The 124,166-nt window shown below is 40.3% G+C and overlaps 1 protein-coding gene across 2 annotated transcripts; it reads right to left on the reverse strand.

Annotated features, from left to right (window-relative positions):
* Positions 1-10,479: 10,479 nt before the first annotated feature.
* Dve (SATB1_N and homeodomain domain-containing protein dve) lies at positions 10,480-91,928 on the reverse strand. 2 transcript variants are annotated; one of them, XM_076308524.1, is made up of 7 exons: positions 90,717-91,928; positions 69,924-70,194; positions 24,095-24,237; positions 22,744-23,046; positions 13,793-14,344; positions 12,089-12,469; positions 10,480-10,917 (listed from the first exon to the last, which is right to left on the reverse strand). In XM_076308524.1, the coding sequence occupies exons 1-7, from the start codon at positions 90,789-90,791 to the stop codon at positions 10,714-10,716; spliced, it is 1,929 nt and encodes a 642-aa protein (XP_076164639.1). In that variant the 5' UTR covers positions 90,792-91,928; the 3' UTR covers positions 10,480-10,713. The 2 variants fall into 2 exon arrangements, with proteins under 2 accessions (XP_076164639.1, XP_076164648.1); XM_076308533.1 differs by having other exon boundaries at positions 10,769-10,898.
* Between the last annotated feature and the right edge of the window lie 32,238 nt (positions 91,929-124,166).

A 124,166-nucleotide genomic window follows, 5' to 3' on the forward strand; every position in this document is an offset into this window, starting at 1 on the left:
GTCGTTTGCGTTACTCCGATTCGAGAGTCAATCTGAAGAAAATATAGTCTACGAACGTAGAATACATTCATTTCGAACCCACTGTATTTTATTCATTGTTCTCTTCGAGTAGCCAGTTCAAGTTCGACCAGTTCCTACAAAAAATTCTCTACCCATGTTTTGCATGTTGATAATTGGCTGTTTCGATTTTCGAACACGAACGACTACTGTACCGGTGGAAATAGGGAAGGTTGAAGTAGATCTCTCAACTTCGACGAAGAGAAAAAGAGAAACGTGTTTGTTAAAAGTGGTGTCTTTTTTTTTACACAAATTTGAAATTTTTTCGATAACTGAACATCGTTTGAATCGTGGTCGGCTACTTTCTGGAAGAAAAGGTCAACCTACTTTTGAAGAATGTGTGTACTATTTTGTAAGTAGATCGAGAATTACCTTCCAAGCATCTTGTAAAAATTAAAAGTAAAATCTCTTTTCACCAGTAGAATTTTTAGGTTAAACGTCTCGGCACAATGTGGATTTTAAGATACGTGTATCGATTCTGTTTGACGTGTCTGTCGCGGAAGGCGTAAGAAAATCTTGGCCTGATCCAGTGCATCTAGTTCCCAAAGAGCGAACCTCGGTCGGTTGCTGGGTGCCGATTACGTCGTTTCTTGCGGGGGAGTCTGTACTTACGTTTCCACGTTTACGTTCGCGAACGTGTATGGGTGATCACGGCCGTGTAGGTGTAGTATAAGCTTCTCCCGTGCTGCGCAAGGCAATACAGATTTATGTAAGTATTTAGCGCAGGCTCTTTGCTTTATCGCGAGTCGCCCAGCTAAGACATCGTCGGCGCGCTACCCAACCCACTGACCTGACCGTCCGAAAATTTTCAATTATTTTTTCCATCCCCCTTCCTCCGCCCCTTGGTCCCGTCCCCTTTTCCCGTGTCGTGTATCCCGCGGGATCGAGCCACTGTTGACCGTCAATTATCTTATCCGTTCATCTGCGAAGAAGACATCTAAAATCTGATACTCGTCCTTGGACAACCTATCAATTCTTCAGCGACGCGAATACGTTACTTTTGCTCGTTTAGATGCTCAAATTCGCTACTCGTTTAAATGGAAAGAGAAATATACTTTACCAGAGTGTCACAGAGGTTTCTTACTCGGTCTTATTATCAGTTTGCTATCGATCGTAGTAGAGATCAGACTTTGATACTCTTGTTTGGAAATTTGTAAAAGCAGGTTTATGGTATCGATCCATAGAAAGGTTAATTCGGAATTGAAATATTTAACCAGAAGAATTATTCGTGACACGTTATGAACAATTTGACGGGATAGTTAGTATTAGGTAGTCGCGTTATTGTATTCGTAAAAGTTTTCATTGCGTCGATGGTCGTTTGACTGTATTAATTTCAAACGAGGAAGATCTCTTTCTGAAGCATACGCGAGTCTATACTTTTATAACTTGCGTTAGTGTAATGGTTGAAAAAGTTTTCAATGGAAATTTTTTAATTACAATTCATCCAAGTACTACTACTACTACGAAAGACCAGTAGAATAAAAATGGTCGTTGGTTGTTTCAGGAGGAAATATGCCCGCCATATCCTGGTCCAACTGCGGCTTGTCCGCGGTTACGTCCTCCGTCGCGGTCTCAAGGATACATGTATCGGATCAAGAGTACACGCTTGTCCACCAGGACAGGGAGACTGCTGTTTGGCCAATCATGAAAAGACTAAAAGCCATTGGTATCGTATCAACAACCCCTCTGTCGAATCCTGACCTTCGAGCAGAGTGGAACTTAAGCTGTATGGAATTCTCGCTGATCCTCGTAAAGGGGGAACTAATCAGTGTTCTTGAATTTACTAGAAACGGAATGGACGACACTGAGCCTCATCCGTTTTTACGTTTCATCGTCGATAACTCTAACAACCATGATTCACCGTCGTACAATACGAGATAACATTTGGAATCGAATCGATGCGTTGTTAAAAACGTACTGAACGTATCGAACAAGATCTCTCGTAAGATACAATATTTTTATATCGTTCGAACGTGATTTTTGTTTACATTGCTTTGAGATTATCTTTCGATCAACAAGGAAAAGTACAGTAATCTTTTCCAGTAGGAGTACCAACGCAATACGTTGAATCGTGTCAACTGTGTTCAATCTTGAAAATAAAGTATTCACGAGTATGATTGGTTTCGCAAGAAGTACAGTTGTAAATTAATAATACCGAATAGGAAAATGAAAAGTAACAAATTTAGTCAATATTTAAAAAAAGTCAATTATTCAAATTCTCATAATATTCTTCGTAATTATATGTTTCGGTAACTATAGTGACGGACAGCATTAATGGACGACACACGACGACACGGGAGACATCTACAAGCTTAATCGTGGGTCTAGTGATAGTAGCGCCAACGATATCTCGACGCGGGAAATTTAAAACCCAGGTAAAATTTAAAACCTGTATTTAGTCTTTAATCGAATCAACGAAGAAAACGATCATTCCTATATTTTTATTTTCACTCTATAATACACCCTCAAGGATCACAACTTGAGAAACGTTCCCCTACATAAAACCCCCAAAGTTTCATAATTTTTCCGATCGTTAAGATCGAGATCATCGTAGGTCTAGTGATAGTAGCGCCAACGATTACTCGACGCGGGAAATTTAAAACCTGTATTTAGTCTTTAATCAAATCAACGAAGAAAAGGATCATCCCTGTATTTTTATTTTCGCTCTATAATACACCCCCAAGGATCACAGCTGAGAAACGTTCCCCTACATTACACCACCGAAGTTTCATAATTTTTCCGATCGTTAAGTTCGAGATCATCCCCTGTCGGTCGACGTTCGACCCAATTATCATCGAAGGTTCCTCCCGCGTAGACGGCGGGTGATTTTCTTACACGCAAATACGTAAGTGGTCATACCACGCGAGAGGTGTAAGGAGTATAGGATGTTGGTGTTCGGTCGATCTTAATACTGTCTTAAGCCCACCAGAGCACAACATAAATTATGTATCGCCTTGGCGTAAGATGCCTCCAAGATCCCAGGAGCACCTGGTATTCCTACTTCGGCTCACGGTTTCTCTAAGACTTCCTCCGCCTCCATCTTTACCCCTCCGTCTCGGTGGCAGTTTATACGTTCCGGCAGCATCTCCTTCCGCGGGTCCCTAAATTTTCTCGAAGTCTATAAGGGTTAAGGAATTAACTGCGGCTGCTAGCCGGACTGCTGCGAGCCTACGGGGTTCTGATACGACTCGTTGCAGGGTGGCTGCCTCTGGGAGCTTAATAGCTCGTGCGAGGGGCAAACGAAACGGGGATACGGGGAAAGAGGTGGGCACGGGGGGTGGGGGTGGGAGTGGGTGGGGGCATCAGGATCTTCGTCGAAAGCCATTACAAGGATTTCTTTTATTTACGGTCGCGAAAAGAGCTCCTTTGCTGCCCGGGCTAAGTGGTATGATCTTCTCTCCTCGTGACTCTTCTTCTACGATAGATCTTGGCCAATGACCGACTAAGCGGCCACTTTTGGAGGCTTAATGTTCTGTCCGATCGTGTAATATTTGGCTATAGATCAATTAAGAGACGTGGCTTTTCTGCCACCGGCGGGGATCGTTGCGCCACGATGGAACGTAACTGGCCAATCTAGGACGTGGTCGGTTCCGTTCGTTAACCGTGATCTCAAAATTCTCTCGAATCGATCGCAAAGCTTAAATCGCCACTCGGTAGTAGCTACGTCTTGGTGTGTCGCTAGGGGTAACGGTGGAGGTTTCCTCGCGAATGTTCAACCGGAAGACGTTGTACTTTTTCGACCTAGAAATAAATACGAGAACACTTTATTGCGTTTATGCAGCGAAGGTTACGCACAATCTTGCTGCAGTGCATCCTTTCAATATTAATGAATTTTTTCCAACGATTTTCACTTCGGTATTCATCCAGCATTCAATTGACAAGAGCTCAATCTTTCTCCAGTGCAAACGTTTTAATATCGATTAGATATCATTGAATCCTTTTCCAACGATTCGCTCCACGATCTTCGTAGTGTGTCACAGACTCTCGACCTCAACCTAGAGAATCTACATTCTAGGAACTTGATATCTCGAGCACTCTTATTTACGCGATCATCCGTATCAATGTTCAGCTCGTGAACTCACGAATGTTACGATCAAGATCCTCCCTTTGAAGCAACATCTCCCCAAGAAAAATCTTTTCCTTTCCCTCACGCGTGGTCAGGGTGCGAGGCGAGTGCCGATAAATTAACAGGATTAATTATCCGACCTCCGGATTAAACGGAGCCCAGGATACGGCCTACCATTCTCGACGATCTTCCTTCCACGGCTCATTACTTTCAATCGCTGCTCTTCAACCCTCCTCCCCCCACCCTACCACCTCGCCAACTCTCTTTCCTCGTAATTTTTGCCATAGCTACCGACGACGAGGTTGGGGCGGGATTAAAGAATAAGAAAGAGGGGGGGTCAGGCTTCGTTTATATGACCTCATCTACTACCTCATCGACCAAAGAAAGACGAAGATTAGGGATAAGCGAAGGGAGGGAGCCAGGGACGAAACGAGAGAGAGAGAGGGAGAGAGTAGCTGCGTCGCCGACCTCGCCATCCCTTAAGGATTATAAGGCCAATCCTGCGGCTAATTTGCGAGCTCTCGAATTCTCCCTCCAGCGTTCCGCGACTTCGTCTTAACCGGCCTATCATTTGCCTTTTACCCGTTTCACCCGTTGTTTTCTTTGTCTTTCCGCTTTTATACTCGACTACCGAGCAGCTAGGCGGAGCCCGAGATTTTCGTGGTTATCGTTTCAATTTGCGAACGTTTAACGCGAGATTCTTCGAACGTTTACGAACGTGGAGTATCTCGGGGATTTTTGCACATACACGATTCGTTTGGAAATCATTTATCGAAGAGTGGATCGAGGTGACGGTTGACGTTCGTCTTTTGGAGAGTCTCCTTTCGTGAAATTTTTTTAGAGATTTTTTTTTTAATTCTCGTGGAGAATCAACGAAGAGATGTTTCGAATTAATTTCTTTTGGTAACTGTACGAAAGGTTGTGTCATTTATATATGCGGTGGTCGATAGTATAAAATTATCTTTAAAATATCGTGTACATGATATAGTATGTTGCCATTGTCTAGTGTTGGTCGGAATATGCTGGAAAAATTTCATGGCAGAGTTAACGTTGAAAAATCAACGCGAAAGTTAGATTCTTCGGAAAGAAGCCTACTGTTATCCACAAATAAAAACTTGCATAAATTCTGTTGCGTCTGTGTCTCTATTCGTTCCGTAACCCCTCTTAGGCTCTCGTGCAGTCACGCGGTTTTGTTTACCCGGAGTGTCTCATCTCGTTGAACGAAGTATAGGCACGTCTCCGGATCGGTCTTACCGACGAGCCCACCGGAAATTTGAAACAAAATGTCAGAAATATTTTGTGCAAAAGTTACTTCGATGTTACGGAACAAATTGCATACGAATGAACAAAAGACACAATAAAATCGCATAAAAATCTAGCCACTATTTCATCCCTTGTTTACGAACCGAAGAAATTAGCCAAGCAAAAATTCTCTTATGGAAAAGTAAAGTTTAATATTCTTCTAAGAAAATATTCATTTTTCTCTAATCGAATTTTCAAGATAAAATATATATAACGAAACAACGATATTCGTATCGAAGAACGAAGTTTTCGGTCTCGAGGTCTCGGTGTGCGGGATTTCTACAGTCCCATTTACTAAATATACATTTCGAACGCCTATAGGCGTTCAACGCACAGACTAGATCGACCGAAAGTTTATAAACTCGTGCAGCATCGAGACGTCGAAACAAACGTTTGAAAACAACGCACGCAAACTTTCGCACATTGCTAACGATAAATAGATTTTTGTGCTTGGTGTACATTCACCAAAGACGAGATATTTACCGAAAATAAATATTTCCAAGAAACAAAGTGAATATCGATCCCTGGACTCGTGTCCCAATTCTAGCAGATCATTATTCCGACCACGCGATATGGAGAGCATAAGATTCCCCACGAAACAGTATTAGGACACTTTTACCGCTCTCACTGATCGCTTACAGCGATCTAACCATCCTGGACAACATTATCTACGACGAAACGTCCGGCAGCTGCATGGAAACAGAATAGTTAGGCATATCCTAACCGCGGCTGATAGGAGAACAGCGTAGCTCCGCGTTTTCTCTTTCTCTCGATCTCTCTGTCTTGTTCCCCGTTATTATTCAGGAACTTTGCTGACAGCTCTCCGGATAGGCAGATAAGAACGTCCTCTGAATGCCGAAGCGCGCACAATGCTCCTTTGGAACGACGTGTACCCACGTCTCGTGGTTACTTTCCTAGCGTACAATCGCGCCGAGGCCAGAGTTTAGTGCGTATCGTGTCGAACTGCATCCTGGAATCCCGAATTTTCTTTGGTCAGGCAGATTCGTCGACCGTTTCCTGAGCGGAACCATTTCCACGATTTCATCGATTTACCGCGTCGTGGCATCGAAAACGTCACGGTAATTAAAATAATACGATAGGATGCGCCAAACGGACCCACCGATTCGAATCTAGGTATCGTTTAAACATTACCAGGATAAACGTATTTGCTGGGTTCATTTTCCTCCGAATAATGGAATTTAAAATAAAAAGTGTAAAGTATTCCTTGGTGTAAAGAAATTCTATCGTTTATTTTTCTTTGGTAAAATTGTAATTTGTGTCGTCTGTGTTACTTTTCCTCGATTAAGAATTTCAAGTTGCGTTAGAAACTTTGATGTTTCGATCGAGGTATTTTTCTTCATTCTCGACAATCGTGGTGAGGTTTGATAACGATAGCTGTATTTCTCGTTTCGTTTGTTTTACGTCCTTTGCACTCGAGTAAGGTGAACCGAAAAATGGAAAAATAAAAAAAGGAGGAAACAGAGGATAGATTGTGTCCCGATTGAGAATCGAAAGCAATGAATTCTTAAAAGTTAAGGATTCAGTGAAATCGAATGCGATCATTGCGCACGAGTAATGGAGATCTTTCGAAGCTTCGATGTAAATCTTGACGCGTTAAATTATCGCAGAGCTGGTTACTTCGAATTGAAATAACCGAACGTTAAGAAACGAAGAGAAAGAGGCAGGGTGTCGGTGAGGCATTTCTCATAACGATTTACTAGCGAGGGTGTGGTCCAAATTGGTCCCATGCCGACTGACAAATTAAGATCAGATAGAAGGATGATCCTCGAGGCTGCTGACTTTTAGATTTTCATAAGGCATCGGCCTGCCACCCTACCCGACGTCTTACATTTCCCTCTGTCCTTTTCGAGCTCAATTTCCTTATCCGTTCAACCAGCTCGTCTTTTCTTCCTTTGCCGTCGCTTGCTTCTTTTGGATTTCGTTTGTTAAACACAAATTTCCCAAGAACGAAACGAATCATCTCGCGAATTAGTCGTCGAATATACACATCGTAGTCGGAGTACCAATATTCGACATAGGATTCGAAACGTAACTCTCACTTGTAAATGTTTGGCCTGGTCGCATTCTACTCTAATAAAAATAATACGCGATGAATACTTGAGTATACCATTAGTATTTATATTACTCGATTAGAGCAAATACAATACGAATACTTTCTTACTCGAGTAATAATATTTAACTCGTATAATTCGAGCAATAGTATTCGAACGATGTATTCAAAGTTGATTCGTATCATTTGAATATCTAGAAAGTATTTGAATATTGAAGTATTCGAATATTCCCAGCCCTAATAGGGAATACATTCCTAGCAAATACATGAATACTTTCTTACTCGAGTAATAATATTTAACTCGTATAATTCGAGCAATAGTATTCGAATTATGTATTCGAAGTTGATTCGTATCATTCGAATATCTAGAAAGTATTTGAATATTGAAGTATTCGAATATTCCCAGCTCTAATTTCTAGCGACTTTAATTAGCAAAATTAAAAAATCTTGAGAATTTGGCTACAAACATAAGAATTTAGCCTTATAATTGTGAGAAATTTTTATTTATTAATTATCCGATGGCTCTTTCGACAAAGCTGGTCTTGTCAGGCGCGATTAAGTCAATTTTTAATATTTGAAATCTCATCGCTTATTAGTGAATGATCAATGTATAAAAAATTGTTTTAGAAACATGGAGTGTAGTTAAAATTGTAATGTTTAAAGACAAGTTCATTTTTGATGGATTACTATTACCATTTCGTCATTCCTGGTAGAAAAATAACGAAATCAACTTACCTCGATACGTCGATAAAAAAGAAAAAAAAAAATAGAACAATATATAAATAACTTCCCAAGATGTCAGAGATACTTAATTCGAATCCCGAAACGATTCACCTGGCATTAACAATTCGACTTAAATATTTCGAAAAGCGCCCCTAAATCCTCGCTACTCTCTCGACGATACCTCGACTCGAGAGGCGTAGCTCGATAACGATAACAAAAGGGATAAGGTTCTCGTCTGTATAGACGGGGTTAAGAAACGGTCGTTGCAACGAAGTCGAAATTCGATGTTTTGCGAATGAACGAGCGCCGACCCGCGTGGATCTTTGCGAGACACTTTAATTGGACAAATCCGCCTATCCTCATTAAATCCAGCCCGACTTCGGTACGATCTCCTCGACGACATCCGTGTATCTCGTAGATGACAAGAACAACCCCCTTTGTTTTCCCGCGTCATCGTCGATTGAAACGGAGCCGAAAGTTTCGATATCTTTCGTCGGGTACGGTGATATTGTGACGCGGGCCACGATAAACATTCGATTCCATTTTAATTATCTCGTTCCGTATGGGATTTTCCGGGGATAAAAAGAAATAAGACTCGCTCGAGCTCGGAGTTTATTCAGAACGAAGGTTTCTTTCATTCGAGCGAAGTGGTCGAGAATCGAGTGAAATTATAGCGACGAAAATAATTCAGTGAAACGAAAAGAGGAATAAATACACTGGCTCTATATACGCGACCAGTTATCCACCGAATTATGATTTCTTTCTTTCACGTTGTATTTAAAAATAATTAAATTTAACAGGGAGAATAGTTACTTTGTGAAAAATATTTCTTTTGAAATTTTGTACACGTAAGGGAACATTTATCCGTTCCTCGGTAGAAAATCTTTTTATCCAACGAAGAAATTTGATAAATATTATTCTACGTTTTTCACATTTAATAAATATTGTTTCACGGGTTTTTCTCTATGTTTAACATCATCGTGCGTAACTACACGTAAGCATTTCGTGCAGTTAATTGTGTTATACACAGATTTTAGACTACTGATAATAATTTACCATCCGTGTAACCGGCGCGTCCTTCGACTCCTTTAGGAAAGGATTCATTGACTATTGTGACGCTTGAGTTAGGGTTGACTCGACAACAACACGCGACGGTCTTATCTTAGAGCGAGATTTCGACTCGGCGGTCTGCGCGTCTCTAGACTTGGAGACAGTATCACGCATTTCCACCGTTCTATGTATACGTATGTATCACATCTATTTAGGCACTGAATATGCATACGAATATATCACATTCGACGATGTATCGCGTTCAATTCTACGTGAAAATGTAGACGAGATCCAGCAACGATACCGCGTAGGAAATTGTATTGGAATTCCAAACTTTTCGGTCTTTTGTACCCTCACTTTTGTAACTCGAATGCGCAGAGTGATTCACGAAACTGGAACAATTCGCATCTCTGATTCGCTCGTGGATGGAAAAAAATTTGCGGAGGAAGATGTTAAATCTTTTAAACGGTTTAACCTCCCACGATCCTATCCAAAGTATTGTTAAAGTAACGTTTGAGAAACGAACGATGAAAATTTTGAACCTGTTTCGTTTCCAGTTACAGTGATTCCCGTGTTTGAGAATTTTTATACGCGAGAATACTATTAATGGATTGGCGACGTTTTTCCGATAAAGAGGACTCCAAACACGACCTCATTCGGACAATTTTTAATTACTCGTTATTCGATCATTTTCGGTAAACTTTCAATTATACGTGGTTAAAAATCGTGTCGAGTAATAACGAGGATATAACGAAAAAAATAAAAACTTCAGTTTTATTCGATAGATGACTTATTTCGTGTTTGATGGCGCATGTAATGCGAGACTCACCTACTGTTGATCTGTCTCTCTCACTCTCGTTGTATTTACTCTCCTCGTTGACCGTTAGATGGAGATTCAGACACAACCTGAGATAAAAGAAATACCGATGCTTGGAAAAAGAATCGCTACCTACCCCGAGTGTATGGAAAGAAACACTGAATTTCAAAGAATTGAAATTTTACTCTAACAGAACGAGGCAATTTTTAAAAATAAATTCTTAATGTCAAGAATCTCTCAACTAGGCCCAAATGATTGTCAATTTGGAAAAATTTAAAGATTCGTTGTTTCAATATTGATCGAAGGAGAAAATTTGTTTTATTAAAAAAAAAAAAAGGACGAATACGAATATACGTAAAAAATATATAGAATGGGTGACAGAGGTACTGCAAGTCGTGATGTATAGTTTTTATTCGACGTTATTCTCATATGTACATTCATCAAGGTCCATAATAATTATATTAATCGTTATGCAATAATTACAATAAAACTGCAACCCGTGAGCGTGGTTACAAGTCAACGATATTAAGGAATAACAGGTCGATTAACGATGTTTACTTCTTCTCCTTCGTTCTCCTTTCGTGTTGCGGTACATGATCGTAATGCATTCTGGCTTCTTGGTTGCTTCTAATTTACGTTACTTGAGGGAACGAGCAAGTCTGCGTGATACGGATGCGGTTGCGGCGATTCACCCTCGAAGAGGGCCATTTTCAAGCGCTTGCACTTGGCTCGGCGGTTCTTGAACCAAAATTGCACGTTTTTCGGCTCCAGCCGTGGAAACTTCTGTCGGTACGGCATCCGATTCAGCTCCTCTGTATATTTCAGAATTAGCTGTGAATTAAGCAGACAGAATCTTCTAAGCAACTTAATTTATCATAGATAAAACGCGACGACATCAGAGCGGTCGAAAATTTATTAATAGAACAGTTGCGTATCGGTACCGGTTGAGACAACGAAGGTTCCAATGTGTTTTTATTGAATTTCACGTTCGAAGAATAAATATGGCACACGACGATAGTGCAGTACATGGATCGTATTTGCTATCAACTACACACACACACACACACGCGCGAAAAAAAGGGTAATTGTGACTTTATAACCTCTGCTACTTTCGTCGTTCGATTGTTCATCACGGAAATAATTGAAATTGATCGACACACAAATTGTTACTCGTGCTTCGCGTCAGAATATTTTTACAAACGTAGAATATGATTGAACCGCGTAATATTGAAATTTTAATTCCGGAAAGTAAAAAATTGTTCACCGCGGGGAACGCTGGCAATGAGAAACTATGAAAAACGAAATATTATACTTTCCGCAATTTAGAATACTGTCTTTTTAAAAAGAATCTTTACCAAACTATATAACTCACGAATACGACACTGATATTACAATTACAAATTTCTATATAATATAATAATTATTCCTCTACGATATTCACAGTTATAATTTTCATTTCATATTCATAGATTGTACAATTTATTAATATACAACATGTAAATTAAAATGTCACGACAAAATTAGCTTGTTTAAGACTGGCTCGTTCATTTATTCGGATAGTCTTTATTTATTCATTTTATCCGCGATTACACTTTCTAAGAATTTAAACGATCGTTGAGGATAATCCTAGAACGCCTCTTCAGGTTTGATCAGAAAAGAAGTATACTTCCTAGGAATTTAAACGATCGTTGGGGATAACCCTAAAACGCCTCTCCAGCGTCGTTCATAAAAGAGAAGACGTTCGAAAACTTGCTAGAAACTCAACAGTGTTCAGTTATTCAGATTTGACTACTTGACAAGCAGAACTTACAAACATTCTCTTTATCGTACAAGTACCCTAGAAATATTACCGAGCCATTAGAGCTGAACGCAGGTAGCCCAACCTCTGGCTCGGATGCTTATTTTCCAGCGTTTCGAGCACACGACAAATTACTCGCACAGGTTGATATTAATACTGGCAAATGAACGCGCGATAGTTAAAAGTTTGCACCGTTCAACTTACCGCGTGACTGGGATGAGTATTGTGGGTGAACCAAGCCTCGAGCCTCGGTACTTCCGTCACCGGATCGATGAATGTCCGATTCCTCTTTCTCCTCTCGTCCAGCATGCTCGTGGAACAACCGGCTGGCCCGCGTGGCGGCAAATAAGGTGACATGTACATAATTCCGTGACCGAACATCGGACTGGGGACCAAAGAGAATCCTGGCGGTAGAGGGCCTGTCGGTCTTGCCTCTTCGTCTTCGGAACCAGAGGACACTCTGGCGTCCTCTTGCTTCACCAAGGATGGCGTCGAGGGTGGTGGTTGTTGATCCTCGGGTCTGGTCGTCAAGGACAATGGCCCGACCGGTGGGCTACCAGGTGGGCAAAGAGACGGTGAGGTAGACTGAAAAATGGAAAAGTAAGAGCAATTACGTAAAACAAATGTAGGAATTACGAGCACGATTGTTGACACTAGAACTAACGATAGATTTTGGTATATTGAGGTATTCCTTGTACGTGTCTGAGAAAAATTGATCATTGTGAGATTGATTGTACGTATAGAATAAAATAAGTCATAAAGTCTTTTGGAAATATGCTATGGAATTTAAAATAAATTTCTTTGTGAAAACGGTTGAAAGCAGTCATTTTGACTGGTTGGTGAATCTAGTGTTAAACTTATCGATTTCGATTCTTCTTCTTCTAAGTAAAAATTCTTCTGAGTAAAACTTCTAGGTAAAAATTTTGTTCGATTAATTCGAATAATCGGAGTAGAGTCGAGAAGAAGCAAGAGGAAAGATTAGTCTTAGTTTGCGAGATTATAGAAAGTGGTGCATCTATAGTACGCGTGCGAGAAGATTGCATCTGGAGGTTTAAGGAGAATCTCCTTGGGTAAGACAAGGATGTTTGGTCACTCAAATGATTGTGTTCATATAATACAAACGCATAGAAAGCAACAAGAGAGAGTTCTTCTCTAATAAACGCGTACCGACTTCTTTCGCGCATCTACTTTGCGCATCACCAACCGCATAGATGGCGATAGCACGCTTTTAAAAGGACTCTCTCTCCCACTCCGCTATCCGTGTATCCACAATAGTGTGAACAGATTCGTTCGAACCAATTTGTACATGCCACCGCAGACTCGACCACCAGACACTCAGAACGGCGCGCGCCGGAAGTCGAACCGCGAAATTTTAATTACTTATATCTCGAACTCAAAGCCTCAGATTATGATAAAATTACTCTTCGCTATCAATTGGCACGTCTAATCTACGTGTTGGCGTTGTTTCTATCATAGCGAGACATTTTGTATATCGCTTGGAAAAAAATTAAATGGTACTTTCACGCTTCTCTCGCAATGTTAATTCGAAACGACAAATACATCAGCGTTGAAGATTTCCAAAATGTTTACTCAAGAGCGGTAACGGTTACCAATTTAATAGAAAATTTCAATAGAAAACAATTTCAAATGAAATTTACCAAAAGATAGTTACACGTTCTCGAACCTTTACTTGTGCTACAAACGATCGATCTCTATCGAAACAAAATTACCGAATTGTTATCAGTTTCGGTACCAATATTAATTTCAATCTTAGGATCCAAAGCTATGGAAACACATGTTCTTAGAATATAAAAATACTACACTTTCCAAGAGCGAAACGAGTGTTCCTGTTTCTTTTCTTTCCTGCAATTGCGCGAATCTTCGGTTGTCGATACTTTTCACACGTACCTGATGTCTGGAATCCTCTTCCTCGTCCGTGCAATCTTCGCTGACGATGCTGGCACCTCTTGGACTAAGCCCTGGAGGGCTGTAACCATTGACGCCCCTGTTCTCGGCCCTTTTTTGAGCAGCTCTGGCGTTCTTGAACCAGTAGACAACATTGTTCACGTCCAGAGGTTTCCTGCCTCGTCGGGAGTCCAGGGCATTCAATTCCGAGACATAGTGCTGTATCTGTTGACGCGATGGGTGTTGATTTTCCCCGAACCATCGTTGAAGACGCGGTAGCTCTAATTCAGGATCGAAACTCGTTCTCATCCTAGTTTTATGCGAGTATTGGAGGAGCGCGGGATGAGGAGGACCGATAGCGCTCCCTGCAGACCCAATAGTGGTGCCCCCGTCCGGCTGAGGGCTCTGCGTGTGATGGTGGTGATGGTGATTCGAGGAAGGCACGATTGGGTTCAGGCTCAAACCCAACTGTTGCTGTTGCAACCACGACTCGAAGTTCCGCTTGGTCTCCTCTGACAACTCGTTTCCACCTCTGCATAGAGATAATAATGTCATCTGAAACGCAAACAATACATTGTGCTCGATTACCAGGAGAAGAATTATTTTACAACAGGTAACAGGGATTCGTCATCCTTATGAGGATTTTACGCTTGGAATGAGAGGTGTCTCGAGGAATTTATAATTGACAAAGTATTTGGTTGATTGTTTTAAAATTTGTCAAGAGTGTTCAGGGACCATTGAAGAATATCTATGATTTTTCTTTTGGTAACAGGTAACAGGTATTCGTCATCTTTGTAGGGATTTTACGGTTGGAATGAGAGGTGTCTCGAGGAATTTATAATTGACAAAGTATTTGGTTGATTGTTTTAAAATTTGTCAAGAGTGTTCAGGGACCATTGAAGAATATCTATGATTTTGTTTTTTGGTAACAGGTAACAGGTATTCGTCATCCTTGTAGGGATTTTACGCTTGGAATAAGAGGTGTCTCGAGGAATTTATAATTGACAAAGTATTTGGTTGATTGTTTTAAAATTTGTCAAGAGTGTTCAGGGACCATTGAAGAATATCTATGATTTTTTTTTTGGTAACAGGTAACAGGTATTCGTCATCCTTGTAGGGATTTTACGCTTGGAATGAGAGGTGTCTCGAGGAATTTATAATTGACAAAGTATTTGGTTGATTGTTTTAAAATTTGTCAAGAGTGTTCAGGGACCATTGAAGAATATCTATGATTTTTTTTTTGGTAACAGGTAACAGGTATTCGTCATCCTTGTAGGGATTTTACGCTTGGAATGAGAGGTGTCTCGAGGAATTTATAATTGACAAAGTATTTGGTTGATTGTTTTAAAATTTGTCAAGAGTGTTCAGTGACCATTGAAGAATATCTATGATTTTTTTTGCGTTGATACAAGAAATGGTTTTTTTTTTAGAAAATTGTTATCAAAGATATATGTCAAAAAGAGTGATTTTCGATTAGTACTATCGGCTGAAGTACGAGTAAAAATATATGAGATCGTTTATGATAGCACATTTTCGTGCACACTGTCAACGTAAAAGGTAACGTTAGAGATTACTTTGGGATTTTGAAATAGTAAAAAAGTTCCTATACGCGTTCGTACAATTTGACCTTGTTTCCAAGTTACAGGCATTTTTCTATTTCAATAATTCTCGCTACAAACTAAGCTAGCGTAACTGATTTCACTCAGCTGTTTACTATCAACGCTTTACATCTCGTGTGTGACCTCACCGACTGTTTGAACTAACTGATTTCATATATTCGAGTCGTCGTACAGGCTGTACACGGATTATGTCAAAATAATTTAAACCTGATAAACATCTAGCTCTTCGAAAAGTTAAACCGTCGTTGCAAGTACAAATTTCTTAAATATTGATTCGTTTAGAAGAAACTAGCTTCTTTAAAAAAATGTACAAACTTTCTAGAAAGAATTAGTATTAATACCAAAAAAGACAAATAGGATATCCCAAAGGATATCGGCAAATAGTTGCTGAAAAAAGTTGTTCGTCAATTTGAAAAAATCGTTCGTTACAATCTCAAATTTTAAATTTGAAAAAATCGTTCGTAACAATCTCAAATTTCAAATTTGAAAAAATTGTCCGTCAATATCTCAAATTTCAAATTTGAAAAAATCGTCCGTCAATATCTCAAATTTCAAATTTGAAAAAATCGTCCGTCAATATCTCAAATTTCGAGTTTGAAAAAAATCTCAAATTTCACAGCAATATTTGAGGTACATTCCAATACTCTCGTAACGTTAGACTTGAAGAAAATGCACCAAAATGAAATAAATAACAATTTTTTTAAGCAAAGAAGATAGTACAGCCCTCTCAAATTCGTTATCCATTTATTAAAAGTATCTGGTTAATCCGCGCGACGGTTAATAATCGTAGCGGTAACAGCGGTGAAAATGATTCAGCGACGACATTATAATCGGGAGTTCGTCTGAGGAATAATAACGCGGCAGGTGGGCATTAAGATATCGTTGCGATACACGTTCGTCTCTGGGGGTATTAAGGCGTCAGATTACGGAAAAGTTTAGGCTCGTAGGAAATAGTACGAGGTTTAAGAAACGTGTGCGTTATCTGGACGATGATTTATAAGAACAAACATCTCCGCCCGCGAGGATCAAGCTGCTCGTCGCCACTTTAATAACGCGGTAATCCGTCGCGTATCCGTGGCACCTTGGTAGTGCCAGATACGACGCAGAACAATTGTTATCCACCAGCCTGTCACCCGCTAAAATCCTCATCCGGCGAATTTTACAACCTGGGCACTTAATCATTCAGCCAGGCAAGCAGAGACGCGAAACGGTTGACAGGGAATGAGATTTCAGAAATCGGTTGATAAACACGTAAGCATTCGTCGAATAAAAGGAAAAAAAAAAAAAAAAAAAAAAAAGAAAAGAAAAGAACGATGGAAAAAGAAACGGGCCATCCAGCTTATCTGACGACATCGCGCCTGTAATTCGAGGCCTGATTTACGCCTATTTATTATTCCCAGATGACGCAGTGGCGTCAGCTGATCATCCGCGGGGTAGCAGTAAATCAATCGTTCGCGGCAAGAGCTGATCAAATATCCTCGAACGAATTCACGGAGTTGTCAACGCGGCTCTAACGCAGACTTTTCCGTAACGAGGTGATCCTCGGTAGATTAGAGGCGAGAGACAAAGTGGAAAAACAGGAAGGGAATTAATCGAGATTCTAGAGCTCGCGAGGTCACGGAATCCCTTGCTATTGGTAAGTATTTTTATTTCAACTTGTACCCGTCTCTGTCGTTTAGAATAAAATAACACCTGTGTTTATATTAGAAAACAAAAAAAAGACACACAATTGATATCTTCGTTGCTGCACTTTGGTATTTTTTTGATAAATGCTCGTTGAAGTTGACGCACATTTGGATCCACGAGCGAAGAGAACGAGGAGGATGATTTCGAGAATTGTTCTCGATTATTGAAATTACTATTATTGAATATAAGTTTGTAAGAAAATATGAAATTTTTCTTCCGAAATTTTGGAAACTGTTGCGCCCTGTCTACCTCGAAAATATTCTTAATAATGTTGAAATATCTAATATAGTTGTAACATTTTCTCGACAGTCAACGAAGCTCGAGCTACTCTACGAGAGAGGAGGTCAACAGCCTCTTACCGTTGAAGAAAACTTCCAACGATATTAAGAATGTTATAAAGTACGTTAATCGACTATCGAATATTTGTATTTTTCGTACTATAACGAAGCAATACTATGGTAATTCGAGCATTTATTATATAATCTTCTTAACAGAAGGCACACCGTTAGAGGGTTTCTTCAACAGTCATTGTACACAGTGCGCACCGCACTTGCGGTTCGTCTTTTCCGTTTTAATTCAATTTGTACAGTTAGTTTTACTTTGCTCGTTCCTTTTGGTGGAAATTTGTTTCAAACATTCCTGGCTCCCAACGTGATATCTCAAACCGCTAACTTTTCTTTTTAGCATACCATTGATAAACATATTTTTCTAACCTACATTCTCTCGTTAAGTAAAAGTCTCGTAAGCATTACCCTTCTCGAGATTGTGACCAAAAAAATGGAAGAAAGATACAGAACGATGTCGATATAATACTATAATATACACCAATAATATACCAATATACAAAAATGAACAATATACCTAACAAAATAATCCTGACATCCATATATACGTACAACTGACGTGACATTCAACCAGTCAACTTTTGAACTCGAGCACGGATAACATTACCCTAAATTCTCAAAGTAAAAGAAACATCACCTGTAAAGAAAATTTCTAAATTTCTGAAAAATTCCCCAAGACTTTCCCTTTACTAAATGTTCTCGTACGTTCGTAAGTAAAAACTAACCAACCCGTTACTAAATAAAATGTGAAAATAATCCAATCACAGAATTATTGGGTTCGAAAAGTCGTTTCGTTTTCCAAATCGGAGAATATATAATTTAATAAAATGTTCGTACACTCTCAACAAAACTCGTGTTTCATTCTCACCAGAAGAAACGAAACGACGTTCCGAACAACCTAATATTTTCCTCTAATTCCTCTAATCGCTTGAAAAACGAAGATATTAATATTCCTCTGTAGGCAAATATGGCAGCCGAGTTTGCCAAACCCCGAGAAAGACAATGCTGCGGAAAGGTAAAGGCGTCGCAGTCGATCATGCAAATTCATCGAGACTTTACGCAAATCGGTTGGGCACTACCGACATGGCGGAGTCTTCTCCGAATGATCGGCAGATTAAGTCGCACGTACACATTACTCTATCATAGCCGTTCGCCATTAGCCGACGGGCCGAAACTCGAGCAGGAAACGTCTGTCAGGGAAAATTGGTAATCATAGACCACCGCGAGCGGCATTAAAGTTCGGGGATGGGCAAGTATAGCAGGATCTTCAAAGAGAGTGCACTTAGATAATGCCCGCCCGTAGCGGGAGGGGGAGGGACAGAGGGCTGTGGGGGGACACCACCCCTCCTTCTTCCGATATCGAGGGTGCTTTTGATGAAGGCTGCGAATTTGGTTGAGTAAAGGGTAATCCTATCATACGCTATGAGATCTTCATTGCCGTCGAAAGGGCACGCATGCGCTACCCTCGCATGGAAATCGTACGGTGATGCTCAAATCTTCGGAGAAACGAAACCGAACGGGTGGTCCCTGTGGATGATCGCGTCGTGGAAACTACGAAACCAGCGAAACGAATCTCTCGTGGACCATTTTTAGGTAGATTGGCTCGCGGAATGGATACACCCGACGTTGTACCGGGTGTAAAATGGCCCAGGTTGCGCGTAGATTTACCGATGGGGTTAACAGTAGAGGAACTAACTCGGAATAAGAAGTTACTTTGACTGATTAGAAGTATCCTTGTGTTTAGGATTAATATTGAGCACCTAACGTGGTACCGTGAGTAATATGGCTCTGGTTCTGTGTAGATTGGTAGAAGAGGTTAACAGTAGAGGAACTAACTCGGAATAAGAAGTAACTTTGACTGATAATTACTGATTAGAATTATCCTCGTGTTTAGGATTAATATTGAGCACCTGACGTGGTGCCGAGGGTAATATGGCTTTGGTTCTGTGTAGATTGGTAGAAGAGGTTAACAGTAGAGGAACTAACTTGGAATAAGAAGTAACTTTGACTGATAATTACTGATTAGAATTATCCTCGTGTTTAGGATTAATATTGAGCACCTGACGTGGTACCGAGTGTAATATGGTTCTGGTTCTGTGTAGATTGGTAGAAGAGGTTACCAGTAGAGAAAATAACTCGGAATAAGAAATAATTTTGACTGATAATTACTAATTACAGGTAACCTCGTGTCCAGGATTAATATTGAGCACCTGATGAGGTACCGAGTGTAATATGGTTCTGGTTCTGTATAGATTGGTAGAAGAGGTTAACAGTAGAGGAACTAACTCGTAGTAAGAAGTTACTTCGACTGATAATTACTAATCAAAGGTGTCCCCAGTTTTGGCGTTACCACATGTGCAGAAAGTGACACCCATTTCATAATGTCTATGACGCACCGTAGCTTTGAACGCGGTTCAGCGATCGAAGTAAAAGGAAAAATAAATTTTGGTCGTAATATCAAGTTTTGGATCAACGTACATTACCGGCCAAGGGATTAACCCATTTCAGTATTACCGCGTGTACAGAGAATGACACCTATTTCGTAACACCTATAGTGCACCGCATCATTATACGCGTTTTAGCACTGTTCACAATTCGAGATAGAAATGAATGTTAAATTTTGAACGTAATATCACGTTCGGATCAACCTACATTTTCAACCAACAACTACAACTCGACCTCAACCAATGTAGCGAATAATATTTTCCCTTGTCCGGCCACCTACATGTGGAAAATACCAGGGTTGGCCTTCCTATTGTGTATTGATCAAGCATTAAAACAATAATTGTGTAAGAATGTTTTTTGAACAATATTGCCTCATTGTGCCCGTTATGCATTATTGGATTGGACACGGTTTAAAATCGCGTATCGGAAAAAGCACGAAAATGGTTACAACCGAGAGACAACCGACTCTTCCTATTGAGTTCTTGATGACCTGTTAATGACGTCTGTCGTTGTATATAATCGAAGTCTCAAGTTATATAATAAACCTTGTTAATAAATACGTTTATCGTACGTACCGCCATGTGTATCATAAACTGTCGATTTTTTTTTAAATAATCAGATCTCACTTCGTAGTTAAGGTTGCTATTATAATTCAACGAAACGAAACAGTTTCTAGGAAGCAATAAGTTTGCTCGAAAAAATAATTAAAATTTCATAGAAACGCAACTAACAGCTGAACAATGTCAAAAGAATGTTTCTTTTCTAAATATTTTTTTTCAATATTCTCTCACATTCGAATCATTGTCGCGTCTCATTTTGTGCATCGGAAAAGGATGTGAAAATATAATGAGCGTGACGAATCAATCGCAATAACTATATATATGTATATAGTATATATATATATATATATATATATATTCACCGAAGAGATAAACCAGAGTGACGCATCGTTGTTGTTAACAATGGAATTTTAATTATTCGAGAATGCTTCCAACTTTAAAAAGGAGAGCGGGAAATGTCATCGTGGTGACTCGAAACCAAGAAAACATTTATTTAAGACGAAGATCAGCGACTTGCGAGCAAGAGTCTACCAAAGATTACCACAGTGGTTTCCAAAGGAGGAACAAGGGCGCCAGCCGGAGGACTTCTTAATGAGATTAGGTGGCCCGACGACAAACACTCTCTGGTTAGATTTACATTTTATACATTTTTAAGCGGTCTTACAACGGGACTCCTTTTCGCTGCTTGATCCCGAATCGTCCTTAAACTTCTCGCTTTAACGTGGTGTACTCGATCTTAATCTTCGTTTTAAATACCGATGTCTTGGTCCAATGGCGGGTGAACCACCCTGTAGAATTAACTTTTAATCTTGGGAAAGCTGACAACGTAGTTACAACATGGTTCATCCGTTGTTACGAAAATGATTAAAAATTACGAGCAGTGAATCTGTTTCATCGTGGTTTTGTTAACTATCTAAATATATTATGATAGATTTTTAACCGGTGTTTCTATATAATGGACACGAATGAAGAATCGACCGTTCGTTAAGAAAAATTTGTCCGATCGACAATGAAAGATTCAAGTTGGCTTGGTACGATGTTGTAGAATTGAATTTAATTTTAACATGGATTTGGAACTGACTGAGGCTGATCTGAAAAGAAAGTTTGGAGCATAGCTCCAAATAATTTACAATTACAATTACAAATAATTTTGCTTCGACTTTATTTCCCTTGGAACATTTATTTTTGTCATCCTTTTATTTGTTCCTTGTTATAATAAAAGTTCTGTCGTATAAAGAACGGTGAAGCACGTATGATTGAAATACACGACAAATTTTTAATACATTTTCAATATTATCCGGTGCTGCGTTTTTAAAAATAATCCTGTCATCTGTCAGGAGTGGTACAACATTTTCAACAATAAAGTGTTTCCGTGTTACGCTTTACATATTCGTTCAAAAATATAATTTCCTGAGATAGCTTGGCCGCGTTGAATGCAAGAAACGACGTTATCAACTATTCTACGAAGTAGAACACTATCGAGGTAGAACCTAGAGCACAAATGTGTGACAGTAGAACAGGAAGTAACTCTACCAGACTTCGCGAGGTTATACCACCACGGGATAAATTATATATTGTGAATCGTTATTATTAAATTGTCATTTACAATGTGCGTCAAAAGTAATATCACAATGTTTCCTATTTACTGGATACCAACTTTCATAATTCCATTTCAGATTTCCATAGTCTCGTATCGATATCACTCTCGACTGTTTTGAGAGTTTTAAAATAAATATTCATATTACTTGCAATTAATTACAAAAATATTTAAACGGTTTGCAATCACAATCTATCCAAGACTTCTTTATTTCTTGACAAACAAATGGTTAAACGTTATTATTTGAATAAAATTCTACATATTTCTACGCAAAAGATCTTGGTGATTCAAAACGTCGTGACAAAGATGAACAAAATTTTATTCGAAAAAGGATGACAAATACTTTATTCGATTTAACGGTTGAATTTTGATTTATTCGTTGTGGAATATTCGATTCCATAATAAAAATTTTTATGTTCGTTCAACGAGTATCGGATAAGAAGTTGTTTATCCGTTATCTGTTATTCGAAACTTTTATCTAGATAACAATGTTGCGCATCTCTGGTCTCCGGCGAACCAACGTAACAAAGTTTCGTTCTATTCTCTCCCTATCGAAGTAACCCAGTGTCAACGCGGCTCTACTACATTAAGTTGTAGCAGAGATAGTGTATTCGTGTCATCGCACGATACGCCAGACTGACGGATGAATTTACAACTCTTTGGTATAAACGCCACGCTCAAGAAAAGTATTAATGAAACTTACCTCGTCCAAGGGGCAACCAGCTGATACAAGAAGCGCATGACTGTGCAGCAACAGCAGTCTTAACAATTTGTTTCTAACTTCGGCCGCTGGACTAGGCGGTGGTGGTCTCGATCTGTACACCTCGATCTTTAAGGTCGCGACTGAGGTCAGTTCAGCCAAGATGTCACCCACTGTTAACAGGGGTCCATCTGCGACTTTCTCCATTGGCAAAGGTTTCCAGTTTCGTATGACGATGCTTCCTCTGGCGCTCGGTATGAGGTCGCTTGAATAACCTAGACGCACCAATGCCTCGCCTACTAAATCCTGCGAAAGGGACAAATGTTATTTGATTAAAACCATTCAAGAATTCGAATCGGGACTATTCAAATAATTTAGTATTCGAATATTTGAGTATTTGAATATTTGAGTATTTGAATATTTGAGTATTTGAATATTTGAGTATTTGAATATTTGAGTATTTGAGTATTTGAGTATTTGAGTATTTGAATATTTGAGTATTTGAATATTTGAGTATTTGAATATTTGAGTATTTGAATATTTGAGTTTTGAATATTTGAATTTTCGAATATTTGAATATTTGATTATTTGAATATTTGAATATTTGAATATTTGAATATTTGAATATTTGAATATTTGAATATTTGAATATTTGAATATTTGAATATTTGAATATTGGAATATTTGAATATTTGAATTTTCGAATATTTGAATATTTGAATATTTGAATATTTGAATTTTCGAATATTTGAATATTTGAATTTTCGAATATTTGAATATTTGAATTTTCGATTATTTGAATATTTGAATTTTTGAATTTTAGAATACTTGAATATTTGAATATTCTAATATTAGGGTACTTCGATATCATTATTCGGAAAAAGTTTTGTCCGATTATATACACCGTTGTGAGAAATCAGATACAGACACACATTCCTTATCATTAATTACGATGACAAAATCTCTTCGCGAGCATTATCATGGATTTTGACTCCAAAAATCTTTTTCAACTACGTTCTTTAAACGGATTGAAGATACCTGCATACTGTATCAACGATTTCTTCGAACGATGGAAAAATACCACGAAGAAACTTGCAACAAAAGAAACGATTCTCGTTTGAATCTCTTAATTTACACCGAAACGTACAATTTTTGTATCATTAAATACATTATCGCAAAGAAAAAAAAACAGTCGCTAATACCTTTATTTACAATTACTTCACTTTTTAGAAAATTATTCCCTACGTACGTGTTTTAATATTTATCAGCAACTTATAATTTGATAATTGCATTTTTAAATAAGTTAAATTTTTCACAGAACCGTAGGATTTACGTAGACGTGAAACATACTTACTTGGAAAGGCATGGCCACGGGGATGATAACATAGGAATCTGTTTCGACTTGAGGCCTCCGCCAATTCTCACGGGAGTTGCTTACATGACTCTCTACGATATTGTGAATCGTTTCGACTACACAATGCACTGGGAGGTTCTTTCCTGTAACATAAGTATACGCATATTAGTTACAAACTTCGTTCAAAATATTTCTAACGCTACTTGATTATTAACAATGCAGTTCCTTCTATCCGTAGCTAAAGTGTTTCGATTATTTACATCCAGAATCTATCGAATTGTGAATCTTTTAAAATTCTTCTTCTTTACACACCTTTTTTCTCCTTTCTCTGTTACCAATATTATTTTAAAGTAAATGGGAACGCTTCGATGATAAAATTGTTATTTACAAAATAAATCGAGTAAAATAAATCACCAACATATAACGAAGTCACATTTATTCTCAATAAGAATCTTTCCAATTTAGTTATTTAGAACAAGCAAGAGTCATCACAGACAAGTTTTCATTGGGGATAAAATCGATTATTTACACTTGTTAAAATTCCTATAGCTCGACGAACTATAAATAAATCTACGTTCAAAGTTCGAAATCGGTATGCCGGTTAGTTTTCTTAAAAAAAAAAAAAAAAAATCTCAAACATTTTCAAAGCTCCAAGCTAGGCAGATCCCTAACGGTGGTACATTCGTGGACCACTCGCGCGCGTAATTCAATTGTTCGTGAATCTCTATAATTATTTATATTGTGCGACGCAACGTCGATAAAATGGATGTAAAGACAAAACGGAGCGCGGTACCGATGTGTATCCCAAGACTACTCGAAGAATCAAGCTAGTTCCGGCTCTACACAATTCGACTGACAATAGGCGCGCGCTTTCGCGTTTCGGGATTTGAATTCGAGGGTCCAGATGATTCGCGGAGCTGAAGATCGTTGAGAGAAGTCTAACTCCCGTGCTAAGCATATGCAGATCCACTCGTCTATCCCGAGACAATAAGAGCCGGGCGATGGCACAATAGCTGCGATCCTTGTGTAACCCTGACTTAAGTCCCGGAGTCTATCCCACTCCAGGTCATAATCCCAGACTTCTGCGAAACCGAGGAAATGGAGAACGGGAGGAAGCAACGAAAGAAGGGAAAGGAGGGTAAACTTGGTTTCGCCGATTCTATTCGGGGAACGGCAAAATACTTATTAGCAAAAAATCTCGGCGTCTGGCAATCGAAGAAGAAACGCTATCTGCTTGGTTAAAGCTCTCAGTAAATCATGCGTTTCGTGTTTGCCCTGGGGAACACGTGCCTGCGCAGCTTACATCGTGCTTCTGTGTGTAACGCGTCGATACGAGACGCTGCCAGGCTACATGCAAACGAGTCGCGTTACATATAAATCAATTTTACCACGGAAGGAGCACATTGTTGGAAATTGAATAATCGAGAAATTATCTCCCATCGACGTTCATCGTTTCCTATTTTTTTTCTTTTTTTTATCGTTGTTTCTTTTTACGAACTTTATACTTTGTACTTGAATTTTATACCTTTCTTCCTCTCAATCGACGCGATTGTAATAAATTTCGTACTCTTATTTTCAACTTGTTCTCTCTCTTCGCTTTCCTGATTTTATATTATTTTCTGGCTCTGTTAATATATTGCTGTCGAGGTTGATAACAGTATATAGCTGCAGCATTTTAAATAAACGTATACTTATTTTTCTTTCTTTCTTTCTTTTGGGTACTGAGTTTCTTATTATATCTAATCTTGGTATAATAAAGGTGTATTATTATTATTATTATTAGTAGTAGTAGTAGTAGTAGTAGTATTAATATTATTTTTACTATTAGAGATACAATTTGTAAATAATAAAATTCAAGTACAATCAACTACGACAGCATTAAAAGGAACTATTGATCTAGAAGAAATAAAGGAGACCATAAAAGATTTTTATATGCAACAATATATACGGAAATAAAATTCTAACCGGAATATGTGCACGTAGAGGACGAGATATAGCTAAAAGCGTTAATTCGAGACATAACCTCAATTGCAAAACTTAACCTCGGTTAGATGTTGGCAATTGCAAACGATACAGTGTCGGAACGTTGCAACTATACTTTACGTGCAATTCATAATTGAATCCTATTATACGAAATATTCGATCGGTCTATTTTATACGTTTTATTTCTATATATACATATATATCAGTTAAAAGCGTGCACCGCGTTAAGTAAAATTACCTAGAAACGTGGTCGACGGTAAACGATTTTCCGATCGAACGCTGGTAACAAATTCATTTAATTAATCGATGTCGTTTCCAATTATTCCAAGCATCGAAATAATTTTCCATTCTTCGTCGTCCACACGTCAAGCGATTTACACGTTATATCATAAACTGCTAGAGGGCGTTATCGATGCTAGGTGATGTAAGGTGCTAAGTCTCTCAGCAAGATGACCAACAAAGGATTTACTGCCGGTGGCGCGATATTAGGTATTAATGCCCTAAACTTCCATCTAATACGCTGGTCACCATAGGATCTACCCCCAGGTTGCATAAGACAGGTCGTACCTAGGCGAGGCCGAAGGCTGACCAGTGGCCACCTTAATCCAGAGACGTATAGTTTTCATTAAGGTGGCCCGTCCTGGCGTCGTCTCTGTACCGGGATCAGCTGGTTCAAGGTAGGCTTTTACTCCGCAGATTTGGCCACAGGAGACCGTATTATGCGGTCTGTTTATTAGCAACGTTCCTTGATGCGCAAAGATCCCTCGTGTAACTCGTTGCTACGCTCTGAGATTTCTTTTACAAATGTCGACTGCTCGAAAATTCTTCGTTCATCCAACCAACAAACACGTTAAACCTTGCTCGTAGGATTGATTCGATCGTTCGTATTTTTTCTCGAAATAAATTTAATTTAATTGTTCGTTTCTCTCCCTATTTCTCTGTTGAGTTTTCAAAGATCGAAAATCTGAAGTAGAAATTATTTTTCAAACCTCGTACAATGTGTTTTTTTTCGAGGAAATAATGGATACATGTCCCACGAAGTGTTACACAACTCATTCGATGCGTATTGAAATTGTTTATAAACATCGTGATTAAAGTACACGATCAATAATGCATATGGATCGTCCCCAACGTAAACGTTGTGAAAGATTCCTTCGACTTATGATTATTCACAACACTGTAGAACAGGTTACACTGTACCGGGCCAATCTTCGGATATCTGAGGTATTAATATTCATATGTCGATTGAAATGTATTAATATTCGAATTTCGATCGTATCGAGGTGTGGCCATGTACGTATCTGTCAGTAACCACAGTTCGCGAAACGTTTCGTTAATGAACCGGTAGATATGTTTCTCCTCTGACTTCGGTACGTTAAAAAGAAGCAGGAGACGAAAAGTGTCAACCGCTCGTCCGCGAAATCTTTAATCTCTACAACCGCAAAGACATTTCTCATTTCTGGTGCAGGTCCTATCGGGCGTCTGGTTATCTCCCCGTTTACACTGTGAAGGAAGTACGACGGAAGCGTCAGGACGGTTCCTCTTTGACAGTTCTCGCTGCAAGATAAGATTCATCCGAAGGACAACCCTTGAAGAAGCGAAACCGTGGTCTCCCCTGATAGATTTCTTTCGTTCATGTGTACCGTTACATTTATAGATCATTAAACGATCGGTGAGTCGTATTCTCTTACAGCTGACGTTAGAACTATTCGAATTATTTAACATTCGAGACTGTTATAGGTATCCTAACGGTACGAATAAATTTCGATTATTTGAGTATTTAAATATCATATCGGAATACTCGAGTAATCGAATATTGTTATCAGAATACTTGAGTATTCGATTATCATTATTGGAATATTTGAGTATTCGAATAACGTTATTTGAATATTTGAGTATTCGAATAACGTTATTTGAATATTTGAGTATTCGAATAACGTTATTTGCATATTTGAGTATTCGAATAACGTTATTTGCATATTTGAGTATTCGAATAACGTTATTTGCATATTTGAGTATTCGAATAACGTTATTTGAATATTTGAGTATTCGAATAACGTTATTTAAATATTTAAAATTGCGAGAAATCTTTCGACCGTAGATTCAAATCGATGATAAACTTATTTAACTCTATAGAAGGATGAATAGCAGGTCTTTGTAATAGCAAGATAATATTTCAGACCGAGAGTAATTCGATAAGAATGAAATTAGGTTCTAATGACTTTATTTTACCTGTATCTTGCCACGATACGCATTCACGTATGTACGCATACTCCTCGTTTTATTCACTATTACATTATTACCTGTACCTTCGCATTTTGCGTAATAAAGAGTTAAATGAAGGATAAATAAATAATTAATTTTAAATCGAAAGAACCGTTTAATTTTTAATGAAATGCACAATTGCAAAACACGAGTTATTAATTATTATATAATGATAATATAAAACGTATTCGAATTATTGTCTGCATTTTGTAGGACTGAAAAGGTTCTTAACATGGTGAAATATTATTTTCGAAATAATTATTCTATCAATGTTGAATTAAGCCGTCACGCGCCCGGGAATTCTCTTTAAATATACTTCGCACAGTTAACGAAGGGCCCGCTCGATAAATTAACGGACTGGTTTCTGCACCCATTGCCAAGTCAGCGGTGCAGATACAAGATAAAAAGTTGGAACATATTTTTCGACACCCCGTGATCACCCTCTTCGTGCTGTCGCGATAATGGGTTCTTTAGTCGGGCGCAGGGCTCGCGTAGAATGAGACGAAAAATCTTTACCAAATAATTTCGTTCTACGTCTTCGATTCCTGTTCTTTACCAGACGATAATTATCCAAGATGCCAGATTGGCGAGAGTCTTCCTCAATCATCGCCCCGGAAATACCTCATCACCGTTTCAGATGTATCGATAACGAAATTCCTGTTTATTCCATTGTAAAATTGTGTAATTTTTGTAAATTTGCTTTAAAACGAAGCGAGGTGGTTCCTTTGAAATTATGGTACATATATATTCTTAAGGTTCAAGATCTCGAAAATGCATTCCCCAAAGTATTTCGGTGAAATTTGTAAAATTGTTAGGTAACTGCATCGATACAAGTAAAGCCATTAATTGTGCACACTGTGTTCCAATTTTTATTTAGAATTATTCGAAATACGAATAAAGATCTGTAGAAAATCTCAATAGTTAATTTATATTTCATTTAGAAAGATCACCTTGAAAACGACCGACCAGAAGAGCTTAACTGTAAATAAATACAGTGCGTTTAAAAATCATATTTAATCCGAAATCGCGTGCAACAGTGTTACGGGGATTAAAATAATATATCTGTTTGAAGTTTTTGTGGGCACGAGCCCGGCAATGTATGCTCGATCTTAGGGACAAAAATTTACACCTAATCTAACGTTGGACTTCCGGAACAGGAACGCTATGCAGATAAGTCGCAGCACGACTGGGACTTTGATCCTAAGGTTTCCCCCTTCGTCTTGGTGACTCGGTAATCCAAGACGATTCCGCTTAATCTCTCGAAATCGAATCAAGCTATGCCCTGAAGCCTCGACCGAAGTACAAGGCTGTTAGAATTCGTTTTTCCGAAGTACGTCGCTGAAATGAAAATTCCACTAAAGAACACTGGAAGAGTCGTGGATTGTGTCGAATTCGTGATTACACTTCAAATCAGAGCCGAGAAAAATTTAATATTCGAATATTCGAATACTCGAATAGTGTTCAAATAGTCAAGTATTTGAATGATATTCGAGTAGTATTCAAATAATCAAGTATTCGAATGATATTCGAGTAGAATTCAAATAATCAAGTATTTGAATGATATTCGAGTAGTATTCAAATAGTCAAGTATTTGAATGATATTTGAGTAGTATTCAAATAGTCAAGTAATTGAATAATATTCGAGTAGCATTCAAATAGTTAAATATTTGGATGATATTCGAGTAGTATTCAAATATTCAAGTATTTGAACGATATTCGAGTAGTATTCAAATAGTCGAGTATTCGAACGATATTCGAGTAGTATTCAAATAGTCAAGTATTTGAACGATATTCGAGTAGTATTCAAATAGTCGAGTATTCGAATGATATTCGAGTAGTATTCAAATAGTCAAGTATTTGAACGATATTCGAGTAGTGTTCAAACAGTATTAGAACATCGATAAATTCGACAAGTAGTCCGAACCTGGCTTTAAACAGCTGTTTACGATTTCTTAAACTACACGATACTATTATCTGCCGAGAATTTTTATTTCGCGCAATTCAATTGTTGGAGAAGCAGTCTTCTCTTCGTCGTAAATCAATCCGTATTTGCTCAACTGATAATTTCGTTCTACCTGTTATTTTCCAAAATTACAGCTCGATGTCGTGCTCGCATTTTACTTCAAAGTCTAAGTACAATTATGTATATTTCCCACTTATCTAGTAATTAAGAGCGATCTTGTTCCACCTTTGCGTAAAGAATCCCAGAAGTGTCTATGCATTTTAACGAGACAGATGCCTAGCTGACGTTTCATAGGGAAACAGTTTGCAACACCTTTCATGAAACACCCTGTACGTTTTCTTTGCGCACATATACCGAAAAAAGTTGCGCTTCGGTTAGTTACTTATTACTATGTGTCCTGCAACTACTGCAAAGAGCTAACAACTTAGCCCACTAATACAGTACGCTTAGTCACGTCATCATCAACTCGGTTTAGCCTAACACCTCAACTCTCGTTCTTTGCGCACCGTATCAAGAAACCGCTATCACAATGTTAAACTTTTATTTCGTTCCTTTGTTCAATGTCTTTATCGTGAAAAATATGGAAGGTGGGTTGCGCGATATAAAAACGAAGATTATGCAAATGTGTCAGCCGCTGTTAAAGCGCTGTTACTAAAAAAAAAAAAAAAAAATACTAATCTCAAAACTATTGTAACCTCGGTTGATACGATCGGTCTCCGAATCTCTTGTTTGTCGCTCCACTTATTCGAAATGTGTCTATTAAACGTTAATCGTTTATTAACGACATCTTTTTGCTCGTTACACGAAACAGCGATAAATACACGAAAGGTCCCGTGATTGTGTTGGCGCGTGGCGGAACTCGCAATCCCTGGAAGTCAGCAGCTCTTGAAACTTAGCCTAAGCGCATGCACCAGAAGGAAAGTGTGGGTGGTTTCGGTATCTGAAGCTGATCCGGCGGATGCCGGCCTTTATAGATAAACGGCCAACTCTTTCGAACTCTTTATCTGCTACAACCGTCCTCCCTCTTTCTCTCTCTTTTCCCTTTGACCGTTTCTCGACGATCTTCCGCGTTACGTTTTCATTTTTCCTTATCCCGATGAATCGCGCGTGTTCACCGGATGCCAATACGTGTACATCAGACACGCGTGTATTAGAATCGAGTTCACTTTCGAAGTACATTACATGTTTCGTTCACATCACGGTATCCGAAAATTAGGAAACATCCGTGAACTCGACTGGTGCACGAAAGCTGGAATTATCGTATTAAAGGAATTGAAAATCCGTTCGAAATTATACATTTTTTTCCATTTTTATTCGCATCGATACAGTTTCAATTCGATTGTTCGCAAAATAAAGAACTCCTTGTTCAACAGGACGGAGTTGAAATAATGATCGTAGAATAAAAATAGTTACGCTGGATTGATATTTCTTTCAATTACATAATTTCGAACTTATTTAAATTCGTCTACGTGTCGGGTTCCGCGTGTTAGACAATTAGGTGGATTTGTTTTCTCCGCGCGATGGTTACGGGTTTCTCTTGCGCGGCTTGTTCTCAGTCTTGCCAACTATGTTCGTTTCTACTGAAATTATCTTATTGTATCCGTAGATTGAAATTATCTACGCTTTTGTCTATAATATTTCTCACTATTATAGATCTTAAAATTTTGTCCGTTCTTCGTAAGTGCATTCGTTGCATTTATGTATTCTTGATCCTCGGTAATGTACTTAAGGAATCGCGGCTATATTTCTCTGTCTCTTCTTTTCTTTTTTTTTTGTCTATAAACTTTCCAGAATGCCATAAGTTTCCGTTGTAGAGATGCAGGTAACACCGTTTTACATTTTGCTCGATTAATTCGATGGTTTTAATCGCGTTTCACTCTGCCAGCTTGTAAACGCGGGTAGTTTTTAAGCAATCCCTTCATCTAGGGCTGATTTATCGTTGCAAGGGACGTTTATCGGAGTGATTCTTCATAAAGTTTGCGACACATAGTATTAGAAGTTCGTTTCGCATCGGGTGTGCTCCATTCGCGTGCAAGCAGAGACCGTGTCCGTGAGCTTGCGTGCGATTTAAGCTCTACGGCACCGCTAAGCCCGCGTTGGGGCGAAAGCACCAGATAAGACGTAATGAGATAACCTCGCAGCTAGTGTAGCTTATAAGATCACCAGCCACGCGACGAAACCTTCTAAATCTAAGTGTTAGCCGATTCTTAGAGACGGGATCACGCATCGTGCTGGAAAACACATCTCAATACTGTCTGTGAAAAACGACCGGATCTGTTCCACCTCGTTGAAAGCTGTCAACGAATCGTTCTTCCATGTTTCCAACTTGGAATTTCCTCGCGTGTAATTAATACGGAACATTGCGAAAAAAATATATTACATTTATCATACTTACAGCAATTTCTTACCACCTTTTCGAACACTTTGTATAACGAATTGTAAACGGAAACGAGAGTGAAGCTTCTCTGGATACATCTGCATTTGTAATTAATGCTTTGAAAAGAAGTTACATTTACGGTACAAAATATTAATGAATTATTTTATCCAATAGATTGGAATCGAAAAAGAAAACTTCTGAAATTGTGTACATATATATTGTTCTGACGTTTTGAACGAAATTATTAATGTTTCTTAGTCGAAAATTTGGTCGTGTCTTTTCTTTCTTTTAAAGTACAATGGTGCTTTTGAAACTGTCGCAATTTTTGTCTCTCAAAGTGTCACCTAGTTTGCCACGCCATTTTTAACCTCACTCGTTCTCAGTGTTTCTCATTCTCGTCTTCGATATACTCACAAGGAGAAGTTCCCAAGCATGATGCTCGCTTTCTAATGAGCTTTTGTACAGTGATATGGCTTGAAGTACTGTAGCTAATCATGTTCAGTTTTTAGGCCTAACCCAGACGGTTAACGGTTTAAAAGGTGTAAATCTTTGATTATATATGTAATATCCACAGATGAACCATTGATATTACTGTTTCGAGACGTTTATTAATTTCTATCGTGCGTTTCGACGTGTCGTTTCTCCAATTCGAGAAAAATATAAATAGAGAAGTATATAAATAACCTCATCATCCACGAAGAAACGGTTCACCTCAGAGTCAAAGATTAATTGTAGAGAAGAACCAACGAAAACTATTTTCCCCATAACTCCTCGATAAAAATCACAAAAATTTGTGCACCATAAATATTTTCATTAATATATTTACGAAAATATTGTTTTGTTTAAAAAAGTATTTCCTAGAATTAAAATAATACGTAAATAATGTAGCAGAAAGTGTTGCGACGTATTGGTTTCGTGTAAATAATGCACACACAATTTTTATTAATTCTTATACGCACTACCGGTTACACGCGTATTCGTTACATTATTTACACACGAAATACAAAATATACATAATTTACAGATTAATTTCTCCATATACTCTTCTTCGTAGATATACTAGTTACTTCTCCAACGTTTCGAAACATGCGTCTCTCGATAACAATTTAACATATTGATCAAAACAACGAACCTCGAGAAAACATTCCGCTCGAAGGATCGCAGGAATGAAAATTTTCGATAAAATTCCATTCTCCGTAAATAGCGCGAAAGGTACGAGAACTTTTATCGAGGGAAAGATTCAAACTTTTAACGAGTAGTCGCCGTAACCTCTGCCGGTGTCTCGTCGTCGGTCAGATTAACAGAATGTTCCTAACAGGTTGTCGTAGTTGGTTCGTCGAACGAGGACAAACGGCTGTGATATCAATCCTTTGGTTTTTCAGGGCGCACTCGAACGTCGGAAAACGCGTTTCGTCCGTTAGTCGGGACCGTTCTCTCGGAGTATGTGCTCCCGTTGAATGGAAGCAAGGGTGAAAACTTACCCTAAGACGCTTAGAGAGTAAGCTCTTATACAAGACGGAGAATAAGAGAAGGGCGTCGTTCTCTCTTACTCGACTCTCTCGCTCCCCCCCTCCACCCTCTACCTCTCTTTCTCGCTCTTCCTTATATTCGCATACATAAACGCGTGCCTATACGCGTCCACGATACACACGTATACAAAGACGCACGGATATGAACACACGTCGCGAACAGGGAGTTTGTTTTCCAACACTTCCACGCGGCTCCGTGGATTTTCATATTGTACGGCCAGGGGTTAAGTGACGTTTGTGTGCACGCACTGTGCCCGAAAGATTAAAATTACTTCGGTAAACTGCGTCGAACGAAGAGAAAAGGAACGAGGCCTCGCAAGATACCAGAAGGAGTGGAGGGGGGCCGAGCGTCTCGTAAATTTCTCAACTAAGGAGCTTAATTTGGATTTTCGGTAACGAGTTATTGTAAGCGGCAACTCATTCGAAGGGTGGGGATGGTTGGGTGGGAGGGAGGGGGAGGGTGGAGGTGATTTAGATGGCACCAAGGACAGGTTCCGGTCGTCTATTACCGGCAGGCGATGGACGGATTATTCCTTGGATCCTGGAAGAGTAATATCGGCGAACTTCTTATCGTTGCTAACCTGTCACTTCTCAGAAGTCTCGGAACGTCTTTCACGAGTGGAGGGGAGGGGAGGAAACGCGAGATTGGCGGTTCGTTTAAATCCTTGCTCGTGGTGTCCAAGTAGAGGTCCACGGATTGATTGTTACCGCGAGGAACCGGAAAGAATGCTTCTGCGTCACTTCGTCCATCGTAGTTTCATTATTTTCGGTTTGTGTGGTTGTTTCGGTACACTTGGGTGAAAGTAGCGGGTGTCTTCTCGGTTTTCAAATTTTTTTTAAACGTTTGGCAGGTGACGGTTAAAGAAGTCACGAAGAAGTTCGACCCAACTCCCTCTCAGTTTTAAATAAAAAAATGTTCACGTGTATCGGTGTCCATCAATTTCGTATCCACCATGGATGGTAACTACATTATACAGGAAACTTTTCGTTGGAAGAATTAGGTTCGACACCAGGTCCCGACAATTCTTTTTTCAATTTTGAATTTCGAAACTTGATATTTTTTGTAACGGGAAGGTTGTCAAATATTTCACACGTGCTAAGAACTTCAACGTTTAAAAAGTTCAATATCGGTTTATTAAAAAGCGAGGAGTCTTCCCGAGCTACTTTGTAACTTTCTTAAGAATGTCATTCTTTGTATTTCCTTTGTTGATCGAACTGTGATGCCAAGTGTGCCCCAAGGTCGCCATTGACAATATCAATGAAAGCGAAAAGTCATCAAAGAAGTTTCACCGAACAATCTCTTCGATCTTATCTCTTCAATCTCAAGATTGAACTAAAGACATCCTCTTAACACGTTGCCTTTCAGTTTTCCACGTCCAAGGATGACCTCGATACTTGTTCGAACTCTGCGTGAAAAACGTTGGTACAGTATTCGATACTCGAACGGTGTACTTGCGATGTTCTAAGATTCCTAATGACGCGTTAATTCTTGTAAACGGCTCGCGACCGTCTAAGAACAAACTATAAAAGATCCCTATAAGGTAATGACCTCATCTCTTCAATCTCAAGATTGAACTACTCGAGACATCCTCTTAACACGTTGCCTTTCAGTTTTCCACGTCCAAGGATAACCTCGATACTTGTTCGAACTTTGCGTGAAAAACGTCGGTACTCGAACGGTGTACTTGGGATGTTCTAAGATTCCTAATGACGCGTTAATTCTTGTAAACGGCTCGCGACCGTCTAAGAACAAACTATAAAAGATCCCTACGAGGTGAGGAGGTGCGCTAAACAACGCCAAATGATCCACCCTGTGGCTGACAACCTGATTTAGAAACAGGATGGAGTCTTCCACGAAATCCTCAGAAGGAAGAGAGCTGATCCTTCCGGCGACCGGAGAGTCCTGCAGAATGACGTAGTAATCCCGCGGGAGAGCCTCGGCCTTAGCCTTAGCTTAAGCCATAAGGGTTTGCATACACGCGCAGAGAGACCGGCACAAATCAGGATACACACACAAAGGGACGCGTTGTACACAGCGGTCTGCACGCGTCCTTAAAACACGGATATGCGCGCAACACGAACGCTCCTAATCCACGAGGGTTTCAGCAAAACCTAAACCTCCGTCGGCCGTGGAACACTCTAGATTTAGCTATTCCACTTGCTCGGACGATCTGAAATATTTAAGGGAATCGATGAGTGCTCGGTACGTTCCGAGGTAAGATCAAAGACAACCGGTCTATACGCAATGGAGAGACATTTCTCGTTGCTTGGACGTCGTTGGAAAAAAAATAAACGCCTGTAACGGATCATGGAATCCCGGGGGACCGACGAGTTCCATTCTTTGCTCGGTTTACCAAAAATTTAATTCTGACAGAGCCCTTATCCTTCCCCGGGACGAGCAAATAGCCCGAGAAATTCGAGAACGAATCGCAAAGTCATCTTTCGTTTCTTCTGTATTTGCAACCGATCTTTCTTCTTCCAAGACACGTTAATCGGAGGGATAATCGCTGTTTTTAAAAATGAAAGTACCAAGATCTTTAACGGTACTTAACGTTTTACCCACTGAGTTTGAGTACTTTTGAAGGTATAACGGTTACGAAAAGAAACTCCTTGTAACTCAAAATTGTATATACATTGGGTTTTTTTTTAATCGGAATAGAAATTTTGTACAAAGTGCCGTTAATAAATATCTTAAACGAAGAAGTTTAGAAGAGAATGATGAACGCGAAGAACTCGATTTACGGTGTACATTATGACAAATCACGAATATCTGTATGCTAGACTAGCGCACAAAGTAGTCGAATAGGAATCGAATACTATTCAAATAGTACTTGATTAGTATTTATGCTTTAAAACCACTAAGTTGCCCACGATATGAGTAAATGCAAACAATGGTAAGGATGATTCCGTTTGTACAAAAGCTCTCTCTTGAAAACAGGAACAACCGTACCAGTGAATTCAAGATTCGTGTTCTTGGCGAGAAGAAATTACACGCTTTCTAATGAACCGAATCTTGTGCGTACAAATTGTTCTCGACCAACGTAACGACAAACGAAGGAAGAGCGAAATTAACAACATCGATCGTCAGAACGTATTTCTGAACAATTTGTCGCGAAAGTGTTCGGAGCTTCGAGTCGTATATCACGGTGTTCCCTGTTCTCGTTTGTACATCTCGGGGCAACGTGGAGAGGGTTAATTGAAACACAACAGTCTCGTCGGTTCTTTTAAACAATGAAGGCGTTTTAGGCGATATTGTGCTAAGGTACGTAATCTTCGGGGGTTTCTCGGGAAGTGACGCTGGTCGGAGCGAGCTAAGGATGGTAAAGGGGGAGGGTCGAAGAAGACACCAGCCACGAGCACAGAATCGGCGATGGAAGGGTGAAGGCTGGGTAGGGTAAAAGGGGAGGGTGAAAGGGCTCCTTAGCGGAGATCTTAGGCAAATCCAGCGTGAAATCGCATCAGGACATCCCCTTGCCAAAACCACCACTTACTCGTACCATCCACGCTCGGTATCCGTGGTATCCGCCTAGGAAAATTCTTATTGCTATCCCTTTTTTCGGTGGTGACATCGAAGGAATCTGTCGCGCACGTGGGACCATCGAGATGTCATCATTTCTGGTAATTGAAAAACGTTGGAGATGTTCGATTCAAGCGGTGATCCGAACCGAACAATCATCTTACCGAGCTCTGTCGGTCGGTCAATCGTTCATCCCACCATATTTTCTGGGTGAGATGTTTCCGTCAATATTCATCCATTTCTGACTCGAATCACAACAATTTGACCAATATTACAACTCAACATTTTTTCGTCGATTTTGACTATACCGAAAGAAGAGAGAAATCTCTCAACGTTCAAGGTCGATCGAGATTTCTTAAAACGAAGTAGAGATACTCGTGTTTTCGATACAAGTAGAAATTATGTCGCTGAACAACTAAGGAACGAATACGACGAAAATCGAGTAACTTTTTCCTTCCATTGTGAATTCCTTCAGCTGTTGAACAATTGGTTCGATGTACTCGTAACACGGTGTCGAAATTATATTTCGGATGAAATTTCACGCGCGACGGACGCAACGTTGCTCCGAAAGTCGAAGAACGTTAACTTAAAGACGATTTCACGGTGAACGGTATCACGATACATACGTTGGCACGTTATTCTTCTCTGCTCCATTCAATCCTCGTTATCTCGTGTAATTTTCACCATGCAAAACGAGCACAAAGGTTCACCTCGATCTTTAATCGTCACGGTACCGCGGTAAAGATGACTTTTGACGACTTGACGGCCATAAGTCGACAATTATTCAAAGCTTCCAGAGCACTATCTCTAGCGGTCTCTTTCCTCCTTTTCCCTTTCGTTTTCTTGCCAGGGAGCCCGATGTCGAGCTCGGCTCTGTTAATCAAAACACGGAGAGAAAAGACATTAAACGCCGCGGAGAGAGTCGTATCTCGCCACGAAATAAAGTTCTAGTCGACCAGGGAAGATAAGGCTCCCCCTTGGCGCTACTCTCTTTCTTCCACTCTTATGGGATCGCTGTCTAAACGCACTCTATTATTACAATACATTCACGGCGTCGCGTGTGATTTCTTCTCCCACGGAAGATTATGTCGGATCCTATGAAACGGGAAAATGTTTCTGGCGTCAGATAAACCTTAACGGATCGGGGGTTTAATGCACGGCTTACCGCACGAAAATATCATTTCCTTTCGCTCTACGCGAATGATTTCACGTACGTATTTATATATATATATATATGTGTGTGGGTGTGTACGTAGCAACGGAGGTTGTTTTTAAAACTCTGACTTCATTGTCTTGACTTTAGTCTCGACTAATTCGAATTAAACGGTGAACTTTTTACACTCGATCCTCTTTCTTTGTCCCGATCGATTTTTATGCGATTAAACGGACAAAGAGCGGTTTAAATTAAAATCTTTTAGGTGTTGTTTTAAAACTGTGTCGAGAACGATTCGTCGGTAGTGAGAACAATGCGAATGTAATTTATTCGATGGAATCATGTTTAAACGTTTTAACGAGATTTATACGGTACGCTACGGGAAACAAAAATGTAATACACCAGTAACGTTAAATTAAAGGAACGAGATTAAACGAAGATAATTGTACGATGTGCAAAAAGGTAGCGAGGAAAAAATATGGAAATTCGCGAAGAAGAATTGGCGTAACTCTTTTTTTTTCAGGGAATTCAATTGTATTGCACGATAAAAATCATAATACGAGAACGATATTACGAGAAACAGATACGGATATCTCAATGAGTTAAGATGGCTGTTCGTGAGCTAAAAGGAATAAAGAAAGACCGGAGGAGGATGACCTCGTAAAACCGAACGTGAAGATATAAACAGAAGTCAATAAGTCAATTACCTTGAGCAACTACGTTGAAAGAATATTAAGACGTAAACTTTTTCAGTAAATCGAAGAACGATGATTGCGATACAGGTGAAACATGCATCGTCGAGGTTATCAATGGACAAGACACGATTGTGTAAGACAAGATCGAGGCTGAGATTATTGGAATAATTTAATATTCGAACATTTAAATATTACGTCTTACCATCGGTGAATGAACGCATCAAAGAAGTAATAATAAGTAATTATTACGTTATAACCAATGTAAACACGTTAGTTTATCTTCGTCAAAATAGAAATATTGATTCATCAATATCCTGATACTTTGGATTAGTGTGCAAAGTATTCGAGTACCTTCGATCAATGCGCAAAGTATTCGAGTACTTTCGATCAGTGCGCAAAGTATTCGAGTACTTTCGACCAATGCGCAAAGTATTCGAGTACTTTCGATCAGTGTGCAAAGTATTCGAGTACTTTCGATCAGTGCGCAAAGTATTCGAGTACTTTCGATCAGTGCGTAAAGTATTCGAGTACTTTCGATCAGTGTGCAAAGTATTCGAGTACTTTCGATCAGTGCGTATAGTATTCGAGTACTTTCGATCAGTGTGCAAAGTATTCGAGTACCTCCGATAAGTGTTCGAGTACTCGAATAGTATTTGAATTACGTTCATTGTTCAATAATCACTGGCGTATCGATGCCGTTACGAATCGTGCACAAGCCAGTAGAAAAGAACCCTTTATCCCCATCCGATTTGTATCACTATCGGTTCTCTCGATGAAGGTTACACCGTAATGAATTTAAAGCGGAATAAGCAGTGTCATAGTTTGTTCCCAGTTTTTTTGCCTCTTATTCCGCTCCATCAATAGGGATCACAAAGAGGGTTAAGCGCGCGTTGAATGGAAAGTGAACGCCAAGAACGTTTCCTAACCTAGAAAATTACTCTACGAAATCTTCGAAGAAATCGGACAAACCACCGGTAGAGTTCTTGTTACGATCGTTCCGTCAAATGAGAGAAAAAGAAAAAAAGAGGAGAAGAACAGCTCTCGAAAGTACAACGATCGTTCTCGTCTCCTAAACCGTTACCGATTGTACCCGATAAAGCGGACGAGTTCTTGTTTCTCCATTCGGAAGATGTCGCTGATCCTGTATCCCTGTCGGTTCTCCCGATCGAGGTTTCGTCGTAATGAATTTAAAGCGGAATAAGCAGTGTCACCGTTCGTTCGTTCGTTGCTTTTTCGTACCTTATTCCGCTCCGTGAACAGAGATCGAAACGAGGAAGGGGGGCTAGGCGCACATCAAGCGGAAGGTGAATGCCAAGAACGTTCGAATCGTGCAAAAACTAAGGAGTCGGTCGGTCATCGACGTTTCGGTAAGCCGCGCTCTCGCGTGCATCGTCTTCGACGCGGGCAGGAACTCGAACTAGATCTCTGCGTGAATACATCCAGGTGAATACATAATGTGTAATCCTCGGGGTATGCGGACTCGGCGTCTTAAGCTAATCTTGTTAGGCGTTCTAAGCCTTCGGCTGACCCCGCGGAGCGGGCTTTTAATCCCTTAACACGGCTACGCGCACGAAGATTTTGCATAAGAAAGAAATAGGATTGCCCTGCCCCTGTTCGAAGGTGACGGGGCCATTTTCCGTCTTCTTTCGCACGCGGCCGCAGCCTTTTCTCCTAGCGAGTGAATCGGTGTTCCCGCGCCGCCTTTGGCGAGGTGAGAACGGCTCGATTTAAAAAAGAAAGTGGCGCGAAGGGTTCTCGCGCTCATTCGGTCACGTGATTCGCCCCGATTCCGTTATTCATGGACCTTAGAACCGTTAGTGGAAGAATTTACGAGAGAGTTCAAACGTTGTTCACCAACCGGGGGATAGAACTATCGAGATTTGTTTTTAATTTCACCAGATACTTTTAACAGTTGTTTCGTTCATGTTTACGCGGAAGCGGAATTCGTCAACTGCGAGGAAGTAATCAACGGTTCGATTCGAAAGACGAATAATCGTAGGAAGTGTTAGATAATGATTAAAATAAGAATCGAAGAAATTTACGGGTGTATACTTTAATGAGACCAAGTAACGAACAACCGTTTGAGTACTATTTGAATATTTCGAATACCGATCGCAAGTATTTGGATACTTATAGTATTCGTTCGAACGAGTACTATAGAGAATCGTAATACAAGTTCTTTAAGTTCATCGATTTTATTCAAACGTTATATTGTATCATCGAGAGTGTAGCAAGTAGATAGTAACTCTACCGTGCAATAATGTAAATCGTGTTACGGGAGCGAGCAGTGGTATTCATATATACATTATATAAACGCGTAGATCATTGATCATTTTCTAGGAATCATCGATTTCATTCAGAGCAATGGTTCATCAAATATACGAACGCTTTTCTGTTCGAATAATAAAATTCAAACAATGATATTCGAATAATGATATTCAAATACCCAGATATTTGAAGAATGATATTCAAATACTCAGATATTCGAAGAATGATATTCAAATACTCAGATATTCGAAGAATGATATTCAAATACTCGGATATTCGAATAATGATACTCAAATACTCGGATATTCGAAGAATGATATTCAAATACTCGGATATTCGAATAATAAAATTCAAACAATGATATTCGAATAATGATATTCAAATACTCAGATATTCGAAGAATAATATTCAAATACTCAGATATTCGAAAAATGATATTCAAATACTCGGATATTCCAAGAACGATATTCAAATACTCGAATATTCGAAGAATGATATTCAAATATTCAGATATTCGAAGAATGATATTCAAATACTCGGATATTCGAAAAATGATATTCAAATACTCGGACATTCGAATAATAAAATTCAAACAATGATATTCGAATAATGATATTCAAATACTCAGATATTCGAAGAATAATATTCAAATACTCAGATATTCGAAGAATGATATTCAAATACTCAGATATTCAAAAAATGATATCGGAGTACTCGATTATTCAAGATTATTCGTGGCGTTTCAACATTTACGAAATGTTCGAAAATTAAATTACTCGAACGGATACCTACTTCCGAGTCACGGAAATGTTTGCGACTTCGCGCGAATTGCATGCAAAGCATTTTTCTGTCGTTCGTGCGCGTCGTGTCGCGCCGCGGAGCAAGACCAGTTAACAAATCCTATTAAAAATACATACAGTTGAAAGTCATCGACGGTGCAGCAGCGCGCTCGATGCCGCCTTACATCTATATTTATAAGAGTCTTAGAACATTAAGGCTTTGGCCGTGGCTATTATGAATGTACAATGAAGCGCCGCGACTCTGTCCCGGGATAATTAAAAAGGGAGCGAATTCGAGCATTCGACTTCTGCCCGGACTACAGAGCTTCCTTCCCATTCTTCTAATCTGCTTCAGATTGTTCTTAAATACGCTAAGAAGGCTTCAAAAGAAACGACTCGCTATCCAAATTTTGCCTTTCACGAAGATACCCGTCAAGAACTCCAACTTTATTAACTTTGCTCACAATTTTCAAATACATCTCCACCGTCTCGTTAACATTCGACCGGCAAAATAATTCTACGAATTATCAAATTTTCTTATTACTCGAAAGCTACGTCATCTCGCACGATAGATTAATTCCCGCTTTCGAGCAACAATTTCAACCTCGGATACAAGTAACGAAGTCACCGTTTAGATTGCATCGACAACGTTACGCTCAATGTTGCAAATTTTCCAAAACCGACGCAACGTTAATTTCTTGCAATTACAAGACGCGTGTATTTCACAACATATCGCCGTGCGTATCTGAATTACACACGTGTAGTAGTTTTTAGAACACGAACATGCGATCAGCGTTACATTATTTATCCAACTTTCTAAAGAGAAAATAACTGGAAAGATCGAGCGAAATAGGTGTAACTTGCGCATTATCGATACTCAACGGAGCACCGAACGGTTCCGTATGGTTGTATTAAACTCGAACAAATCGTTCGGGACAATCCCGTGCAACGATCGTGAACGAAAATACACAGGTTCGGGCTCGACGTGTTAACGCGTACTACAACGTCCGATAAATTTCTCAAATGATCGGTCCGCCTTCGAAACGCACCTTTACCTAGACCCCACCTAACCCAATAGACGTCCAAGAATAAACATTTCAAGCGTGATTACCGAAAGGACCAAGGGGCACCCATCGATGACATCACCTGCCCCGTTGCGAGTCTGAAAGAGGAGAAAGATAAATCGAAAACAGGATGCAGAGGCGTGGATTTTCGCAGAGGCTAACGTGGGGGCAAACGCACACAAACGCGTACCCACCGATACGCGGAGAGACGTGGCCCGAGATACCACGGAGAGAGAAAGAGAGAAGGCTAGGGGGGGTTCGGTGTATACCTACACGCATCATGGTACACACGGGAGTTAATGCCACTCACACATCGTTTCCACCTTCGGGGATTATCCTACGGGGATATTTTTGATCGTGCAATAATCCCTAATACGATTTACACAGCTCGTGCTCGCAGGGACGCACATATTATTCGCTGACGCCCATAGCCGTTCGCGACTCTGCACCTGACTGTTGTGTTCGCCGCAAGCGCAACTTACGTACTGGAAGAATTTTAGTCCACAACGCGACTGATTGCATCGCCTCTTCGTTGATCGGTACTTGGCGCCGATTCTCGGAGAAAAAGGAAGTTTTAAAATGAAAATTTTCTCACCGAAAACTTCCAGCCTGAGGATTCGGTGGTGAACGATACCGATCGAATGTAAATAATTGATAGTGCTTGGGTGGGAATACTGGATGGAATTCGGAGTTATCTGAATTTTTGGAACAGGTTATTTCGCTATTGGTACTTGACGCTGATTCTCGGAGAAAAACGAACTTCTAAAATGAAAATTTTCTCACCGAAAACTTCCAGCCTGAGGATTCGGTGGTGAACGATACCGATCGAATGTAAATAATTGATAGTGCTTGGGTGGGAATACTGGATGGAATTCGGAGTTATCTGAATTTTTGGAACAGGTTATTTCGCTATTGGTACTTGACGCTGATTCTCGGAGAAAAACGAACTTCTAAAATGAAAATTTTCTCACCGAAAACTTCCAGCCTGAGGATTCGGTGGTGAACGATACCGATCGAATGTAAATAATTGATAGTGCTGGGGTGGGAATACTGGATGGTATTCGGAGTTATCTGAATTTTTGGAACAGGTTATTTCGCTATTGGTCAGGATTTTGTATAACTAAAAGCGATGACGGTGGTATTGATATTTTGAGAGTGCACATTATCAGTGAGAAGAAGGATTTCTCTCGTATCGTGAACATTGTACAGAGGTATTTTTCATAGCTCGATATTGCCTCGGAGAATTTTTGGATCATTGCAACCTCGATTGTTGCATGCGGGCCTCGTTGATCGCATCGCGTTGACAAGTGGAAGGGATTGTCTTTGCAACGACTGGAGTTGGAGGAGCAACTGGTAGTAGAGATAATATCTTTCGCACTATATTATACTGTGTAAATTATTAATATCTGGTATTAATCTCGTATTTGATTAAAGTAGGATGTTACCTTTCGTTGTAGTCTCGTGAATCAAAGATGAGCGATTATTCGAAAACCATTATTGGATTACTCTTGCATTCGAGAATCACTACTTTATTGTAATATTATGCTCATTTGTTTGTATACTACTGTTACGATTATCATCGTTGTTACTATTGAATCACACTGCTCGAGTGTTCAAATAATACTCGAATTACATTTACCGAGTATTCAAATAGTACTCGAATTACGTTCACCGAGTATTCGTACAGTACTCGAATTACATACACCGAGTATTCAAACAATACTCGAATTGCATTCGCCAAGTGTTCGAACAGTACTTAAATTACATTCTCCGAATATTCTAATGGTATTCGAATTATATTCACCGTGTATTCGAATAGTACTCGAATTACATTCACCGAGAATTCGAATTACATTTACCGAGTATTCGAACAGTACTCGAATTGCATTCGCCAAGTGTTCGAACAGTACTTAAATTACATTCACCGAATATTCGAATGGTATTCGAATTATATTCACCGTGTATTCAAATATTACTCGAATTACATTCACCGAGAATTCAAATGACATTCGAATTACATTCACCGAGTATTCGAATAGTATTCGAATTGCATTCGCCAAACAGTACTCGAATTCTATTCGCCGAGTATTCGAATCGCGAAAGTGTTCGAACGCATTCGACCAGAGAAGAACGCGACAAGTACTCCGAGAACTCCGCTAAAAGTGACGGTATTCGAAAAAATCTTCGAACCGGTCGCGATCGTACGCGCACAGGGATAAACTCCGGAGGGTGGGAATCTTTTCGAAAAGTCATTGATATTCCCGACCGAGCGGGATTACAGATCGATGCAAGTGCGGGCATCGATTAAAACATAGCGGCTAATCGGACGGGCAAAGCGAAGAAGCCGAGCGGCACTCAACAGTTGTTAGCCGCTCGGATAAAGATAAGTGTCGACCCTTCTTCTTCTTCTGCGTCTCCTTCGTCTTGTTCCTCTTCTCTGGGCGACGTAGCCCGAAGATTAAGCCGGCAGCCGTGGCCGGTGACCCGTGAAGATAACTGGCCAGTATATTCCTAAAGCCGTCGATCGGTTCGTCGTCCATGCGCTTCTCATAAGCCGCGCGACTTTTTTATCAACCCCCTTCGTGCGTTGCATCGCCGGCTTTCGGATTTCCGATGCGCCGTTCGTTGCACTTTGAGCCGCGGCCGCACGCGCTCTACCACGGCGAGGAATCGTTGCCCAGATAACGCATTTGTCGACACCGACCGAACGGAGACACCGAGAGAGAGAGAGAGAAAGAGAGAGAGAGAGAGAGAGAGAGAGAGAGAGAGAGAGAGAGAGAGAGAGAGAGAGAGAGAGAGAGAGAGAGAGAGAGAGAGAGAAAACACGAAGACGCGGATGCTGCGCGCGGTTTAACCACGCACCCCGCGCGTGTACCGCGAGGAGCTATAAAGAATGCCCCCTTGAGAAGGGCTCGTGGACTTATCCCCCTTCAATTTTAATCTATTTTTGCGAGATGATAGATTACCGCTCCCCGTTGCTACGTGTACAATGTTGGCTTTAATAACTCGATCGTCCCGGAGATACGAGTAATTTAAAGATACATATTCGGGTAACGCGCGACTGTCGTTAAATCGATAAAACAAACGCGACGAAAGTAGAGATTTTTTTAAAAATAATAATAACAACAGTAATGGTAACGGCGATGGTAATATGCGCCTTTCTCGCGTCAAGATTTGAGGAAAGAAAAGAAGTGTCGGACGGAAGGGAAGAAAGGGAACAGAAAATTAAGTAAATTAAACAGAAAGTAAGTGCATTATTGATACAATCTAGGACGATGTGCACGAATGTGAACGATAAGGTTTCGTTTGAGTGTTCTCCGAACGAATTCGAAGGGAAACGATCTCTGCGAAACGATATATACGTCGTTAAGGTGTAAAATGTGCACCGATTTTTTTCGTATACGATTTTTTCGACTTTGTTGCGCGACAATTTTGTATCGGGAGAAGATTAAAATCGCCACTTCGTTACGGGTTTTACAGATTATACTTTACCGCTGCAGTTTATTACGAAGTCACGCGCTAATATACCTCGCAACGTGGAATACGGCGTAAATCGTCCCTTTTTATTGGGCGTAACCGAATAGACAAGAACCGTAAACAACAACGACAATTTCATTGCACGCATCTATGTCGCACCATGAAGATAAAAAGATTATACGGTTTAAACTGAAACAGCACACACTGGTAAAATGACAGAGTGGACTCAAAATGTCATATTTTACAAAACAAAAAAAATAATAAAGAGCTCGTATCCATGATTAATAGTCAGATACTATAGTTAAGTATCTAATTATAATCAAATAATTTATAATCAAAACAATTACAAAACCAGACATATTATCACGGAATTATATATATTCGGTTGTTCGGAAACTAATTTTGTTTTCCAAAATGGAGAATATATAATTTAGTAAAATGTTTATACGCTCTAAAAGAATCGTGTTCCATTTTCACCAAAAAAAAAAAAAAAAAAACGAAACGACTTTCCGAACAACCCAATATATAATATTATATCGTTTGAGCAAGTATCACAAGCAAACGATACAATTGCTCCGCGAATCCCTTATAAAAGATCCCGCTCGCAGAAACATAAATTAAAATCGTTTCGATAATTAACCAACGAACGATTGTTCGATCCATGTTTCGTCCAGAAACAAGAAAAAGGACCCTTGAAACAAAAACAGAACGAAAAAATCGATAAGAGCCATTGATTTTTTAATACCGTGCTTTAAAACTATCGATCCTCCGAGTTTAATTAACCGCTAAAGTCCTTCGAGAATCCATAATTTACGAAGGAAGATCGATAAAATATGCAAAACGGTTGCCAGTTCTTCATCCCTGATCCAAGTGACAATAACCTCGCGTTGCACGCGCACGATCGAGCTCCACCTCCGTGCGATTACTTTCGATATTTGAAACACCTAAACATGAGGGAGGAGGGTGGGAAGAAACGACCAAATTCTTGGTAATTCTTGGAAATTATCCAAGTTCCTCCCCTTAGCCGAGTAACACCGTCCCCGGTCCCTTACATCGATACGAGTCGAGCGTCCCGTTTTTATAATAGACACTCGAAACGCGGTGTACACGTACCTGCGTTACTTTTTACACGAATGTCCATGATTATTTTGCAACGCACACTGGCACGGGTCACACGGACGCGAGCCTGCACACAGGCATCGCGGAAGTGCGCTTTTAATCCTTGAGCTAAAAATCAATAGCGTGGCCCCTCGATGGCTAAAACCTCCCCCGGGATAAGCTCGCGCTGGGACCGTAGTTAAATAAATCCTGGATCAAAGGATAAGTCCTAGCTCCGCTCTCTTTTTTCATACACACGCTTTTTCCTCCCTTCCGCGTTCGGTGTCCCCCCACCACCACCACCACTACCACCACCACCAGCACCAGCAGCATCGTCGCGTTGCCTTTCCCGTACATTCTGCGCCACGGATTATTTCCAAGATCGTAAATTATGAATCTTAACCAGGTCGACCTAGGGAAATTATTTCCTTTTCCCTTTCTCCCGTTTCCCCGTCTCGTCGCGACACCGCCTAAGCAGGAAGATCGAGATTTGTGGCGATCCCCCATTCGACGAAGTTAAGATCGTGTTCCGACTTCTTTTACTCTCCTCCGTTGCCAGCTTCTGCGATTCTTCCCCCCCACCGCTCGGCCAGTTCGCTCTCCCCCACTCCCGACACCGCCTCTCCCCACTCCTTCTCTTCGTTTTTTTTCCCTTCTTCGCGCTTTCCTCTCTTTTCGCTGGAAGCGGCGCTACGCACACGTACAACCAACCCCGTGCACTTCGTTTGTTCGGGTATGTCGCAGGACGAGCCTTAATCTCAGATTATTTCGTCCTGCTTCGAGGATCAGGGATTAATTCGAGGAAGAGTCGACTTATTTGCGAGCGATGGCCCGCGAATTTATTACGGCTTTATACACTTTTAAAGCGGGAAACGGTTGCGCGATCGGCGCTCTCGCTCTACCCGAGAAATTCGCTTAATTGTAACTTCGGTGAACGAAAATCCGCCGCTCGGGTGGGCACCGTGGATTTCGATTCTCGAAAGTGTGACCGTCAACGGAAACACCGTGAGATATGTCCTCGCGGAACACCGAGGCCCGCGCGTACGCGGAGAAAGCTGCGTAAGCTCGTTGGTATGAAACGGTGAAGAAAAAGGAAATACTTTACGCGCGTACGTGGATCCACTCGTTCCGTGATCGTCGAGGATCGAACGATACGATTTTTCGTACCGGACGGCGAGAGGAAGAACTTCGAGAGGTATTGAAACGCGTAGGAGAAAATAAAGCGACGAGCAGAGCAGGAGGACGACTCGGTCGTAGGCTTTCAAGGATAAGGGAATCCTTAAGTCAGCAGGAAAGTATAAAAGAAACTGAAAAGCTACGGCGGCAGGTTGCCCGGTATCCTGTTTCGGTTGAAATCAAAGGGCTTTCCGTACCAGGGTTCTATACGCAGGAACCGCCGAGCTTCGTCCTGCGTCACCGGAAGGAGACCACGAACGAGTCGCGCCAGGATCCCTCTGATCCTAGATTTAGACGGAGTATAAGGGGTTTTATTATCAGGAGCCTATGAACGTTATTGGAATCGCTCGTTGCTCCTATCTCTCTATGGTCCTTTCCAAAGGATCGTCCTTAACGCTTTTCGGTTGTCGCAGGAGTCACCCTTTACGAAGTGACCCCGACACTTGTCAATGTTTGCGTAACGTTACTTGTTATTGGGTACGAGACGAAATATAGAGTGCATCGTTGAATCGTAGAATGTTTTTTTTTTGTTCTTTCTTTTTTAACCGTAATTCGAACAGATGTCAAGGACACTTTTCTGCACGACGTTAACGCGTTACTCGAACGGGAACGTGTTATTGTTGTCAAACGAGCACGATTTAAAACTACGACGTATTTGCCGGCAATTGTGAAAGTGATATCTCCTCGATACTTTCTTTTCTCCTTTTACCCCGACGTTGATCGATGTAACGCAAAGTAAGCGGCGAATTCAATTTTTCTTGATTTTTTACTTAGGCTGCTTACGATATATCAAAAACATCTCTATACAGTGTTGGAATTGTTCGAGTGTGTAGATGCGTCATTCTGAAGTAAATAATACAGAGATGTAGTAGACCATGATGTTTGATAAAAATTGGATATTGTTTAATTAAATTTAGAAAAATTAAATAACTAATTTACGAGACAAAGATACCACACTAATGTTAATAATTCGAAGGGAAACGAATAATTTCGAAATATTAATCATTGGATGTTAAGTGCAAAGATTTTCGTTTTCAGAATAATTCGATCGGTGGAATTTTTAAATGAAAATAGTATTTAAGTCTCTATCTTCGATTATTTTAATTTGCTTCGGGTATTATTGACGAGGTTACATTTTTAGTACATTTTCTAACGTTATAATTGTTGCGCTCTGCGTATTTCGAACCGGCCAATGACGCGTGAAAAAAGTGGAGCTCGAAGTTTGAGCTGCACCAGTCAAGATTAAAAGTTACGGGCATAGACGAAGGCTTCCAAACAACTTGCCTAATAAATTGTTTAAGTATGCGTTATCAAAGAGTAAAGAACGTAGATACATCGGTTGGACTCACGTATGTACGATAACAACTATAGTTCTTGTTGGTTAAATTAAACTACGTGCACGTACAAAATGTCTCAAAATGTTGTGTAAACATATGTTTGAAAATTCTTCGTTAAGAAGCAGTAACAAAAATAAAAGGTACAACATTTCCAATTCTATTCAGAACAGACGTCATTTTGAAACGGAGTACGTATCAGACACGAATGATTAAAAAAAATTCAAACCTTCGACGATCGCAATTGTTAACACAAGTCTCGTAACGTAAAATTATATAAACGTCATCGACTTACTCTTCACACTTTTATACATCGACCTCAAACCTACAACTGTTTTCATCGAGTCTAATATTTTTGTTACAATTCATTGACACAGATCTTTTCTTCTCACGTTCGTACGACAATTTTCATCCAATTTCTACTCGAACAATTAATAAATAACTTGAAAATACTTTTCGCATTATTGATACGTTCATACCCTATCGACGTTCGCACAAGTGTTAAACTTGTGTAAATCACAATTTTGGAGAACTTCTTATTTGTTTTACGTAACTCCATTGATGCATTACGGTTTCACAGATTTATCTGGGTTTACCAGGAGCTTCGTCACCAGGACTTTATGATACCCTACCTTGTCCTACATCGTGAGTATAAGTACGGACCTGCATCAACCGCTTGCAAGGACCTCGAAAGATACTCGAGTGTTCTGTAACCCTGATAGCACCTTCTACGTACATCCCCTCTGAATTGCCACCAGCTCCGTGTACAAACGCATCCCTACACGAATTCGAACGTTGTACGCACCGTTCGTTCTTGCGCCTGTGGTGGATGACGCCATCCCTGTTGGGTTTCCCGCCTTATCGCATGGGAATGTAGGTAAGGCGACCGTGTGACCTCTCTATCCCAGGAGAGTAGGATTGTCAGGCAGGATTGACAAGGAGCCACCAGCTTGTGTCAAAGATCCTCGAAAGTCTGAAGGTCATTCGTGAGCAACCTATACACGGTAAAGGCTTACCGTAGCAAGTTTGCCCGTAGGTTTGGGCAGCCATCTTTCTCAAGAAAATTACCAACGAGAAATACGATTGTTCGAATTCGTAAGGAGATGTTCGATGGATCTTTGTGTATTTTTCTTATCTTTTGTGTATACTCATTGAGAAACAGTGCTTTAGATTCTCATTCGTTACAATATTCGGAGAATATAATTATTATGTTTATATATGTGCAGAGATGTACCATGTGAGAACCATTTCAGTGGTGAATGGAGGAGGACCAGAAACGATGGGAAAATTTCGTACGAATTATTTGACCTTGTTCGAGATTTATAGATACTTTTGTATTCCAGTGGTCCTTAATCGCAAGCTGAGACGATATAATCGATTCTACTAAATTGCTTTGTATACAATGTTCCTCGATATTTCGCAACCTTGTTGACTATTCCCTTTTATCTACCTTGGATTGTATACAGACGAGCAGTTTTCCAACGATTGATTTTGCAACGGATGAAAGGGTTGTGTCGAAACTATTGTCTGGTCCGCTCGTTTTCTAGATTCAAATCCACTGGATGCTTTTAGGAATACGGGCTATTTGAAAATGTTTGTTTATTCAACATTCATTGCCACTGTTGTCAAAATAAAGTACTAGAAATTAGGTTCTGTAAACACACACACGTATAAGCTCGAAACAAAACTGTGAGATCTTTTTTTCTTTTTTTTGGGATCAATTTCTCGTACCAAATACGAATAAAAATGTCTTTTTACATTTTGCAATCTAAGAATAGAGTAAGTATCTAAGTATCCTAATCGTGATACAATCGGTTGCAGTTTGTACGAACATCGTGGATACGTGTTTCTCGTGTGTGTGAATGCACGCATGCGCGGCTGCACGATCAGCTGACTAGGATACAAATAACTTGTAGCGCGAGTCACATCGATAAACTTTAACTGCCTGTAATGCTGTAACGAAGCTTTAGATTGCAAATGGGGAAAGTGTGTTTCTCTTTAACACATTGCGTACAAGGTGATTATCTCAACAATGGACTCAAAGACAGTGACGTCGTCTAAACACCCCAACGATAATCTCGTGTCTGTCTACAATAATGGAACAAAGTAAAAACTAACTTACATACGTTACAAGTACAGCAGTCTTCGTTACAATAGTCGTCGTTGACCAATCGATAACGCAACAAGAACATCGGCCGCTTCGTCGCTATATACAAACACAAGAAATATTGCTGGAGTGTTTAGGCAGCAGCATTGTTTTTCAGTCCAGTAGTAAAAGGATCACCTTACAATAGATTGCTAAATAAATTTTTTCGTTCGATAAGAAATGGAGCTATTAGGTTCGTCGTTTTATTTTTCTAAAGACGATACTACTGTTTGATGAACATGTGTGAAGTTTCATGTAAATCGACTCATTAATATATTTACAGTTGTTGAAACGTTGAAGTGTTATAGTATTTTTTTACAATGGAGAAAATGATAAAACTTATTGAACAACCTAGTATATGGAAGCATAAGCAAACATAAGATTTACGTATATTAATATCATGAAATTTGAGTTGTGAAAATTGGTTTTCATAGTGACAACTCGTTAGTTGTGCGTTAAACTCGATAGTTGTGGAATGGTTATCCCCACCATTTCTTGTGGCAATTCTCAGTTACTGCAGTTGACATTCGACGTTTGAGTAATTGTTTCGATGAACGATATTTTTGTAATTTTTTTTTTTATCTCAATGAGAGAAGTTTTAACAAATCGTCAAAATCATTTTGATAAAACCGTATCGAAACACATTTTGCTTCGGATTATTTTGAGATAGATATTAATATTCTTTCAGACAGCTGTATTTACCTGTGACATTTGGACATCTCGGAAAGGTTGCAAGGAAACAATAGGTTCACGTGGGAATTATTGATTCATTGATACGTAAAAGGACAAACTATACTATTCAATCTTAATCGGATAATGTTCCATCGACGTACTATTTCTCACCAGTTTCTTAAAATTAAAAAACTTCTTTCGATTTTATTTTTCTTCTCACTTCCTGTCGAAGTGTATCAATCGAACTTAACCTTGAGAAAGTGCTAAATATCATAGCCCCTAAATAAATATTTGCATCAATATTGGGAACCTCGCTATTATGTTTTTCTTTAACAGAATGAATAAAATCGTCAAAGAAAAAAATTCAAAAATTATTAATAAAAAATGTAAATAATTTGTACAGTGGAGACTTAATTTTCGAAATAAGATCAAAAAAGAAACTTTACAAGAGTATCAATATTTAAATTGGAAGTATTTTAGGCACATCATTTGAAACAAAGGATTATCGAGATTATTTTATAAGAAATACGAAAAAGTAATTCATATAACGAGTCCAACTGGCTCTCTCTTAATCTTGGATTAATTAATCTCCAAGATTATGCAATCTTAACGTTTTGCTTGCTAAAGACGCTTCAAGGATTAGTAAGTCTAAGTCTTAAATGATGGGATTATACATATAATCCAGAAGATTATTTAGAACAGGATTAGACGTATGTCAGAAACAGGGTAATTAATTTAATGCGCGTTGTAACGGGCTCCATCGAATGATGCAAACAATATAATATACATGTGACTAACATAAATAAATGCTTTTTGAAAAGCGTTGTGGAATCTATATGAAAATGACCTGATCAGTTCGCATTAGGAATGCATAAATTAATCAGATCTCATCACGTACTTTTCGCTCCAATCGATAATTATATGTGCTCGATAACATTCATGAAACACATTATATTGTCATTAACGAAAAAGCAGTAAAAGGTGAATAGAAATAAATGCAAAACAATAATATATATATGTATTCGTAGATTTATTCGCATTCTGATATTAATGGTTAATAGACACGTTCGTTATTCTTTTGGTAGAATAGTGCAAAAATATACGTCATAATATAATGTCATTATGTTTATTAGTTCAACATTCTTAACGTTTGGGTAGGATACGAAATGTCCTCTTCGGGAATACAGTATCCTTAAAATAGAAATAAAAAGAAAAAACCTAGTAATATAATAAGAGTAAATTGTAAACAACATATGTCAAAAATATACTTAAATAATAAGAGTACACTGTCGATAATAAATGTACAAGTTACACTCGGATAAATGGAGAGCGGACGAAACGGAGGTATCGATTCGAGATTTTTATATTTTTGTGTAAACGTTGAAAAATATCGAGTAAACATGGTCGAAAATTGAAAACAATCGGGGAAGAAAGCTTGAGCCAGGAATTAATCTATATTCGGTGAGAAACAAATATGGAAATTGGGAAATAAACGAGGAGGTACGGTGCGAGAGCGGAGCGGAGCGACGAGAGAAAAGGAGAGAAAATCGTGAAGCGAGGGACGAAGAGAACACGATAAGGTATTGAAAGAAGAGAGGGAGAGAGCTTATAGGGTGCGTAGCGAAGCACGTGCGTAAGGACGAGACGTCCTGCAATCCTGCTATCCTGGTCGTTAGGGTTCTACAAAAGCCCTTATTTGGGTCACGAACCATTTCCAGAATACAGGACACGGTCCGAAATACCTTTCTGGCTCTCCTACAACCCGGTCCACAAAAATAAGGCGGCAGGTATCGAACAAAGGACCTCATTTACATATTTTTCGACCACGCAGGATACTTTAGATCCCTTGGTCGGCTGAACACCAGGCGGGAATAAGGACCGGATACTTCCTGGCGGTATATGCGCGCCTAATACAAGGGACGTCTAGTAGGCCTACAAATTATTAGACCTCGATCGATACCGGTACTTGGAAACGCGCCTGTGCATCCCAAGTAACGCGAATATAAACAAGGTAACCCACAGTATAGACAACTGTACTCGTTAAATTTGAATACAATCAGTGATTATTCTCTATAATTTAATGTAAGATTAATCATCGAAGTGGCTAAATGTAAATGAAAGCATTCACCGATTATCACGAATATTGATTTTATATTAAATAGAAAATTGAAAATCAAAAATCTTTTCAATTGGAAGAGAATCCGTTGCAACGAAATGGTTAATTTAAATAACAATCATTTTACGAGACACTATTTGTACTACACACTTAACAATTTAAATTAGAACGTAATCTGATACATTCTTTACGCGTATGTAAACAATAATAGAATACAAATTGCTCCATTTTATATCGCTCAATGCATTATGTGTTTATTTAAGGCAAATTTGTTAAGTTCACAGTTCACTTATACATTATAAATTATAAATAAATTAGTATCGCATCGATAAGAATGTCATTTGTATCGAAAAATAAATTAAATAAATAAATTATGCTATCTGTCATTTTTATCATGTCGTCGTTTACACGCGTTGACAATTTTGTTGATTAACCATACTTGATGCTCAAGTATCGAAAACATACGTCGATCCTATTTCATCGTACAATTCCTGATGAGACCCAAAAATAGGAGTCGAACCGTCGAATTGTTTAAATTTTTGTAATTGATGTGCATGTTCCGGGAAGTTTAACGAATTCACGGTGAACTAATAAAATTCGGTAATTCCAAAATACGAAGGGAAATGTTCCAACAATGTTATAATTTACATCAACAGAAAAATGACAATACAGATTCGCCATCAATCCTAGAAAACTATTAAAAATTACAAATAAATCTACTACGTGTTTCACGCTATGCATTGTAAAACGAATCGTTCGAACACGGTAGTTGATGCTTCAAAATGAGCATAATCACTTGATACGGAACAAAGAAAAACGAAGACACGAAAGAATTTAACCGTACCGGACAAGTAATTGATGTTTCTCGTAACATATGATTAAAACAATCGACAAGAGTCGTCTGTAGTTTTATCGTGAATAAATGCCGAGGAAAGAGAAACTATAGAGAAATATCGAAAGTCAAGACCGATGACTGAACACTTTCTTTCCCGACGTTTCCTAACCAGTGGGAATAATAGATTATAGGAGTTTAGGAAGGGAAAAAAAGGGTAGGGAATGACCCTTGAGCATTAGGATAGCAGAACAAGGATTCCAGGACGAACGTACCTACGTCCCAAGTGACAGTACGTCTGGAAGCCTAGAAATCCACGAGGATCAGGCCTTCATATCCTACGACGTCGTGACTAGCGAGACCTACTTTCGGCTCTCCTGTGAGCCTGATGTTCGTGTCCGCTCCTTATCCCAATTCTCGCGCTGCAGATTACCCGAATCCCTGCAAAATCCATCGGTGGACAGGGTCGCTGTGTCATTACCTAGGAAACTGTGCCGTCCTCCGTACACAAAATCGTAAACCCCCTCCAGAACGTTTGTCATTTTTGTTGACGTCAGATGCAACAGGCTAGAGGAGTGCTCCTGCGAAGATACGCGCCAAGAAGGACCTCCACGTGACCGTATCCTTGGCCATGTTCTGTTACCCTGACACGAGAAACTCGCCGCAACAATTTGTCGAGAAGTTTCCGAACACGGGTGAACTATCCGGCGAACGTCGGGTAAAATATTCACGCGGAACGCGCGCTCTCTTACGTTTCCACGAAAATTGTTAAATATCAATCGCTTCTGACAATCGCGAAACGTTACAGAGGATACATCAGCGAAGATCTTTACGGAGTAAACGGCAACAGTGTTCGATAAAAATTTGTTTGCACATTTCGAGAGAAAGAGATCAGGTACGATACTTTTCGTGCAATTTAATAAATATTTAATCGTTTAGATTGTAGACGGCGTACTATTTTAAGCGATGTAATTCTAATGTGTAACCGTGCTAATACTTTGTTGTCGATAGAAAGCAACGACGTCTAACCTCCAAAATCGTAATTCATCCATTTTTATTGCACGCGGGACGTTGAAGCAACGTTTAGCGTATCAAGGTCAGTAAACTTTTTACGCGTCGTTTATTACTATGTATTTAAGATTACGCGTTTCGATGATAAATCCATGGATCGTACGGATTTATCATCGTGGCACGACTGCGAGGTTTTAGACTCTCTAATCCCGAGATTCGTTTCAGGGACAAAATGGCGGGATTATACAAACCCCAGATCATTTAATCCAGGATTAAGATTATGGTCACAGGCTGGAGGGCTTCCGCGAACGTATTCTCGTATTTTTCTTCTGCGAGAAGAGAAACGTTGGTGATAAAATCCATATGGGACTCCATGAGTTAATGCACCAGGGGAGATCGTACCGTGGAGAAATAAGGTTTTATAAATATTTGAGTTTTATCTGCAAACGGTACCAATTAAATCTCAAACCACAATTTCTGCATTCCTACCGCGTAGAAATTCTCAATTGTTGTCTTTCGAAGTAAGTGTAACCGGCACATTGAATACAGGTCTGCTATTTCAATTGTCGATATGATTTTCATCACTCTTAGTTGAATATAAATTCTTATATTATTTTCTAACGAACATTATTGGATAGCTGCTTGTTTAAACTTCATATGCAGAATGATTGGTAGAAAACGACAGAGTTTGGCGATTACTTCTAAAGTTTGAGGACGTAATGGAAAACTACAAAAAATATATAATTAGGGTAGAGATATTTGATGATATTTGATCATGGATGATTCTTTGAATCGATTCGAAGAAATTCCAATACTTCGAAAGTGAATATCTCAGAAATTATTAATTTTAGAATAAATGCACCTCAACACTGTTACTCCTAAAAAGTATTTCATTCTATTCAATTCTGTTACAAAAACAAAACTGAACATTTCGAAAAATGAAATTGACTTTCGGTCAAATTTAGACCATTCTTATCTAAATAAATATATCGTGTCTTTTCATAATTTCAATATACGAAAATTTGTAAACGCTTCAAATGAATATTCTCTATTTGAAATCTTGAACACGATTTAATTCGTATAATATACGAAAATGTAACCAACAATATTTTGCCGTGTTTCGATAAAATCGAAATAAAGACATTGAAATATTATGTAACGTACATCAATTCCAGCTGTAATTTATCTGACGGTTTGGAGACATCGATCAGGTGTAGTTGAATAGTTTTACCACGGTTTCGTGTTTCACAAAGGCAATAAACTTTGTATTCTTTAATCGAAGGATCTAGAATAGCTGTGTATTCTTTTATATCGAACATCCTTTGTCCTCTAGATCTAAAATGATATATTACAGCAATCGGTCCGTCTTCGGTGCACCTACAATTAAGTTGTAAACGTGGCCAAGGCATCTGTGGCTAGCTGACGTCCTTTGTAACGGTGCGCGACTTCACCTGCATCGAGTCACCGGATGTTCCAACACCCTCGTCGTTTCCTCCAGTAAATCGGTTGACTCCTTATAAATTTTCTTGGAAATCAGCATTTATTAGATCCTTCACCTTGAATAACAAATCCACCAATTAAAAGCTTCCATCCCTCGTTGGAACTATCAGACTTTCTATTTATACTCGTTGCAGGAAGAATCACATCAAAATGTCACGAGACCGGTTAAGGATCCCACTCGAGACCAGAGCATGACGGTTTACACTCAAAAATTCAACAAGAAGAGACACTCGAAAGATCAGAACACACTTATTATTAGTTCATAAGAAGGACTTACGAATCGGCTACTCGCAGTGTTAAAATACGCATCCTACTACGATTTATTCGACTAAACGTACACAGCAAACATTTACCAACACACATAAAAGATCTATATTTATGAGTTTTAAAATTCTACGAATACAACAATCCTTAACGCGTAGGCTGCTACGTCATGCGGACAGGGGAAACTTGGATAATATTTAGCGATACGATTAATTCTAGGATAATTTGAGTAATACGTTAATTAATACCGTTATATTTTAAAGAGTAGCCAGAAATTGATCGACCGAAGTATCGATTTATACCGATGTAATTTCATGGCAATCGATCTTACGCACAGAAAACGATTTCCCCTTGTTTCGTCAGTCGGTTCGTTTTCGTGAAGCAATGAACGTGTAAAAATCAGATAAATCAAATTTTGATACAGGTAGAATAGAAATTTAGATCAATTTTTGACAAGTAACTTACACAAATGACGACATCCGATAACCTAAAAGGCCGCGACACTGCCTCGCAAAATTACATTGGAAATTTTACCCGCGATATTTTATCGATCGGTCAATTTTTATTTGCCCGATGTAAAATATTTCGTTCTATAATTCAAATTTAAATTTTCATTATATCCTGCTATCACCGAGTAGCACACATCCGGATAAATATCTGGCGCGATTCTCAAACGTCCTACTTCGAAGAATAATTCGTAAAAAAAAAAAAAAAAAAAAAAAATGATCGAAATTTAAAACTAAGCGAAACTTGCACCAAATTTACGAAGTCTGCTTCGCGAAAAACATGCAACTGTACATCATCCGTTCGTGTTTCGAGCAGCGAGAAGTTTTTCGAGGAAATGATATCCGTCGAGAAAACTGAAAAATACATTCGCGAGAAAGTGTACGCGTCTCCGTGGTATTTTTAAAAGCGCGAAGCTAGAAAAATGTCGAGGACACGTTCGAAAAGTCGCGTACAATTTCATCCGTGTTTATCGTCCATGCGTAGCGCGCATCGAATAATTCCAGGAGCCACGGGTTCCGTATTCGTCGGTGACCCGGCGTGATCTTCGCTCGAGCGTCATCCCGCCGTTGGTCCCCCGGCGGGCGAAAACCTCGAGCCGCCTCCGTAGCCGGAGCGAACAAAACAGAAACCGCAAAAGCATCGTGGCCGCGATCGTCGGGTGTCAACCGCGGGTCGAGCGCCGGAATTGCGACACGCGAGTCTTTCTCGCGCCCCGGCAATATTTCTCCCTTCGAAATCGACGCGGCGTGTACACCCACCCAGCCCCGGCCGGCTCTCCGCCTCTCCAGTCACGCACACAAAGAGGATATCTTTCGAATCGTTCGTAGAATTCCCGTCGTATCAGGACGGGATGTAAAGCTTCCTGGGGGATGAGCCGCTTAGCCTCTAAACCTTGTGTGCTCTGCCATAGTCCTCTCCCCTCTCAGCCGCCACCCTTGATCCACCCCCCACCCGGCGTACTCTGCGCCACCCTTTTGTACGAACGGACCATCATCCGTGGCGGCGATAGGTGTGCGCGGGTACGTGTGCACGCATACCCGGATCCCCACCGACGTGTATACCACCCTACACGGGGATTATCCAGGTTCTATATTCGTGGGGATTATCTTCGGCCGTTGCATCGATGTATGCTCCGCTCCGCGCGGGCCCGGCTTTGTGTGCGTGTAGCCAAATCCTTTGGCGCCGCGGCCTGGTTCTCCACCCCGTGTCCCGACGCGCCACCAACACCACCACGTGGCTACCTGTACGCGCGCGTTCGTATGCCCGCGTGCGCGCACGCGCACGCGCGAACCACGTACACTTCAGTCACTCGGTTTGACCGGACTCCGTTTGCGTGTCCTCCACCCCACCCACTTCCCCCCCACCGCCACCCATCGCCACCCATCGCCACCCACCGCCACCCACTCGTCTCCTCCCCTCCCTACGCGAGTGTGCCGGGTAACTCGCTGCGAGAGGATACAACGTCGCCCCGGTGCGGCGGGGTTGTGTGCGCGTCCGTGATTCGTGTACGCGTTGTACACGTGCATAGTCGAACCTGGGATTAATCCGGGATTATTGGTCGAGTGTGCGCCGCCCGGCCGTCTAAATCGGAAATCCAACGCACACAACTCAGCTAATCCTAACCCCCGAACCTCTCCTCCGTCTCGCATCTCGCGCACCCGCTGCTCCCTTCCACCACCCCCCATTCCTCCTCATCGGCCTCCGTGTGTTCCACTCTTGGCGTATCTTGTGTGTTCGACGACATTCGAGCGAACCATCCAACCTCTCCCTCCTCTTCATCCACCCTCAGGGTTTGCGCGAAAGTGCACGAAGAGGGGTGTGGAAGGGGGGAAGGGGCCGGATTTCTCGTTCGTTTTGCGGAGATAAGTGCCGTTTGCCCCAAGTTTTTGCCCCCTTTTCCTCTCTCTCACTGTACCCCCTCCTCACCCCTTAGATCTCGACATAGTTCGATTTGTCCGGTTAACGACACACCGGCCCGCTAATAAAGCGCTTTATCGTTCGGATAAACCATTTTCCTCGGATACGAAATTCGCCGAAATTTTCGGCACGAGTTCAATTAAATCTGACGAATATAGGTCCGTACCGACCCCCCTCCGCCCCACCGTCGGCCAGAACGCGAAACGGAAACTCAATTTCGGATAAATAATTTAATCACAGGTGTATCTCCTTTTCAACGTGCGGCGTTATTCGCGAACGAAGCTTCTCGAAAGATTTATCTATAGGCGCACCCCCCCACCCCTCCTCTCCTCCACTGTTCCTTCTACGTCCCTCTGTAATTCCACGAGGGTATTTATCGCGCGTTGTGCGTCTCTTTCGATTAAAAGAACAGTTCGAATCGATGGAAGTTTGCGCGGGTGATGCATCGTTGATGCGATTGGTACGCGATGCTCGTGAAAACGCTGTACGGTGATTCCCATGGTGCTCGAGATTTCCGAAGGATCGTTTCGAAAAGCGACTCCGTGTGCAAATAAGCGAGCGTTAAACGAACCGTCGCGGCGTTCTTAATGACACCGATGACATCACGAATCTAGGCGCGCAACGCGCATTTACCAGAGTCGTAAGTGTCTTCCAAGTGGATGTTGAAGTTCCGATGTGTTCGAAATTAAAGATGAATGCTCGTCGTTGCGACCATTCCCAATGATACTTTCATTATTTATCTTCTAGGTCGCACGTTTCGTGCGACGTACCGTCTTACGATTTCAAAACGAACGGCTAATAACGGTATTCGAATTGTATTTGCCGAATATTCGAATCATTAAAGTACTCGAATATTCGAATCGTCGAATTACTCGAATATTTGAATCACTGATGTACTGGAATATTCGAATCACTAAGGTACTCGAATATTCGAATCACTAAAGTACTCGAATATTCGAATCACTAAAATACTCGAATATTCGAATCACTAAAGTACTCGAATATTCGAATCACCAAAGTACTCAAAGTACTCGACTTCTAGTAGAGAAGTATTGGACAAGTATTCCCATCCCCACTTCCAAATGACATAATTGGGATCGCCCATTGACTCGAAAGCGAAGTAGGTAGCAATTTTTATCTTGAGCCGAGGTAAATCCTTGCGTGGTCTGTACAATATGAAAAGTGAACGTGATGCGTCAAAAGTGAGAGGGATAGAGGAAAATATTACACCAGCTAAGCAAAATCTCATTCCAGAGCGCACGTATATATATATGGAATTTACAAGCGATTCCGGTCATGCGTAATTAAAAATATACCAAATATAATCGTGTTTGGATTCATTTTCACGGAGAATGTTTCACCAGTCTATAAGCAACACTGCTAGAAAAATGTGACGAACAATTGTAATTTTCTTTTCCAATGGACGAAATTCTGACCAGTATACGATAAAGATCCAGGTTAGGTCTGGGTCAAGTGTGGGTTAGATTCTCGCCTATAGCCGCTGGCTGCGCAAGTCGATGGGTCACTCGCACTGCGTAAACACGAGCAGAGGGAGGGATTAATTCGTTATTCGTATCACGTGTAAAAATTATCAATCGAAACCGGGTACTCACTACCTTACTTTTACATTTCTGTACTCGATCGCAGATTCTCTTTCACGTTCGATCGAAAGTACAAATTTTCGTTTACTCGCTCGAGATTCTTGAATAACAAACGCGCGTTCCACCAACGAAGCAAACTGACATCTTCGATAAAAGACAAAGGAGAAGGTCGTACGTGTAAAATTCGCTTCTCCTTTATTTGATCGTGGTTACTCGCTTGTTTCGAAATCCACGAATCGAAAATCGTGTAAAGTGATGATCATTCCGATACAGTAAACTTAACAGCAAAGCATCGTTAGAAACGCTCGAACGGAGCGATTCAAATCTGCTGAACGCCAAACAAAAGCACGGAGGATCAAAAGTTTGGTTTCCAGTCCCGCGCAGCAATCTGAATGGAGCTGGAGAAAGGGTTAAATGTCGTAACGAGTTCAATCGTATGCTGGCAAGACGGCGTACTACATGTTCGCAGATCGCCTAGCCATATAGCCAGGGATTCGAATTTAATCCGGATTAGTTCGTAAGGGTCACAATATCCTCCCCTCTTCGTGCTCGCCCCTTACGTACACGCATACAAACTCTCGCAGACTGCGCACAGGTAAACATCACACGCTACAAAGGCACCCCATTATTCTAAGTCGCAATTGTCGTACTTCCAAGGAAACGGAGAAGAAGATTTTCCAATTCCGTCTCTCCTTTATCCGTGTACAAAGTTATATTTATATTTCGAAGAAATCGATTGGGTACATTGTATCGAGGACTCTCGAGAACACGTTTCTAAAATATCACAATTATCAAATTTCTGTAATTGCGAACGAACCTTGTACGACACTCTATCGAACCTACAATTGTGATTTACTCGAAACTGTATTCCTCGAATCGATGGATACAATGTCTGACGAAATGTTTCGCAGATTTACACCGACATTTTCGGATTATATTTCACGAATCTGTTTCGCGTCACAATCGAACAAGTAACTTTGAATATTTGACAGTGCAATACAGCACTGTCCCCGGAGGAGGCCCCTTATCGAGTCATTGTCCCCTTTCAGCGTCTCCTCGCGTCCCTCCTACGCATCTTTGTCCCCTTGTACGTGACTTTGACCCCCTCTAGCAATTTTTGCACCCTTCGTGCATCTTCTCGTCCCCCTTCTACGCGTCTTTCTCCCCTTCAACGCGAATTCTCCCCTCTCTGCACATTTTTACACTCTTTACGTACCTCCTTGTGCCCCCCTGTTACCCATTGGTGCCCCCTTCTACGCGTCTTTGGCCCCCTTGTACGTAATTTTTGCCCTCTTTCCGTGTCATTGACTCCTTCTACACTCTTTTATGTTCTTGTAGACATTTTTATCCCCGTTCTGCGCACCTGGCCCCTTTCAAACGACTTTATCCTCCCTCTACGTATTTTTTGAACCAGGTTTGCGCCTCGTTGCCCCCTTCTGTTCCTTTTTCTCCCCTTCCGCGCGTCCTTGACTCTCCTTTACGCTTTTTTGTCCGTTTGTACACGACTTTCTCGATACCTCTACGCGTATCTGCAACCCGTTCACGCGTTGTATCACGTTTGCGCGCCGCGGACGCACAAAATGTGTAGCATCGATTAGAATTCGTGCACAAAATAATGGTTGATATACTGGGAGGAGCTTCGTAAGCTCCGAAGTTGACTGCGGACAGCATTGATTCAAGATCTTAACGTCTTAATCTTAATCTTGGTTTACGATTCGAAATACTCGAAACGTTATTGCCGCATCAATAAAAAGCCTTATCTCTCTATCTTACGATACACCGCGTTTCGTGTATATCTCGGCTCGTAACTATTACACGTATTTTTAGACAATCGTTTCAATTGTTAATAAGCTTCGACAAGAGAGGCAAAGTTCGAGGAGCTCGTTATGTAAACTACATTCGAATCGTGAACCGCGCGGGAAAACTCTATCCAACTGAAAATTGTAATCCCGGGTTTAAATTCGATTAATATTTTATTCGTCTGAGGGGATTCGTTCGGATGGATTTTTATTAAAATTTAAACTCGCGATCCCTCCGCCAAAGGAAAACAAAAAATTAAAATATCCGAACGGTGTGTAACTGAAATTTTCATCTCGATATTCACGAATTCGCGTTTCCGGTTAATTAAATCTCTCCTTCCGTGATATCTTCTCGAACGCGGTTTACAAATCTTTGTTATCGTTTGTGCTTCTTCTTCGCGCGAAAGTGACGAAAATTCTTTTTTTTTTTTTCAAAATTTTCCAACCACGAAACTTCTTCGGTCGGGGACGCGCGAGCAGTTTTTTCTCGTCGATGTTGAAGTTTTGCGGAATTTCAAGGGATTTAAAAAATCGAAGACGACAGGCACGGCCGAGATAAGGAGCGACAGAGAGGCGGAAAAAGGAGCCGCGAGCCCAAGGCCGAGGATTAGTCCTGACGGTCGAAGATTTAAGGAGAATCCTTCGGAATCCGTAGATTTAGGAAGTGCGTGCCTCTGCCTCTTCGCACCTCCTCGCCCTCCCCTTCGCCGTCCTTTTCCCTTCGTCATTTGAAATTCGAGAGGCAAATATGTACTTTCGTTCCCTGCATACGACTTTCTCTGCTTCCTTGCCCCGAGTCACGATCACAGAAACTAGAATACCGGAAAGTTATTTGAATCTCGACCGTTTCGCGCATTCTCGATCGTACGTGGAAAATGAAATGCGCGTTTCACGAACAGTGAGCACCGTAATAAATTGAAAGTAATTCAATTTGAAGAGCAAATATAACACAATATTGAAAAATATTATAATTTAGAATGAAATTATAAAAGCGTACAAATCTTTAAACGAAGAAGATTTATTACAATTTCACGTTAAGAAACAATTACAATTCTTCTCGTATAATATAAAAGAACGTACGACTTTGTGGTCGAATAAAGAATTAAATTAATTCTAGAATTCTAGTATCTCTTTGGTTATCAATAATGGAAACATTAAGACACTATAATATTCAATTTTCATTTCTTTGATAAATTCAAGCAAATGGTTATATTAGCAAGTATTTATCATTCTCAACGTTATCTTTCAACGTAAGACCTATTAAAAATAATGGAAACATCGAGGCATTATTATATTCAATTTCCATTTCTTTGATAAATTCAAGCAAATGGTTGTTCGTACTTATCATTTTCAACGTTATCTTTCAGCGTGAGACCCATTCGAGAAGCAAACGATCGAATATCGATTGAAACGGTAACGATAAGTTCCTCGTGGTACGAGAGCGCTCCGATTCAAAAATTGGCGCGAAAAGCCGCTTCGAGTTGACGCGAAAAAATTCCTCCACCGTGGACGAAGACGGTGTTTCTCGCGTGCACCGAAAAACGATCGCGACGTTCGTCAAACAAGATCAATGCGTCTCGAAGTCGCACGCGCGGACTCCGGTTTTCATTCGCCCCGGCAAACGGACGCGTGCAAATTGTTTCCACCGCATTATCGAGGATCAAGGAAATTCCGCCGATAGTCTATCTCGTTTACGAGCTTTAACGACCCCTCCGTGCGACCTCCATCGTCTACACACACGGTCTCTCGGCCATCCTCGACGGAAACTCGCGTTACGTACACGGAATCCGAGTCTTTGACTCGTGCGTTACGACCGTTAACGGTTACTGTTCTTCAAACACTATTACCTGATTATTTTTATTGTTCCCGAAAGACACGCGGTTAATTGGATGATTATCGAAACCGTTAGAGCAAAGTGAAAGAACGAGGGATCGGTGTTTATGTACCCCAACATACCCGTCACTTTTATGAAGAAACTTGCACGGAAAATAAACCGGCGCACGATACAGCGAGAAAAAGTATTTCGATCACTTTTTCACGTAACGCGACTCTCGATGAAAGAGGAAAAGTTTCATTATTGTTTTTCGGGAGTGGATAATAAACGAGTGTAATTTTTCGCGAAAAGAAATGTTTGTGAGGAAAATATATGCGAGTTTGTAGACGCGATTGTATTGGTCAAGAAATGAGAATAAATTTTTGTTGCACCAGTTGTACGATCAATTGATTACGAATGGTGTATCGGGGTATATAATTTTTGCGTTTGGTTTATGCACATTTTTGGAAAAGGATGAACAATGTAATTTATTTGTTTCGATTTTTCTATTCGAGTAACTAGGATTATCGTCTGCTTGTAGCTATCTCGCAAACCGTTAGAGAAGTATGTAAATTAGGTTATAGTATTATTCTGCTCGGTTAATTTAAAATTTATCGAGAGGGATATGCATAATGAAGCTCCTTAGTGATTTTAAGAGCGAACTAGGCAAATAGATTTAATCATTTACGTAGAGCCTCCTTCAGGAACAATTCCAAATCTCTTACTCTAAGAATTAACGTAATTAAAAAATACAAAAAGACGATACGAAGTGTTGTTCAATTAGATAAACATTTAGAATAAGAAATTTAGAATCGTTCCCGAAGAAGACTCTTGTAGTAAATCATTAAGTAAATTATCAAGGACTTTCTTTATTCATAATCTTCTCGAAATAATTATATAACATTACTTCCGTAATTGTTCCATCGCATACTCCTTTACATAAATTACCTGCTTCAGGAGGCAGTCTGGTAATTACAGATAAAAAAATCAATTTTTTTGTTTGCATTTTCTTAAATATTCAAATCTTAAAAGCACTCATTAGACTAATTTAGACAAGGTATATGCTTACTAATTTTCATTTCGATTCAATTATTCCTTCGTTGGGAAGAAAAATGATAACATATTCTCAATCTTTTCTTCATAATACTCTCTCCCTTAAGGGAACGTTCGTGCTTAAAGCACTGGGAAGCACAGAATTTTCAACAACGTCTTCAAACAAACCAATCGAAGTCGTAAATATATAATAAAAAATTTCATAGACACGTTTGTACACGATTCGAGTATCGTACGATTTTCTTTTTTCGTATCAAACGTATATAATTTCGTAGCAGGTAACCGGAGCTACGCAAGACGTCCCAGAAAACACTATCTTGTCACGTTGACATAGTTCCATTGATTGTATTTGTCAGTAACACAAATGAAAAAGAAATGATTAAATTACAAAACTCGATTTATTACCGGTAATGATAATATCGATATTTCTTTTAAGTAAACGTTTCTCTTTCTAAAACTCATTGTTTCCACTAATACGATACAAAGTACAATAATCGAGACACTTTAATTTTCCTATTATTATTATTTGTTCGATAAAGGAAAATTTGTTCAAGATTCGTGCAAAATTTACATCGACTTTACGAAAATATGATAAAAAAAAAAAAAAGAAAGGAACGATCGATTTTCTTTAGACGACAAAGCAGTGTGCTCCCTTGAAGTCTCTGAGCGTATAATCGCGTAGAATCGCTATTGCAGTGTGCATCAGCGTGACGTATCGGTAGGTCATTTGGGCCGTACTGTCGGCATTGATAATCCCGACTCAGGTTCATGGCGCAAACACGTTAAAGTTGTTTTCGCACGGCGCGGCAGCGTAAGGGTGACTTAATTCGCTCGGCGCCGAAGATTTACGGCCGAGGGAATAACACGTGAGCGATTCGCCGAGATTCGGGATAATGGGGCGTGTACCGTGCTCGCGGAAAATACAGCAACGAAAAAGAAGCGGAAGAAGGAATGGGTTCGCTGGGACTACGGTTAGAGATCCGAGGGTACCGATTTGTTTAAACGGAGGGTGCTAATGCGCGTGTCTTAGGAAGCAGCGGGTATACTTGTTGCGCGTTAATACCGAAAGAAGTATTTTATCAACTCGAACGAACCGTTTCCCAATTAAAGAATAACGAAATCGCGTAGACGACGATTTCTTTTCAAACGAAACACGGATTTATTTTGTTCGTAGGTTTTCAATTGTTTTGTCATCGTTTTGAAGAATTACAACGAACGTAATTAGGTAATGTGACCACTTTAGAGAATAATCCGTGTGAGGAAAATAGACGATGTTTCGATAACAGAAGAAATTTTCTGAAAGTTACATTTCGATATTTGAATGCACATCGGTTTGTTTTGTAGTAACTGTAACGAAACTTCGAGAAAGAAATTTAAAAAAAATATACAACAGATTTGTGTGATCATCGTTGTAAAATTACTTGACGGTAGTATTGAAAAATCGTACTGAACACATACTATAAACAGTACGCTCTAAACATACTATTTGTAGATCCCTAAAGTAAGAATAGTTGATATCACGATAAGAATACAAATTGTCCGGTAAAAGAAATTCTACTCGTGCTCGAATATAAATTTTAGCACCAGTTACGTTGGTACCAGTAATTTCAATACCAGTTAATAATTTAGTAATAATTCACCACCCGTAACAATGCGCTGTAAGAAACGAATACTACCGTGTAAGTTTCCTTCGATTTGACAAATCCGTGAAAATGTTTGGCCCCGTGGATGCTAAGCAGTCCAAGTAATATACAAATCTGTTTCATCGTGCAGCCGCTTTATATCGGCTAATTCCTTTTCCAGTTCTGCCATCGACTGTTGTTCAAAGAGCATGGCGGAACGATTCTCTCGTATTTCATTCGTTCCGGCAATTTAATATTCATCGAGTCACAGAACATGAAAAATAAAGGAGAAACTCACCCGTGCTGGAGGCGGTCTTGCTGAGATCGAATCCTTCCTGCTTGGGGCTGATGTTCGCTTCTTGTTTCGGGTGCTGATTGTGCGCAGAGTATGGCGTGTGGGGCGCACTCAGAGGTGTCTGCGATTGATGAGGATGCACCGACGGATGCTGAACAGTGTTCTGCGGCTGAGACTGTTGGGACTGATGGGACTGGGGGCTCCTTGGTAACGAGGACACGCTGCTTGGCCTCGAAGGTGGAGAGGCCTTGTGCGTTAATGCCAAAGCTTGGCTCTGTAATGGCAAGTTTCAAAATTTTAAGTGCCATAGTACTCGGTTTGGGCAATCTTCGCGATTGGACGCGATGGTAACCTCGTCGAGGGTACCGGCACGTGCATACGTTCAATTTTTACGATTATTTTAGATATTGGAAGCGACCGCTAAAATTTTGATTAAATATTCGTTGTTGAATGTCTTTAAATGTCTCTATGATAGAGAAGAATTCATTTAACTTCAAAGTACTGAAAATCTTTGGGTCACTAATGTTTCATTTGATTATTGGGGTTTTAATTTTATAATATAACGAAAGGATTAAGGAAGTAAAATAATACAATGAAAAATAACTATAACTAAAAAATACAATATTTTTAGTTAAATGTCTTTGTGATAGAGAAGAATTGACTTAACCTTGAAGCATACAAAATCTTTGGGTCACTAATGTTTCATTTGATTATTGGGCTTTTAATTTTATGATATAACGAAAGGATTAAGGAAATGCAAAGTCGTAATAGCTTTTATTATTTACAAAATACAATATTTTTAGTTAAATGTCTTTATGATAGAGAAGAATTGACTTAACCTTGAAGCATACAAAATCTTTGGGTCACTAATGTTTCATTCGATTATTGGGGTTTTAATTTTATAATATAACGAAAGGCAGAATCGTAATAGTTTTTATTATTTAAAAAATATAATATTTTACGAGGACGCGATTGGTCGAAGAAAATCCAAGTAACATACTAGGTTGATTGGACTATTGACTATGTAGAATCAGTGTGGTCTCATTTGAGACTTGAGGAAAATTTGTCTCAAACACTAATTGCCTACATTGGTAAATAAATAGATGATGAAACTACCCGATTCTGGCCAAGCAGTCATTACTCGTAGTTGGAAGTTAACGATAGCGTTACGTTAGTTAACGGGTATTTAAATAACAGATCGAAATATCCACAGACATTCTGCTGCGAGTAATAGATTGTTACATTTTTCCTTATAATTCGATTTTAGGTTATGCACAATTATTGGTGTAAACGGGTTTCCAAATATTTTTAGGCAAAAATCGATTCATCGCTTTTAACACATCTCCGTATCGTTAATTTTTCATATTTTTGTCCGCTCTACTTTACACAACAGTTATATGAATTAATAATCTTTTTACATTTTTTACGTCAGAATTTTTACAGGATCAGAGTTATGTGAACCATGGAAGCATTTTTTATTTACAATGTACGTGCCGAAAGCTTATATCTGTAAAAGTACTACGCGCTTTTGTATGTAAAAATTCGCGTAACTCGGTGAGATATTTATAAATAATGGCGGAGAGTTTAAAATTTGTATCGTAAATGATTTTTGTTTCATAAAAATGCTAGGATAACCTATTTTTCGCGTAGTCGGGCTGCGTTATTAAACGAGGAACGTAACCGTACTATTTATACTTATTATTATAAGAACGTTACGATATTCTAACCTCACTTTTTCATAAATGCATCCATAAAGTATAGTTGCGCTTTCCTTACACGGCTGTGTATATTTTATTTATATAGGGCGGTTCTCCTGCTGTATAAATATATACAAATACGAGGAACATTGAAAGTGTGAGTACTTTACCAGGTATTTAAAATTTCTTAATAACACATGCGGTTTCGTTTAGATCGAAAGAATTGTATTCTATTCTACGCAAATTATACGAGAAAATTGTGGGAAAAATCCGCCTTGATGTAAACAGCGCGAAACAATTTCTTTATGGAAACAGAAGTGAATAATGATGCACATATATAAAAATGAATGGAATTTTTCCCCCCTAGCCACGAAGGAAATGGAACCCCAGGAACGTTACGGTTTCACGAGGTAACTCTAATACGGTGTGTAATTTTTAATACAAGCAACGAAAAACAAGAAAACAGCGTATAAATTATAGTTGAATCGTATACGCCCCGCTACCAAATGCAAAGTATGTGTGTCAAGGATTTTCAGTACAGATTAAGAACAACCCTGGATTTGTATTATTCCTGCAGAGATTACCGTGCGCGCGCAGGTTTACGTGTCTTATAAACGAGCACTAAAATAAGAACACAAATTATTCTCATTGTATTTTATATGTTCCACAATTAAGGATCTTTATACGAGCATACATTTTGATAGAAATGTCCGCAATGTTGGTATTCCGGCAACTGTCTTTCGAAAATACGATTCTGCAACGAAATTTCGTAACTAACCTAATCGAAATAACATTAGCCACAATGATTTCATAGCTTTCGAGAAACACAGTGAAAGTTAAGGAAGGCATTCGTTGGATAAGAATTTTTTGAAAACTTCCAAATAACTCCGATTAAATATTTTCCAGGATATTCCTCCATCGAGGAATAAATAGTTTTGAAATTATTTGTTGCAACGAACGGTTGTCAACGTAGATGTCATTGCACATATAATTGTTCTTTAGAGAGTTCTCTTATAGTCGTTGATAAGACCACCTTTGTAGTCAAATGAAGAATTTACCATTTCAGTGAATTCTATTACAATTTGAAATAACAGCTTAATACGGAGAATTGTTTTTAAATTTCATTTCTCCTGGAAATATAAGTAACGCTTCGATGCAATTTCAAATATTTAATCCGTATTGTAATTTCAACGTACCGCTGGATTTTTAATTTTACGATATACACCTTGGTGGAGTTATCGTAGAAAGTAAAAATTAATACAATGTACACGGATGCAATTATTAAAATATGTATTGTTTTACCAGTTATTAAGTATTTTTTAATAACTGTACGTACTACGTGCAATAAAATAAGATTGTACGAACTTTAATCGTGCAAAGTAAAAGTTGAGAAATTATTTGCAGGAAAACTGCTCGGTACGTTGATTGTCGTATGAAAATGACCAATGATAACTAATTTTTCTTGCGCTACTTCTTTTTTTATATTTCGGAATTGCACTTTCACTCACGAGCATTCAACTTGGATTGAAACGTTCAAATGTAATATTATTATTTGAATTATGCTCTCGTTGAACATTGTCAATTTTCCATTAGTTGAAAGTTGAGACATCGAATCAGAGGTCATGAGATACAAACTCGAGGCTGTCCCCTCGCAAAGTAGCAGTTCTTTGTACTCGTCCTACACGCTTCTCGGTAAACTTGAATTTGTGGACTTTTAAGAATTCTATTCGGTTTATCCAGAGCATAATAATTAGGATTACGAAACGAACTTTGCCTTGAACGCAATCATTCGTTCGCGGAATCTCCACGAAGCATCGAGAAACGGTGGCCTCCTCGTGGTCAAAATTGGAAGTAAAAAAAAAAAAAAAAATGAAAACTTCTAATCTTTAACTAATCTCAAGATTCTATCGTCGGTTCGCATTTTGGTCTCGAGAGGGCCATAAGGAATATTCCACGATCGTTTCAAATTTTCCTCACGAGATGGCTACCTGGACGAAACGTCAACCTCGTTTCGTAATCCTAATTATCGTCCTCGAAACAATTTTCGATTTAATCTTACGAAAGAGAATAAAACTCGGATTGAAACCGAAGGAGTCTTTTGAATCTTCAATTTTGTATTAATTATTCTCTGAAAGAACGTTCACAGAAACGAAATATTCCACCCAGAAGGTCCATTTTTACACATCCGTTCGACTTCGCGAGAGAGAATGAAACATTCCCTGATTAAAAACGTCAGGACTCTCGGGTTTCGAATTTGTATTATTCGACGAAGAACGTTACGTAGAAACGAAATATCCCCCGCAGATAGTCCATCGTTTCGATCGACGGTCTCATCCCTGTCATCGGAATCACCGTGGAGTCAGCTCGTGAAACCAGACATCGCGTTCAACCGTTGCCAATGATCCGCCACGCGAATGTAAAATCGTTGGGAATACAGCAGAATCTCCCAGCCGGTCGTCCGCGTTTAAGAATAGACGTAAAGAGAGCAACGTAATGATTTCATCGTTAATACCGATGAGCGTGATGTCCGAGCACAGTCGAATCGTCGCAGATTCGGTCGTATCGAACGAGCCGGATGATCTAAGCGTTGTCGCCGATGAAATCTGAACACGTGCTCAATTCCGACAGCGGCCTGCTAAGGCATAAGCGCGGACTTAGATTTATGTATGAGTGAACTGAACTTAACACTAACGGCTAAGCCGTTCACGGTGTTAACGAGGGTCAAGTGGGCCCAGAATGCGACAATCCTACACTACACGACCAAAGTGCGAAATGCACCGCCGCCGGTTTTCGTCGTCTGGAAACTGGATCGTCGATGACGCTTCCGTGGAACTGAACGACAGAGACCCGACGGAGAGAAAAATCGTTTAACCCTCTCGTGTAGTCGCTCCGCGCCGCTATGGTCGTTTCTCGTTTCGAATTTCGAAACGAAACGGCGTCGTGATCACGAAAATCGTCGAACAGAAGCGAAACGTGTAACATTTTCGATCGACCCGCAGAAACGAAGATGGAAAATTGGTAACAGGAGAACATGGACGTTGATTTCAACGAACGATACGTATTTATCGAGCGAAGAAGCGTGTTCCCAATGAAGACTGACACAATAACGTAAGGATTAATCGTCTTTAGATGAAGATAAATCTCGCGATCCTTTCGTTATAAATATGTATTCGAACACCGTGTATACCTTTTTCCGCGTTAGTTTTATTCCCGAGTTGTAATGCGTATCCAGCTTCGAGACTGATATTTCATTAGTGGAATATTCTTTCGTAGGTAAGTAAAATTTAAAAAATTGAGAAGTATCAATTTTATAGGTTTGCGTGTATTGTTGGTATCGTTGTATATTTCGACGTGTACTTACTCGGTAGGCTGAGAAAATTTTGTTAGATAATATTACAGAATTATAAATTCGAGTTGACGATCAATCGCGATCGAGTCGCGTGAATTTCTATCGACGAACTGTCAATTGTTTTGTAAAATATTTACGATCGAGAATTTTATGTATCGAAACGAAGAATAAATCCGATTTCTATGTACGTATTAAAGATTCTCGTATTACATCAAGTATAAATTAATCGATGATATTTATCGGTAGATTAAATTATCATAAAGTACTTACAAATATAGACGGTAATATTTTGCTACTTCATTATGGATAGTATTTTGCTGTTTGTAGATTAACAGATTCAGCTTTAGATAAAATTATACGAAGTCATTAAAAATGTGAAATCTGATAAAAGTTTAAATCAGCAGTTTTCAATCGTATAATTTCTGAAGAGTTTGCGTGTTCCCTTGTGAATTAAATCGATCAGATTAGTTCAATTTCTATACGTATAACGTAATTCTTTGTACAATTGATCGATGCTTACGCTTAGTTTAAAATTAATCAAAACTTTACCAGATTACCAGAATCAGATTACGCGCTTTCTTTTTAATTTGCTTCCTCCTCGCGTGATTCGTTCGTGTAATAAAATAAACGAACCAGGTACATTTCGTTCCAGCACTGGATTCGTTGCTCCGTGGCCAGTAAAACTTCCATTATTCGAACCGATACGACACGACAATTCGAACGAAGGAATTTTCAAATGATAGAGCACTCCCCTTCTATCACCGATCATTTTATATTTTAAGTAACGCGAAACAAACACGAACACCAAATGCGCTAAACGATAGAAAAGAATTCAATTATAGAGACGATTACATTTATCATTCTTGCACGTACAAAGTAACGTATTTCCATAAAGAGATCCATGAAAGAGATTGAAACACCCGAACGAAAAAACAAATCGTTATGCTCCTCCAATTAACGTGTACAATTACACGTTACAATAATTTCGAAGAAACGACTCTGTCGAAATATCGTGGCTCAATCGTTGCGATACAAGTGCAGTGGCATCGAAGCTTCAAAAATTTTCAACAAAGTCGTTCTCTGGTGATTGCAGTAAAATTTTGCACCAGAACTTGGATTATGTGGCAACCTGTCCGAACGTTCGATTATCTAAGCAATGGGTCGTCTGACAGAAGCAATCTCGAAAAGTGCCACCTTATCGCTACCGAAACGTGGAACGATAATTCATTTAGATGAAGGACGTAACATTCGAAAGATTGTTCATCGATCGGCACTTAATCGACGAACAATGCTCCTATATTTTTTTTTTTTCGAGCGAAAAGAACCGAAAACAGAGGGTCGAAAACGTTGGAACAAAAACGAAGCTCCAACTGTATATTTACACGATAATAATCACCACTCGAGCCCGCTCTTCGAACGACTTTGAACGAATAACCAAATATCTGTGCGTGCATTATTTTACAAAAATATATATATATATATAAAAAAACAACGTTTCCTACATTTCCTACATGATCCGGTACGAGTCACCGAGAACATACACAGTGCACGTCTCGTTCATAAACGTAATATATTCGGTTGTTCGGAACGTCATTTCATTTTTTTTGGTGAAAATAAAACACAATTTTCTCAGATTGTACAAACATTTGATTAAATTCCATATTCTCCATTTTGACAAACGAAGTGACTTTCCGAGCAACCCAATACGCAAACGGAAAAATAAAGACTGATACATCCATTCGTGGTTAATTGTCCAGACACGCGACTCTCGATCGCGCGTAACTGGAAAACAATCGCATACGATTGTCCATTTCCCTATGGACCACGTAAAGGTCGAAACGTCGAAGAAGGTATCGTTGAAAACGCTTATCTCGCGAGCCACGTGGATTTCGAATTCGAATAGTTCCGCGAGGGTATCGGTCGTCGGTCGTGACAACAGACCCGTGGATCGTTTGGTTAGCGGAGTAGCATTCGGATAATGGAGGTACGAGTAACGAGGCTCTACCGTGTCGGCGAAATACGCAATCCCGTGACGCGGTACGTATAAGAAACAGCTGTCGATCGCGTTCCCTCCGGGTGCTACCGGGGACACCTCCCCCGTGGAAGGATTGTTCTCCGGTGGCGGGCATCGATTAATCGTAAACGGATTCACGGTGAAAATATTCGATCGACGTTCGATCGACACGGCGAGGAAGCGAGCCACTACTCGGGCCGGTGATTTTTTCACTGGTCCGGACTGTACCGGGGTACCAGCTACTGTTTCGGGAGCTGCTTCAAGGTATGCACTCGCAAAAAACACGTCAGACTGCTGAAGACCCGGGCTCGGGTGCAACAGGGAACGAGAACCAACGGGCGAGGAAAGAGAAGCGAGAGGAGGACGGGTAGAGGACACGGGCGAGGAGGATGAGGACATGGTAGAGGAGAACCGAACGAGGACACACCGTTCGGGTGGTGTAGGTAGGAAAGGGACCGCGTGGCTGACACCGGCGTATAAAGAAGCGGACGATGGGAGGAAGCCGAGGAGGCCCTAAGGTAAGCGTGAATTGGAAGAGGACGACGACGGGTCCTTGGCTCGCTACCACGCGAGGAATGAGGATGAACGCGAGCCTGTAAGCAGGAACGCATAAGAAGGGGCAACAGGTGGATGGGGTTAGCGGCTTATCCGGCTAACGCCCCAAGTGATATCGCGGTAACTTCGACGCGATGCGAAAGGGGATGCACCAGCGAAGCGAAGCTCGCGTTGCTTGCCCTTTTCGTTCAAATTTTACACCGAGGAAAACACCCGGACCGTGTGTATTCCAATATTCGAGTACTCGGACGAATCAATGCGAATTCATTCCGAATGTTTCGGTATTCGAGAGTTTCGCGTGTACTCGATCGCTGCGTGTCAGTTTTGAATGTTCGAGGACAGAAACGCTTGGAACGGAATTGGAATATTCGAATGTTCGAATACTGTGGATAGAATTTCTACGTTCGCGAACGGCATCGATGCGAATAAGTTTGAATATTTCAGCAGAGAACGGTACGAGTATACTCGAGTAGAGGACTAATGGTACTGGAATGGTACGGATTAATTTTGAATGTTCGGGTATTCGAATACTGTGGATAGAATTTCAATGTTCGAGAAGGGCATCGATGCGAATAATTTTGAATATTTCAGCAGAGAACGGTACGAGTATACTCGAGTAGAGGACTAATGGTACTGGAATGGTACGGATTAATTTTGAATGTTCGGGTATTCGAATACTGCGAATACATTTTTCGAATAGTTGAGTATTTTCTCGAGTCTTGTTCTTACAGGTTGTAACGTTTAGTTCGGGACTCTTTGGAAGGTTCGACGGAATAAATATAATTATTGCTTCCGGGAACTGTGTGCTTTCGATGGTATTCGAATATCGTTGTTCAAGTAGGAAAGTATATTCGTATATTTGTACAATTTGAATAATGCGGATACTGACAATGTGCTTGAATATCACAGCTTGTCATCGCCCGATTATCGGGTCACGCATGAGGATAACCGTTGCGGTTGAGTGAAATCGATGATTCTTAGAAGAGATGATCAATAATCTGCATGCATACAAACATATACAAATACTGTTGTATACAAACGCTTACGAATACAGCGACTCGTTTCCGTGACGAGTCTTGTATCGCTGCTACGGCAGAGCATAATACGGTGCGCGATGGTTCGAAATTGCTTTAAAAAAGAATCACAAACCCAAAGAACGCGATTATATATTCCATCACGCGTTATCGAGTCCTATAAATATCCAGACACTCGACTCGTGCACAAAACATTCGAACGGTGTTCAAATGATATTCGCCAAGTATTCGAATCGCCGAAGAACTCGAATACTCGAATACAGAACAATTCGAGTAGCGGTGAAAAATCAAATACGGGCAATATTTGATTTAAAAATATGTATAAAACACCCATACACCGATTTATACCCAATCTTACACAATTCCATTTCTCAATTGAGAGCAAAACTTGTATCCACGAATCACGAATCAAAAATGACCTTTTACCCGTAATTCGATGCTTTTGTACTCAAAGCTTCCCCGGAAATTCAAAATTACGCGATCTTCGAATTCTCCGATTGGCGATTCGTAGTTTCCGCGTTTCACTTGGGAATCGATATAAAAATCCATCGATCCCGCGTTATTTGCGCGACGCTGTATCCAAGTGCGAAGAAAACCGACTGAAAAAGTAAGAAAGAAAAAATTCGGCTCCCGTATGCAAAACGCAACATCGCCACGAATTAATGCCAGCATCGTAAACAGCGGTTCGACATCGTTTATCGGCGGATCAGCTTATCTACCGGGTGGAACAGAGATACGCGTCGTCGGCGTTTCCTGCTCGGGTGTTTCCCGTTAAGACGATAACCTTAATCGTCGACCGATGTAAAATTCCGCGCGGTCCTGTAACGAGCGGAGGGTCTCGGGAATTCCGGGAATTTATTTCCAGACGAATTTCTGTCGCGTCTTTCTAACGAGCTTACGTAAGATCGAACACAGAAACGACCGGGCGCCACGAATGTTCGGCAATTGAACGTAGGACCCGATTCGGCGTACTCCTTGCGTCAGCCTCAATAACGCTCTAAATTGCTGCATCTTCCTATCAAAAATTTCGCGGCCCGTTTCTTGCGCTCCCTTTCCGTCCAAACATCGCCGCTGTTCTCGCTCGTTCGTTGACGTATACCGCGCCGCGTAAATTGCCGTGCACACCATCCGAGCCACTTTATTATTTCCTCGAAGTTCGCGTTTTGTTTCTACCACCTGGACTCGCTGATTCTCATAGGGCCACACGAAACGATCCCGCGAATCTTGCGTGCCGCGAATCATCGACGCTACACCGTGTGCTCGCGTTTCATCGATCTCTGCGCAAGGAATTTTCAAATTTTACTAAAATTCGTTTCTTTTCCTTTATCTTTTCTCCGAGCGTACTTTTGTGCGTTAACTCGACTGCACCGTACGAGAGTTTTTAAAGACGGTTGATTTCGAAAGATGAATAATTTTTTTTTTATATCTTGCTTTTGTATATTAAAATGAGTGTGCTGTTGTATTATTTTCGTTGCAATTTCGGTAAATATATAAACGCAAATTGTATGTATCTATTTGATTGGAGAACGTTTTCAAAATTACGTGCTTCGAAAGGTAAAAATATTTAACATTACCAAGAATATATCTCTTTGGGTTTCGTTAGTTAGAAAATAATATTCAGACACCGATGGAACACACGTTTCGAGAACTGTTCAAATTTCAAGTTAGTATCTTACTTTCGGAGATATCGATTACGGCGTCTCGAGAGGCCGTGTTTCGAGAAAATTGATCGAAAGTTTGAAATGTAGGTTCGTCGGTATTTTGAGAATAATTTCGAGCATTTATCGATAACAGTGGGCTATTGCCGGATAATCTGTGTACCTAAGGGGAAGGAAAATAAATTTAACTTGTCACGGAATAAAGTACGTATGAACGTTTTCGAAATAAATCGAACGTAAAGTATCGAAAGAGATGAAAAAGAATACTATTTTCATCTGTTTGTAAAGGAAAGTTTGGATATCGAATTACACTTAATGGAACTTGAAAATATGTTTTCGAGATACTTATTTATAGCACTTGACACGCTCCATAAATCTATAAACAGAGAATGCTATAGTGTTGGCCATAAATATAACTATGTCGTGGATAAAATCAACAGACTTTACCCACAGTAACGCGAATAATAGTTTTTATTGTATATACATTAAACTACCGTTCATTTATTACGCATTCTGTTTACTCAAATTTAATCGCTATCGACATCTTGGACGCCATATTGGTCGCTTCTTCTATTCGTACTTCCGTTCCTTTCTACTTCGTTCATTTATATCTCGAGTACAATAGCATCGATACAATATAACTGTTAAATCCGCACGATACTTAATTCCTGCCAGGTATTTTTTCTACTATCTGATCCATTTTCATAGGTTAGGTTAGGAACGAGGTAGCGCTGTTAGATTTCAGTAGCAGCCAAGGCTCGTGTATTGCACGCTATATTTTTTTTTGTATATAAAAACAAACATTATTGAAGGTAAAATAAAGCCATTATTATTATTATTAATATTAATATTAATATTTTTCAACATTATTATTTAATTACAGTGTGCCTGTATACAAGAAAAAATCGAAATATCCAAACAATTCTTACTCTTGGGTTTCTTCCATTTATTGCTTAAGACGATCGAGAACGTGTACGGATAGTTTGTTTCCCAATCGGTACAAAAAATTCTTACACATTTAATTATTGAAATATCGCTCGATAAAACGAAATTCTCCTTCATCTCTTCCTGTCTTCTTCTCTTCTCACCTGGCCGGATGCGATCAACAATGACCCGACTAATGGAAAAGTAACAAGCATTTTCGGTTCGTGTAATAATATACGTTTCAATCGCGTTGCAGATAACCGCCTCCGGGGATTATTGAAAAACTCGCGCACATAGTATATTTCATACGTTCATATTACAACCCGGTGAACGTTTAAAAGTCGAAGCGCTCAATTCAGTTCCTGAATCGTACGTTTCGGCTTCTTTTATCGGCGGCAATATTTCAGTGTTTATTAACGTAAGAACCAGTTTACAAGTCGGCGACACGCCGCGTGAACTGGTTCTCTGGCTTTTTTTTTTTTCAAATAATTTCGCGATACGTCTCGCCACGAAATCGGTGGCCGAGTCCTCGTCGTGAACTTGAATCGATTCGTTGCCCGACGACAGTTCGGTTTCGCGAACAATAGCTGCCGGTACACTGACATTCTTTCGACGAGGAAAACGAATTCCCCGCGGAAAGAACGCCAGTTAACGCGGCACGAAAGGATTTTTATCGTTTCACGTGCCATCACGGTTACTCCAAGTTCCCTGTTAATGAGCTACAAAGGGATTATGTTCCTCTCGTATATCGCCAAATATGACGACGACGGGGGGAGAAAAAGAAAAAGAAAAAAAAAAAATGACGCCAATTATAAATTCTCCCCATAAAATGATCCCTTTTCCCACGTTTGATATTTTACACCGTAAAAAAAGTGAATAACTATTTCACGTGGACCCGTTGAGACGTCAAGGGATTAGATCACCTTCGCAACGGGGGGAAGGAAATTGAAATTTTTTTTTTTTGTAAATACCGTGGTCCGAATTATTAAAAAGGTCACGAGTGACGAGGTGTGTAATTCCTTCGAGCAAGGAAAGCAATAACGGGAGAGACGACACGCTTTCCTCGTTGCAAAGAATATACAGTGTCTGTCCGGCTAATCGTCGTCGAGTAGGCTAACTTTGAAATTTTATACCGCGACAAGGTAGCCGATTGAATAACATCGAGGTAACGCTCGTCTTTATCGAACATCGATAGAGTGGAATTAAATGTCTCCGCGATTCGCGTTAATCGTACAGCATTCTAATCAGGCTTATCTAAATATCAGATGGCCGATATTCCACGTACAATAATTGCCTCTCTTCCCGCGCTAGATAATCCACGGATTGATGCTTCCACGATCGCATTACGTAAATTGTTCACCGTGCTACCAGCTGTTCGTTTACTACCGCTCGTTTCTAAAAACAAGCGCCCGTGCGAAACAAAAAGAACGTGATTTCGATCGTTCATAGAACGAAACTCATCCCCATCGTCGGCGATTACCGTAACGCGTTCGCACGGATATTTTCAAATCGCGAACAATCAAAATTTGCCGAACAAACGCCACGTTATCAATCGCATACCTGTAGGGTTCATTTCGGTTGTCGAATCGAGGCATATTTTATTTTCTATTATTCAGAAGTTATCAATGTACGTTGAAATTTTCTTCTCTTTAATTATTGCAAGTTATTATATCTTATGCAATTGTTATATTTTACTTTTTTTAATGTTCAGAAGTTGTGAAAACACGTTTGGAAAACTTTGCTTCCAAGTACGATTCCCGAATTAACGTTCGTTGAGCGATTAATTTGTATCTTTGATACGTAACGTTATATTCGAGTCATTGTTTACTATTAGTCTTTCATTTGAAAAAAAAATAGCTTGTGATCTTTCGACCCTGAGATCGAAGAATGAAAATTATTACTTTGTAGTGTCTGAATCTTTGGTTTGCGGTAATACTTGTACATGAAATTTCGGTTTCGTGTAAATATAATTGGTGCATTCGAACATTATAGTACGGGTTTCGAAAGATATTTTTCCTTGAAATTTTGTCGATCTGTGTCATCAGATGTAGATACGGTTTCAGTACGAATCGCGATAAATTTAAAGGAAGATCATGGATATTCGTTACAGAGGCATGTAGATTTCTTATCGAGTGCGACATAAATTATAAAGAATATATCAGCAAGAAACACAAATGAAATTATATATTTATTTAAACGTTTCAAACTCGGAATTTTAAATCCGTTTAATAAATACGGTACGACGATTCGTTGATACGATCTAAAAAAGAATAAAATATTCAATGCGTTCGAAACTATTAAAAAGTGGAACTGTGAATAAGAAATTTGTATTTATTTATGAATAAGAAATAATATTTACACCTGCTACAAAGCGGGCATCGGTGAAATTTAATAAACTCGTTTACCCGGTAGACAATTATTCCTTTTTTTTTTTCTTTTCGTGTAACTTTTCGTTTCCCCAGTGCTTAATTACAGTTTAAATCAGAGTTCGCTAAAACTACAAGCACCTAAATATTAAAAATCAAATTGCCCGACGATAAAACACGGCAAGATCGATAGATATCGCGAGTCGGTCGCTTTGAGTTTCCGTTTACTCGAAACAAAATACGTGCACACCGTCCCTGGAGAGGTTAACTTGCGGCTCGGTGCTGCCATATTTCGCGTAATTTATATACTACGGAAAAATAAGTCATCAACGATGCAACCGTTGCGAGAGTTACGCACGGTGTAAAGCTAAATATCAACATTGCCATAAATGTTAATGAGATATTTAGGTTGTGTCCGATGGGGAGATACCGCGTCGGGAAAAAAATAGGGTGAGGTACTGTTGGGAAAAGAGACGCGAAAAGTTCTACGTGCGTTTGATGTATCGGCTTCGGTGGCCGGATAGATGGATTACAATCATTCCGGTAGCTGGGGTGGTCAAATACCGTGACCATGCGTGTCTCAAAGCTATCCTTGGACGTACATGTACGCACTTTCGAGTGCACACGTGGTCCCGGTGCGTGCACGCCGTGTGCGCTCCTGCGCGCAACGCGGCAAGGACGCGTCTTTGACTGTCGGAATGTCGCTATCGGCTCGCACGAATTTTGGAACGCGAAGAACGAGCTCGCGTTATCTACCGTACCGTCACCTCGTTAAGCGGTTGTCGAATTAGGATACGGCTCGGGGTCTATACACGGTGCTCGGTAAACGTTGTCCAACGTTAAACGCGTAGTCGAGGTTAGGTTACCACAACAACGTTTCAGCTCCGCCTCTTACACACTTTAGCGTTGCCCGCTTTATTTCCTTTGATATTCATGTACTGTAGCACCTCCTACATCGCGCGTAACTCGCTCGCCGGTTGCATCGTTGACGATGACTTCTCTGTGGAATATAAATTGCAAAGAATATAACACTGGTTAACCTATTTCAGGAACGAATTATTACGTTTCGAGAAACGGAAACTCGAATTTCTACACTCACTTTTATCGATCTTGCGGTTATTGTTAATCTTTTTATTCCGGTCGCCGATTGACGATGACTTTCGTATGGAATATAAATGGTAAAGAATGTAACACTGGTTAACCTATTTCAGGAACGAATTATTACGTTTCGAGAAACGGAAACTCGAATTTCTACACTCACTTTTATCGATCTTGCGGTTATTGTTAATCTTTTTATTCCGGTCGCCGATTGACGATGACTTTCGGGTGGAATATAAATGGTAAAGAATGTAACACTGGTTAACCTATTTCAGAGACGAATTATTACGTTTCGAGAAACGGAAACTCGAATTTCTACACTCACTTTTATCGATCTTGCGGTTATTGTTAATCTTTTTATTCCGGTCGCCGATTGACGATGACTTTCGTATGGAATATAAATGGTAAAAAAATGTAACACTGGTTAACCTATTCAGGGACGAATTATTACGTTCTAAGAAACGGAAACTCGAATTTGTACACCGATGACTCACTATTATCAATCTTGTCGCGGTTATTATTCATCTTTCTTTTTCGTGCTACTGTATTTAAACGCTCGAACGTTCTACTATCCGAACGTTTCATTTTTCCAACGTTCTTGGTAGGATTAGATGGATTTCAGTTCGGTTGTACAACTTGTATTATACGGTTTATTGTATCGTAGCATTTACGTTGGTACTGCTATTTTTCTGTACGTTGGCCATTCTGTACCGATATGGTTCTGCGTTCTTTATGCAATCGGTGCATACGGTTTAGTACAGTCGCTTTTCTTTACATCGTAAGATCACTCGCGTTGATCATTTATGTTACATGCTGTTCGGTTAAACAGTATTTGTAGTGTACTGAATATTTATAAAGGATGTTTATATTAGAAGACTCATCTTACACGATCCTCGATTCGCACGTTGTAAATATCTTGTACTCGATTATTTACTATAATGACCAAAATCAATTCTAATCGTACGAATGTTTTACGAATGTTAACGATGATTTTTTTTTTTTTTTTTAGATAAATGGTGCATTCTCTCTTGGTTTTCGAAATTCAGGGATGAAAAAGAGTTCATTTTTTAAATAATGATGCAATACCTACAAAATCCATGCTTTGACGCGCGATAATATTTCAAATGTTCCTTTTACACAAATCTGACGGATCACCATTGGAACAAAGAGCATTCGTAAATGTACAAAATTTTGTCGAAATATTTCTGGTATTTATACCAAAAATCGAGCACACCGACGCGATCGTATCACGGACATCTGGTACATTTACACGCAAGGGTATATTATTAATTCATTTATACATTCGTTCTAACGATCAAGGAAGACATTCGAATTCATGCATACACGGAACTAGACCCGGTGTAATTATACCGGGTGAACCACGTAACTCTATTATTTTTCATTCATCTTTATTATTTTTATTGTCAGACAACCGAGATACATTCATCCGGAATGATCACGTTGCGGAAGATGTTCTAAAATAAAACCGATTTTCGTCTTTCTTTTTTCCAAGACTTTAAAACCAACGTCAACATTTCTATATACAATTCCATACTTTTCTTTTCATTTATGATTGTTTATCTCACACGCCCAGAACGCGACCATCTCAACCAGCAATTTTCAAAATCTACCGATGCTCAAAATTTTCATTTTCAAGGTCACCGTACGAACCCAGCGAATGCACTCGAAGACCGTGTTGCGATAGCTCGTTGAACTCGTCTCGATGCGGACTGTCCAACAAATGGAAAAAATTATTACGTTGTATAGGATAAAAAGTTGAAGACGATCTCGTAAACCGCGAAAGAGAAAAGGAACGCGCGAGGAGCGCAACATCGCTTCGATAAACCGAATGGTGGTCATTCTTGGTAAAAAAATGTTCACCCTGTATATTGCCTTTCCCGGATCTTACACCCTATTTTTAACGACGGACTCCGAATGTCTGTTACGACGGTAGTTGAGGGGAGGTAGCGATTCGAACGTCGGCAAACATCGTACAACACCGTCGAACCTCCGGGCGGAATACTGTCCCCGTGTTTGTCGAGGAAAAATATCAGCTACATTGTCATCGCGATCTTCGCGGCCACGATGATCCTCGAGAGAGGAAGTCCCACGATTCCTTCTACAAACCCCGAGTAACCGCATTACGGGATTACATTCGATTTCTGCGTTTCTCTTTCGCGGCGCTGCAGGACACGCGCGACAAGGTTTACGCGTTTATTTTTTTTTTTGTTTTTTTTTTTTTTTTTTTTTTCGACGTGCGAACGTATGCGGAAAATGGACGGAAATCCGAAGGATATTTTTCCAGCTGTCCGCACATCCTGCCGCATTTCATCCGCGCTTACAAATTATAGAAGCCACGCAGATTATACGCGTATTAGAATACGGAGCTGGAGGCAAACTCCGACGAGGGGACGTTGACTTCTGTTTTTTTTTTTTTTTTTTTTTGTTTCGATAGAAAAATGAAGGAAAATTTGTCGAAAAGATTCGATCGTTCCGTTTAGTTTAATTGATCGTCTTCGTCGCGCGGAAACCGAACGAGAAACGTAAATAAATAGCACTCAACGAACACGAGATAATGTACGTTGCGGTCGTTCTATTCGTCTGATTAAAATTTTATATTTACGTCGATAAAAATTATTCAACGTGTACATCACGTGCACTTCGTACACGGGAAAGGGGAACTTACAGAACTCGAAAGAATATAAAATCTCCTGATTGTTTTTATTACAGAGATATAAAACTTCTACATTTTATATGTATTTTTCCTTCCTCGGTAACTAATTGGAATTGATAGATTAACTTCTCCGCGATGTATAATGTATTATTACACATGAGTTTCGTTTCTTAGATATTATTTTCTCATACTTTACCATATTATTTCATATTCCAACTCATCGAGACACGTACCCGTTTCTTTATTACCTAGTACCTCGCTGTACAGTAACGTCGAGTACTTTCGACTACTTTTAACATTCTTAATTTCGATACAAGCAATCCACTTGCTCGATTCGATATTTCGAATCGATTCTAATCTTCGGAATTACCTTTCGCGAATATTTATACTCCATCGAACGCCTATGAAACGTTCATCACGCGTCGAAAATTAATACCTCGTACCTCTAGCTCCGCTCCGAATCATCATCATCTGCAACTACCGCAATCGAATCAATCGGTACATAAAACGTCTCTCTACCGAATCAACTTTACAATTTTCATCATCGTAACCGCTTGGAAAATCTTTCGAAACGATCCACCGTAGCTAAAAACATTCTACACCAGCTGTTGTCTCAAACTCGAGCATCCGAAACAACATCGTTACCATCTCGAGTACAACGAAGACTCCTTCTCCGACCATTGAACATTTCGGCCGTGATTCGCATTGGACGAAACGACGATGAAATTTTCGCACGTTGGATCGTGTAAATTTATCCTTGATACGGAGAGATACGCAAGATGGCGATCGATAAACGGACAAACGAGCGAATCCCTCGTTGGCTGTTTGGCGAACGCGTGCGAACGTACGGGGTCAGAAATGAAAATCAGAAGTTCCAGGACGATCAAAAGATCGACCGGTCAATGGAGATGCGGTCTTGTTGCACTGAATGCCAGAACGCGAGCGTGGTCGTGGCACAGGAAGAAGGCAGGGGCACATCCGTATCGTGGTCAGAACCCGTGACCCCCCGTACGTACACGTGTAAAGGTACGTATGCCCATCCACGCAACACACACGATCCGCGGTTTTACCAAGGATTATCTCCCAACCCTCTCCTCTGCCAACGCCCCGGTTAACGCTCGGAAATTTTAGAACGTCGAATCGCGTACACGCTTTATGGTCTTGACTTCCTACGCCCGGCTTGGCCCCCTTGAGAGATTCGCGCTTCAGAAGACGAGGCCCGACCGTTTCGGCGCCGTTTCTTTCGAAAATGTTCGCCCGTTGCATTCTCTCGCGCCGTCACTTTGCAATCGATGACCCGCATTTTCGATCACTTCGCGCCCCGCTGATTATACACATCCATCGGAACATACGAATTTTACTATGTGAAAATTACTCGTTACCGCCGCGACCGTAACCGAGCGTTGCGATTATTCGTTACGTTCGTTCGAACGTGTTTCAATTGTACGATCGAGCGTCGTTGATATTCTCTATCCACCGGTACGGAAGTTCTCTCAAGAGATGTTATTTCGTCGGTTTTATCGAATTCGTACGATACTTCCAGGAGAGTACTGCGACGATCGAGATACATCGAATGTTGATATCGAATATCGAGATAGTATTTAAATATTTGTAGGTTCGTTAATTTTTTAAGTGTTTAATATTTTTTTTAGGAGTTTTTAAAAGAGCTTTTTTTTGACGAATAAATTTATGTAACACATTCGTGTAACGTGTTTCTTTCCGTAGAGTATATTGCTCGATCGTTCAATTCGGAAACACCTTGGGTATTATCGATTATACGATCGTCGATCGTATTCAAATGTAATGATAAAGAAGTTTATTGTGTTTTTTAATCGTATTTTAGACGATTTTTTCTATTTGTATACCGTGTAATATTCTACGTCGATACGTTGTTCCGTAGTTTCGGGACGTTCGATTTAAAAACAATCGATGATCATTAATACGAGGTGTATCAATTTGCTCTCTCGTATTGTCAATACTCGCTAACGATTACCTTATAAACATTCCTGTAATCGAGGATTACACGTTCACCTTGGAACGTTCAATTAGCTTAATCAATCTCTTCGACGTTATTACACCGAAGTAATAATCCTCGCGATTGGAATAACGCGTCGATAAATTCACGCGTCGCGAAAATGTCGTTTTTCCACGGTTCCGGTTTTGCGGTGTCATAACGCGAGTTAAACGTCGTTCGAGTGTCAATTATTGTACACCGTGTTAAAGAGAAAGGAATTTCTTGCCGCGCGAGTGCACGTTACTCTTCGAAAAAGATTCCCAGTTCGTCATGCATTGTTTCCTGTTTTATGACACGAACGATCATGACAGCTGCGCGACTTCGATAAACTCACCACCGTACGTGGAAAGACAAGTAAACGTCGAAATGTTCAACGTTGGCTGACAAAGTTCCCAGCTGACGTTACTGAAAATTCAACGAACGGTGGTGCAGCGTGACTTTCGAAGAACGTTTCAGATTTTTAACGATAAACTCTCCAATTCGGATTCGTAACGCGAATAATTGTTTCGATCGAGAGTTTTCGAAGAAACAAAATTTGTAAAATTTCCTCAGAACTTTACGATTCGCGTTATTACTCTTGGATTCGGATTCGTAACGCGAATAATTATTTCGATCGAGAGTTTTCGAAGAAACAAAATTTGTAAAATTTCCTCAGAACTTTACGATTCGCGTTATTACTCTTGGATTTGGATTCGTAACGTAAATAATTATTTCGATCGAAAGTTTTCGAAGAAACAAAATTCATAAAATTTCCTCAGAACTTTACGATTCGCGTTATTACTCTTGGATTCGGATTCTAAACGCGAATAATTATTTCGATCGAGAATTTTCGAAAAAACAGAATCGATAAAACTTTCTCGAGACTTTACGCGTTATTACTCTCGGATTCGAATTTGTAATGCAAATAATTATTTCGATCGAGAGTTTTCGAAGAAACAAAATTCATAAAATTTCCACAGAACTTTACGATTCGCGTTATTACTCTTGGATTCGGATTCTAAACGCGAATAATTATTTCGATCGAGAATTTTCGAAAAATCAGAATCGATAAAACTTCCTCGAGACTTTGCGATTTGTGTAATTGTACCGTTTTTTCTTCGAGAAGTAGTAAACGAAAAACACTAAAACGCGGTAAACCGAGTAGCCGAAGACGCAGCGGAAAGTGGCAAATTGATATCCAGGAATTAACTCGACGATGAGCCGAAAGTGCTCAAGAGGGCAGAAATTGGTGGGGTAGCAAATTGGCCGTGTAATGGTCGAAGGGGGTTGCTTCTCGACGATGCCATTCACGAATGTCAATGTTGACACTGTATCAGGATCGTTTCTTTAATGCGTAGATCGCGTCGCGCGGTCCGTCTTTCCCGATCGAAAGGAAACGATTGGTATCGATAGGGACGAATGATAACGATCTACCTGTACTTGTTCCGTTTTCGTGTTAGCAGCCATCCATGCCTCTACAAACGTGTCCATAGCGCTCTGAAAATCCATTCCCTCGTAGAGAGTCTCTCAATAATTGTCCCGGGACTCGGAAGTCGCCGCCATTCTTTAAAACTTCACACTTGTCACCGTATTGCTTCGACGATTCTCACCGGTCATATATTTTTACATTTATTTATCTCTCCGGTTTACTCTCTCTCTCTCTCTCTCTCTTCAATACGGTGTCGTCCGACAGCGACGAAACAAAGTTTCGTTACACCTCGGTGAAACTACGTCCCGCGGTCACAGCCATACTTTCGTGCACCCGATTCGTATCCGCGTCCCACCGATTCCCTGTACCGGTCTCTGTGTCGAATTCTCGTCGATATCGCGCGGGACAGAGTCTCATGGTACGCGGTGTTCGAACGTCCCTTACCCGTAGTCGGTCACGAGTCGAACGAATTTTCTCGAAAGGAAATTCCGTATCCGCGAAAACCGATCGCGGTCAGCTAACACCGGATCCCGCGGTTCGGGTCGAGGGAGCGACGGGTTCGGCGGGTCGAGGGTCTCACACTTACGATCGTATCCGAAGGAACGGTTCCGCGCACACGTGTCTGCGAGGACGACGCGACTCGAAATGCCGATCGGAACGGCGCTCGCCGCGGGACTCGATTCCGCGGTGAACCGTGCGAAACTGGCGCGACCATCGGGGTGTTCGATTATCAATTCGAACCGCGGATTCCTTCCTCGGTTCTCGACAGAGAGCGATCACTGTTCCGATCACTGACGACGGTACTCTCACTTGGTACGGGAATTTCCGCGCACGAGTTACCCGCGACGAAAATCAACGCGCGTCGAGATTGGATCCCGCATCGGATCCCACAGAGTCCGTATCTTTGGTGTTTCGGTCACGAGATCCCACCGATCGATCGGCCCCGATTGTACAGTAACGGCGAACTGTCAAACGGTGGTACACGTTCGACGTAGACCGATTCGCGATCGTGGTCCACGGTCGGTTCGTCTTTCGTTCGGTTCGATACTCTTCGAGTCACCCGATCCGCGCGACGTTCATCGTCTCGCGTCTGCGGTGTGCCCCGTGTCGGGGTAGAGGGGGGAGGAGAGATCCTGTGCCGCTCAAGAGCGCGTGGTACTACGCAAACATCACAGATGCGCGTACGCTGAAAGAGACGCGCGAGCCGCGAGGAGGATGACGACGACGACGACGGCGACGACGACGACGACGACGACACATTCGTATGGGACGGCGTTCGGGCCGCGACTGTGCATACCGTGGCGTCGCGGCGCTGGTTCTGCCCCTACGACGCCCTACCCGCCGTCGTTGTCACCCCACCACTCGGCGGCGGCCACCATCGCCCACGGCGGAGGACCGTCCTGGTCCTCACTCGGATGGTTCACCCTCAAACCCTTCGGAGCTGCCTTCGTCGTCCGTGGAGTCTCTCTCCTTTCGCTTTGATCCTCTCTTCTCCTCACCGGTTCTCTCACTCTCTCTCTCTTTCTCTCTGTCTCTCTCTCTCGTTCTCTCTCTCTCTCTCTCTGTCTGTGTGTTCCCGCTCATCCCGTTTCGCCCGTTCCTTCCGATCCCCATCGTCGCCCGCGACTATTTTCTCTCCCGTGTTTTCCCTCGTAGTTACGCCGGCCGTGTCTCTTTGTTTTTCCTCCTCCCTCCCACTCTCTGGCGCGCGCGTCGGGAGGTAGGGGGAGGCCCGTCCACCCCTTTCATCCGTCGTGTCTGTTCCGCGCTCGCCTTTCCTCTCCGCAACCAGTCATCTTAGCGCGTACTTTCTCTCTCCGCGATTTCGACTCCCCCCACTTCTCTCCACCGGTAGCTAGTTTTCCCGAGGATCCAGCAGGCCTCTCCCCTCCCCCTACCTCTACACGGCTTCTCCCCCGTGACGCACTCGTGCCGGGGGGTGTGTCTGGAGATAAGATCCACTCACACGGTCGCACCTGTGCGCCCGCAACACACCGCGGACCGTCACCGACCGGGGGCGCCCCCCTCTGCTGCGCTGCCAGAGTTAAGATATCTCGCGCGGGGATTTCGATCGAGGCCTCCTCCACCTTACCCCCCTCCCACAACCGCCACCTCTCCACCGCCCCCCGTCCGGCCTCCATGGAACCCGCTTCGATTCCGATTCCGATTTCGTTTCCCCCCTGAGGTCGTTCCGCGGTCCTCTTCGGTACTGGAAGACGATCGAGACCGGAAACGACCGGATGACCACCGGGGACGATGTATTACTCCCTAATCCCGGTTTCTACGGTGAATCGAGCTTCCACGGGAGGACGTTTCTTTTTCTTTTTTTTTTTTTGCGAAGCGAAGAGAGTCTCTTTTTCTTTTCTTTCGGAGCGAAAAGAGAGTTTCTCTTTTCTTTTTTTCGAAGCGAAGAGGGAGTTTCTTTTTTTTTCTCGAAAGGAGATATTGGAATTTTGCGACCTCGAGGAGAATTTTTAGAATTTTTAGTCGCGGGAGGAAGATTTCGAGCGACGATAAATACTTTTCTTCGAATGAAAAGTAGATTTTGAATCACGGAATCGTGAATCGTGCATTTTTGGTAAATGTTAATATTTTAAAAATTAGAGAAGAGATCGATTAATACAGTTTACGTGAAATTCTAAACTAACTGAACTAAACTAATATAGTTTACATCCTTTTACGTTTTTATCGCATAATTTGTAGGCAGAGAATATGGAAGATCGAAACGAAGAGAAACAAAAATTTGATACGCGATGAAATAAAAATTTATGCAACTATTGCGGAACGTTGAAAGGTAATGTATCCGGAAACGCGTTTAAAAGATGACGAACAATTCGGAATAAATTCACGAAGCCTAAAAATATATAAATTCTTACGTTCGTTGTGAACGAGAAATTGAAAATAATGTGAGATTTCTAACCGATACCAGAACGAAACAGACAACAGAAACGTGTAATTACGGGATACGATTAAAGAGGTTAAAAGAGAGAATTACTTAAAATGACAGTAAGAATTCGATTAATACAATGAATTATTTAACGCAATAATGAGATTGAGAACGATATTGATCGGATTTTTTGGAATTTTGTAACGCGAAAATCGTTTAAAATATCAATTTTTTACACGTAACTCTACAAGTTACGTAATCTTTTTTACACAAAAACGTACAATAGTTTTAATAATATAGATTTCTCGCGCAATTATCGTAAGAAGAAAATATCCTCGCGATTGAAATATTTTCGATACTCCCGATAAATCGAACGAAAGAATCAAAGATCGATTAAAAAAACTTCTCAATTTAATGCTTGAAAATTTTTTTGATTAAAGTACATCGCGTTTATTATTTCGCAATGTTAAATAGAGCGAATCGAAAGAAAAATACTAAAAATCGATTTCACGTACGTTTTATTCGATTGTTCATACGTGGAGCGGTAAGAATTATTACTATAGCACTGTTCATTGCTAACATATTCGCGGAAGTTCAGTGCTTCTTACTGTTCCTGCTTGTTCCCTCCACATGTAAATGTCGATGATTAGTATTCTATTTACTGAATGTGTGCGCGTGTGCACACTCCGTTTCTGTTTCGCGTGTGCTTGACCTACGGGTGTAGGAAACAGAAATATTTACGCCAGGTCTACGACCCAGTATTACCATCGCTATCTCGATTTAAAATAATAATAAGATTTTACGCTCGCTTCGTAAACAACAATAAATACTTCGATGGTCTTCGATGAGTCAATCCAATGTTATAACATTCAGGTAAGAGAGAGTGGTGGGAATAGAAGGCAAAAGTTAGTCTCTACGCTCTCATAATTTATAACGAGACCACAAACGTCGATGTACTTGAAATTTATGCTCGAAATAATTGATTACGATTATAATAACCGATAGTTAATTATTAAGATACGCGTATACAACTAAACATAAATATTTCATCAAGCTACTCCGATTCTAAGTTATATTTTATTTTCTGTCGCGTTGGATATTTATCGAATGTTAGATACTCATTTCTAAAGAAGATTCAAAATATTAGAAGCTCCTAAATATCGAATCGAAGGGTATTAAATTATCTATAGTGTCCCAATTTGTTTACGAAATGGAAACAAATATTTATTCTATTTCGCTCCATTTCGTTTATTATCAAACCCGAGGATATAGATCCGTGAACGTAACACAAATAGGTAAGTTTGTAACGAACGAAGTACAGCTAAAGTACTGTTAGTAAAATCTAATCTAAAAATGTAACGAGAGTTCAGGAACAAAGAGTGGGACTCCGTAAAACGACGAAATAAACCAGTATTATGTACCGAAAGAAAGTTTGAAAACAAACGGAGAAGAATAATGTCCACGTTGCGCTATAAAGATTTATTTAAAGCCGCGCAAAAGAGAAACTGACCACGATTTTAAAACAAAACCCACCACTCGTTCATAAATAACACACACGTACGTTACAAATATAAATACAATTTGAAAATACGCTCCATTGTTTGCAAAATTCAAATACACTTCACAATTAGTCACGTTTGGAACGACACTAGAAAATTTTCGTGCAATCGTACGTGTACGAGCGAGATACAAAATAACGGAAAACGTTACGAGCGATCGTCGCTGGTCACGGTTTCGAAAGAAACTGGAAACATTTACAAACGGCTCAAAATCCATTCGACAGGATTATTAACGAGACGAGAACGGTAATTGTTCAACGTTCGCAGCAGATTGCACGCTATAACAGGTTGATTATATCTATAGCGACGCCCCCGTAACAGTTCCGGTTTCCGGTGCGCGGACTATAATAACGATCGTCGTTTCAACGTATTCCAATTGTATCAATTTCTTTTTCGCTGTTCGAATTCGGTGTTATTTCTCCTTTCGTTTCGCGAAGACGTTCCATTTATCAAATGACGCGTTGAACGAGCGCGCGCCGAGATACATACTTTACATTCAGTTAAATGAAACAGCAAAAGTCGTTTAACCCAGATCGTGACCGGCGTTATTGATATCGATTTATGCGAATGAAAAAAGCTGATCAGTCAGGTCGGTCAGCTTAATCTCGACCGGACTCTGATAGCGCCGGGGTATTAAACTAGATAATCCCAGGATTAGGCAGAGTGCTCGTCAGTTAATCCGTTAATCACGTGACGTATGCCATTCAACGTTCTATTCCATGGCAACGATATTACCATGTATTTATTTTCTTTTCTTTTTTCCTTCTGCCGCTGCTCCAGTTTCTTCTCTGCTTATCGAAACTCCTTGTCGGAAGTTTACCGACACAATAATACATAGTACCGAAAGGAACCACGAAGAATGAGTGATGTTCACGGTGCGAGAGAAATTCGTCTCTACGTTCGTAAAATTGCGTCTTCGCGAAATAAAATTTCAAACTGTCGGTGAAGTAATCGTATCATCGAAAATTTTGTTCGCGGTGTTTGATTTCCATTCGGAGAAATTCTTTCCAATTTTCTTGTGTATTTGATGGCAGTGGTTAGAAGATGATTCCTCGTTTAAGAATATATCCAAAATGTATCATTCATTCGGTAACATTTTTTATATACGACGTAGCTTCATTTTTGAGAAAATTGCATTTGAAAATTCCTCGCAATTACCAGCTATTAAATGCAAGTAACATAATGGTGTATAGTGCAGTTGTCATAGCTTCGTTGTTACCGATAGTTCAAGAAAGATAAAATATAATATTGTTAGCGTTTAATACTTTCAATGCCAAGACTCCAGTGATTAACGTGCAACGCGTGCGGAAATACGATAATTGTATTTATAAAGTACAGGCAGTGAACGCCTATAGGCGTTTCCCGCACGGGCTGTAACGATTGATTTAATTTTCAATTTAAAACAATTGCAGCAAATAGAATCGTGAGTTAACTTTATCGTCCGTTAAACTTTTCGAGTCATTTTTTAGATCCTCTTCGGAACACAAATTTGGTTCGTTTACCTGAATAATAACAATAATAATCTGTTACGCTTTGTTTGTTACCAAGATCTTTCTATCTTTGTATTTATTAAAATATGTTACACTTCGTTCTTACAAATGTAAGTAGTCCTTTTTCATTGTTAGTCTTGCAAACAGATTAATTATAATCTTGCAATACCTACTTACATGTATACCTACAACAAAGCTTGGTTGATGTTATAGTTTGAATTACAAAATTTCATTAGCTAGAATGTAATTGACTCATTTTCTTTGCGTGCCCTTTTTATTTTAATACCAGGACTGGAATTGTTCGAATAATCGAATTTCAAGTATTTTATACATTTTTGTATGGAATGAATAAACTTCTAGTCTTATTATTCAAATATTATTATTCAGATAGTAACTGATCTTACACACACGCGTGCACCCACGTCACACTATTCACATACATACCATAGAAATCTAGATATCTGATCAATACACAAAATATTCAAATAGTATTCGAATAGTAATTGAGTAGTATTCGAATATTAGAGTAGTATTCGAACAATCAAGTACTTAATCGAACAGTGTTTGAATTATATGTGTAACAAAAAACCATAGAAATCTAGATATCCGATCAATACACAAAATATTCAAATAGTATTCGAATAGTAATTGAGTAGTATTCGAGTAATATTAGAATAGTATTCGAACAATCAAGTATTTAATCGAACAGTGTTTGAATTATATTCGTCGAATGTTCGAATGACCGAATAATGATAAATCTAATACAGAAAAATTCGACAAGTAGTTCCAATCTTACTTGAAACGCATTTATTTCGGTTTCGAACGAGACTATAGGAAAACGTGACACGTTCGTACGCAGCACGCGATGTCTCGTTCGTCTTACCACATATCGGCTGAAGTCAGCCGAAAATCTTCCCTTGGACAAACACCGCGTGACAGATTGGGAAAACCAAGAGATTTCGTTCGCTGATACAACATTCCACACTTTTCAAATCCGATTGTAGAGATACCAAAGGTCTGGATTTTCGTGACATGGAAATTCTTAATCCGTTCTACAGTATGAATTCAACGTTACCGAAAACTCATGTTTGCTACTCGCAAACTGTCGACAGTTAACAACGTTTATCACTTGTCAAATTTAATACTCAAAAGCAACACTGTTGAACGTCTTTTTCTGTCTCTGAATTAATTACAAAAGACCATTTTTAGAATGCAAAATTGCAACGAGTCTTACAATTAAGATTTGTATCAATTTTAAATAAGGAAATTGCGAGCAGTGATTCCTATTGGAATTTTACCAGTTAAAACGAACACGTTACTGAAAGAGTAATAATACTCAAAATACACTTGATTTTAGATTGTTGCACTTCAATGCAAAATATTTTTTGATAGTTTATTCTACGAAGATAACAAAGATCGAAGACGTCAAATAATAATATACTCGTGACAACTACAAGTCATTATTTGTGCGTGACAAGCAGTCGGATGAAAATGAAATAGCCCAATGATTATTTTCTAGTTATTTTCAGTATTCTCTAACCGTAACAATCGCGTTCATTTGATATTAAGAAGGATCGGAGCACGTGACATTGAAACAGAGAAATAAATAAGGGATTCTTTATAACGAGGATTTAATGTCGTCTCAATGGTTGATGTTGGTTATTAGCGATATATAGTGTCGACATTATTGTGACAATATTCAACTTAATTTGCGAGTATGGTGCGCTCTCTTTAATCCGGAGAGAATCCTTGAGAAACAACGTTTAGTGAAAAAACCAATAGACAGAAGACAAAACTGTGCATTGCAATAACAAAGCTACTAAATTTTCTATCATATTAAATTTCTAATATATATAATATCGTAACATTGTCATAAAAAACTCGGAAACTTCTAAAACATATCAACACACGGGTAATCTTTCTTAAAAACATTAAGTTTCTTAAACAAATTAAAGTTGAAACAAATATTCTGTCTCACCCCTTAGATCATCGATGATGAAGTCCTATAGAGGGGCCAGTGTTGAACGTGACTCCATTCTTTATGGATAAAAAGACAGCGTGCAAGTCCAGGCCAGTCTACTATAATATAATAAAGGTAGCAGTATTAAAATCGTTAACGAACAATTTATAAGTCTTTTTCCTCTTTATCTGTAGTACGATGAATATGGTAGACAAAGTAGACATCTAATTATACACCTAATCCGTGGAGTGTTCATTTCTATATAAAATTATTACATAAATTTATAACTACAATTGTCAAAAAATAAATCATCATATTAGTCAACCACCCTCTCTCTTCTTACTGCTGCTTGATTCAGCGTTGAAAAGGTTAAGAAAACCGTTCGATCGATATCGATACAGCTCGGTAAGCTGACGTCTTCTATAGATGGCTGAAGAAGACGTACCTCCTGCACCTAATCAAAAAAGTATTTCTTTCAATAGCATCGACAATTTCTCGTTATCCAGGATACAATCGAAGGTATCCAAGGTATCCAACTCTGCTCTCGATACGGTCAAAGATCCGTATAATTCCCCTCATTTGAAGCTTCTTTGCTACAAACGATTCAACGATCCAACGATCGAATGATCGTCAACTACCAAACGAGATAGTCTTCGAGGACACAACCGATTCTTTCAATTTTATACCGACTCCGAAACAGGACTCGAGTCCCAGGAAGCTCGCAACAACGATAACCTCCAAGTTAGTAACCGTGGTCGGAAAAACTAAAGGGATCCCTGTGTATATTCCGAATCCAGTTTCCCTGGGGCGGTGTTCTCTACCAGCATATTACCGTTACATTTCCCATGGTTACCCGGCGCTCCTTATCGCAACGCTGAAGCCAATAAAGCATCTACGAGGCTTTACCTCAAACTTTCCCAACCACCCCGCATCCTTCCCGCCTGTCCTCGTCCCCCTCCCCCATCCCCCGTCCCCCGTCTGAACCGGGGTGCACTCTTCTAACCAGCCATCCTCATGCAAACGACACTCGCGCACCGCAGCAGGCATGCGCGTCCACCAACCGGCGCGCACACACGTTCGGTCGTCTTTCCTCGTAAAAGGAGCGGAGAACCAGGGGTGCCCCGGTAGCCCGGTAATGATTGCATCCGCGGATGCCACAGATGCAATCTGTGTGCAAAGCGAGCCGAAGTTGAAACTCGAACAGGGGGTGGCGGAGGGGTACCAAGGGGGAGAGACCATAGGAGAAGCTCCGCGCGGGTTAGATGAAGACAGAGAGAGAGAGAGGGAGAGGGAGATAAAAAGAGAGGAGAGTATCCATAGGACCGACGGGGAGAGAAACCGGAGGATGGATCACGGATGGAAGGACTACGGCTCCCGTTTAACCGTGGAGGGGTTACCTCGCTCGAAGTCTCGGCAGTGACACGGCTGGTCGGACTGTTTTCCAGGATCGCCGCGGTGGGTGGTAAAGCTGAGCTCTCCGGGAGCCCGAGTGGGGATAGTAGGCGTGCACCGTCGGAGCTTGCGGGCGGAGCGTCGGCCAGCCACGCCCACCGACCACCGCGGCGGGGTAGCTTCCGCGTCGTACCGAACGAAGGCGTCCTCCCTCCCACCCTCTCCGCGGTGCTCGACCTGTCCTTCGGTGCGCCGCGGGGTGCTAGTACCTGCCCCCGAAGCAACCACCCCGTAACGTCTCGCGACGAGTCTCTCTCCTCCTGGAGCTTCGCCAGAAGCGACGAGCTTTCGGCCCCTTCCCCCGTTCCTGTGCTTCGCTCACCCGTACCGCGAGTTCCGCGGCTGGTTCGCGCGCCGCGTCCGTGTACGAGGGGATGTAGACGCTCGCGGCCGTGTTTGGACGCTCGCTATCATTGGAAAAAGGCGGAAAGATGGTGAGGGGGCGTTATGCTGGGAGGAGGAGGAGGGGGATATATAGCCACGCTTCTAGGAAATCTCGGTTTTCTGGAGGGCGGGGGAGTGGCTGCCGCGCCGCTCGCCGGTGGCAAGGAACGGAGGGGGAAGTAAAGAGAACGGTGGAAGGACAACTAAGGCGAGGGTAACGTATGCCCCGAGCTAATTTGCCGGAGCTTACCCGGAAAATTACGGCCGTCCTGCGCGATGCATCCGAATATCCTTGTCGCGGGTACGACGTCGTTTCCTATCGCGGATCCTGCATTTTTCATCCGACAACGTGCTCGTGCTGTTCCTTTTTCAACGGCGTTCCACGGTATCGGAATACCTGCACCGAGGGGAACTGTTCCGCCTTGGAACGGCTCGCAAACTGGCTTTTTTTCCTCTTTTTTATTGTATTATAGTCGTAGTCGTGTCTGCCGCTAATAGTTATCGGGCCCAGTAGTCACAACTCTATTGGTTCTTCTTTAGGATACTTCACTGACCGTAGCTTCTGTTTAAAAATCTTCTGCATCGTCTTTCGATGCGTATGTTCCTACATGGCAGATATCGAGTGAACTGTTATCCGAGAATGATCGGTCGTACGAACTTGAAGCTGTACGGAGTCGGGTGTCAAAAGATGAAAAAATGTAACTTCGAAACTTTGACATCTTATCGACCAATTAATTGCAAACCGAAAGCACTTTGCAAGTCGAACGAACGAAACATTTTTTCTATATATTGGGATTGACTCAAATTCGTGAGTAGATATAGAACCTGATCCCTTCTCTACGTGTAAGTAGAGAGGGTGGAAGAGATACACGTATAGTGCCTTCATCGAGATACATTCAACTGGTTTGTAAATATCCTTGTGGGTGCTAACCGGTAAGTGTGTTTCTCCCCACTCGCTAGAAAATTGCACAGGTTCACAACACAGCTGTATCCTTCATGGTGTATCCAGATTCTAAATGTATTATATAGAATATGTTGTATTTAGTCGTACCGTTACTTCGAATCTATTTCATTTAGGTTCGACTTTCCAAAAGACATGGAACTATCGCTGATACGTTTAGGCTGCAGCGTTGTCTTTCAGTCCACTCGCGAGAGTCCTGTATTTGTACATGTCCAGACACCTATCTGCATATTATTAAACATTTTCTGTGAATCATTGATTTCGTCGATTCAAATAATGCAAATATATAAATATCTGTTCGAATAATAATATTCGAGTACTCGAATATTCGATGTTTATTCGTAGCATTTGATTACCCACGAAATATTCGAGTACTCAAATATTCGATGTTTATTCGTAGCATTTGATTGCCCACAAAATATTCGAGTACTCAAATATTCGATATTTATTCATAGCATTTGATTACCCACAAAATATTCGAGTACTCAAATATTCGATGTTTATTCGTAGCATTTGATTGCCCACGAAATATTCGAGTACTCAAATATTCGATATTTATTCATAGTATTTGATTACCCACAAAATATTCGAGTACTCAAATATTCGATATTTATTCATAGTATTTGATTACCCACGAAATATTCGAGTATTCAAATCATCGAATTTATTCGCACCATTTAAATACCTAAAAAGTATTTGAATATAAAATTATTGAAATAGTTCGACTCCTACTCGGAAATATTGCTTTTGTTTCTCGAATCGCCTAAAGAGGGTTCGAATCTAGACGATTGGAGATCGAACCCACTTGCGGGGGTACTTGATCCCATCGCTACTCGCGTGCATCGATTGAGGCGAAGCTCCTGAATGAATGCAACCGCGGAAGCGGCGACGTTCAGCTCTATCTATTCTCGTGTTCCGACAGGCACACCGATGCAAGGAAGAAATTGTTATCAAAAATGCTAAAACTTGGTAAATATCGCGTTCCGTGAATTATTCTCCGAACGAAATTAATGTTTCGCAATTGTTATCGTCGGTATTACATCAGCTGCATAAATATAAAAAACCGGGTACAAATACACTGCAAGCGAAAAGCTATTTGTTCGTATCTTAAAGCAAGTAGATAGCGATACCGGGATGTCTGTTGATCTACTTTCTCCCTCGTTCAATTATCAGAACTGGCAATAAAATCGAAGCGGGCGTCGAATTTAAATTTCGCACGCGACATTCACGGCGGCCGCGATAAAGAAGAACTGCCGCGCGTGAACCGCGAAATAAGAAATGAAATACGCTCCTTCTTCGGCGCGCGTTACATACGCGATACGCCGCGAAATCTGTCGAGCATGTGGTCCGTGAGCGTTAATGTACAAATTGAAAACCATTTAGCAAATCTCCCCCGTCGTTCGGAGTGTTAATAAATTCAGGTTTACGAGGGTCGGAGGGGTTGCGTTATGGATCTACCGGGCGTCGGTGCGTTAACATACACGCGAGAGCGGCCGCCGTCTCCGCGCGTGTAAAAAGGATCTTCTCCCGGTACACCGAGGGCCGTGGGAGCCTTGCGGAAAAATGTTCCGTGTCATCGGCGCGGATCTTTTTGTCGCTCGATTGAGCATAAGCGTTTTTCGTACGCGCGACCGTATTCCCGTGCGAGCGTAAAGGGTGCGGTTCCTTCGATTGACACTAATGTATACGGGATCGTTACGTAGAACGCGGAAGGAGTCGCGATCAGAATGCGGTAACAGGATCGGTACATCGGTGACGATTGTAACCGAGACGCGCCGAATTTTCTCGTCGATAAGGTAAACGGCCCTATTACCGAACGTACACGGCTCTCGAAGCTACGGCTGAAACTATTCGACCGTACTCGAATATTCGAATACCTCGGCGAACGAATATTATGCGGAATACTATTTAATACTCGGTGAATTTGAATGCTATTCGGAATACTATTTAATACTCGGTGAATTTGAATGCTATTCGGAGTACTATTTAATATTCGGTGAATTTGAATGCTATTCGGAATATCATTTAATACTCGGCGAATACAATTTGAATGCTATTTAGAATACTATTTAATATTCAATGAATACAATTTGAATGCTATTCGGAATACTATTTAATACTCGGCGAATACAATTTGAATGCTATTCGGAGTACCATTTAATACTCAGCGAATACAATTTGAATGCTACTCGGAGTACTATTTAATACTCGACGAATAAAATTTGAATGCTATTCGGAATACTATTTAATACCTGGCGAATAAAATCTATGTACTATTCGGAATACTATTTAATATTCAATGAATACAATTTGAATACTATTCGGGATACTATTTAATGCCTGGCGAATATAGTACATCTATGTACTATTCGGAATAGTATTTAATTTTCGGTGAGTACAATTTGAATGCTATTCAGAATACTATTTACTATTCAATGAATACGATTTGAATGCTATTCGGAATACTATTTAATACCTGGCGAATAAAATCTATGTACTATTCGGAATACTATTTAATTTTCAGTGAGTACAATTTGAGTGCTATTCAGAATACTATTTAATATTCAATGAATACAATTTGAATGCTATTCGGAGTACCATTTAATACTCGGCGAATACAATTTGAATGCTACTCGGAGTACTATTTAATATTCAGCGAATACAATTTGAATGCTACTTGGAGTACTATTTAATTATTCAAATATCAGTCAATACACGAATTTTTTAATACTATTCAAAATACTACTTATATTATATTGAACAACCTTTATCCGAATAATTGTCCAATCGTGTAAGTGTTGCAATAAATCATTATACAGTGTTTTGGTACATTCGTTATTAAAAAAAAAAATTTTGCCAATCTCTACTTTTTACTAGAGTCGAGAATATTTGTCGAATTTATCTGTATTCAAGAACTTATTATCATAAGAAGATATATTATTTAAATACATCAACCGTATCCGCATTATTCAAATAAGTGCAAAAATATGATCACTGTTTCACTCGAATACTCAGATACTCAACTAACGATACTCGAATAGTCGATTATTCAAACAACAATAATAGAATAAGTTCGAAGTTTCGATATCGAAGTTTCCTCGAATGAATTTTCGTACGTTCGATATTCTCGAGGTCTTCCCGTCGCGTTTAAATTCATAGATCGATCCCGACGACCGCGTACGATCCAAGCTTCGGTTTACACGCAAACAACAGACAGAGGATTCGTTGTTCGATAGAAAATTTTTCAACGAGCCGGCCTTCAAACTGCCGACCGAATCAGAATATTCTCTCGGAGAACGAAGCTGATCTAGCCGTAATCAGCTTCCGTACATTTTCCTCGAGTTCCTTTATCTCCCCGGGCTCTGGCGAGGCAGAAATGATACAGAATTTAATACAGCTTCATTCAATAAACTCCCATATACATACTCCGATTCGTGTCACTAAATTCTAACTCGATGTAGGAGCTGTACGTCGTAATCCCCTGACTACGCGGAGCGAGTCCTTTGAGGGTGAAAACGTTACGGCAAGCACAAACGAGAAGATAAAGAGTAAGAGAGAGAGAACGCGAGAGGGTGGGTTTTAGCGGGTATATTCGTAGTTTGCCAGAAATCTGTAGGTATAATACATCGTAATGGGGAAGGCAAGGAGGATTCCTCTCGATGCATACGGGAATAGGTGGGGCATTATCTACAAGATATCGTACGAATACACGGCGATGTAGATGGCGCCAAATACCGGCAGACCGGACCATCGCCTCGAAAGTTGGTGCGCGGCTTTGAAATTTGGATTAACTACCAAAAGGAGGGATAACGTGTTTCCTACGGTACACCGTCGATGTCCCTTTTGCACCGTAGGGGTGTACGAGATCTTCCAGGGGGTGTAATTCACGTGGATACGGGGTTTGCTCTTGTTATATGGCATATCATCAGACCGCTTAAACCGTAAGACTACGATAATCGTAGGACCGATCGGAATTAAGAAAGTTCTGGAAATGCGAAAAATTGAGGAAGGATCGCGTTGAAAGACTTGTTAACCCTTTGCACTCGAAGCGTTTTCGTTACCTGAAACTGGCGCCCCGATAAAATCTTTGAAATCGCAAAATTAATACGGAATGGAATATTTTTATTTCAATACTCGACATACATATGTTTACATCTTAAAAGTGTGTAATACCTAATTTCCAATTTGAATTTCGAGTCACAAAATTTTCCCGAATTGGAGAAAGTACACTGAATTGTGTGGTGACCGAGGGTCTCCTCTCGAGTTCAAAGGGTTAATATTTAACGCACTTAATAGCCTAACATCGAGAGATCGACAGTTTGCATCAATGTAGGAGTAAATTTTTCAACGAGCAACACAACGTGAACGCACGAATATTGAATAAAATGTATATTCGAACACGAGAAATTATTTACGATTAAGGATCGACGAAACGTATAAACTGGGGAGAAGTTATTATTTATCTTAGTAACCGTTATCTTGAACGTAACAAGATCAAACATCGAGTGAGAATTTTCGAAAAATAACTAACTTTAAAGAGTTCATCGAATCTGGATAACCGGGACACTTTCAATGAAACTGAGCGAATTGGTAACTCGGGAAACACGAATAATAGATGTTAACGATCGAGGGCGCGAACGATGAATAAATTTTCAAGTAGCGGGTACTTTTTAGAAGGCACCTCTTCCTTGGGCGATCTCAGTTGCATAAATACGGCTCATACATAAATTCCGCGTAATGGTAGCTTTAACCAAAGGCAGGAACTCCGTTGCCTGTAATTCAAATTCGAAAAGATAATGTCCCGCCTGTACAACGTATATTCCGGCGTACCTGCGCCTAGTTACGTAAGTTCGCTTCGGAAACCTCGCCTCTAACCCCCTCAACGCCGTGAACGTAAGGCGATGTATCAGGAAGAAAACTTTCAGCATAGATAACCTACTTGAAGAGTTAGCCTGCGTACATGCAAATTTCTGAATTATTATGCCGCGACGAGTATATTATGCGAGCCACTTCCCACCCATTTTGCGGCTGCCGCTCTTTCTCGGCCCTTTCTCTCTGCCCCGCGTCCCTGCCCGCGCCCTAAACCCTTTCCACGTTTCTGTTCCACGTGGATCAGCTGTACTTATCAAGAGGTCTGTCGATAATTGCATTTACCAATTCAGTTTGTTGCACACGTGCAACACTGTATCTCATAACGGTTCGTAAATTGGGCTGCGACTATTCGAATTCTTCCGAATTTGAATACTTGAACACTCGAGTGGTTCAACTATTCAACGAACGCAATTCGAATACTATTCGAATATTCGAAACGTTGAGTTATTCAAATACTTGGAAAATATAATTCGAATAATTGGGTGGTTCAAATATTTAGCGAATACGATTCGAGTACCGTTCGAATATTCGATCACAGTAATTGAAATATTCAAGGAATTCAATTCGAATACTACTCGAGCAAAGGAAGACCATTTTAACGATCTTAATCGAACTTTTGTATTCAAACTTTCGATCCACAAATTTTAACCTTTCTCAATTTGAACTCTTCAGAAATGGATCAAACGATGGACGATCAAGGAATTGTGATCAAATTTGAAAAACCACGAATCAAAGTACAAACCTTTAATTTGCTACGAAAGAACTATTGAGTTGAAATCTTACAAGAAGATGACTCTTCCTTCGATACTTAATATTTGTTGTATATTCACTTCAATTTAATACACCTGAACTAAAAATCGCAGACTTCTGAAGTAACCTGATAAAAGTGATACGAACGCAGACGAGAAATTAGTAGATTTTTCATTTACAGTTCTGCCGTCTCGATGCGAGGTAAGTCGCTTCTGTAACAACAAAAGATCGAAGAGCGAAGCTGTTCGAAAGAAACGACGAGGCGCAACACTTTCTCCGGTTAATTGCGTTAATTGTCCCGGAGCAATATCAGGCGGTAATTAAGGCTGCGCTGGCTAATTAAGTTCGAAGCAGAGACATCCGTCCGAGCACTATCACCCCTCCGACCCCTGTCTCGCGAAAGGACACAAAGCTGAGGACTAACTGAATTTTCTTGAGCAACCAGGCGTCCATCAAAGATCTCGGTATTTGAAAGCCTCGTAAGGGTTCTCGACTGACGTAACCCTTGGAATTCGGCTTCCCGATACCTACGACTGTTGGCGAAAGGCTGCTTCGTTTATTTAAAAAAACTCTCATCGGGTATAAAAATTCATGAATTTTTTTCCCGTTCGCGCATGCCCGTGCTTCGTACCTTCTAGCGTTGAAAGACTTTTCGATATACGAAACATTAACTGGCTCTTCGGTGAACGATATTAAAAATTGTCCAAAGTGTACCTCTGCAAACGTTGTTAAACGAGTGAGTGAAAAAATGGGTTTGGTGTCCACTCGCAAAGTAAGGTTCACATCAAAGTAGTATTTCGTAATACGATTAAGCTTAATCGCGTTAGCGTTCAACGAGGGAAAAATGGAATTTTCATGAAAAAAAAAAAAAAGGAACAACGAACGCGGCAGGAAAAAGGGGGTACACGTGTTTATTCTCGTCGACGAAACTCAGGATCGCCTCTGAGTATCCGTGACCTATAGCTAAACGCATCTAGTCTGTATACTGGGTGTACGCGATAAGTAATTCACTTACAGCTCTATTGAGTTAACCCTTGCTTCTGCAGTGCCTCCATTTAGCCTCTGAAACCCCTGTTCCGATGGTACTTCTGCTCTTCTACCTTTCTCCCCGCCCCCACCCTTCGTCAACTACTAACCCCTGTGCCATTTGGCTCTCGCGATATTAAAACCGTCGGGACCAACTTTCGTTTCGGTACACCCCGTAGGTGGTGCGTGTGGACAGGTGAACGTAACACAGATAGACAGAGACTTGATTTTCCAACTTCTGAAAAAAGGGTTAACACGAACCCAGAGTCTGTATTTAGCAATAAATTAAACACGACACGATCGATCGAGTAATTAAGAATACTTTGTTCCGCGTGTGGAATAAATTAATAAGTGCGCGAAAATCTGGACAAGTTGTTTCCACTCGAAGAGTTCACTCGATTTGTTCGTTATAAATATTGTATTTAATTTAAACTTTTGGTGTATTTGAAATCTAAAGTTTCTTAATCGATGACAAGGGTGATCGGTGTTCGATGATCGATACGATTATTTCTAAAATTTGTCAATGTAACTAAAAATTGTAATACAAGAAATATATATAATTATGAGGAAGGCACATTGTGGTGGACACTGTTGGTTCGTAGAAGATAACGACAAAGGTATCTGAAAGTTAATTTAATTTTTCTAAATGGAGTGTTCACTTTTTTATAATAGAATTCGATAATTATACATTTGAATGCCACGTATGAACTTAAAATACTTGGGTATTCAAATATCGTTAACTATATATTATTTGAAATATAAAAGAAAAAACCTCGAACTTAAAGAACTTGACTTATGTCCATCTAGTATATAGATATCCAAATACTTGATCAATGTACAAAATATTGACTACTAAAGTATTATAAAATTTGTTCAAAGAAAAATTTCTTTTACTCTCGAATGTATACGGAACAACTATCGTGTTAATTTAAGAAAATTTCGAAAATAGTGAAAAGATGGTAACCTTTCCCTACTTCACTTCGACAGGTTTAGAAATAACAGATTGCAATGTGACCAAAGTGCACAAATATTTTCTGGAGTATCCTAGTATTAATTTTACAAATAGTAGTATTGAAAGGATTACTTGGGAGTACTGTGGGTCGGATTTTGGGGTACCTGGAGAGCCAGGAATTGATATCCGATCAATTAAACGTGCAAGTCGAGGGAAGATGAGAGTGAAAAGGAGCGAGCTAAGGGAGAGAAGTTAAAGGTAAACTCGAGAGAGAGAGAGAGAGAGAGAAGGATAGCAAGAAGAGGAGGACAGAGAGTCAGGGCAAAAGGTTAGGTCATATTGCGGATAGGCAAAGTGAGTAGTATCTATCTCGTCAAAACGTCAGTGTAAGACCACTTAGGGCAAGGGTTCGTCTCTTTGGGAAAGCTTATGGCGGGCCCTCAAAGTGGCCATTACGAGCCGATGGTTGGTCCATGGATGGTCTGTAGAAATCGACGGTCAGTATCGTCTCTTCTCTCTTCTCCCCTTTACCTCCAACTTCTTCTCCCTATCCTCTGCATCTTGCTCTCTTCCGGTACCATTTACCAACCAAGTTGTCCAATTAGGTGTCCAAGAGGTATCGAATAATTATGGCGGTTTACGTTGCTTGGTGTTCCTGTGAAACAGCATCGTTTCATAGAATACGAATTATTTGTTACGCAAAAATATTGCCGTAGCGATCGCAATAAACTTTTGGATAAACAGAACGATTAGTTTTTTTCTCGATGGTCCAGGTATTTCTTCCAAGATATCGCGAGAACGAGAAATTTTACTTGTTTGTTGGAAATACAAATTTGTCTAAATATACGAATATTAAACGAAAGTAAAGTTTGAAAAGATACGTTGACTTAAAGAAATTTACCGATAACCTATAATAAACTATTCGAATACCACAAAATCATTATTCAAAATATTCGAATAACATTCGAGTTGTACTCATCTAACATTTGAATCATTGAACCATGTTTTTTTTAATATTTCACTGACGCTGATTGCGTTTGTATAGATATTCTTTTAATTCGTTTATCATCTAGCGAAAAAGAAATTTCTTTTTGCATTTGGCACATTTGGATGTGTGTAAATAATTTACTTTTACAGTCGATTGGCGAGTATAAAACGTTCGCAGGATATCCTTTGATAGGTTCGTATCTGGCCCAGGGTCTAGGTCACGTGTCAATACTTCCGAAGGGTTTGACAACTCATTGTTAACTGTGTGTACTAACGTTTGACGGTTACTCGATAGTTTCCGCCTTAAGTAACATCCTTTCAGTGACGTTGAAACGTGTCAATGACTTCGTCATCTAGAAAATAATTACACCTTTGCATTTTCCTTGATCTTTCATCGTTATTCGTCATACAGGTCCAGTATTGGATATAAAACGATCGTAATCTAACATTAAATCCAATAATGTAAAATTGAGATAATTTCAATATGAAATTTACAAATATTAATTTCAATTACTAAAAAATTGAATTGGAAACGGTAAATCTTTGTTAACGGATCAAATTCAAACGGTTGTAACGATATCGAAATTAATAAAGGAACGAGTAAAATAATCGTAAATAAAATCGTTAAATTTGAAACGTTTCGTTACATTTTGTACGTTCAATTCACGGAATTTCCAAATTTTCGATTGCGAGTATGGATCGCAAAATGAATTACTATGAATTATTATGAAGAAGTTTCGGAGTCTCGATTCGTTAAATGCAATGTAATGCTGTTGAAAAATGAATTCTCTTTCATCGATCGCCGAAGTTTTGGAGGCGCCTGTAGAAACGGAGGAGGGTATTTCACCCGGCGGAAAGACACGTTTAAAGAATTAAAGTATCTAATGCGAAAGAAAGGTCTTCGAAGCCGCCGTTTGAAAGCGAAGTATTGTCTGCTTAAGCCTGGCATTCAGTGGCCTCTCTCTCCCTCTCTCCCTCACTCTCCGTCTTCTCTCGTTCTTCCCGAGTATAAATTGCGAAAGGTAAGATAGTACGCAGGCTGGAATCGGTGGAGGGAGAAATAAGAAATTAAGAGAGAGTCTTAGGAGAGAATAAAGCTAAGAATTAAGGCAGCAGAGAGGCTCGGGGTAGAGGAAGATTCAGGGTGGAATAGAGAGGAGAAAGAAACCGGGAAGAGTGAGAGAAGACGGAATGAACTGAAACCGCTGCTGGCGCTCGCTTTCGAGCTTAAGTCCTCCCAGGGATTCTTACTCGCGCATCATTTAACAAAACAATTAGAAGTTAACCCCTTCCTTCGTCCGTTCGTTCTTTTATTTCGAATCCGCGTCCCAAAATTAAGGAGGCTTTCAACCCTTTTCAGGACCGATACAGTGTTCTCGATTACGGTATAAAACCCTACGGTCTAACGATGTATGATTTATGTAGGTCGTATCGCTTCAATGAAAAGCAAAGAAACGATGCAATTGTCGAAGAAACGGAAACATTTCTCCCCGGGAATAATAAATAGGAATTTACTCGAATCTTTGACGATGAAAATAAAAGATCGTTACGCGAAAAGTTCAAGTGTTTGTTTTGAAAAATACTTTTTTTTCATGGAAGAACATCTTTGGTCGAACTACTGGATTCGTATAGGACTTCATCTTTGACTTTTACGGTACAGTAGAGTGCGACCTCCATACTTGCACGCGAATGAAATTTATTGTTTCGATAAAAGTAATTAATCGATCGCTTGATAATAAATAAAGTTGAATCCGTTTGAGACGAAAACCTAAGGTAAGAGACTATTGTACGAAAGGTCAAGTATGGATCACAGGTAGTGGGGGGTATATTGCGCGGTGTATATACACACCAGGCAACGTTAATTTCTGCCGTTCGAGGGGAATATGGAACGCGGTTCCCCTTCTTGTTCTCGAGTCGTTGCGCGATCGAAACGCTAGATGGTGTCACTGTTGAAGCGCGACGTGCAAGTGCAGAGTCACTATACCGCCGAGCGCGCGATAGTTACCCGAACACTGTGAAACACTTAATTCAGTCACAACACGAGTAACACGAGTCGATGTACACTAACAACGCTCTGTCGCTACTTCTGGAATATTTATTATACAACTTCTAGTTGATTTTATACCTATTCTTCAAAAAATCACATGTCATATTTATTATTTGAATGCCTTTTCAAATTGTGCAAAAGCTTCACCGATTATTCCCAAAAGTTTCCCACTCATTCTCGCACTCACTGTTAATTTTATATCTATCGTTCGAGAAATTACATATAATATTTAAATCCATATAATATTTATAATTTTAACCCTTTTTCAAATTGTGAGAAAAATTCACCGATTGTTCCCAAAAGTTCCCCATTTTCCCTCTCACACACGAGAACTCACTTCACCAAAATTGAACCTTCGAAATACCCATTATTTTCCAGTACACCCCAATAATAACTTCCACTGGTTTTTATTCCCAAGCCAAATTCGTTGATGGACCAGAGTAGCAAATGACAAACACGAAAAGAAAAACAGCGACTCGTTCGAAGAAATTACCGAGTATCGTTTAACAAGGGGGTGTACGGGGGGCTTGGGTAGCTACGACTCCCACGTTTTTCCTCTTTCGTGGAAAGTCCACGACGGTTGGGCCGTGCCATGAATTCCGTCTTTCACGGAGATAAATAACAGTAAAGCGTAAAGCAAAGACATCCGGCGGCCGTCGTCTCGCGGTGCCTACGGTAACGGGGGCGGCCACCCCCGAGGATCCTCGTCGATACCGGCTGCATCGAGCTCCTTCTTACACCCCCATTGAAACCGGCACCGTCGCCTCTTAGAACTGTGACTGTCTCGTGTATCGCAGACGCAGAATAAATATGCGATGTTTTTCCGCCGCCAGCCACCGTGAATCGCGCGTAATCTTCAAACGAAGGCTGCACGCAAGATCGCTGGAACGTCGAAGACCCTTTTGCCGAGGGTCGACGGAGCAGAGGGTAGGCTAGGGGGGAGAGTGGGAGAACTGGAAAAGATTTCCACCAATTATCAGAAACGCCTTTTGATCTGCGTATATTGATTCTTAAAACTCTTACCGCCCGTTTGTGAAAAAATCCACCGCTGAGGGGCGATGGGGTGTGGGTAGTTGCTGTCTGTTTACGCAGCACGCAGACTTTCCGCGATTCCGTCGTTAAGCATCGCTATCTTTTTGCGCGAGCGAATCCGAAGGGGTTCTCTCCGTAGGAAACTTTCCTTCCCGGGTTCTTTATTTGTCCGGCAATTACGTTTCCAGAAGAAGAAGAAAAAAAAAAAAAAGATTAACGCGGAACGAAGTTGGTAATGTCTCTTGGCCCCCCTCCCTCCTTCCTTCGAGTCGTTGTTGCTTCATCCTTGTCGCTGGGTACGAATAACTTTGTTCTTAAAGACGGGAAGGAAACCGGCGAATGTTTTTCGATTTCACCGAGAACAATGAGAGGATTTTGGTTTTTCTTCCAATGTGAAAGCGTTTCAAGCAGTTTTCAAGGTCGTTGGTATTTCTCGGGAAGGTTTAAGGTTATCGATACCCGAGTATTCGAATGGTATTTAAATTACACTCGTTGAGTATTTTAATTCAAATACAGAAAATTCGATAAATGGTTCTTAGGAATACTAACTCCCACGATATTAATTTTTTAATCCATGTAAGGTAAGCATATTTTATTCGATTTATGGAGAACTATATTCTTTCACCGTTTGCGAAAATTAAAGACCTCGTACGTCTGTCGTATTTTACATACGTATGGTTGAAAGCATCGGTAAAATGTTCAACTTGCATTTCGCGTATCGCCACGTTTTTAAATATTGGTACTTTATTTACCAATTGGAGCACGTAGAATAATGAACACGTAGAATGAAAAAAATTTTACGGTAAACGATACAAAGGAGCAGATTTATGAGTAAAAACACCCGCGAAAAATGGTAGGATTAACAGGGGAAAACACGATAAAAGAACGATTTATCAAGATCTGCAGTTCATGAAAGACTTCTAATTCTCAGTCGCGATTCAACTTTCCATTGACCCCCGAAGAGAGTACATTGCGAGTAAGCGGTGTGAGTTTCCCTGACAATGAGCGCCTATTGTCATGTTAAGCGCTCGTCTTTCACCCTCATCGCGGTTTCGTTAGCCCGAAGACTGCTTTCTCGCCACTGTTTTTATAGGAAACCTTATTTCGCATTTTCCTTAAAAAGAGACGTTAAACCATCGGACGAGAGTACAGAAACTGAGACCATTTTACTTCGGGTTTTCTGGTATGAATTATTCTACGGCGAACTCGACTTTCGAGCCACAAAATCGGAACCAACATTTCACTCCAAAAAGGGGCAGGTAGGCATATTTGTCTCCAACCGAGGTCTGATCTCGCGCGAACCGACGAAAAGAGCGAAAGGAACGCTCCGAGAGCGAGAGAGATAGCGCAACAGCTAGCGAGCCTCGCACTACATGCGTTAAACGATCAAAAGCTTATTATACCGTTCATATTATCCTCGTGAGAGTATTATAAATAGAATTGCATAATTTTCTCGATAGAAATAAGTCCAAAGAAGACCTCCCTTCTTCCGATCAGCGATTATCTATCGTTAAACTTTCCACTGTATATAATTAAAAATAATCGGAACCAAGTCTTGTTTGGACTCGTTTGCAAGTGAAAAAATCTCACCGATCCATCGATGATACCATTACGAAGATATAATGACAAATTAAAATATTTTGATCTTTCTCGGAGTTTCGTCGTAAAATAATATTTCAACCGGTTCGGTACACTTTGTCGTTTATTATTTTCGATCACGAGTATCGTCACGAATACTTTCGCGAGTCTCTGTATCGGGTACACACGCGCAATTGCGAATCGACTCGTCTCATACGCGATGGTCAAATTTGGAGTTCGAAACATTAATAGAAACGCCACAGTCGCGTCTGTCGCATCCGTATTTGAACGAATCCCGTGGAAGGGTCGAGGTCAACGAGAAGGGGACAAACGTATGGGATGGACGGTCCGTCGACGAAAGCCAGGAGCTTTTTAACTAGTGGATACCCCCGATCGGGTCGCTCCAGATTAATTTCATCATGAATGTTAGCCCAACACTCGAGATTCAACCGCAGCCAAACACCCTCCACGATACTCTATTAACAGTTTAAAGCGTATTACAGTCACGACGCGAGCTTGTTTCGACCGTGCGCGATGAGCCCGGTCAAAGCTCGATGGCTGTGAAAAATATTTTTCATAAATACGTAACCGTGACGGTTATAAATACGAAACACGCGGCAACTCGGAGAAAATATTTCACGTTAGGTGATATACGATTGAACGTTTATAAATTTCGTCCACGAAAGCAGGACATTTCCGAACGATCGAATACATTGTACACGATCAAAGAAATTTCCAACCAACGTCCAGTCTGTCGGTCGTTCTCGTCACACATCGATTTCGGACAATATTTATATTCTTACCGAAGCATCGCACGCGTGTTTATGGATCGTACCTCAAAGTTGGCGCATCGTTTGCAATCGTATTCAACGCGTGAAACGAATCTGCGTTACGATACTTTCTCTCCTGTAGCCTGGTCATATTCGTGACAAAAGAGATCGACTTTTTCATCGACGAAAGAAAAAGAATATCGAATCAACCGACATCGAATCATGGCCATCATTTACGGACGATTTGTATACCTGCTACGATATTAACCGTGTGTTTTCCTTTCGTGGATTATTCCTCGAGATCTGCACACCGTTTACAATCGTACAATCTACATTCTACTTTCCCCTCTGCGATCTCGTTACATTTGCGTCGAAACAGATTGGTATGCATCAACGAAAATGATATTTTATTCAAAAACTACCCGATCAGGAACACGGATACAAATAAAGATTCCCCTTACACATATCCTTTAAAACAATTAATCTTCACTGCATCCAAACGAGAAGAAGTATCAAGGGGGTTAGATCGATTCTGAAACAATACACCAAACGCAGAATCTGATAACGATACGATACAAAATTTCTCGAGAGATACATCGATCGTAGGATCGTTAAACCCTCAGGAGCAGCGTGTTATCGCTTTTTGCACGGTTGACAGAGGCTGCCAATTAGGAGTGTCTGAAAGGTCGAGGCATCGGGTAAGCTCGTTTCCCGAAGACGGGGGGGAGGTGCCCCGTTCGAGTTAAGAGCGTCGTACAAGTGAGAGGGAGACAGGGAACCACCAAAGGGAGACTCGATCCAGGATCTCTCTCTTTCTCTCTCTCTGTCTTTCTTTCTCTTTCTCACTCACTCTTCTCTTTCTCTCTTTCTTTCCCTTTCTCACTCACTCTGTTCTTTCTCACTCGCCCTTTTCTATCTCGCTCGCTCTTTTCTTTCTCCTTTGCCTTTTTCGGTGGAAATAAAACTGTTGTATCTACTAATAAAGGCGGAGTCTTACTTTTAAAAGCGCGTACTGCCGTTTCTCTTTCTTTTTCTCTCGGTCGGTCGTCCTCTCTCCGTGTTCACTCTCTCACCTTCATTCTGCGTTAAAATAGGAGGGATTAGTTCCTATGGTAGCACCGGGGCTTAAGCATTGATGAGGTTTTTAAATGGGTTCTCCTTTGACGATGGTAAGAGAGAGCACGGAAGACGCGGGCGGCCAACTGGCTAGGAGAAGGAGGGGTCGGACAAAGCGGGACGATATTTACCGGCAGATTAAAAAATCGAGGGAAAAATTAAGTGTTACGGGGGCACGCCCCCGTGCGGGATTTAATTCTACGTAATCCTCCGCTAAGATCGCCGAACTGGCTCCCCTACCCGCGGCCCCTGCCCTCATCGTGGTTCGTAAGAAGGTCGCTCCGTGATTTTCAACCCTCCGCGATGGGATTCCTTTTTCTTTTTCCATTTTTCGAACCTCGCGCTAATCGTCTAAGACCACGCTTTCAGGATGTTCTCGATTAGCTGGGCGTACGAACATTGTGAAACGATCGAGGTAGACCCCCTTTGATCATTTCTATTGCCAACATCGAGCTACTTGTTGGTGGTTCTTTTTTTTTTCTTTTTTAGCGTTATCGAACGTTTCTATTAAGCGTACCTGGAGGATATACGTGTGTAGGAGAATAGAATGTACGTGTGTAAGAAAGTGACGGGCGAGATTGAACATTCCGTTGGGAAACCTAACCTCAAACGATCCACCGACTTACGTCGAGAGGTTAAGTGGGGTAAAGGGTGGAATAATTCTCGAAATTGATCCGAATCGATTTACAATGATTTAAGAGTGAAATAGAATTGAATGTTTAAGTATATTTGACACGATTAAGAATGTAAAGGTAGTTTGTAATTGTTTTATTTGGAAAATAATCACGCTGTGATCCTGAACGGAGGTTCTACCCGGTTTTATCTTGAAAATGAAATAGAGTTGATAATAAATTCGTTAAATATCTGATAATAACGTTTATCTTTCTTTAATAGAAGGTAGAAAGCACGAGAATGATTGTTGGAAGAAATTTATTGTAGTAGGAACACGTAACGGGGAAAGTAACGGTTACCTCGGATACAAGGAAAGTTAAACTCTATTCGATTTCAAAATTTGAAATAACGAAATGTTCAGACTGTTTTGCTCGAGGAATAGTCGAAAGGCGAAGATTCGAAACAAAGTTGTGCAGATTGAAAAAGTTATTTATATTCTCGTCGTTGAGAGCGTTCGTTGAAATGATCGTTTCGAACAAATGTGCTCTTTTTTCTCCAATGTTTATACGTTAGTCGCGAAAATGCGTTGCACGGTACTGGAGAAAATTGATGCGACTTTCATTTATGGCGAAAGCCAACGATTGAGACAAGCAGTGCGCCTCTGCAGTGATAAATTTTCATCTTGTATTTGCCCCTCGTTACGCGCATTTTCTGTCATAATAAAACAGTTTAAGCAAACCGGCAGGGTGGACGCTAAAAAAACGCAACAGGCGGGGAGTCGTAACGCACGAAGCAAATGCAGTTAATGTTTCAAGTGCAGTGTCTTGCGATCATAATACAAGTGGTATCGTTTTAATAAATCTACCAACATCGGAAGACACGAGACAGAGAATAATTGCAGCATGTGCTTCAATCGCGTCACGGAAGCTAAAGAATCTACCGAAACCGTTCACAACGAGACTTAATTATCGCATTAACGCGAGTGACCGCCATTTTGTAACTTCGAAACCTGTAACTAAAATGAAGATTTCTCGAGATCGAGTAATCCAAAGAGTATAATTCACAAAGTCGTTAAATTTGTTCTCTTACGCTCTACAAGAATACCTGACGAATAGTATAGGGTGCCTTTTAAAAAAATATTGTTAACCTCAATTAGAAAACCTCGTAAAAAAATGATCTTTGGAGAAGTAATAAAGCTACTGTAAATTAGCAAAGCTACTTCCAAATTAGCTCGAATATGTTTTTTCACCGACTTGTTAATAACAGGGACATTGAAATATTTCTATTTGAACGATTCAACCTGTACATGTATCTACATCGTTCGAAGACAACTCGACTCCTCGCTGGACGCTGAACGATCGTTCGAACGATCATCGAGTTCCATAATTTCCAGCAGTCGTCACGTGACAAATCTACGATCAAACGGATCGTCGACCCGCGTTGATTCACGTATAAAGTCATCTCGAGCAGTTTAACGACGCGTCTGATGGAAAGTTCATTTCGGGACGAGTCGTGGCCGGAACGCGACGGGTCTTTTTCCCAGCCGCTACCACTCAAATAATAATGTGGCTTAATTACATGAGGACAAGTTGATATGTTGGCGATACAAATATTTAGAGGGTGGACGGCGAGTAGCCGTGGAACGATGTTATTAGTAAATTAACCAACATCAAAGAAAATGCGAGCGGTGGTCACTCACTCTGCTAATGGAAAGCCTGCATCCTCCTGGGCGAGATATCTATAGACGTACTTACATACTGCTTGTACAGATACATTTCTACATTTCAGCCACGGTACCACAAACGCTCCGCGATCGTTATGATTACGTACAGTAGCATCTACGACCCCTCGAAGGACCATCGAGGACTCGAGATACTTCTTCTATCGTTTGCTTTGTAAAATACCAACGTGACCACAGTCCTTTTGTGAAAATTTGCAAAAATCATTATTCGTTGCCCTGATCCCCTTTCTTTGCATCAGATAGTCCCGAGACCGTCTGTCAATAGATTTTCTACTCTTTCTTTGGTCGAAGAGGGTACAAATTTGCAAAAATATATTTATTTAATACGATCTTTCGACTACAGGTTTTGGATTAGTTGTTTCGTTACCCCGATCCCCTTTTTTTGGACCAGACAGTCCCGAGACCGTCTGTCAATAGATTTTCTTCTCTTTCTTTGGTCGAAGAGGGTACAAATTTAGAAGAATATATTTATTTAATACGATCTTTCGACTACAGATTTTGGATTGGTTGTAGTCTCGTGTACTCGAATGGCAGAAACTCGTTATACTGTGAAATAATTTTGCAAAGTTGGTATAGAGATCGATAATTGAACAAAAGAAATGTAAATTTGTAACAAAAAGAATCGAAACGTATAACGGTACGAGAGACCGAATTTATTGTCGAAAAATAATTTTCGTGAAAAAATCTCGCATCGTATTTAAAGATTGATGAATTACGAAATACTTCATTCCTAAGAAGATCATTGTTCGCGATAATACTTGTTTTTAGAAACGATTATAATTCTGAATGTAACGGTTGGTATCTACCTTGATTGATTTAAGGTAGACTCGAAAATTTGTATGAAATATAAATGTTTCGAAATTCAATTTGGAACATTTTTTACTGTGTACTTTCTCATTGTACAAGAAACTGAGGGCGAGGTATCGTAAATTTGATAGCCAGCACTCCCAGGTACCATTCCTCGCTGTGGAAATTTTGCAATGGCACGTAGCTTATATTTCAAGTTGGGTTACTGCATAGATGCGCTCCAGGTTTCATCGCAGTTGCTCCAGCCGTTTTTACGTGACGCGATAACAAACAGACTGACACAACCGCGTTTTATTTATATAGACGGAGACGTAAAATTGAAAACAGAGATACTATTATAATATTTCGAAGTAGTTTATCGACCGCTGGTATGTCACTAAAATCTAAACGTAGTCGCTAACGAAGCTAATAATAATCTTTCGGAGTCACGAAAAGAATTGTTGTCTAGAAATTTATCAATAGAGAGCGTACGCACCGGATATCGATGGTAATACTTCGATAACGACACTATAGTGCAAACAAAATGGCCGTGACGTACCGAGTCGAAGATATTGAATCACTTGATCCCGTGTCAATGTCTCGCCTTTATCTTTGTGGCGGCGCTACCCACGCTTGCCACCAGAGGGAAACTTACCACTAACCGTTTCCCGCAAGTTCCCGTACCTGCTCCGATCGCTATATATACGACCACTTACCGATCTTCCAATGTCCCGGCGTATAAGGCAGGGCCTGCTAGGATGCCTCACTGACGAGTCCACTAGCAGGCCCGGGATGAAACGCCTTCTCCTATTTCCTTATCCCTTTCTCGCACACTCATTCAAATTTAGAGCCGCCAAATCTTAAATTAATCAAATAAATGTCATTCCTCTTCGATCGTTACAATTCGAAAGTAGAAACTATGTTGTTATTGACGACACAAATTGTTCAACTTCTGAAAGACTGTATTCGAAGAAATAGTTTTAAGTAAAATACTTCGTCGCTTACGTTCTTTATTATAAATAAAAGATTTTTAAAAAAGTGTATTGCAGCTATGACAATAGTTTGTTTACTTTCCTCTGTGTGAATAAATTACGAATTTTGTGTATTCCAATATCATTACTTGAACACAATCGTTCAAATGTTATTCGAATAAGAATTTATATATTTGCACCATTTGAAAATAAGTGTACTAATGATACCATTAGATATTAAATGTTATCAGCGGATTATCGGGTCACACACACGAACGAAACCTATACTGTGAGTGATCCTTAAAATATGATCGATAACTTGTTTGTACATGTAACAGTATTTCTATTAGTCACCACCAACGGACCATTTTATCTCTTCTCTTTTTATCTCGTAACCTAAGTTCCCGATTCGCTACCGATTTGCATATATCCACCACCGAGCGTCGAATGTTCCGACAGACATAAGACGAAATACCGCACCTCTCCCCTTATCCTTTTCTAATCTCTCTCCCAGATTCTCCATTCCCTTCCCCAATTATACAAATATACGAAAATACAGTTGTACGTAAACTGCTCACAGCTAAAAACATAGAAACACATTAGTTTCTCCTCGCCAAAATACAAATATTGTATATTTTCGATGAAAATAAAGTTTAAAAAAGAACAATGAACTTGAAAAACTCTATTCACAATCCATATCGTATTACTCGAGTACCACGAATACCCAGGGTACTCGACCAGCGCACAAATAGTCGAATATTCGAACCACTCGAGTATTCGAATTATATTCACCGAACACTCGAATTCCTCTACAAGTATTCGAGTACTCGAATACAACAAAATTCGACAAGCAGTCACATTTTACTACTGTTCAGATTTCGAATGACCTTAAAGTCAAAGTCATCTAAAAGGTTCAGGTATCCACACACCGAGATACTTACAAGACCCCTGTAAAATGTAACTTCAATGCCAAAGAAATCCTCCACTGTTATCATCAGTGACGATTCCTTTGCATTCGGTGCCTAACGTTTCTTCGGTGTCCCCTCGTTTAAACCACCCCCTCACCCCCTCCCCAAGTATCACTGAACGTCAGAATCGTATCAAATTTCCTCGTTCATTTTTCTCGCGGCACGTTACAGGCTGATCCGATTCCCGGTCCAAGAGCACAGTTATTCATTTATCATCGCGTAACCAGTGTCATCGGTTAAGAGGATGATGCATGCCGAGGGTGATGAGGACCTCGTGAAACCGGGAGGCCCGTGCATCCCTCGGTTGTCCTCCCGCCGATTTCCTGGCATCGCCTATCCCCCTCCCTTCGCTGCTCTCGGCGGTCTTAAGGGTGATTTCTTTTCGTTCCTCGGTCCCGCCAGACTAAATTTCGCGCGTTAAGCCCTCGGTGTAATCCTGCCCTTAATATTCAAAAACGTGATCGCCCTGCCAAGCGTCCCGAACGAAGGAGCTGCCCCGAAGCCACCGCTCGTCCGAACGAACTGGCGAACCCTGGGGGAAGCTTTTCATATGCTAATTGGCATTCGTCATTTTCTTACGGTGACGACTTAAGTGTGCTTAGGCGCGCTAACTCCTTTCCCGATGCCTCGAACCTCGACCGTGGCGACCTCGGACTGGCCAGCGCCATTTTCGAAATTGAACGGTCTCAGCCCCTGAGATTTCGATACCCCAAGACCGGCTGAATTCGATGTGAAGTAGCTTAACCCTTTAGGCACGGACAGTCTTCTTCGCTAGGACGTCTTCGTTGAACTAGACGTCAAAAGTGTACACATTGACACAGAGGTTAGTGTTTAGGTTCGCGTCTTGAATATAACGAAATTTCGCGATGATTTTTCAGAAAGGTTCAGTTCTTTTATATTTTAATTAAAGATTGAAATACTGTGAGTTGAGAGTAAGTGTACGCAGGACCAATGTTAGGTGACATTCGTTTGCTAATCGTGTACTCCTTTTGTGCAGTAACGGTTAGTTGCTCGAAACGTGTCCTGCAATTGTTTTCGATGCGGGGGAAAGATTAATAGAATTCCCCCTCGGTTTTTCTTATTTGTAGATTCTTGTGTAGCTAATATCCTTTTTTTACTTCTTTCATTATTTTCGTCTTCGTCGATCAGTAACGCTATCGAAACCAGTTCTTCGACATTAAACTCGAGTACACTTCTTTTTGTGGAATGTTACACAGTGTACCAATGTGGTATCGATGTATCAATGTCGATGCGTCAGGTGTGCGGCGAACAATGTCAACGCATGGATATCTGATCGTTGTTGCAGTATTGTTAAGTAAGCGACAACTTTAACGTTCTCACGAAAATGTTTCTTCACACCCTATCCGAGTCGTTAATCCTTCCACCCTTGGTTAAGCTCTTGAAACGCTTCGTATAGAGGACAGTGTCTCGTAAATCCTAGGGAAATTTTTACACTCGATTGAGAATCGAGCACTATTAATTATTAATATCTGACCAACATCGTCGAGATTGCAGAGAATTGTAACGAGAGCGATTCAGTGATCGATCGATATTATTCAACGTCGATACAAAACGGACTGGTAAATATTCAATGATCTTAATCACGATACAGAAAGAAACTGGTAACGATTTAGCGATCGAATGTCGGCATGGAAACCGATCGCTCGGGATTAAGGCCGCGATTATTCGAGTAATTTAATACCCGTGTATTTTATCCGTGCGTACTTCAGAATTCGAATTTTTTATTCGAGCGAAATACTATTCGAATAACACCGTGTCAAAATTACTCGAGTATTCAAATTGTGTTCGAATACTACGAATATTCAAATTACTCGAGTATTCAAATTGTGTTCGAATACTACGAATATTCAAATTACTCGAGTATTCAAATTGTGTTCGAATACTACGAATATTCAAATTACTCGAGTATTCAAATTGTGTTCGAATACTACGAATATTCAAATTACTCGAGTATTCAAATTGTGTTCGAATACTACGAATATTCAAGTATTCGACCTATGTAAACTTTAATATAAACTTAATATAAACTTTTGGTAATTAATATAAACTTTGAAAATTGTATCAACCCTTTCCACTCGAGAGGCGATCCTCGACCGCCACTTAATTCGGTGTACTTTCTCCAATTGGGAAAATCATCGTGGTTTGGAATTGAAGTTAAAATTCAGTTACTCCTTTCTTGTAAGATGTAAACATACGTATACGAAATGTTGAAATGAAAATGCTCCGTTTTAAATTAATTAGACGATTCGAAGGATTTCATCGAGGTGCTGGTTTCTGGTAGCAGAAAAGCTTCGAGTGCAAAGGGTTAATATTCGAATCACCGAAGTATTCGAGTATTCGAATCACCGAAGTATTCGAGTATTCGAATCACTGAAGTATTCGATTATTCGAATCACCGAAATATTCGAGTATTCGAATACCGAGAAATTCGACGAGTAATCCCAGTATCGATCGAGATACTCGAACGCTCTGTCCTTTCGAAGGTAATAAGACGTACGAAGAAAATATACAGAACCATTGCCCATCGGTGCAC

This window comes from Ptiloglossa arizonensis, chromosome 1 (genome assembly GCF_051014685.1).
Source record: "Ptiloglossa arizonensis isolate GNS036 chromosome 1, iyPtiAriz1_principal, whole genome shotgun sequence".
Lineage (NCBI taxonomy): Eukaryota > Metazoa > Arthropoda > Insecta > Hymenoptera > Colletidae > Ptiloglossa > Ptiloglossa arizonensis.

Coding starts and splice junctions, on each gene's coding strand:
- Dve (XM_076308524.1), bottom strand. CDS start 90,791: ATGGATTTTCAGAGCGCTATGGACACGTTTGTAGAGGCATGGATGGCT. Junction 14,345..22,743: donor CTGGTTGCCCCTTGGACGAG/GTAAGTTTCATT, acceptor TTTGCGTTTCAG/ATGACATTATTATCTCTATG. Junction 10,918..12,088: donor ATACTCATCCCAGTCACGCG/GTAAGTTGAACG, acceptor CTTAATTCACAG/CTAATTCTGAAATATACAGA.